Source organism: Equus caballus, chromosome 18 (genome assembly GCF_041296265.1).
Source record: "Equus caballus isolate H_3958 breed thoroughbred chromosome 18, TB-T2T, whole genome shotgun sequence".
NCBI classification, from domain to species: Eukaryota; Metazoa; Chordata; class Mammalia; order Perissodactyla; family Equidae; genus Equus; species Equus caballus.
Window position 1 is genome coordinate 5,979,744 of NC_091701.1, and position 144,179 is coordinate 6,123,922.

A 144,179-nucleotide genomic window follows, 5' to 3' on the forward strand; every position below is an offset into this window, starting at 1 on the left:
ATAAGAGATTAATATCCAAAATATACAAAGAACTCATACAGCTCAACATCAAAAAAACCAACAACCCAATTAAGTAATGGGCAAAAGATCTGAACTGAGATTTCTCCAAAGAAGATATACGGATGACCAACAGGCATATGAAAAGATACTCAACATCATTAGCTATCAGAGAAATGCAAATCAAAACTACAGTGAGGTATCATCTCACTCCAGTCAGAATGGCTATAATTAACAATATGGGAAATAAGTGTTGTGGAGGATGTGGAGAGAAGGGAACCCTTGTACACTGGTGGTGGGAGTGCAAAACTGGTGAAGCCACTATAGAAAGCACTATGGAGTATCCTCAGAAAGTAAGAATAGGTCTACCATATGATCCAGCTATCCCACTGTTGGATATTTATCCAAAGAACTTGAAAACACAAAGGCATAAAGATACATGAACCCTATGTTCATTGCAACATTATTCACAATAGCCAAGACTTGGAAGCAACCTAGGTGCCCATCAAGGGATGAATGGATAAAGAAGATGTGGTATTTATACACAATGGAATACTAGTCAGCCATAAGAAATGATGAAATCTGGCAATTTGTGACAACATGGATGGACCTTGAGGTTATTATGCGAAGTGAAATAAGTCAGAGGGAGAAAGTCAAATACCATATGATCTCACTCATAAGTAGAAGATAAAATCAACAACAAGCAAACGCATAGCAACAGAGATCGGATTGGTGGTTACCATAAGGGAAGGGGGGATGTGGGAGTGCAAAAGGGGCGATTAGGCTCACATGTGAGGTGAAGGACTATAGTTTTTGGGTGGTGAACATGATGTAATGTACACAGAATTTGAAATATATTACGATGTACATCTGAAAGCTATATAATGTTATAATCAAATGTTAATGAAATAAAATAAAAGTTAAAAAAAGAAAAAAATAAAAAGTCAATAAACAAAAAACAAAAACAAACAAACAAACAAAACTGTTGGAACTAGTAAACACCTTCAGTAACATTTGGGATACAAAATCAATATATAAAAAACAGCTGCCTTTTATACATAAACAACAAACTATATGAAAAAGATATTAGGAAAACAATCTCATTTACCATATCGCCAAAAATAATTAAACATTAAAATAAACTTAACTAAGGAGGTGAAAGCCTTATATGCCGAAAACTACAAGTTACAGATGAAAGAAATTAAAGAAGACGCAAACAAGTGGAAAGACATACTGTGTTCATGGATTTCAAGACTTAATACGGGTAAAATATCCATATTACCCAAAGGGATCTACAGATTCAATACAATCCCTATCAAAATCCCAATGGTATATTTTACAACAATGGAAAACCCAATTATACAATTCATATGGAACCAGGAAAGACCGCATACAGTCAAATCAATTTTGAGAAAGAAGAAGAAAGCTGGACGCATCATAATTTCTGATTTCAAAGTATATTACAAAGCTCCAACATCCAAAACAGAATACTACTGGCATAAAGACAGACGTATAGACCAGTGGAACATAACAGAGAATCCAAAAGTAAACCCACACTTTTACACTCAACTGACCTTCAACAAGGGTGCAAAGAATACACAATGGGGAAACAATAGTATCTTCAATAAATTGTGGTGCTAAGTCTAGATATCCACATGTGAAAGAATGAAATTGGACTCAGGAACCACACACAAATTTAACAGAAAATAGATTAAAGACTTAAATGTAAGATCTGAAACTGTTAAACTCCCAGAAGAAAACACAGGATAAAGATTCAAAACATTAGTTTTGGCACTGATTTTATGAATATGACACCAAAAGCACAAGCAAAAAAAAAAAAAATAAGTGGGATGACATCAAACTGAATGCCTTTGCACAGCAAAGGAAACAGTCGACAGAAAGAAAAGGAAATCTACAGAAGGGGAAAAAATATTTGTAAACCATATATCTGAAATGCAGTTAATCTCCAAAATATATAAGAAACTCCCACAACTCAATAGCAAAAAAAAAGTTAATAGTGCAATTAAAAAATGTTCTAAGGTCTCACACAGACGTTTCTCCCAAGAAGACATTCAAATGGCCAACAGGTACTTGTAATGCTCAATGCCACTAGTCATCAGGGAAACATGAATAAAAGCTACAAGGAGATATCACCTCACACTTATCAAGATAGCAATCATCAAAACAAGAAAAACTGCAACAAAAGATAAGTCGTGGATAAGATATGGGGAAATTGGAACCCTTGCACACTGCTATTGGGAATGAAAAATGGTGAAGCTACTATGGAAAACGGTATGGAGGTTCCTCAAAAAACTAAAAGTTGAACTACCATATGATCTAGCGATCCCACCTCTGGGTAATTATCTAAAAGAATTGAAATCAGGGGCCAGCCCAGATGGCCTCATGGTTAAAGTTTGGCGTGCTTCACTTCAGCAGCCGGAATTCAATTCCTGGGTGCAGAACCACACCACTTGTCTGTCAGTGGCTGTGCTCTGACAGTGGCTCACATAAAAAAAGAATAAGATTAGCAACAGATGTTAGCTAAGGGCAATCTTCCTCAGCAAAAGCAAAGAACAACAACAAAAAAACCAAAAAGAATTGAATGCAGGATCTTGAAGAAATATTAGCACTCCTTTGTTCATTGCAGCACTGTTCACAATAGTCACAATGTGCAAACAACTTTAATGTCCATTGGCAGATGAACGGATAAAGAAAATGTGGTATATACATATAATGGAATATTATTTAGTTTTTAAAAAGAAGGTAATTCTGCAATATATGACAGCATGGATGAATCTTGAGAAAATTATGCTAACTGAAGTAAGCTAGTCACAGAAGGACAAATATTGTATGATTCCACTTATATAAATTTTCTAAAGTAGTCAAACTCATAGAATCAAAGAGTGGAATGGTGGTTGCCAGGGTCTGAGGGGAGGTGGAAATGGGGAGTTATTAACTAACCAGAATAAAGTTTCAGCTAAGCAAGGTGATTAAGTTTGAGATATCTGCTGTATAACATTGTACCTCTAGTCTTACCACAATAAAACAAAATTCAAATAAAAATTCCAACATGGTACTTTGGAGCCATTGATTATCTTATCCTAAAATTTATATGCATAATAGAGGCTCTATAATAACTAAACAATATTGAAAAGGAAGAATAAAATGGGAAGAATCACTTTACATGAAATTAAGGCTTATTATATTACTGCAGTGGTCAATGTGGTGTGATACTGGCAGAAGTGAGGACATGTAGATCAATAGAAAAGAATAGAACACCTAGAAATAGGGGCCAGCCTGGTGGTACACTGGTTAAGTTTCCACGTTGTGCTTTAGTGGCCCACGGTTCTCGGGTTCGGATCCCTGGTGCGGACCTAGCACTGCTCATGAAGCCATGCTGTGGCAGGCATCCCACATACAAAGTAGAGGAAGATGGGCAGGAATGTTAGCTCAGGGCCAGGCTTCCTCAGCAAAAAGAGAAGGATTGGCAACGGATGTTAGCTCAGGGCTAATCTTTCTCAAAAGAAACAAAAGAAAAAAGAAAAAAAGAAATACGATCTTTTCATAAGAGCTTCATTGAATTATAATTCATATACCATAAAATTCACACTTCAAAGTCTATAATTTGCTAATTTTCAGTATTTTCACAGCGTTTGCAATCTTCACCTCTGATTTTAGAACAACCGATTTTTGAGAAAGATGCGAAAGCAATTCAGTGGAGGAAGTATAGACTTTTCAACAAATCAACCTTGACATAAACATCTCTCCTTGTACCAAAAGTAACCTAAATTGGATCAGGTTTTAAATACAAAGTGAGAAACTACAAAACTTTTAGAAAAAGTAAAAACTGGGAGAAAATCTTCAGAATATGGGACTAGGAAAGTATTTCTTATATTTGACAGCAAACACGTGAGTCTTTAAATTGGACTTCTTCAAAATTAAAAACTTTTGCAATGTGAAAGATATTGTTAAGAAGATGAAAAGACAAGCCACAGTTGGGGAGATAATATTTGCATGCTACATATATGGGAAAGGACTAATATCTAGAGTACTTAAAAAAATCAAAACTCAACATTAAGATTTCATTAAAAAATGGCTACACAGTATGAACAGACATTTCAGTGAAGAGGTTATACCAATGGGAGATAAGCACTTGAAAAGATACTAAATATTACTAATCATTAGGGAAATGCAATTTACAGTAACCATGAGATATCACTACACATGTATCACTTTGGCTAAAATAAAAAATACTGACAACACCAAATGCTGACAATTATATGTATAAACTGGATCATTCACACATTGTTGGTGGGAATGAAAAATGGTACAGCGTCTCAGGAAAAGAGTGTGGCAATTTCTTATAAAACTGATATATAATTAACATAGGAAATAGCAATTACACTCAAGCATTTATCCCAGAGAAATAAAAAATTAAGTTTTGTGTTCATATAAAAACCTGTACATAAATGTTCATAGCAGCATTATTCAGAATGGCAATAACTTGAAACAGCCCAGATATTCTTCAATGGGTAAAGTGTTAAACAAACTGCGGGAAATCCATACCATGGAATAATGCTCAGAAATAAAAAAGAAATAGCTATCGATAACCTCAACAACTTGGATAAATCTCCAAAGAATTAAGCTGAATGAGAAAAGCCAGTCCAAAAAGTACATCCTGTATGATTTCATTTATGTAACATTCTTGAAATTATAAAATAGCAAAAATGTGTAACAAATCAGTGGTTGTCAGGAGTAAGGAGAGAGTGGTCAGGGGAGAAAAGTGGATGTGGCTGTCCCAGGGCCACAGGAAGGATCCTCTCTGTTGTGGATAAGCTGCATATTGTGACTGTGTCAACTTCAATATACTAATTTTCATATTATATTATTGTTTTACAAGATATTACCACTGGACAAAACTCTTAAAACGGGCATGTGATCTTTTCGTATTATTTCTGACAATTGCATGGGAATCTATAATTATCTCAAAATAAAAATTTAAATAATAATAATAATGATATTACTGCTACCACTAATAAAAACACAGGATGCAGGGGGGTGTGCTGGCCCTGATTTTTTGTTCTTTGAGTGTGCAGTGAATGTTGAATAAAAATAAACGTAAGGTGAGATGTTTCTAGAGTAACACAGACAATTCCGTAAATTTTCAAGGTTCTTCAGCACCATGGACAGCGCACAGAAGCCCGGGTACATGATTCAGCCTTCACAGACTGCCACCTGGTTGAGTGCTCTAACCTCTTTGGAATTTAGTTTCTCTTTTGTGAAAGAATTATACACCTGCTCTTCACTTATCTGGGTAACACAAACCAAGGTATGTCTGCGTTCTAAACACCTGAGATTTCCTTGGCAATTAGATCTTTCCCATCTTCTTATCTTTTTAATGATTAAAAATATGTGTCTATTCATAATGGAGCAATAATATCTCAGGGAAGCTTGAGATATAATCTAAGACCCATGCTCCAAATTAGTTGAATATTTAGACGTTTCATATCTACATAAAACCAAGTGTTTAGGTAAAAAGTTGAAAAAAGTGTCTTCTCATAAATTCATTAACATCCATTTAATTTTAGGATTTTGGAGCTTAAAGAGATTTCAAAAATCATTTATCTTAAACTCTTCATTTTAAATGCGTGGGGACTGAAGTCAAAAGAGAATGATGACTGACCCGATACCACACGTATTTGATGGTCAGGTAAGATAGAGCAAGGCATGCTCCTGCATCAGGCAGGAAGCTCCACCATCTTGTATGTGCAACATCTGGAAAACATACCTATCTATATCACATGACAAGAGAGAGCACGGAGAACTGTACAACAATTCTTAAATGCTTTCCCTCAGAGCAGGCACAATTTGCTCCTTTTTCATTAGATAAAACACATCACAATGTCATTTTCTCTAATCCAAAGTGATAAATAACTTCAATCCCTATGTATCCTACTCTCAATGGATAGTGCAATCTCACTGGAAATGTGGATGATGCAAAAGACTGATTCTCACGATGAGTGACAAAACGTTATAAAGACAGAGTGAATCAATTCAAATTTATTTTACATTTAATTTATCTTTATATTTGGTCTGAAGTAAACAATTGCATAATAGTGATTTGCTAAATGATACCAAGATTATTTCTAGAATGATTGTCTTTTATTGTCAAGCAAAATTCATCACTTCTTGACAAGTAAAGTTTTTAGTTTCTCATTGCATATAAAAGCCCCATTTCCCCATCCCAATATTCATACTCCACCAACACTTTCTGACTTCAGCTTCACATCTGCTATGCTAGTGACTCATCTGCCTGTAGCACAGTTTCTCAACTGCAGCACTGTTAGCTATTTTGGCCTTGATAATTCGTTGTTTTGGGGGGCTGCTTCCTGCATTGTATGATATTTACCAGCATTCCTGGACTTGACCCAGAAGGTGCCAGTTACCACTGCCCACCAGTTGTGGCAGCCAAATATATCTCCGACATTGCAAAAAGTCTCTGGAGGACAAAATGTCTCCCCACAAACTCACACACACTGAGAACCTCTGGTCTATAGGTTATAAAGCCACCAGCTCCTTTCCTTTCTGTCTTTTGCTGTTTGAAAGCTATTCTTTACTCAAAGTCTATCTGAAATTCTACCTTCTCTCAGTGGATATTAAGATCTCTCCTATTTCCTTACTTTTCTTATGAGAAAATTTCAGTTTACAATATTTTTTTTGTTGACAACGTGCTTTAACTTGTTCTACTTATTATAATACAATATTTCTATGAAACTTGAAAGAGAGGAATATAAACCTCCTTTTACTAATAAAAAAAATAATTCCCAGAGAAGTTAAGGGAGTACAACAGCATTGTGAACTGTAAGTGACAAACCATGTTTTCTAGCCTGGCACCGAGATACCATCCACAATATTAAGATGCCTTGCTAAGTACATGGAATTTCTTCTGGTCTATTCCTTACCTTAGTCTTGTTTTCATTTATTTTTATGGATGTTTATCTTGCTTCCATTAGAGAAGTACCTGAATTCCCTTAGTATCTTTTGATTTTTATACCAACATTTTCATGTCATATTCAAAAGTTTATGTTTATTCACTATCTATTTGAGGCCAGGAAGATGTGTAGGAGGCAATTTAGTTTTCACAGCAAAACCATTTGACTAAACAACTTGTATTGGCCTTATTTTAGAGATGAGGAAACTGAGTCTCAGAAGTTAAGTGAATTACTTAAAGATGTGTGGCAGATATTTGAGAGGGTTTGAACTGTAGCCAGGCTGACTGAATCCACAGAATCTGTTCTGAACCACATCCACTAAACAAACAAACATGAATTGTATATTGCATTAATTTAATTTCTATTGCATTAATTCAGGCATAATTGCATCAGGCCAAAGTACACCCAGTGGCCCACATAGAAATCAGTGCAGCCCTTCAGGGTGTGACTGACTCACCTTCTCATGTCTAACAGTCACGTCCCAATGGGAGCCTCTGGGACCCCAAGGTCATCAATCTGTGACTCTTTTATAATAAAGCACTTTTTAGGGGCCTTTACTCCAGTGATGTAATGCTACCCAATCTCTAGAAAAATGAGACAAGCAAAAGCAAACAAAAAGTGTATTCTCGGGAACATATATTTGGATATGATTCGAATCCTTTTTAATTGACTGGGTATATGTCACTGCATTTCCAGTTCTTATCATGAGCCATCCCGCCAGTGGTGAGCTGGTTGTGATTCAAAACTCTTTCCTGGGTTCCTTGAAACCCTACCAGCGTGAGACCCCTTGTTCTGCCCCTGGGTTGGGATGCTTATTCCCCACCTAAATCCTTGGGTTCTGTGTACATAAAGATTCTCTATTCTATCTAAAAGATAGACTTACTAATTTAACAAAATCAATATGTTCCTCTGACCTCAAGATGAAAACACATTGTCTGACGGGGATGATGATAAGACAGAATATTTGAAATTAGAACTTTCCTGAAAGAGTAATTTCAACAGTCGCTATAATTATAGATGTTTGTTTTACAAGGTTGAATTAAGCCAATATATTCTAAACAGTCATAAATACACTTTAGAAAATAAACTTTCTTAAAGAACTTTGACTTCATGTTGTAGTTATCAGGCCCAAATTATTTAATATTTCTGTATTAATTATCCTCTCTATGACTTAATTTCCTTTTCTGTTAAACAGGAATTCTTGCCCATTCTGCATATGCCACAGGAATATATTTAGTATCCATGAGGCGGAGAAGAGCCTCCACTTCCACTTCTAAAAATACCCTTTCTGTTTGATGGAACTAACAGAATTATCTCAAAGTCTCTTCACAGTGTGAATTAATTCAATACCCAGAGCCTCTTTTTTCTTTAGGGGAGCTCTGGGGTGACCTGTGATCTTTCTCCTTCCCTTACTCTCTATCAAAGCTTTTCTGAATTTGTTCACACAGGAGAGTTCTGCAGGGCGGAGAATAATGAGCCTTGTTCTCTAATGCTCTTTCACCCAGTCACTCCCTCTCCCATATTCCTTGAGTGCTGCACAGACCTTGTGTCTTGGGGCCTCAGATCATCTTACTCTTTCCAATGCAGTGTGTGGGCTGCTTCCAGCACCCAGGTGGCAGTAGAGGCCTCAGCTGAAGCCAGCTGCCTTTGCTGATCCATTTTCACAAGCCTGAGGATGCAGCTGTCAGAGCCCCAGGATGGGCACTGAAGTTGGGGTGCCTCTGAGAGCCCTGCTGACTAAGACAGGCTGCATGCTTGGGCCATCCTGGCCTGGGGTAGTTTCAAAGCCAACAAATTGCCTGGGCAATGTGGTCAGAGCAACATTATAGATTGATCCAGTTCTGCTGCTATTTCTTCAGCAAGCATTTGCTTTCTTCCTATATATTACTATTTGCTTCAATTTCTATATAAATAATTTATAACTCTCCTACATTTACTAATCTCTGTAAGGAATATCACAGTCTTTTTAGGGAAACTGCCTGATTAAGAAGAAAGAAAGGAAGAAGGAAAGGAAGGTGGAAGGAAGAGGGGGAAGTAGCCAGAGAGGGAGGGAGGAAGGGACTAGACACTCTTTCATGTCTTTATTCAAACAATTTATTAAGTAAATAAAATAGCTTAACAGAAAAATTTGTTTAAATATTAATTTGACAATAAAGTTCAATAAATTCTTTTGGTCATCTATCGTCTACAAAACAGAAGTCAAATGTCTGGTCAAAAACAGGATGCACATCAAATTCAGGACGGTGTATAGCTCTGGCTCCAGCCTTTCCCACAAACACTCCGCCATCCAGCCTGCAAGTCTAAACATCGCTCCGTGTGCCCCATCCCAGAGCTCTGCTTTGTGCCTGTGAACAGTAACCTCTGTTCTTATAATGTGCTCCTCTGCCTATAGTGCCTGGCAAATAGCTCACCCTAAAAACTCAGTTCTAAAGTCATCTCTTCTGTGAAATAATGTCTCTTTCTAGAAACAGTTATTTTGTTTTTCACTCTTCCTTATACCCCTTCTCATACAGTTACTCATACAGCCATGGTAGATTGAATTCCATGTCTGATTCATTACTCTAGTGTAATAATAGTGTACGTTCACAGCCTTGCCACAGAGGATGTTATTCCTCAGCCCCACTACTCTGTGAGGCCATGAGACTTGCTTTGTCCAACAGGATGTTAAACATCATGTCAAAGGTACTTGTGTGGTTGAGTTTGCCCTTTCATGCTCTGTCTTCACCATGAGGAGACATACCCTAGATCATTTGCTACTGGCTGGCCCTTTAGCCCATGTCTCATACAGATGCAGAGCAGACCAAAACCTGACCTGCAGTCTGGAGCCAATCTCTGCTAAACCCAGCCTGGATCAGCTAAGCCCCAACTAACCCTCACATTGAGAAGTGAGAAAAATAAATAGATGCCGTGAAAATGCTTCAATATTTTGAGTATTTTAAAGCAGCATTATTGTGGCAACATCTAAGTGATAAAATGTCTTTTATCAATTGAGAACTCAAGGTTGATACCTTATTTACCTATATCTTCATAAATTCCTGTTGATTGAATTAAAAAAGTAATTATGCTCATCTTCTGATGGATACAAAGGTGACAGCACATGTGCTATGCCGTCAAAAATCTGAATAGTCAGGTAGGACAGGTAAGATAAATGTATACCTGGCTAAAATATGCAGAAGAGTGTGACATGTCCTGAGACTGCTCCCAGTAAAATTTTATGGTTGACTAAGGAAGTTTTCATGACTATATGAAAAGCTTCTGAGCAGAGCTTTGTAGGAAGACAGAACTTCAGGAATCAGAAATAAAGTGGATACACTAAAGAAATGCAAATAGATGTTCTGGAAAAATGGAAGAGTTTCTATAGACAGATACCTGAAAAGATGCAAGGGTAGGCTCTCAATGAGATTTCTTCTTGTGCTAGTGGGTAGAACAAATAATAGGTAGTATCATGAAACAAAGATTGAAATACCGATTGACAATCCCAGAATAACTAATTTCAAACCAAGAAATTTTGTTTTCCTTTATTAGACGATGGAGAGCAGTTTCAGGTTTCTGAGAAGGAGAGTGAACTCATTCGTTATGTATTAAGATAAAAGATTTTTACACAGGCCGCATTACATTAGGCTAAAATTATGTGTGGAAAGTGGAACGGACATACAATTTCAAAGATAAAGATATTTAAAATTTCTAACTGATAAGGAAGAAGAGCATATTCACATTTATTTTAAATGGATGGTTATGGATAGCAAATCATTATGATATTTTGAATGTACTGAACATATTTTTTTAAATAAGAACATTTTTTAATGTCATTTTTTACAGTGTGGATGTTACATCTATGCAACTTACTAAACTGTAGTTGAAACATTTTCGGTTTAAACCTTATTTGTGTAAGAGAAGACAGTACTAATCAAAAAATTAGGGGGTGGTAAAGCATAAAAGTTTGAAAACCACCACTTGTCCTTTTTGCAAAGAGATCAAATGACATGAAATGATTTTCCTTGTCTTATCAATTCTGGAATTGCTATGTGAACAATGTAACCCCTTTTGCAATCTGCATTACCATGTTTAAGGTTATAGAAATTACTATATTCATTTGTTCACAGAACTTCTTCCTAGTTCTTTCTTTCAAACAATGCTTATGAATATCCAGGACAGGTAGTTTTCTGTGGTATGTAATCCAAGGAAAGATTTTAGAAGTGTATGAGTTCAACAGTTACTTAATCTAGCTATTTTTCTACAGGTGAAAATTACTTCAGGATTTTGGGGAGAAGAGAAATCTCTCTAACTCTTACCATGCTTAAAAGTTCATTGCAGTCCTAGAAATGTTGGTTGTTAATATTCCGCAATTTTGAATTTCTAGTTAAGGATGGGCTTTATAAAGTACAAGCAGAAAAGGCACATTTCAGAACCCAACATTAAGATTAATTTGATCAGTAAAGGGAATGAAGAGGAGAAATGACTGAGTGAGTGAGATAAGAGGAAGTTCCTGCAATAAACACGTTGAGAAATAGTGATTTGGGATAAAAATGGTTTAGGGAGTAGCAAAGGAAAAAATTAGGAATGCTATTTGATTCAATAACATTTTTAAAGGCATTATTATTTTTTTCCAACTGGTGTGTAGCATTCTTAAGAACTAAGATAATTCCATTTCCCCATAGATCAATTCTTCAGTTATTGGGTAACTAAAATATGCTCTAGTTAATATCTCTGAAATGTAATTTCAGAGTAATTTTTCTAATGAAGAAGATATAAACCATATGTATGTGATTAAATACTATGTTCCAAACTATTTAAAAATATATTTATTTTTGAAATAGGACTATAGAAACATGTAGATAAGGAAAATCATCAGTAAAGCGACACAACAGATAAACACATCAAGAAAAAAGAAAGAAAATCCAGGGAACATAAGAACATTTAAAAATATCTAATTAGTATCTTCAGAATGATTCAAGATGATACTATGAATAGTAAAATAAAATTTAAAAAAAGGACAAAATGATCTACTATGAAAAATCAACTGTCAGAATGAGAAAGTCTTGGTAATTAAAATCATGATTACTTGTATTAAAAAATTGCTAAGATTCATTCATCAAAAAAATCTCAAATTCTTTGAGACTTTGTTCTACTGATCACCAGACCCCTCTCCATCCCTCACTCCTGCCCTCTTCAACCTCCACACTCCCACCTTCACTTTTGTCTCTAAGATGCTATTCACTCCTCTTGATTTTTTTACACTCCTACCTTTTGTAAAGTAGTATTCTCTTAGATTTCCTTCTATTTCTCCAATTTCACATTCTCTTTCCTGTTTGTAGTTAAACCTTATTTATCCTACTCACTATAAATGTTAACATTTTCCAACTTTATGTTCCAATTTTCTCTCTTTTAGTTATATCTTTTGTCTTTGTGTATCTTCAACATCAGGGTATATTAACTCACCAGGCCTATGTAGTAATTCAGTTTATGGGCATCTTGATTCCCTTTCTGGCCCACAAGACATCATGCTGACCCATCACATTGATGAAATTATCTGATTGAACTTGGCGAGCAGAAAGTAGCAACTCTTCCAGTCATATTGGTGAGATGTTTGCTTGTCAGAGAGTGGGAAATAAATTCCACAACAATTTAGGGGCCATCCACCTCAGTGAAATTTCTGGGGATCCAGAGGCGTAGGGCGTGTAAACATATCCCCTCTAAGGCGAAGGATAAATTGTTGCATCCGGCCCCTCCTAAAAGACAAAAAGAGGCACAACATCTAGCAGACCTCTTTGAATTTTGGAGACAACGTGTTTCTCACTTGGGTCTGCTACTCTGACTCATTTACCAAGTAACTCAAACTTGATATATAATAGAGATGACCTCCATTCGGGCCATATGATCCACCAAGTTCAATGGTGCTTGAAGTGTCCATGCAGATAGGGATGTTGTTTGGAGCTTTTCACAAGTCCCTGTAGGTGAATCACAGGAAAATCCCTTAGTATTTTGGAGCAAAGCCCTGAAAATCCTCTGTGGATAACTACTCTCCTTTTGAGAAACCGCTTACGGACTGCTACTGGGCCTTAGTAGAGAGTGAACACTTAACCACGGGCCACCAAGTTACCATGAAATCTGAGCTCCCACTATGAATAGGGTGTTGTCTGATCCATAAAACCATAAATTTGTGTATGTACATCAGCACTCCATCAGCACTTGACCAGGCCTTGCACCAGTTAAATTATTTGAGGAAGTGGCACAAAGTCCCATGGCCCCAACTTATGATATATTGCCTTCTTTCTCTCAGCCAGCCCCTGTGGCCTCATGAGGAATTTTCCACAATCATTTAACAGAGGAAGAGAAAACTTGGGCTTGCTTTACAGATGGTTCTGCACAATATGCAGGCATCACCTGCAAGTGGTGCCCCTCTCTGGGACATCCCTGAAGGACAGTAGTGAAGGGAAATCCTCTCAGTACATAGAATTTTAAGTAGTGCACTTATTTTTTGGGTTTTTTTGGTTTTGCCTCAAGGGAGGGATGGGCAGAGATATGAGTTTGGTAGTGGCGGAAGAAGGTGAAAAAGGCCAAGCAGCTTCAGGAGGCCAAGGTCAGTTCATCAAGGAATAGTCACTGACACTGGTTATTGGAAGCAGAAGTATACAGGCACTCAGGAAGAGTACACAGAAATCCCTTTATCAAAGGGAATTTGGACAGAGTAACGATAGTGTCTACACCAAGTACAAATCTTATTTTATTGTTTTTTCTGATAGTAACACAATCTATAAGATTTACTCTATTGAAAAATAAAAATACACTGATTTAATACAATATCTCTATCATATACCAAGCTGCCATATGTGTGGATTGATTTTACCTACTTGTTTTCTCTGTATCAAATGCCATACTGTTTTAATTACTGTAGGTTTAAAATGTCTGATAGCATCTATCATCAGGATATAGCCCTCACCTTGAAAATCATCTCATCAATTCTTGAGCCTCTAATTTTTCATATGAATGCAAAGATCAATTTCTCATTTTCAATAGACAAATACTATTAGGATTTTAATAGGAATGACATTGGATTTGTAGATTAATTGACATCTTTATAGTACTGAGCCTTTCTTTTCATACACATTGCATACTGTTTCACTTATTCAGGTCTTCTTTTATTTTCTTCAACAGATTGCATCATCTTCTCTAAGAAATTCTTGTTTATAGCTTATGAGATTCGTTTTAAGTGCTTTACAATTTGGTTGCTATTTGAATTGTGCATTTTTTATAATTAGATTTTTATTTCCTTTGTGATTTTGTATAGAGATGTTATCAATTTTTATATGTTGATTTTTTGTAGCAATCCTGATGAACTTCTTGATTAGTTCTAATAAATTATCGATTCTCATTTTAATGTAAATAATTATATTATCTGTACATAAAGTAACGTAACTTCTTCCTTCCCATTTTTATATCTATTTTTTTCACTACTATTTTCTTGACTGACATTCCAAAGTTTGAAATTAAATAGGTTTAGATTATTCCCTTCAATTTCCTCTTTGCTAAGGATAATTTTTACTGTGAATGGGTGTTGACTTTTGTCAAATTATTTTTATATACCTATTGAGATATTTGTGTAACTATTCTCCCTAAGCATGTTAATATGATTTTACATCAGGATGTTTTCAAATTTTAAACCACGATTTTCTGTTTCTTCAATGAATCTTACTTGGTTCTTTTTAAATTAATTAATTTGACATGATGATTGATTTACTAATTTGCTATTATGGTTTAAATTAGAAAACAAGCATTTGCTCTTGTTTTAAGTGAACTGATTTTGAAGGATAACAAACCTACAAAAAATTATACAAATTATCAGTAAACACATCTCACTGAATTTTCATCAAGAGAACACACCCATGCACTCATCACCCGGTTCAAGAAACAGAACATTACCAGAAGCCCACGAGCTCCTTTTGATCTGCACTCCATTAACAGACCCTTCAAGCAGATCGCTATGCTTATTTTTAACATCATGTGTTAGTTTTACCTTCTTCTTTAACTTAGTAGAATCATAGTGCATGTTTTATTTCATTCCTGGTTTCTGTTATTCACTCTTTCATTTCTAAGATTCATTCATTCCTGTACTTTGGAGACATAATTTGTTCACTCTCATTTTTGTCTGAATATGCATTGAATGTGTATGTTTCAATTTAGTTATTTATTTTATTATGATGACCATTTGAATGGTACCTAGTTTTTGATCATTACTAATAATATAAACATTGCTGCTATATTCCTGTCTATTTTTCAATTAAATGTAAAATTTATATAGTTAAATGCACAGAACTTAACATTTTGTTCAGAGTTTTGACAAATATGTGTCCTATATAGCCAACATGCCAATTATGATATAGAACATTTTTGTTATTTCTGAAATTTTCTTGTGACTCTTTCAATCAATTCCCCCTCCCTATAGGTAGCCACTCTTCTGCTATGTACAAATATAGATAATTTTTGTCTTTATTTGAATCTCATATAAATGAAATCAGATTTGGTACTCTTGTGCCTGACTTTGTTCATTCTTCGTGTTTTGGAAATTCATCCATGTTATTACTTATGCAGTTGCTCATTTTTTTCCCATTGTTGAGTAGCATTCCATTGTGTGAATATGCCTCAGTTTAGTTACCCATTTTGTGCTTGAATGACATTTGGGTTGTTTCATTTTTTACTGTTATAAATAAGCCACTATCAAAATTATGTTTGTGTGATTTTGTGGGAATATACTTTCATTACCCTTGAGTACATTTAGGAAAGGGGGATATCTGGGTTGATATTGACTGAATGTTCTGTTTAATTTTGTAAAGTAGTTGTGCCTAATTTCTTCCCACCAGTAATGTCTGTGATTTCAAAATTCTCCATTTCTGTACCAATATTTGCTAATGTCAATGTTCTGAATTTTAATCTTTCTAACAGGTGTGAAAGGGTAAAGCACTGTGATTTTTAATTTAAATTTTCCTGAACACTAATGACGTTGAAGATATTTTTGTCTTTTTGTAATGCTTATGTCTTACATTGTGAAATGCCTGTTCCAGTGTTTTGAACATTTTTAACTGAGATTTTGTTTTTATATCGCTGATTTGTAAGAGTTCTCTCTCTCTCTCTCTTTCTCTCTCTCGCTTTCTCTCTCTCTCTATATATGTTATTTTTGGTGAGGAAGACCAGTCCTGAGCTGACAACTGTGCCAATCTTCCTCTGTTTTGTTTGTGGATGACACTACAGCATGGCTTTATTAAAGGTATGTAGGTCCATGCCTGAGATCCGAACCAGTGAACCTCGGGCAGCAGAAACGGAGCACGTGAACTTAACCACTAAGCCACTGGGCTGGCCCCTCTTTATGCATTTTTAATATAAGTCCTGTGTCAGAAATATATATGGCAATTATTTTACAGTGTCTTAATGAACAGACATTTTTATTCTGATAAAGTTTAATACATTTTATCTTTGCTTTTATCATTAGGATCTTTTGTATTGATTCTAATAAATATTTTCCTACCTCAAGGTCACAAAGATATTCTATTATATTTTATACTAGAAAGTTTATAATCCTAGCTTTTACATTTAAGTTTGTAATCCATCACAAATTAATCTTTGTGAATGGTGTAAAGTAGAGGTTAAGCTTCATTATTTTTCCTACATTTATTTAGTTGTTCAATATCATATATTGAACATATTTCCCTCATTGATTTATCTTGGCACTTTTGTTGAAAATAAATTGACCTTACATGTGGGTCTGTTTGGGGACTCTCCGTTATGCTTCATTGATCTTAATTTCTATTTTTATATCACACCACAAAGTAGTCATTTGTAGTAAGTCATGTAATCAGATAGTCCACGTCCCCTTAAATTTCTTATTCTTTTTCTTCAATGTTTTGGCTCTCTTATATCTGCTGTATTTTCCTATGAATTTTTAGAATTATGTAGTTAATTGCTATCAAAAGCAAAGAAAAAAATCAAACAACCATGCTGAATGTTCATAATTTTGCATTGAATCTAGGAAGAATTGCATCTTAATAAGTATATCTCTCCATTTATTTAGATCTTCGTAGTTACTTAAAATATTTTATTGTTTTCCAGGCAGAAATCTTACAAAACTTTTGCTAAATATATTTTAATACCCTTTTTCGGATATTATTATAAAGTGTGATTTTATTTTATTTTTCAATCTTTTGCTAATAGTATAAAGACATAAAATTGGTTATTTTTAAACTTTAAGAGTTTATGCAGGAAGTCCCATTGAGTTTTTAAAAAATTGTAACAGCTTAATTGGGGAATCGTGGGCATAAAATAAATTGCATATATATATATTTTTTTATTCTTCTCCCTAAAGCCCCCCAGTACATGGTTGTATATTCTAGTTGTAGGTCCTTTTGGTGCTGCTATGTGGGTTGTTGCCTCAGCATGGCTTGATGAGCAGTGCCATGTCAGCTCCCAGAATCTGAACCAGCGAAACCCTGGGCCACCCAAGCAGAGAGCTAACTTCACTACTCTGCCACGGGGCTGGCCCCTGCACATATTTAACATGTACAATTTGTTAAGTTTTGATATATGTATGCACTTATAAAACAATCACCAAATTACCCTTCCCCTAAGAGTTTCCTCACTCAAATTTCCATTCCCCGCTCCTTTCCCTCCCTGTCCCACTACTCCTTATCTACGGGTAACCAAAGATCTACTTTTTGTCACTAGACATTGGTTTGTACTTCCTAAAATTTTTATATGAATGGAATCAAACAATGTGCATTCTTTTTTAATGGTGCATCTTTCACTCACCGAATTATTTTGAGATTCATCTATGTTATTGCATGTATCAGTAATCTTTCCTTAGATTGCTAAGTAGTTTTTTGTTGTAAATATATATCACAATTTGTTTAGCCATTTAGCTATTGATGAACATTTGGTATGTTTCCAGTTTTTATCTAGAGCACATACAGCTGCTATGATTATTCATACAGAAGTCTTTGCATGAACATAAACTTAATTTCTCTTTGGTAAATAGTTAGGAGTGGAATAGCTGGATCCAACTGAACATATACATTTAACGTTTTAGGAGACAGCTAAGTTGTTTTTGACAGTGCTTGTAACATTTCTAACAGCAGTTCATAAGAGTTCCCGTTCTTCCACATCTTCATCAACATGAAGTTTAGCCATTCTAATAGGTCTGTAATGGTATCTCATTTGTTGTTTTAATTCACATCTTCTTAATACTAATGATGTTGAGCACTTTTCTTGTGTTAATTTGCCATCTATACCTCATTTTATTGTGCTTCCCTTTTTGCACTTGACAGATACTACATTTTCTACAAATTGAAAGCTGTGGAAACCCTACATCCAGCAAGTCTATTAGCGCAATTTTTCCAACAGCATTTGCTCACTTGGTGTCTCTGTGTCACATTTTGGTAATTCCCACAGTATTTCAAACTTTTTCATTCTTATTATACTTGTTATGGTGATCTGTGATTGGTGATCTTTGATGTTACTATTGTAACTGTTTTGCGGTGCCACAAACCACTCCCAAATAAGACGATGAACTTAATTGATAAATGTTGTTTGTTTTCTGACTGCTCCACCAACCGACAGGTCCCCTGTCTCTCTCCCTCTCTTTGGGTCTCCCTATTCCCTGAGACACAACAATATTGAAAATAGGCCAATTAATAACCCGCTACAATGGCCTCTAAGTGTTCAAGAGAAAGGAAGAATCACACATTTCTCACTTCAAATCAAAAGCTAGAAATGATTAAGCTTAGTAAGAAAGGCATGTGGGAAACTGAGATAGGCCAAAGGTAAGGTCTTGTGCCAAAAAATTAGCAAAGTTGTGAATGCAAAGGAAAAGTTTCTGAATGACATTAAAAGTGCTACTCCAGTGAACACACAAATAAAAAAGCAAAACAGCTTTATTGCAGATATGGATAAAATTTTAGTGGTCTTGCTAGAAGACCAAAAGATCCACAACGTTCCCTTAAGACAAAACCTACTCCAGAGGGAGGCCCTAGCTCCCTTCAATTCTGTGAAGGCTGAGAGAGTTTACGAAGCTGCAGAACAAAAGCTTGATGTTAGCAGTGGTTGGCTGATGAAGTTTAAGGAAAGAAGGCATCTCCTTCACACAAAAGTACAAGGTAAAGCAGCAAGTGCTGATATGGAAGCTGCAGCAGGTTACCCAGAAAATTTAGCTAAGGATAACTAAGTTGGCTCCATTAATCAACCAATTTTCAATGCAGACAGAACAGTTTTTATATTGGAAGAAGATGTCATAAAGGACTTTCATAGCTAGAGAGGAGAAGTCATTGCCTGGATTCAAAGCTTTCAAGAAAATGCTGACTCTCTTGTTAGGGGCTAATACAGCTGGTGACTAAAGCTGAAGCCAATGCTCATTTCTCATTCTGAAAATCCGGAGGCACTTAAGAATTATGCGAAATTTACTTTGCCTTTGCTCTATAAATGGAACAACAAAGGCTGGATGACAGCACATCTGTTTACAACATGGGGTACTGAATAGTTTAAGCTCAATGTTGAGACTTACTGCATAGGAAAAAAAAAGATTCTTTTAAAATTATTAATGCTCATTGACAATGTGCTTGTTACCCAAGAACTCTGATGAAGATGTATAATGAGATTAATGTTGTTTTAATGCCTGCTAAAACAATATTCATTCTGCAACCCGTGGATCAAGGAGTAATTTCAACTTTCAAGTATTATTATTTAAGAAATACATTTTGCAAGACTATAGCTGCCATAGACAGTGATTCCTCTGATGGGTCTTGGCAAAGTTAATTGAAAACCTTCTGGAAAGGTTTCACCATTCTAGACGCTGTTAAGAATCTGATTCATAGGAAGAGGTCAAAATATCAACATTAGCAAGTGTTTGGAAGAAGTTGATTCCAACCCTCCTGGATGACTTTGAGGGATTCAAAACTTCAGTGGAGAAAGTAACCTCAGATGTGGTAGAAATGTAGCAAGAGAACTAGAATCAGAAGTGGAGCCTGAAGATGTGACCAAATTGCTGCAATCTCATAAAATTTCAATGGATGAGTTGCTTCTTATGGATGAGCAAGGAAAGTGGTTTCTTGAGATGAAACCTACTCCTGGTGAAGATGCTGTGAAGACTGTTGAAAGGACAACAAAGGATTTAAAATATGACATAAACTTAGTTGATAAAGCAGCAGCAGGATTTGAGAGGACTGACTCTAGTTTTGAGAAAAGTTCTATGGTGGGTAAAATGCTGTCAAATGGCATTGCGTGCTTCAGACAAATTGTTCATGAAAGGAAGAGCCAATTGATGCAGCCAACTTCATTCTTGCCTTATTTTAAGAAATTGACACAGCCACCCCAACCTTCAGCAACCACCATCCTAATCAGTCAGCAACCATCAACATAGAAGCAAGACCCTCCACCAGCAAAAAGGTTACAATTCATTGAAGGCCCAGATGATGGTTTGCACTTTTTAGCAATAAAATATTTTGTAATTAAGGTTTGTACATTATTCTTTTAGACATAATGCTATCCTATACTGAATAGTCTATGGTTTAGTTTAAACATAACTTTTATATGTACTGGGAAAGCAAAAAAATTGTGTGACTCCTTTTATTGCAATATGTGTTTTATTGTGGTGGTCTGGAACCAAACCTGCAATATCTCCAAGGTATACCTGTATATCTTCTTTGGTGAGATGTCTATTCAAACATTTTAGCTGTTTTTTTTTTTCTTCTATTAATTGGATTCTTTGTTCCTTTTATTGTAGAACTGTTTTTAGAAGACCAAATCTAAGTATTTGGTGTATCCACTGCTATTGATCTGTTGCTTACGAGGCATCTCAGTGGACAGTTAGGGGATATAGGTATGTCTACCTACACATTTATGCGTTGTGAACACATTTACATCTTATAATATCTATCTGTCTATGTTGAAAACCAAGAATTCATAATGGTATCTATAATTCCAATTCAACTGCACTGGATTCATTCTAAGTTTGTTATTTTTTCCTCTTTTTTATTTTCTATGTCTTTAACTTTATAATCAATATTGAGAAGCTTGGATTCCATTATCCTTAATATATTAACTTATTTTCAATCTCCTTATATGTAGACAATCTCCTCATCACAGCCACTGCTCCTGTCCTCCATGTGAATGCTCTTTTCATTCCACATTTGCTCTGACCCATACAGGGATTCCATCCCCCTAATAATCTCCTTAACCCAGTCAGAATTAAACACACACACCACGGGGGCACTGATTATCTAGATCAGGCTGTACAACCTCACCTCTATGCTCGCTCCTTACTGTGTCAGGCTCTGATACCCAGCTATGGGCCATCATACTCTACTCCCAACCTCTTTCTGCAAGTGAGGATATATACCTTCACTGGCCCTATCTGAAGGCATTCAGAAAAAAAAATCAGGATTCAAAAGAAAATAAAAGAAATGGAAGGGATTGCAAGAGGAAGTGGAAGTAGAAAAGGAAGAAATTTACCTCATTTCTTAAAATAGAAAGTTATATCATGGTATTTGAAAGCTATAAATTGTCTTGAGCTCTGTTATTTCTTCTGTCTACAAATTTTGTTATGCTGTAGTTTTATTATCATTCAGTTCAAAATATATTCTAGTTTCCCTTGTCGTTTCTTCTTTGAAAATTCAAATGTTTGTAAAGGTTTAATTTATAAATACATTTGTAATCAATTCCTGACTATTTCAAATATTTCTGGATATATTATTATTCATTACCAATTTTATTCCACTAGGGTCAAGAACACTCTCTGTATTATTTCTCAAGTGTGAACTTTACTAAAACTTATGACATAGCCCAGAACATGGACTATATTAGTGAGAGTTCCATGTATTCTTGAAAACAATGTTATTCAGCACTTGCTGGGTGTAATGTTCTGTAAATGTCAAGTAGGTAAATTTGGAGGATAGTGTTGTTTATATCTTTTCTCTTTACTTATTCATTTTAGTGCTCTGCATCTCAAGTGCTGGGAGAGGTGGAGAGCTAAAGTTTCCACTTACATTGTAGATATGTTTAATTATTCCATTGTTATATTAATTGTTTGTTTCTCTTATTTTTTTAAATGTTTTAATTTGTTTTGATTTTTTGCTTCATGTATTTAGAAGCTCTGTTGTTAGGTTCAGACATATTTAAGATTATGTTTTATTTTTGAATTGACTGTTTTCAATAAAACAGTGTCCCTATTTATCTTTGGCAATACCCCTTGTCTTGTAATATATTCTGTCTGAATTAACTGCTTTAAGCTTGATGTTTGCACTTTACATCATTTTCCACCATGTCGTTTGCAAGCTATTTAAAGACGGAGATATATCTGTGTCTTTGTTGTAATCTTACAACACTTATCTTTTAATCAGAGTGCTTATTTTTAAGATTTAATGCAGTCACTAAAATGCTTTGTTTAAATCTACCATCATTCTATTTGTTTTATTGTTTTTCCATCTGTTTTGCTGTTGTTCTTTTGGCTGTTATTTATGTGTTTCTTTATTCCTTCAATCATTTGCATACTTGACACTTTTTAGTATTTAATTTTATTTTTTATACCTCTTTGCATTACTCTTATTTTTGAGTGTTCATTCTATGAATTACAAGAAACATTCTTAATTATAATCAGCATCCTTAATTAATTATAGTCTACACAAAATTAACACTGTATACCTGTATTAGTTATTTAGTTTGGCATAAAAAGTTGCTCCAAATCTGAGCATTTTAATACATCTGAGGCCAGCCTGGTGGCATGGACCTACACACCTCTCATCAAGCCATACTGTGGTGGCATCCCACATAGAAGAACTATAAGGACTTACAACTAGGACATACAACTGTGTACTGGGGCTTTGGGGAGAAAAAAAAAGAGGAAGGTTGGAAACAGATGTTAGCTCAGGGCCAATCTTCCACATCAAAAAGCATACCCTTAAGAAAATAAAAATGAAAGAATACATCTTTATTATCTCAAAATTTGTGTGGATTTAGCAGCTAGGCATAACTTGCCTAGTTCCTTTGCTTCACAGTGTCTTGGGGAGCTCAAGGACGTCATCCTGGGATGTAGTAATCTCAAGGCCAGGTGGGGGAAGGATCTGCTTCCAAGCTCAGTCACATGGTTGTAGGCTGGATTCAGTTCTTTGCAGGTTGTTGGACTCAGAGCATTCTTCCTCACTTCTTGCCCAAATATTTCATTCAAATTCCCTCAACTCTCGGCATGTTTATCCCTCAAACATGACAGTTTGTTACATCAAAGGGGACAAGCCAAGAAGACACAGTAAAAAAAAAAATGAGTAAAGAAGAGAGAGAGAGGTTCAAGTCACCATCATTTGTAACCTAATCTTGGAAGTGACATTCAGCATTTACCATATCATACTCATTACAAACAAGTCACTAGGTCCAGTGCACACTTAAGAGGTGGAGATTACACAAGTGCATGAGCACCATGAGATGGGACATGGGGAGCCATTTTACAACACTACCTACAATTGCCTCTGTCTTTAATGTAAGATATCATAACAGCATGATTTCCTTTATTATTTCTTCAAAATTTATGCTATTGTAGTCACATTTTAATTATAGGTAAATTATAAATTTCTCAATGGATACAAAATTATTTTGTATATCCACACATATTACCATTTCTGGTGCACTTTGTTCATTCCTGCGGATGCACATGTTTATCTAGTAATATCTCACTTCAACTAGAACTTTTATAGACATTTCTTGTTTAGATCTGCTGTTAACAAATTTTCCCAGCTTTTGCTTCTCTCAATATAATTTTATTTTGAAGAATATTTTCACTGGATGTGGAATTCTGTATTAAAGTTTTTTTCTTTTAGCAGTTTAAGATGCTGTTCTATTATTTGTGTTTTTTTCAGATGAGAAATGTGCCATTACTATACTTTTTTTTCTGCTGTCTATTTCTGTTTTTCTATTTTTCTTTTTCTTTTTGACTTTATAGTTTTTTTGATTATGATGTGCTTAATTTTGATTTTCTCTGTATTTCTCTTGCTTGAGGCTTCTTGTATATATGGATTCATACTTTTTATCAAATTTGAACCAGTTAATCATTCTTATTTCACATCATATTCCCAATTCATCTTTTTTCCTATTTCCAAATGCACGTATGTTAGGCCACTTGATATTGTCTTAAACATCACTGTGTTTGTTTTTTCTGTTCACTTTTATTTGTTTTTATTTTCTAATTGGGTGATTTCCATTGATCTGCCTTCAAATTCACTAACCTTTTCTCCTTCAGTCTCTTGTATGCTATTACCCATCCACTGAATTACTTGTTTAAGATATTGTACTTTGAAGTGATGTAATCTCTGTTGTATCTTTCTCATAGTTTCCATTTCTTGTATGATATTCCTTATGTGCTCAATTTTTAAGTCTCTTTGTCACTATAAATCATTAACAATATTTATATTAGCTTTTTAAAAGTCCTTCTTTGTTAAATCCAGCATCTATATTACTTCAGGATCTTTTCATAATGATTTTTTTCTTGGTTATGTGTCATATATACTTACTTCTTTTGATGCCTTGCAATTTATAATTTATGTTGGACCTTATGGATGATAGGGAATCTGGACTTTGTTGTTTTGATTTATAGAGCATTGTATTTCATTCAAATAGGGAATAAATAATTGGCAGATTTTCTTGATCCTGTAGACTTTGTTATATTCTTTGTTAGGGTTGGACAATTTCTGTTTTTCCCATATTCCTAGAACATAGTACTTCCTCTAGGCTATACTTCTTTAAGATTTGACCTTTTTAGATGTTCAACCGATGCTGGAAATGCATTGTAATGTGTTTCCTCCTTGGTTTGGCTTAGTTTCCAACATTTCTGGGCAATGCAGATCTTTGGAATTTTCATTTATTTCTCAACCACACTGAAGTTAAGCTTTGCCTGGTTTAATGGAATCTTGTTTAGTACATTTTCAACTGAGCCTTTCAACAAGGAACTGTGAGGAAACCACAAACAAACTTTGGGAGCTCTTCACATGTGCATCTCCCTCCTATTCAGTACTCTGCCCCTCAAATTTCATCTTCTTCAATAGCTCCAAAGTCTGATCTCTGTCCACTATGCTCAATGAGACTTCCATGCTCTTCTTAGTCTCAATTTCTTTTAACCATTGTCCAGAAATTGCCCCCAGGTAGACAGTTTGAGTTAATATGGTGCCAACCTGTATATTTCCTTCTCTCAAGGATTAGTCATGCTCTGTTTGGTATCTGATGCTTGAAAATGATTGTGTCAATTCTTTTTATTTTTAATTATCTTTGGCAGTAGAGTAAATCTGGTAGTATTTATTTCATCATGGCCAGAAGCTCAAGTGAATTTTGTCTAGTTTTGATTTAAAGGTTAGCTAATTTCATATAAAAATTAGATAGCTTTCTCTCATCTTATTTTATGCATGCTCTTTTTTAATATAAGAATTATAAATTCTATTAATTTTTCTAAAATGAATCTATAACTATTTTAATCTGATAATTTTTACTGCAAAATTTTTTACTGTAGACTCAGTTTGTCTAATGGTCATTATTCTCTTCAGATTTTAAACATATTATAAAGCCATTTATGCTAATAGTAAGTTATATTTTTATAAAAATCTTATTTTGTCTAAGTTTTGAAAATTATAAGCACAACGTTGTTTACAGGATTTTATTCTATGGGGTTTGGACTTAAAAAGAAAATAATTAGTTAAGCAATGGATGAAGCATGTTAGCAAGTTTAATTTTTGTTAAGAACAAATCCATGTAAAAACATTTAGGTTTGGCATTCCTTATTCTTATAGATAGTTCTTTTCCAAACGTGACCACAGGCAATGGAAGTCCTCTTTGCAATGTCACCTTTAGAATCTACTGTTCCCACGTATTATCCTATTACGTTGTATTAAGGCTACATCTCCTCACTACACAAACATCATAAATTCTCTTTCAGTTCCCCACAATCACCCCTTCTCAGTTTGAATGCTGGTTTTAGTAAAAGCATGTAATATCACACAGACATTTAAAATTTTTTAGACATAGGTTAAAAGTATAATGTGAGTGGGTCAATGGATTTTTAAAATGTGTAATTATTATCGTCTTCTCCGCAGTCAATCACTCTCAAAGTAATTGGTTTAGCTTCACTTGATACCTCATTGATCCACTCTGTATGGCAAACTGATAGTGAGCAATGTAAGATTCAATTTTTTTTCCTAATGAAAGTTTGCCTTAGTTTTGTACTTTGAATGTCTCTGTTGTTCTCTGATTTTTAGTTCTTATTTCAAGCATTCCTCAAAATATTACTTATTTTCCAGTGCAAATGAACTGCAGGCACTCCAGTTCTTGAGTTCTACCAATTCGATTTTTGATGAACTAACAGATCTATTTTACCCTGTTTTAGAAATTTATATCCAGCAATAATAATGTCTAGTCACTTTGGGAAAAAATCCATTCCCCCATGCTCAGCCAGAACACTACCTTGTTTTTCCAATTTTGGGCCAACTGCCATAGCCTCCACTCACTTTTATGCAATCTACTATCAACTCTAAATCCAAGATATTGTTTTAGTATCATCTAAATCAGGCATGGAAGAGACTCCAGGTACAATTCATTGTGCGGCAAAATTCCTCTTCATCTGTGAAGCTGTAAAACTAGACAGTAAGTTATCCTCTTTCAAAATACAACTCTGGGAAAGGCATTGGATAAACATTCCTATTCTAAAAGGGAGAAATTGGAGGAAAGGGGTCATGGGTCCCAAGCAAGTTTGAAACCTAACAGGGCAAATTTCATTGTATTTTAAGGCTTGCGAATAATCCTCTTTGGCTCAAGATCTGTCCTCAAAGCCCACTAACAAATCTATTGGAGCTAAAGAAATAATTCAGCAAAGTTGCACAATACAATATCAACACAGAAAATCAGTAGTATTTCTATATATGAATAATGACAATCTGAAAATGTAATTAAGAAAACAATTTTATTTATTGTAACATCAAATGTAATAAAATACTTAGAAGGGCCAGCCTGATGGCGTAGTGGTTAAATTTACACTCTATGCTTTGGTGGCCAGGGGTGTGAAGCTTCGGATCCCAGGAGGGGATATAGCACTGCTCCTCAGGCCACACTGTAGTGCCATCAGGCATAAAATAGAGGAAGATTGGCACAGATGTTAGCTGAGCAACAACCTTCCTCAAGCAAAAAGAGGAAGATTTGCAACAGATGTTAGCTCAAAGCCAATCTTCCTCACACACATACATACACTCAAAATACTTAGAAATTAAACTGAGGAGGCTTAAGATTTGCACACTAAAGATTACACAAAACTCTGCTAAAGAAATTAAAGAAAGCCAAAACAAATGAAAGTATGTTGCATGATCATGGATTGGAAGACTTAATCTTGTTGAATGACAATACTCACCAAAGTGATCTCCAGATTCCACATATCTGTTAAAAATCCCAAGGTCTTTTTTCTTTAGCTGAAATAAAAAAGCCACTCTTAAAATTCATATGTATTTAAAAGGACCAGAATAGCCTAAATAATCATGAAAAAGATTTACAACATTTGAAAACTCACTCTGTCTGATTTCCAAACTTACTACAAAGCTACAATAATCAAGACAGTGTTATTGCTGTCATGAGGTTAGAATTATAGATCACTGGAAGAGAACTGAGTGCCTAGAAATAAACTTACTTATCTATGGCCAGTTGATTTTTGAATTGCATGCAAAGACCATTAAATGGGGAAAGAATAGTCACTTCAACAATTGGTGATAAGAAACCTAATTTTTACAAGTAAAGTAATGACTGGACCATTGCATTACACCATAAACAAAAACTAACTCAAAATATATCAACGGTCTAAATATAATACACAAAATATAGAAAATCCTTAAGAAGAAAACATGAAAGTAAATCTTCATAACTTTCAATTTAGCAATGGGTTATTACATATGACACCAAGAGAATGAGCAATGAAAGAAAAAATACATAAATGGGACTTCATCAAAATTAAAAAACTTTTGGTCATCAAAGGACATTATCAAGAGAATAAAATGATATTCTACAGAATGGTAGGAAATACTTGCAATCATAAGCATCTGGTATCCAAAATATATGAGTACTTCTCACAAGTCAAAAACAAAAAGCCGAAACATTCAATTCAAAAATGGACAAAAGGACTTGAAAATACCTTTCTTCAAAGAAGTTATACAAATGCCAGGCAACAATCACATGAATAGAATCACACGAATCTCAGTGTCATTAGTCATTAGAGAAATACAAATAAAAACCACAATGATGTACCATTTCAGACACACCAGGATGCCCACATTAAATAAAAAAAATAAAAATATCACATGCTAGTAAGGGTGTGGAGAAATTTGAACTCTTGAGCATTGCTAATGGGATTATAAAATGTTGTAGTCCTGTGGAAACAGTTTGTCAGTTCCTCCATAAGTTTAACATAGAATTATTAAATGATCCATGAAATTCACTGAAAATAATTGAAGACAGATACTCAAACAAAAACTTGTACATGAACTTTCATAAAACACACTCACAATAGCCAGAATTCATAAAAGCCAAAAACCCCCCACAAATATCCAACTGATAAATTTATTTAAAATACATGGTATATCGCTACCATCTGATAATATTGAGCCATGTAAATGAATGATGTAGTGATATATGCTAAAGCATGGATTATCTTTAAAAACATTATGCTAAGTAAAAGATGCAAGACACAAAAGCCCCCAAATTGTGGACTTATATAAATTGATTCCATTTATATAAAACATACAGAATGGGAAAACTTATCGAGATAGAAAGATTAGCGTTTTCCACTGACTGGGGATGTTGGGAATATGGAACGACTGCTTAATAGGTACTGCATTTCCTTTTGGCATGAGGAAAAAGTTCTGGAACTATGTAGTGGTAATAGTTGCACAATATTTTGAAAAAAGTTAATACCATTGAGATATACTTCATTAAATTATTAAAATGGTAAATTTTATGTTATGTGTATTTTACCACAGTAAAAAATATATATAAAGAAATTAGAAAATCCTCAACATAGTTGAAATTATCAGCATAAAACTAAATGATCAAAGAAGAAGAAATAAGAAGCAAAGTTAGAAAATATTGTCAACTGAATAATAATCAAATTACAACTTAAGATTTTTAAGATGGGTTTAAAGCAATATTTAAAGGAAAATGTGTATCTCTGAATATATATTATAAAAATAAGAAAAGTTAAAAAGCAACAACATAAATTTCTATATCAAAATACAAAAAAAGAACAACAAATTAAAATCAAAGAAATGATCAGAAAGAAAATAATAAAAGTGAGACAAGAAATCAAGAAAATATATAGTACACAAAAGTAGGGAAAATGAAGAAAGCCAAAATTGGTTCTTTGAAAAAAATTATTAAAATTGATAAATCCTTAGCAATCCTCATCCAGGGAAAAAATAGAGAAACTTCGTATTATCTATAGTAGAATGAAAGAAAGGACATTACTACAGATCTTCCAAAATTACACCATTATGTTTGATGATTTTTCTGAAATGGAAAAATTCCCTGATGATACATTGAAAGAAAACACAAGCAAAAATAAATAAAAAATCTGTATAATTCTAAATTTTAGAAGAAATTAATTCCATAATTAAAATTTATCTATTCAGAAAGAGATGTTTTCACTGGTAAATTCTTCCAAAATTTGAGAAAATAATCTCATTCTATCAAAAACTCTTCTAGAGAATAGAAATACACCATTTTCAATTTATTTTACGAGACCAGCATAAACTTGATACCAAAAACTTACGGAAATATTACAAAGAAGAAAAAGTATAAAACCATATCTCCCACGAAAATAAATGAAAAAAATTGTATCAAATATGAGCAATACTGATGCAATGATATATTAAAAGAAAGATCATATATTACTAACTAGTGGAAATCTTTTCAAGAATACTGATGGTTTAGCATTTGAATATTAATCAATTAAATGCAAAAACGTAGAGAAGAAAAGAGACAAATCCTATGAACATTTCAATAGATGCATAAAACATTTTGATAAAATCCATAACCACTTGTTTATCATAAAAATATTTTGTATACCTATCGATAGGTGAAGATTCCTGTAATTTGATAAAATATCTAGAAATAATATAAAGCAAAAATTACAGGTATAGTGAAATAGTGAATATTGTTTCCATAGAGGCAAAACAAGGATATTCATATGAAAACTTGCATTCAATGTTTTATGAGCCACCATGGCCAGTACAATATGAAGATAAAAAGCAAAAGAAAAATTATAAAGTATTAAGTGATAAAATAAGAAATTGTCATTATTGGAAGATGCTATAATTATGTAGAAATAGTTGCACCCTGAAAAACTCACAAATAAATTGTTAGATATAATAAATGAATTTAGCAATTAGTTAATATACAAATGTGTTCAATATACAAATGTCAATTTCATCTGTATATATCAGAAATTCAATTAAAAATGAAATTAAAATATATCTCATATATTTGCTAGCAAGAAATATAAGTTGTTTAACAAAAGTGGTGCAAGAAATCTACATAGAACACATTGCTAATATCATTTTCAAGTATCTTAATAGATAGAAAAGAATGCGTGTTTCTAGATTGGGATTATAACAATTGCTAAGATTTCAATTTTCAAAACACAATCCTTATAGAAATGCCAGATTTTTTTTTTTGCAAAAATCGACAAATGATTCTACAATTCATATGGAAATGTAAATACTGAAGATTAGCTAATGCAGGTCTTTTTGTTTTTGTTTTTGTTTTTGTTTTTGTTTTTGTTTTTGTTTTTGTTTTGAGGAAGATTAGCCCTAAGCTAACTACTGTCAATCCTCCTCTTTTTGCTGAGGAAGAGTAGCTCTGAGCTAACATCCATGCCCATCTTCCTCTACTTTATATGTGGGATGCCTACCACAGCACGGCTTTTGCCAGGCGGTGCCATGTCCACACCCATGATACAAACTGGTGAACCCAGGGCCACCAAGAATCGGAACGTGTGAACTTAACTGCTGTGCCACTGGGATGGCCCCACTAATGCAATTTTGAAGAAGGATAAAACTAGAAGTCTTAGTCTATCAGATATCAAGACATTACAAATTTACATTAATAAAACCATATATTGATAAAAATGAAAAGAACAAATAATAAAAATGGGAATTAGCAATCAAGAATTTGATTCCAAGTGTTGGCTATTGTTTATAATGATGCAACCTAGGTGCCCATCAAGGGACAAATGGATAAAGAAGATGTGGTATTTATACACAATGGAATACTACTCAGTCATAAGAAGTGATGAAATCCAGCCATTTGTGACAACACGGATGGTCCTTGAGGGTGTTATGCTGAGTGAAATTAGTCAGAGGAAGAAAGTCAAATGTGGTATGATCTCACTCATAAGTAGAAGATAAAAACAACAACAACAAACACATAGCATTGGCGATTGGATTGGTGGTTACCACAGGGGAAGAGGTGGCTGAGGGCAAAAGAGGTGATTAGGCTCACATGTGAGTGGATGGACTATAATTAGTTTTTGTGTGGTGAACATGATGCAATCCACACAGAATTTGAAATATATTATGATGTACATCTGAAAGCTATATAATGTTATAATCCAATGTTACTGCAATTAAAAAATTTTTTTAAAAAAGAAATTGATCCCATATATGCTCAGTCATTTGCTGTACCATTTCAATGTCAAGAGAAGTCTTTGTAAAAAATTGTGGCAAGTCAATTGGATATCTGTATGCAAAAAAAAGTATCTTAATTCCAGTCTCATACTCTGTACAAAATCATTCCCAGATTGACTGTACACATAAACATGAAAGATTAAAATATAAAACTTATAGAAATTTAAAAATCATACAGGAAAGCATCTATATGACCATGAGGTTGGTCCAATAATTTCTTAAACTGAACTTAAATAACACTAACCATAAAATAATAGATTTATAAGTGGTGCTATATTAAAATTAAAACTTCTGTTCATCCAAAGATACCATGAAGGGGCTGAAAAGGCAAGCCATAAACTATATGGATATTTGTAATATATATATCTAAAAGAAGAGTGTTTTTATATTTTATGAAAAAATTATATCAAATCTATAAGAAAAATACAAACTGCCCATATTTTTAAGACTTCAACAAGCAATTCACAGAGATAAATATTCAAATAAATAGTAACCTGACAAAAACATTTTGCTACTATTCAAATTGCTAAACCTAAAATATAGACAAACAAATAACAAATAAATAAATTGTGACTACATAATTTAAAAAAGAAAATGGACAATATCCCAGTTTGGTGAGAATGTGAAGCAACTGGAAACCTCATATAACATAGTTATGCCTCTGTAGAATATATTTGTATAGAATAAATTTCAGAAATATATTATAAAATTAGTATTACCTCATGACCCAGAAATTCCTCTCCTAGGAACATACCAAAACAAATAAGCACATGGATCCACCAAATAAGCTGAACAAGAATGTTTATAGGCCCTTAACTTACAATACCAACAAACTATAAACAACATCAAAGTCCGTCAGCAGTTCCAGTACATAAATTGTGGTGTATGTTTAAGATAAATTACTATACGGATTTGAAAAATAAGAACTAATCCACACGCAATGATATAGACAATCTCACGGACATAAAGCTAAATGTAATAATCTAGAAACAAAAGAGTACTTACATGATTTCTCCATGCGATGTTCAAAACAAGAAAACATTCTCAATTGTGATACAAAGAATGGCAGTCACCTTTGTGTGATGAATAGAGGGAATTATGGACTTTGAGAGGGCCTCTTAGAGATGGAAATAGTCTAGATCTTAATCTGTTTTGACTTTACATAATTTTGCTAATATGTAAAATTTATTGAGCTGCACATTTAAGATGTGTACTTTATTGCATGTGTTTTACATCAATAAGCACACGAAAATGTTCATATAAAAATTATACATTTCTGTAAGAAAACATATTCAATGGACACTCATTAAGCATATTAGAATTGTTGCCTATATGGTGAGTGAAGTGGAATGAAATAGGAGTGGAGTATGTGGATACAAAAGAACAAATAAGAAAGAGGAAACATATAAAGCAATGAACTAAACACTGGTTTATAAAGGTTGGAGAATTGCATAATTTCTTTTCTAGTAAAAAAATATTATCATCATGTTGCATATTGTTTAGCATTTTTCTACAGCAATATTTTATATGACTGTAAACTATTTTATTTCATGGTTGCCTGAATGATTTCATTAACCACTATTGGTTAATCCCAGATGTGAGGAACATTTGATATATTTTCTTAGATATTTTTTAATAAGGAGGGGCTCTCAGAGTTTCAGAAGAGTTTCTAAAGACAGCTTGGTGTAATTATGCATTGTTGTTGCCGTTGTTTGTTTTTTATAAAGTATAAAAGGCACTACTGATATGTATCAGCTCGTAGCTATAGTGTTCTCTACTTAATATACATTATTCACAGACCACATGCATCAGTCCAGGTTGGTAGTTCTCAACCAGGGGCTACTTGGTCCTTAGGGGACATTTGGCCATGTCTGGAGACATTTTTGACTGTCATGACTGGCAGCAGACTGGCCTCTAATAGGTTCAACCCAGGGATGCTACTAAACATCTCTAATGCACAGGACTACCCCCATGACAGATAATTAACTGGCCCAAAATGTCAATAATGCCAAGTTTAGAAGCCCTGGATTACATGAATCTGTGACCTTAATGGAGCAAGACAAAAGAGACCATATTGTAATGTGTCTGAGCACAGATAGAAACAAAGACTCAGCGTGAGAGCACGCACGCACACACACACACACACACATACAAACTTTCCACTCTCCCAGTAACATGAACGACTGCTACATTAACAATTACAGATCTAGTTCCACCCCATTCCTCTTGTCCACTGGTTAACAATTACTGATACACCCAATCATGGACTTGCCCCTCCCCTACCTGACAGCACTCAGTCTAGAGAAAATCTCTGCTTTTGTGAACTCTCTCACAAATCACGTCATGTAAGCTCAAATCCTAAAACATTCCCCTCCTATTTCTTTCACTGAAATTCACCATGATTCCCTACAGCGTGTGCTGTTTTTTGTGGCCACGAGCAATAAATCCAACTTTGTTTGACTACAGGTCCTTGTGTTCCCCCTGGTGGTCTTCATCTGGTGGGCATCTTCAGTTTGTGTGATTTTCTTTGTTGACTTTTAGAAAGTTATATTTGTAAGCAGAATATGCTGACAAACAATATGTTTGGCATAAGGATTGTTTTGAGCTGATTATTATGAGAAACAACAGACACAGAAGAAGCTCTGAAAAGAGAGTAGAAGTTGCCCTTTTGTAAGAAAGATTTCTACTTATAAAGGAATCTCTACTTGTAAGGGTATCTCCCATTCTCTACCAGGAACAGAAAGATGGCTAAATCATAAGAAACTCTTATCAATGGAGAAGGTAAAGGCTTAAATCTGCATAGTAACCCTTACTCTTGTTTACCATGCCTTTCCTAGTATCCTCCCCACAACTGGTCTCCCACATTTTTCTTTCTATTTTCTGTAACTGAAGATGGTATCTAAGCTAGAATTATAAGCCACCTCTGAGAGTTACCCATCTTCCCTGGGTATATCCCATGTACACAAGAATTATACATGTTAACACACTTTTGTTTATTTTTCTCTTATTAATCTGTCTGTTAGAGAAGTCTCAGCCAAGAACTCTGAAGGGTAGAGGGAAAATTATGTTTTCCTTTCCCACAACCTCAAAGATGTCACTGAAAATGAGTTATATAAATAACTGTTTGCCTAGAAAGAAAAAGTATTTAATTACTGATCAAACCATCTGGATTGAAGCTAGATGAATCAGTGTTAATCAAGGTAAAGGTATCAACACTCTCCCTCCTGTTAGATTTGACCCTTTAAGGTTTACACTTCTATAGAGCACTTTTTGAGTAATACTCTGGCTGTATCTTGTTTGTCTCTCAGACTGAAATGTTAGAATTTTAAGGGCAATGACTATGCCACATTTAATTTTTTTCTTTTTTATGCCTAGCCAAGTGCTTAATACAATTTAGGAAATCAATAATGTCTACTGTTATATTTTAGTTATAATTCTGGTTAAATATGCATTGGCTAACTCTAACTGTATTGCAAGAGATTTACAGGTTAGAAAAACATGTTAGTTTTTGAGCTCCAAACACAGGGGTTTTTTCTTTTAGGAGACCAATAAATTGTCCTAATTGATTTATATTTCTATACAATTGCATGGTGTAATTTACTATCATGGCTAATGAAACTGATGTGATGACATTTGATTGCAGCTACAGGGAATTGGAAACTTAAAAGTCCTCATTCTTAATTCATGATTTCCTTAAGAAAATTGTTGTTGAGCATCTGTATGTACCACACACTCCATTAAGATTTATGTTAGGAAAGTAACCATAAATACAATTATCTCTATCTTCAAAGAGCCATGTATCATTTTATTTGGCAGTGAGGGATAAAAAAGTAAGCAAAATAATCACAAAACAATAATATATGCTAAAATAGAGGTAGGGATAAATTTCTATGGGTGAACAAGTATGGATCATTTAACCCAGGAAGGTGGGTGGGTATCAACCAAGACATGCCTTCTAGAGATGTTGACATGTCAGCTGAATTGTGGAGCATTGTTCAGAGATAGTGAATTAAAAAGGATTTTGAGCATTCCAAACAGTGGAAAGTTACCTTCAAATTTAGAAGTTGGGTGAGAAAGAATGCATGGTACTTTTAGCAAAATGTTAGCAAAATGTTAGTAATATAGTTAAGTTTGATATATAAGGCGAAAGAGGGAGATGGGCTGGAGCGTTAGACAGAAATGAGATCATGATGGGCTATATGTCATCTAAAAAGTCGAATTATATCCTGAAGAAGAATTTTTACCTGTTTAATTGTATAATTTTACTAAGTCTCATGAGATCCATCCTTCAAGTTCCATAGACCAGACCCCCAATCCTTGCCAGTCTTTCCTAGAAGTTTTATTTAGCTTCTGAGTTTTTCCCAGTTCTTTGCAGATTGCCAGAGGGAATGAGACAGTGTGGTTCTTTCACGATAAAATGCCAGGCATGCAGTTAAAGTTCAGAGTAAATGTTCCATTTGGAGTTTTAGCAGAGATAAAGCATAACTATAGGAGACTTTGCCTAAGAAGATGCTAATCTGATACACTTAAATAGCGGGAGGAGAGAAAAGGAGAGCCTCATTTCAGATTCAGCAGTGAATGACTCTGCGAGAACAGTATTGGTAGACCTTCCTGAACCCCCAGCAAAGCCAGTGGGCTCACAATATTCAAGTCCTTTAGCTGTAAACCCAAATGCTCTAAGTCTCAACTTAAGCAATATCACCCATCTGCTTCTGGTTTGTATGCTGGCTTTATTACAGTTTCTACAGGAGTGGTAAATTGTTGGGAGTTTCCTTCATGCCTGACTTCCAACATTAACCTTTAGGCTATCATATTGCCTAAATTAAGTACCATAAAATACCTTTATGTTATGAGATTTCCTAAATTATATACCATAAAATATAAATAAACAATCAGACTTTAAAGATGATTGCACCGTTTATGAAGCATGCAGAGAGAACTCTCTGCTAACAAGCTTTATATTGTGAAGTTGCTGAAACATATCTCATATGATTTCTCACTTGGACTTGATTTTAAGCAAAAGGAGAGCTAAAGGCTCCTTTCCTGTTATTGCTGTCTCCGACCCCAGAATGAGGATGAAAAATGCTTTCTGTTATCAATATTTAAGATGGGCTGGCTCATGACTATAGCAGCAGCCTGAACTGCACTGATTTGTCCTTTTATTGTGAAAGACTCTCTTATAAACTAAACTGGATCCCTCTAAAGTTCGTATGTTGAAGCTCTTACCCTCAATGTGATTGTATTTGCAGATAGGGCCTTTAGGGTGGTAATTAAGGTTAAATAAAGTCACAAGGGTGGGATCCTAATACTATAGTATTAGTGTCACTATAAAAAGGGGAAGAGACACAAGATCTCTCTCTCTTTCCACACCAACATGGAGGAAAAGGCCATGAGAGGAAACAGGGAGAATACAACTGTCTACAAGCCAAAAAGAGGAGACTCACCAAAAACCAACCCTGTTGTCACCTTAATTTTGAACTTAAAACTTCAAGTATTGTGAGAAAATTCATGTCTATTGTTTAAGCTACCCAGGGTATGGCATTTTTCTACGGCAGCCCTAGCAGACTATTAATATAGACCTTTTTGATGGAGGCTGAGTCAATTTAGGGAAAATGTATTGGGTTACCTCTACAAAGACACAGAAGCTACCATGAATGACATAATTAAACATGTTTCTTTACTCACTGCTTTAGGCAACCTCGAAAAGGTCCCCCTACAATCCCCACATCCCAGTGTAAGCACTCCTGTATAGTCCCCAACCCGTTAAGTGTGAGTTGGACCTGCTAATTTGCTTCTAATGGATAGAATATGGCAATGGTGATAAGACGTCACTAGCTTAGGTTTGCCAGATTTAGCAAGCAAAAATTCAGGATGCCCAGTTAAATTCAAATTTCAGATAAACAACATTTTTTTTAGCATAAGCATGACCCACATAATATTTAGAATATATTTATACTAAGAAAATATTGTTTACCTGAAATTCAAATTTAAGTGTGTATCCTGTATTTTATCTGACAACCCTAATCTAGCTCAACTAGAATGTGAGAGAAATGATGGAATGTCACTCCATTATGTTACAAAAAGATTGTGGCTTCTATCTTAGTTGCCCTCTCTCAATCACTTGCTCTGAGGGAAGCCAGTTGCCCTGTTGTGAGCTCCCCGATAAAGAGTCTCTTTTGGCAAGTAACTGACTAATGTCCTTGGTCAACAGACACCGAGAAATTGAGGCCTGGCAATAGCTATGCAAGTGAGCTTGGAAGGTGATACTTCCCCATGCAAACCTTAAGATGACTGCACACCTGGCCTACATCCTTCATGACAGCCTCCTGAGTTAGAGAAGCCACGAAGCAGTCCCCTTATTCCTGACCCACAGAAACAATGAGATAAATGCGTGCTGTTTTAGGCAGCTAAATTTTGAGTGATTTGCTATGCAGTAACAGATAATTACTATAATAATTGAGCCTTTCCAAACTCAATTATCTGCTTTCTTCTTTCCTGAAAAGCAATGGAAAGGCTCTGCAGAAGTACCCTGACACCTTGAACATGTTACACCTCTGCCTGAGATACCCTGTTTCCCTCCAATCCTTAGTCCTCTTCACTTGGTTCTACGACTGGTTATCCTTTAGTATACAGCTTAGTTACCACCCCTTCTAGGAAGGTCCGCCTGCTTTTGAGTCCCCACTTTATACACACCATAACACACTTTAGTCTTATTGCATTTACTGCTACACTGTATGGCAATTTTACATTATTTTCCCTTTTGCTCTCTCGTTGGTAGTAAGTTTTTAGCCTAACACTGTTTCTGGCATATAGTAGGTACCAAAAAAGATAAATGAGAAGGATCAGAGCAACATTTAAAATAAAAAAATCAGGTTTTGGCCTGACGCTCCAGGGCTTTTGGAGGGCATATGAATCCTAATTGTGTTCCATCTGATTAAAAGATGGGAACTATTCATGAAAGAGCAGTCTGGGTGTGGGGGATCCAAACTCCTTCCCAGTAAAGGGGCATTGGATGGATAAAAGGATCAGGAGAGAGAACAAAGGAACAATTCATCTGTTTTCCAGAAGGCTGAACTCAGAGCATCAGGAAATGGTATATTTGGCTAAGAATGTGGGCCAGATGGCCCAATGTTGAAATCTGAGTCCTTCCTTGTATGACAACGTGGTCTTGAGAAAATAAAGTGTCTGTATCTTGGTTTTCTCATCCACACAATAGAGGTATAGTGAAAAAAGCTAATGTATGTATGTTAGAACTGTACGTAGAGCAGAATAACGTCCCTATTATAAAGAATATTCCTATGATGTATATTTATATTATAAGAAATGGTAGAATGATGAACTGTTAGAAGTAAATCAGTGGAGTGGACTCTGTCATAATACCGATACTAATGGTTGCTGAGTACTCGCTCTACATGGGGCGTGTGCTAAGAACCTCACATATACTAACTCAATTCTCATACACACCTCACTAGGGAGGTATACTTTCCTTCTCGGTATTGCAGATGATCTGGCAAAGCAGAGTACAATTAAGTAATTTGTCCAAAGACACAGAACTAGTAAATGTCAGAGCTAGGACTTGACCCCAAATTATCAAGATTCAGAGCCTGGGCTATTAGCCACTTCACTCCCCTGTCTCTCCTGCAGGGTCAGTTTCCATTCCCCAACGCTATTCTAACATCTGCTGCCTGAGACTTTGCTTGGATGGACAGTTGGGATAGGTGTTTTTTAGGATGGCCACCATGGATTTTTAGGTTTCTATGATTGTTGAAGTCCTTTTACCCTACTCAATAGTTCTCTATTTTATTCATATAATTATTTTTAGAAAATGTGTACTGGAATATTCTGTAGGTGATAAAGCTAACTTTTTATTCAGTTTGAATTTGTTTCCTTTATGCTCTAGAAGAGAAAGGCGATAAATTTTGTGGATATGATCCATCTTTTTGGTTGAGAGCTGAAAACAAAGTATAGGCCCATCTTAGTTATCAAGCTTTATTGCCCAAGCAAGAGTTTAGGGGTGGTATGGATATGACATGTAGTTTTTCCCTGTTCTGAAAAGAAAGACAGGGCTACCCAGAGAAGAATGAGTCAGAAGAAGTTTAGGTGACTGAAGCTACAGAGTCAGTAGGTCTTGGATCGTATTTAAGCCTGGGATGCTAGAACTAATGCCCTGGAACTCCTAAACTCTTTAGGGCTCCCCAAATATCTATTTAGGATTTAGTATGGGCATCCTGGACCCTTTCTCTGTGAGTGAAGGTTTTAAAGTGTCTATATTCTCAAGACAGATCAGAACATATTGGTGTACTTGAGCTGTGAACAAAGGAATTGAATACCCTTGTTATATACATATTGAACATCTATTATCTGTGAGGCAGAGTGCTATATAGTAAAGATACAGAAATAAACATACTTCAGACACCTGATGAGTTAGAAATGGAAGCATGTCATTATCCCATTATAAGTGTGATAGTAGAGATATATGGAAGTTTCCAGGGAGCAGACATGATGTAGTGTCCTGTGACATATTATAAGGTGGATGATTTTTTATTAATACAGTTTTGAGGAGAGAGCACAGTTTTATGAGATTGGGGAAGACATTCCATGCAGCGGGCACAGTTTTGTGAAGATATCAGCATATGAAAGAAAATGACACATTTGGGAAGCTGAAAGTGCTTCTATATGGCTGGGATGTGAAATAAAAGGGAGTTATTCTGTGGGAAGAGAATGAACAAGTTGACAAGGGTTGGTTCAAGAAGGGCATTCTGTCTTGTGCTCAGGAATCTAGATGTTATACTACAGATAATTAGAAGTCAACCAAAAGTTCTTCACAGGCACAGATGTGGGAAAATGCATTTTAGAAATTTCAATTGGAAAGTAATATTTAGAATCAATATGAGTGTTAGGAAGGGAAGTTTTTGATGCAGTCAAGTGGGAGATCATGAAAACTCCAGTTAAGGTAGCAGTATAAGAATGGATCATGGACAATTTAGGCAATGGAGAAAGGAGAGTAACATGGTGATCAGTTAGGTGACATGGATGAGGAATAGGAAAGAAACAATTTTGATTCTAGATTTCTGGCAGGGGTGGCATAATCAACGACAGTGTAAAATCTTTAGTGTGTTTAAAAGTCTACTGTAAGAAATCACATTCGTCTTCTATGAACAAGGACCTGAGGGCACAGGCAAATAAGGATTGTTTTCTCCTCACAAAAAAGATTTAAAAACTTTGAGAGTCCATGGCTAGTATGATAGATCCAAGAACCCATCAGAGATCTATGCCTTTTCTCTTTCCACTAGCCATCCTGTATGTTGTTTCCAGTTATAAAGTTGCCTTATAGTTCAAAGTTGCTGCAGGAATTCAAATATTCATATATATGTTCTAGAGTATACACCACTCTACCCTTTTTTAAAGAGGTTTTCTGAAAATTTCATATAACTCTTCTGGTTATATATCTCATTCATCAGATCCTAGTCATAGGGCCTCACTCGGGTATACTACCTGCTCAGACTCTTTAGTTTGATTAACAACGTGCACAGGTATGATTTAGGGTCCTATTTCTAAGGCGGAAGAAGAGAATATAGGGGCAACTATTGAGCTCAGTATTCAATAATAGAAATCGAGTTTGAAAGAAAAATGATCCTATCCAGCTTTGAAAAGACTGCAAACCCTACCAAATGCAATACACAAAATACAGCCTCAGTAAAACTTTATTAAATTGTTTTGAGCCATTTTCGCCATAGGACTTTTTCCTTTAACATCCTTGGGTCTTCTTTGTTTTGTAAATTCTGCCACATATTTCAACCAAGCTTATATCATTTGAAAAAACTAAGAAAGTTTACTTTGTTTCTTGGTTGTTCCAAGGGTAGACTTTAATTTGAATTTGTGTGTGTGTTTTCAGGGGAATAGCAGGAACTACGCAGATAGGAGTTGGGGTAGGAATGAGCCTAATTTATACCCTGATTTTTGAAATATATCCCTTTTCACTACCACACACACAAATCAAATGCCACTTGTTTATTGCTTTAATGAACTAAATTCTCTCTTCTTTCTTAATTACAAATGTCATTCTTCAGCTTGTTGCTATCTTTATTTGTTTGTTTGTTTTCTTTTACCTCCACTTCCAAGAAAAACTGATCTCTTTCTTGGAGGGGAAAATATGATAATGTTTTCTGCATAAAACTGTTATTTTTTGTGTGTTTATGGTTTAAATCCTTGTCTACATTGTTGAAAATGTACAGACATGTATTCTTTTAACAGATGTCAAGTCCTTAGCAATACTAATCAACAGAGTCCGGTATTTAAGCTGTCAGTTAAGTCTCCCTGTAGGACAGGCCCCAAAGGTATAATAAGAATTGAAGGGTCATAGGCCTGTAGCCACTATTATAAAATTAACACAGCAACATCAATGCTAAGCTCAGTGCCTAGCAATATACATGGCATGAGGAGCATGTGGTAACTATGTGGAACATTCTTTTAATTTCTCTGGTTCTCTGCCTCCCTGGTCGATTGCACGTCTGGGATCCCCACGTGAGGGTAAAGTTATTTTACCAGTTTGGGTCCAGGAGCTTTGAGTACAAGTGACAAACATAATTTAATTGCTGGTGCAAGAGTTTGAGAGAACTCTCTTCTCACTTCTGCAGAAGCTGAACTTCAAGATGACTGTAGAGTGGACCCCCTAAACCATGATGGTAATATGACACGAATAAAGATCTTTACTTTTTTTAATTCTCCCTCTTTTTTTCAATTGGTCTTGTTGTTATTGTTGTTACCCTCTTACAATCTCGCCATCCTGAATAAAACAGATCTCAATCATCTTTGTTTATAATGAATGAAGAAACAACAATGAAGCAATAGATAGTATTTTGCTTTTAATTTAGGAAGAAAGCCTGTTTGCAGAAAGTAATTTAATTCATGGAATGTGAGAGATTAGATTTGGGGATTTCATGATGGAATTGCTTGACTGGAATTCTTATAAATCAAAAGAGATTCCTATTGCCTCAATATCATGGCTAGACTCCCTATCCTAATTTTCAAGATCCTCAATCACTGGCTACAACCAAGTTACCCTAATTATCCCACAAGTTCCCACTGCTTGTATCCAACCAATTGCTTCATTAATTAGCACATTTTATGCTAATTCTTGCCTTTATGCTTGCACCTAGGCAGATGCCCTCACCTTTATTGTTTTTCCTTTTCTCTTCTTCATAATTAAATCCTAGGGGAATTTAAGTGAAAATGACAAAGTAAAGAACTCCAGAAAATCTATCCTTCATAAAAACAATGAGAAAATGTGCAAAAATAGTCAAAAACCAGCATTGCAGTATTCTGAAATTCTAAAATTTTTCTGAGTATTTTTGCCTGTCTCAGGATATTCACAGGTGTAGCTTTGGGCTTGCTAAGTCCACTTGGGGTTAGAAACTCAAATATTAATTACCCACTTGGCCCTGGCTTCTGTTGCCTCAGAAAAGGATGTTCTCATTCTTGGAGACTCCTGGGTGAGGGCTATGGTCTAAATCCTGAGACTACGGGAAGCCCAGTCACCACTGCTATGGATCCTGGGACTAACTGTTCAGAACTTGGACTGTCTTGTTGCATACGGATGGACCAATCAATGGATGGTGGAAGGATGGATATCCATAGATGCTCAATGCCTTGCACACAATCCACTGAGCAGAAGCAGTTCAGTGGGCATGACAGCTTGTGGCATGTCAATTAAAGAAGTCAACAAAAGGCATGCAGCATTTGTTCAAGAAAAATAGCTGAAGTTTTCTAAGAGAAGTAACCTTCATGGTATTTTCACTTGCTGTTTTCCCATTCCTCTCTTTTCAGCTCTAGGGTAACCTTGCAAACAAAGAAATGCAGTCATGGTAAAAACCAGCAACAGCCAAAAAGAGCAGGCAAAATGAGGTTGGAGTTCTTTTATAGCTTCATTATCAGAGAATTGTCATTATTTAGCCTGCATGATGGCCCACTGGAAGAGCACACTTTAAAGTTGTCTTTATTTGAGCTGACTTGGAACTTTCTCAGTGAGAAAAGCATTTCTCCCAGGGGTGTTTGCTAGCCATTTTTTAAAAATTGTACTTCAAAGATGCCTGAGGCAGTGGATAACAGCTGGGAAAAAGAATAAGCTAACCAAAATGCTTAACGGCTGAGAAATGAGCTGTCCATAGGAGGTCGTAAAATTTCTGACACAGTCCTTGTAATCTAGAAGCCACACACGTGTACGGCTATATGCATGCTCAAGAAGCAGCTGAGACAGATCTAATTTCTCATCTCTATCTGATGCTATGTCTTTATGCAAACAGGAAATGAAGATTAAGGCAGTGTGGCAAACTACCTGAATCATTGTAGGTGAGCACTAAGCTAACTAAACAGAAATGTCAATGACCACACATGATTAAAGTTACACACAATACAGATTCAGTTCAGAAAATTCACTAAACAAACAAACTATGACATCAACAACAAACTATATCAGCAACAATTCTTGGGGAAAGGGAAGAATTTGATTTCCATATTTACTTCACAATATTTCATAAAATGTTCAGTTTTCACCAAAAATGATGAAATATGTAAAAAAAAAAAAACCTCAAACCCAGAATGTATAGATCACACACGGGAAAAAATATCTATCAATAGAAACTGTCAGTGACAAAGACCAGACTTTGGATTTAATAGAGAGCAACTTTAAATCACATATATTAAATATGTCCAAATAAATAAAGGAAATCATGCCTAAATAACTAAAGAAAAATACAAGAATGATGTCTCAGCAAATAGAGAATGCAAATAAAAATATAGAGATTATTTAAGAAAAGAACCAAATAGAAATTCTGGAGTTAAAAAGTACAATACTAAAAATAAAAATTTACTGGAGGGACTCCTGAGCAGATTTGAACAGGGAAAAGGAAAGATCAGTGAATTTGAAGTATGTTGACTGAGGTTAAACAGTCTGAAGAACGTAAATAAAAAGGAATGAAGAAAAATGAACAGAATAGAGCTTTAAAATTATGCAAGATACCATCAAGCATATCAACATATGTATACTTGGAGCCCAAGAAGGAGAAGAGAGAGAGAGGAAAGGGCAGAAAGAATATTTAAAGAAAGAAAGTCCAAACATTTCCCGAAATTGAGGAAAAACATTATACATCCAAGATACTCAAGACTCTGAGCAGCATAAACTCAAAGATATCCACATGTAGACAGATAAGCAAACTGTCCAAAGTTAAAAATTAAGACAGAAAATTTGAAAGCAGCAAGGAAGAAGAATCACAGGCAAGCTATTCTCAATAAGATTAACAGCTAACTTCTCACCAGAAACCATGGAATCCAGGAAGCTGTGGGATGTTATATTCAAACTGCTGAAAGTAAAAATTGTCAACCAAGGATTTCATATCTCCCAAAATATCCCTCGAAAGTGAAGGACAATTTAAGACTTTCCAAGATAAACAAGAACAGAGAATTTGTCACTAGTGAACCTACCTTAGAAGAAATACAAAAGGGAGTCCTGAAATGAAAAGAAACTAGACAGTAACTTGAATCCCTATGAAATAATAAAAAGCCCTACTAAAGGTAACTGAGTAAATACAGTATTAATACACAAAAGACAGTATAAATGTATTTTTGTTTGTAATCCTTTTTGTTCTCTTATCAGATTTCAAAGAAAACTGCATAAAGTAATAATTATAAATTTGTGTTTATGGACACACAAAGTTAAGGATATATACAACAACAGTGATAAATGCACAAAAGAGGGAGAAGGGAATACAGCTATATAGGGCAAAGTTTTTGTATACCATTGACATTAAGTTGGCATTACTTCAAATTAGATTATTATAAATTAAGGTATTCAGTCATTAGGAAAGTAACTATAAATCTAGTAAAAGGAATTATAATGATCTGCTAGAAAAATATCTGTTTAACATAATTAAACTCTCACCATGGTTTGAGATCCATTTCTCGATTATTCCCTTTCTTTCCTCAACTACTTCAATCTACAATGCAGCTGGCCTTCTCTGAATAGTTGTTGCGTCTTTCAACTCTTAGAACCACACAGCTTAAATAAGAGTCTGATATATTGGAAACAAACCAGGCTTTGGAATTAGAGACTTCTAATATTCACTTCTTGCACCATCAGAAGTTGGTTAGGTTACTGCAAGACTAGGTACATCATCTCATGGAGTCTGAGAAATGAACATATGGTTGAGGAGGATTATTGATACTCAAGCAAATGACATGTGGTAAGAAGCTAATACTATTGCTATTGTGGTCTGCTCATTATATTTCAGAACTCATTCTTGCCTTATTCCTATTTTTAACCTTTTATTCTTTTTAGATTACACATAGGAGAATGCCCATTAGCTTCCAATGACCCACAGTAACTCTCAGTGTTTAATTTCCCCAGGAGGTCTTGCTAGCTTGGGGTTCTTTCAGCACGCAATGGTTGTAGAGAGTCAAGATAAAATTTAGAAGGTTGAGTAAAAGAGGGAGTAGTGGAATCCAGGATGAGCTGTTACTAAGGATTAAAAGGGGCAGCTAAGAAACTCAAATAGAGAGTTCCTAGTTTATTCCCAAAATTGCATTCTACTCTTGGATTTTTATGTACAATGCAGAGTTTGACTGTTTTGAGGACACAGTAAACAAGAGTTTTGCACATGATTAAAGGTAAGATAGCCCATTCATTTAACTCATATTTAACAAGGCAATCCCAGCATCCAAAGGGAAGAAGCTACTTAACAATCGTAGATGACAACTGGAAATACAATCAGGATATTCTCATTCCCACTTCTGAACTTAGTCAAGTCTTCCCCTTTTTTGATAACTCAGCTGAAGCCCTAAATCATATGTTCATAAAATATTGAGATTAAAAAAAACCTATCACTTGTATGATATAGGAAAAAATCAGAACTTTTAAATGATTGCAGCTAATGCTGAGGGCCATTAAAAACGTGGTTGGATTATATTCATGTTTTCCCAAAGGATATTTAAAAGTAGATGATTTTATTACCCCCCAAATGAATTAGATAATTAATTATGTATCCTAATGTGATTTATTAATAGGTACTCAGTATTAAATAACATCAGCCCTTATCCTCAGGGAATTAATTTGTACTCTGAGTGACCAGAAGTGAGGAAGATGTGAAACGGATGATGTTTCAGTAGCAAATGAAATGAGCTATAATAACTTTACATAAATAAAACTATTTTTAAGCCTTTCCTTGAGTTGTATTTGTGTCTCCTGGAGGCAGGGTTGCTGTACTCTGCTCCTGTGGGAGGCTGGGGGCAAGAGAATTTTGATAGCATTTTCAATAACCTCGAGTACCTCATATGCATCTTATTGATATGTTATACTTTGCTAAGAGATGAAAAACAACCTGGTAAAGGCCATCATTTAGCACTGCTTCTGTACTACAAGAGAGGCACCAGTTTCCAGACATTTTCAGTACCATGTCTATAAGAGACCTTAATTCTTATCAGGCAGAAATATGTGTGAGAGATGCAAGGTATTTTGGCAAATGGGGTTAAAATTCTTAGTGCAAGGTTTTGTGCATATTCAGGTGGTAAATGAAGTGACAGCTAGGTGTTCAGACGTGTTTATACGAAGCAGGCTGTTAGGATGTTTCCTAATGGGGATGCAAATCCCAGCATTCTCAGGCCAGCCACTGACAGAATTATAAAGATAAAGAGGAAAATAGTCTTTATTTAGCAACTTTTCGTATCCCTTTGATCTCTCTCCTTTTCCTCATGCTTAAATCCTCAGAATTCCATATAGTTTTTCTTACTTGTTACCTAAGCATCTATTCTATTTAGTATTTGTTTGTTTGTTTCCAGTTAGTTGTCAACTCTTACCTGGAAAGGAATTTGCTGATAATTAAGGTGTTAGGTGTCAACTCAGCGTTGGTCAACACATTACATACCATGAAAGTTTACTTGCCCCACCATAAAATTTCAGATATGACCCTTGCTTGTAGTTTCTGCATTTTAAATAAGAAACAATGCAACCTACCAATTAGGAGCACAGGTTTACAATCAGAAAGGCTGGGTGTGAATAGTAATTTTTTCCTGAAAAGGCGACTTCATTCATCTATTTATAAAAATTGCTAAATTTATTGAGGATTTATTATGTGACAAACACTGTGAGAAACAATTCATAGGTAGTCTCATAATCCCTATAAAAACCTATTGAGTAGGTACTATTTTAATGTCTGTTTCACAGATAAGGGAAGTAAGGCTTAGAATTGTTAAATAAATTGTGCATAGTCATGCAACTAATAGCAATGGAGCTAGAATTCAACACACCCTCTGTGTAAGTAAGCATCTCACACTCCTCTCATCCCAGCACTATGTACTCTTTATCAGAAAAGTGTGGGTAATTATGCATCTTTAACAATTCCATTTGTTTAACTGAAGTTATTGTTCTGGAGATCCTACAACAGCTATGCAACATAGTAGTAGGTGATTGCATATAATACCTAGCATCTTCTAATCTTCCAAATTCTTCAGACCCAGAATGAATTACAATGACCTAGTATGATGCAGGAATTGGAAGTTATACTTTAAAAGGCTGGAAGCAATGAAAATATGTTAGATTAGCTTGTATAGGATTAACTTTCTCAAGATTTTCTTCTTTGAAGTGAAATTTCATTACCCTTAATATATAGACAAGAAAGATATATTTTACACCTTCAATGTGTGTTAGGATTTGTGATTAGTCTTAAAAAATAAAGTCTCAGTTTTGTAGCCAAGGAACTTGGAGTCTAGTAGAATAAACAGAAAAGTTTATTTTAGATGCTATTTATTAGGTACTGGAGTTAAGATATGTATGCTTAAGGATTATAATAAGACAATGGAGAGATACTTAATACAACCTTAGATAGTCAAAGGAAGCTTTACAGGAGAAGGTGGGGAATCCTGAGTTCTAGAGACAGATATAGAAAAAAGATATTCTCTACAGAAGAAAAGTCATGTGTAAACAGATCAAATATAAAAGTTTGTTACATTATGGTAATTTATATGACTAGAGAGATGGTTTTGTGAGGTTCTGAAGAAGGAGACTGGATCATGTTCTGTTATTTTAACAAGCTACAATTTTGATAAAATAATGCGGAAGCTTTAGCAATGGCATTATCCTATAGGAAGGATTGGTGAATATTGGTTGATTTTATTTTCAACCATCAAGCTATCTATTTTTCTAGTAACAGATTTCTAAATTTTCAAAGAACTCCACTGTTAAACTGCGTGACTTCTATCTCAGCTCCAGGGGTCATCATGTGACTAGGGTTAGCCAATCAAAGTATCCCATCCCATTGGCCAGAGCTCATAGGTCAGAAATGAGACATTAGCACAGCCAGAAGCAACAAAATCCAATTGGAGGACTCATGAGAATGTTTGACTGAGAGAATATCTCTCCTCCACTGGGGCTAGCAGGCAAGTCTGAAATTGTTAGTGCCGATTGGAAATTAAGAGGAAGTGTTTCTGCCTCAAAGTGGAGCCACTCGGAAAAAAAATAACACTGAGAGAGAGGGTGAATGACAGTCTGTCCTGAGAACACTGTTTGAGCTACTGAAATCCTCTATATTTACCCATGGATGTCAACTATTGCAATCAATAAATTTAGTACTTGGGAGTAAGTCTAGTTTTGTATTAACTGCACCCAAAATCATTCTGACTATCAGAGAAGGCTAGGAGTGTGCATTTTAGTTGCCTCTCTTAAAAGAGAAGGCCTTAATTCATGGAAACAAGAACTACTGATGGGTTTATATTTCAAACAGCTGGGTTAAAAAGTTGTTTGATAAAATATTCCTTTCAAATGTGCATTCACATCTGAATTACAAAATATGTATTCATATCATATGTATTCTCTTTAACCCTCTGAAGAGATAACTGTTTCCCTTTTTCCATTTTTTGTTTCATAACTCATGTATCTCAGCAAGTAGAGGTGTCTTGACTTGTGGTTATCCTTAGATGCTTTCCTGCCCCATGAGGCCACATCAGGGGAATACTCCTTTTCTTCTCACCATCTAACATGTGACTGTCCACTAAACTGTAAGAAATTGGTCTCTGTTTTGTCCCATTTAATTCAATACAGAGTTGTTGAGCTGAGTCACAGGTTCTGTCATAGATGCTGTGGTTCTTATACAGATGACAACTTCCGTGCCCTGCCACTGATCAAGTTAACTGGTAGAAACAAACATTTAAACTTAGTTATTAGGTGATATGTCCATAAATACAAGTAAGCACATAGTGCAGTGGTTGTACCAGGGAGGTCATGACTACGTGTCCTGATTGAGAGAAGGATTAGTTACATCAGTGAGGACTCCAAAGGGAAGATTCCACACTGTTCAGGGTAATTCACAGTGGATAATATAGTTTTCACTCTGAGTATATCAATCTCAAGTTACCAGCAATATATCACTTTTTAAAAGTGAGATATCTTGTATTAAACTTCCTTAGTACAACTTCTTAATTTGCATTAAGCTTTTATGTTGTATTAAACCCCTTTTCTCAAAATTATTATGATATAACAAATATGGGTTCATCCTCTTTCCATTTTCTCACTTGTCAAGAAAAATACAGCGGGTATGGAAAGAGGGGCAAAGACTAAAACATTTATAAGTATTTTTCTGAACTTTCTAGAATTCTTAGTCATTCTGATCCAATGTGATGCTCTCAAAGAAATTTGTGACAAGACAAAGGTTGGAGCAAATTTTTACCTTATTTTAGACTATGGAGTCATCTGTTTTTCAGAACATAAATAAAATTCTAAGGGAAGAAAAAAGATTTAGTTGACTAGAGTATGGTGCTTATTTTTGATATTCAAATTTTTCTTCAAAAGGAAAAACAAATACAGATATATTTAAGTTGTTTTACGTGGCACACAAAGGCATCTCTGAACTCATGGATTTAAAACTAGCTGGCAGCAGGACCTCCTGTTGGAAATGTAATGAAGTACATCTCTCCTGACAATCATTTGACTACATTCAACGTTCCTTTCTTTGTTATTTAAGTTTCTCTCATGGTTTACAATGTTATCCAATGGTTCTGTCTCTCAGATGACAGTAGTGGATTTGAAATAGTTGCACATGGTTTCATATAAATGACATTTGGCTTACTATTCATCACACTTTTGTTATTTTTGAAATGTCCTAATGTGTCTATCGATTGTTTTTATCATTATTAATCACAATCCCTATTTACTATATTTAGAAATAACTTTTCAATGATATTTATAAATATTTAGTTAATTAAAGAAATAAAACTGTCATTCTTCACATAATATATAATGGTGCATACATAAAAGGCATAATTATACATCTTGAAATTACTAGCCCTTTCTTCTGTTTTTTTCTAAAGTTTTCCACTCTCTGATTTATCATTACTTATCTGATTTTACATGCTTTTGCTGTAATGCATTTTACATGCTTACATGCTTTTTATTAAATGCTTTAAAATTAACATTAATCATAGTATTTTAAATATATTGTCTGATAATTCTAAACGTGTGTCTATCTGAATCTTCTCCTAATGCTTCCTTTGTCTCTTCAAACTGTGCTTTTTCTTGTCTTTTAGCATGCCTTGTTTTTTCTTGTTGAATGTCAGACATGTTTTATTGGATAGAAGTTACTGAATTAAATGTCTTGAATGTGAAGTTTTTTTTAACAGCATTGAGTTGGGCTATATGTAACTTTCGTTGTATCTTTAGTTATCGACTGTTCAATTTCTTCTATTTTTCTTGTTTGTTTCCCTCTCCCTTTGGCATTGGGGCTTCTCCACAGAGATATCCAATGTTTTGCAACTTTTCAACTTTAATCTACTATTATTGCATGGGAAGCTTGTTCATGTGGATGCAGGGCATAAGGGAGGGGAAATGTTCCATAATCTTTTGTTTCAGCTTCAGTCTTTCAATGGATTTGTGTCCTGAGACTGCAGCCTTTACAAGTATTTCTTTCCTTTTCCACTTATATAGTTTGTTCCCTCTGTCTCTTATTTCATTGACAGACTGAAGCATTCTTAGTATTTCCAAACTATTTCCTTGAAGTTCTGTTCCTGTTGACTTTCCCTTTTTTGCCCCCTAGACAAGAATGGAAGGCAGAAGCTGAGACTGTATTTCCTTTCCCTAGAAATGATAAAGTTTCAGATTTCTTCTCTTATGAATTCTTTCCTCTTAGAGGCAAGTCTTTTAGAGAGGATTCTAGGTTTGTATTAAGATGAATTCTCTTCCTTTTTCTTGCCAAGACTGTGAAGGGATGTTTTTCACATTCTCATCATGAGAGCCTGGTAGAGTTCCCGGTTGGAAAGCTTATGAAAGTATGAGGATCCCATAAGATTGCAGCCCACAGAAGTTTTGCACTCTCAAGTTAGTGCACTTTCAGTCTCCACCAATTATCAAAGAGCCATTTGATTGTTCCAACCAGCTAATGCTTTCAGCAGCTTCTACTCCTGGTAAACAAATCTTAGATGCTGCTTCTCTCTGGATGCACTTCTCTATTCAACTTATCATATGGCGATTTTCCCTGTGACATCAGTTGTTGATGGGTCCAGGACAAGTCATTAATTTTTCAACTTCTCTAGCCTTTCCTGGTTGAAAGGACTAGAGTGATAATCTCGAAAATCTTTGCATGTCAAAGGTGAAATTGTTTACCTTGTTAATTTTTTTAGTATAATGAAATCTATCGATTTCTATTTGAATGTTAAAACAACATTACATTCTTAGGACATATTTTACTTGATTATGATTTAGTATCACATTTAAAAATGGCTGAATATGATTATTATTTAAATAAGAATATTTTGTCTATAGACACAAAATGTAGTGATCTGTAATTTTTTTTAAATATATTTCACAAGTTTTAGTATCACTGTTAGACTTATAAGGTGACCAAGTATCATGTTTTGTTTGACACTGTCCGAGTTTTAATACTGAAAGTCCCATGTTCCTGAAAACCCCTCCCTGAGATACAAAAAGATATTTGTGATGGATGTAGAAGTTTATAGAAAAAGTACAAAACACATACAATAGCTAAAAGAAAAAAATAAGGGGTAACATATACTACTTTTAGTGTCAAAATGATGAGATATATAGTTCCTGCCTATTGTAGTCCCTGTCAATGTTTTTCCAAATATAGATACCATCTGAGCAAAGCAACTGGAGTGTATTGCATTGTCAGCATGAATGGTCTTCCATTTTGTGGCATAACTATTGTACTTTGTATTGACATAGTGCTAGGATAATTTTTAACCTTTTGAATATTATGACCATGTTTTCTAAGAGTTCAAATAACTAAAACGAGAACAATTGTAATATCATTCCAGGCATCACAGTAAAAGAAAGCTAAAAAACAGTGTTATTCAGTGATGGTTGGAAGAACACATACAACTGGATTAGTGTGGCAAATAAACAAAATAGGACATGCTGCACAGTATGTAGAAATGAATGCAGGCTTGGTCACTTTTTGATTACCTTAAGAGGCACTTAAAGAGATTTTTTGACTTTATAGAAAAAAAGAAGATAGCTTCTTTAACATGTGCCTACAAAATGGCTATCAGAAAAGATGTTAAAATGTTGGCTTATCAAAAAACTGTGTTTTCTACGTTTGGAAGAAGAAGAATGTACTTCTCTAATATGGAAAAATATTGAAGATATGAATGGAGAAAAAGGATTACAGTAAAAGCAGAAATTTATATGTTGTCTTTCCAAAACTGTGTGATGATCTTTGAAAAGGCCATGAGGACCCTAAAAATGGATGAATCGACTGCACCTGAGTTCTTCAATGTTATGTGTAGGTTGCCACAAAAATAGGAAAAAAAACCCTCTCATTTTTTTGAAACAAGCTTGCTTCACATCTCAAAAACATGTTTGTAGAAAAGGGCAGCCAAGCTAAACAGGACTTTGAAAATTTCCTTGCTAAAGCTGTAACTTGTTTAGATTCCAACTTGAGTTTCACAGTTTCCAATTAACAAGACTTTACTTGAGGGCCCAGCCCTGTGGCTGAGTGGTTAAACTTCAGTGCACTCTGCTTTGGCAGCCAGGGTTTGTGGGTTCAGATCCTGGGCACAAACCTACTCTACTCACTAGCCATGTTGTGGCCATGTCCCATACAAAATAGAGGAAGATTGGCAGAGATGGTTAGCTCAGGGATACTCTTCTTCAAGAAAAAAGCAAAAAAAGAAGATTGGCAATTGATGTTAGTTCAAGGTGAATCTTCTTTAGCAAAAAAATTAAAAAATAAGTTAAAACAGTTTACCTGAGAAAAAGACTTTCAAATTATAACATCTGAATGTTTAAAAAATAAGTTAAAACAGTTTACCTGAGAAAAAGACTTTCAAACTATAACATCTGAATGTTTTTCAGAGTGCTTAAAAATGATGACTATTTTAGATATGAATAAAATGTATGATGAATTTATAGATACAAAGAACCTGATTGAGAAACAGGTAATATATCAAAACAAGTCTGTACTTATACAGTGTATGACCATATCTGAAAATCTGGAAACTATCTCCTATAAGCCTAGAAACCCGCTGTCACTGTAATGTCTGAAATGGTCCACTCTCAGATTCTTACTGAGAGCTTATTTAACTTGATGCCAGCACATGACTGGACAACAGAAATCAGTGTAAGGTGGACTTGTTAAGAGAAGAGCTGCAATTCAGACATGTATATGTTTGACTGTCTTTAGTTTTACCATTACATGTAAGAAAAGAAGAATATCATAAATGAGGCTGACAATTCAAAGAGATTTAAACAGCAAAATTATTCTACTGTATCATGAGACAGAAATAAAATAGTTCAATTTTTAAATTTAGGACTATTGCAATTGGATCCTCCCTTTAAAAAGTCAAACATTTTTGTAGCTTCAGAATATTTAATAACATGGCCTGCAAAATTTAAATATTCAGTGAAGAGTTAAAACATGAATAAATTATTAAAATAAGTATCAAAGGAGAGAAAGAAAATGATATAAAATATTATGTTTTTCTTATGCATATTATTTGTTTAATTAGTCCTATTATTAATTACTAAAGCCACTGGTAACTAGTGATAGGGTTGTTTTGATTCAATAGTAGTATTTGTGTAACAAAAAAACACCAGAATATTATACAATTTCAAATAAATGTCAATCTAATCTTTTAGGCTAAATTAATAAATATGCATGTATGATTATTTATTACATACATTTTTTCTGGTATGGCTGTGCCTAAAGTGGGCTGTTTAAAATTTGGTTGCCCTATGACTTGCCTCATAAAAAAACAGGTAAGCATCCACTTCTCTCTTATACTCTTAACATTTTTCATAAGATGGTAGTCTCTCATCCTCAAGCTTGGTAGAATTCACCAGTGAAGCTATTCGGACCAGAAGTTATCTTTAGGAAAATTTTTATCACAAAACTAATTCCTATAGTAGATATGGGCACTTTGGTTTCTTTTTTGTTTTTGTTGTGTCAGTTTTGTTAGTTTATGTTTTTTGTTTGCTTTAATAATTTGCCCTTTTTGCTATAAATTATCCTATTTATTGGCATGGATTTGTTCATAGTATGTCTTTACCATCATTTTAATAAATACCATTGGGCTGGCCCCATGGAACAGTGGTTAAGTTCGCATGTTCCACTTCAGCACCCCAGGTTTTGCAGGTTTGGATCCTGGGTGCAGACATGGCACTGCTTGGCAAGCCAGCTGTGGCAGGCATCCCACATATAAAGTAGAGGAAGATGGGCACGGATGTTAACTCAGGGCCAGTCTTCCTCAGCAAAAAGAGGTGGATTGGCAGCAGATCTTAGCTCAGGGCTAATCTTCCTCAAAAATAAAAAATATTATTTGTTATAATGCTCCTCCTTTCGTCCTAATTTTGCTAATTTGCATATAATACCTTTTGCTGTATATAAATATTATTTGGATATATCAATTTTATTAGTCTTTTCAAGAAATTAAATTTTCATTTGTTGATTTCTGTCTACTGTTTGTTATTTATTGCATTGATTTCCACTTTTGTTTTTATTATTTCCTTCCTTCCACTTATTTTATAGGGAGAAGTAATATTAACATTAAGAGTAATATAAACTTAATTATTCTACCATTTTACGTTGGAAGCTTTAATCATTAATTTGACACCATTCTCCTTTCTGATATAATATTTAATGCTATAGATATATTCCTAGGCACTGCTTTTACTGCATCCCCCAGATTCTGAGAGTTTATATTTTCATTGTCTTTCAGTTCAAAATATTTTGTCTATTTTTCCTTAAAATTCCTTCTTTCATATAGGACTTACTTAGCAGTTAAATTTCCAAGTACTTGTGAATTTTAAGGTATCTTATTGTTATAGGTTATACTCTAATATTTCTATGATCAGAGAGTATATTTTGCAGAATTTCAATTTCTTGGTATATATTGATTCTTGTCTTATGACCCAGAACATGGTCCGTCTTGGTGAGCACTGCATGTGTGATAGAAAATATTGTGCATTGTAGTCACAATTATCAGCTAGGGCAAGTCTGTTCATACTATTATTCAAATCTTCTACATTTCTACCGGTTTTGTCCCCTTGATTTCAGTTACTGGGAAATGTGTGTTAAAATCTCCATCTATGATTGTGGATTTGTTGCTTTTTATCTTAAGATCTATCCATTTTTATTTAATAATTTGCAAGCATATTTAGTATTAATATATATTTTTGAATAAGTGATAATTTTATTACACAATATTCTTTATGTCTTGAAATCTTTGTTATTAAAAGAGTCATTCATCTCTTTTTTTTTGTTTGTTTTTGAGGAAGAGCGACCCTGAGCTAACATCTGCTGCCAATCCTCCTCTTTTTCGCTCAGGACGACTGGCCCTGAGCTAACATCCATGCCCATCTTCCTCTACTTTATATGTCAGACGCCTGCCACAGCATGGCTTGACAAACAGTGCCATGTTCTCACTTGGGATCCTAACTGGCCAACTCTGGGCTGCCGAAGCGGAACTGGTCCCTCATTCATCTTTTGTTATACTGACTTTTTACATGATAGAACTTTTGTCATCTTTATTCTTTCACTCTCTCTGCGTCTTTATGTTTAAAGTTTTTTCCTGCAAACAGTATATAGTTTGGTTTTATGCTTTTTTGTTTTGATTTGTTTTCTCCTTTATTTTTGCTCTTTTCACTCCAGTGTATTCTCTGTCTTTTAAGTTTTTAATACAATCACATTTAGTGTAGTCATTGGTGTGATTGTATTTATACATTTCTCATATTTGTTTTTGTTTTGTATTTGTCTATTTCTTCTGTTTCTTTGTTCCTCCTTTCCTACCTTGTTTTATGTAAAGATGCATTTTACAATTTTCTATTGAACTTTTTGCTTTATCTTTTTACATTATTATTTATAAGTTGGTGTGGAAATTATAACACTTACGTTCAAGTTATGAAAGTATGTCTTTAATAATGTACTGTCTTATGGACAATGTAAAAACTTGGATGAATATAACTCAGTTGATCACTTTTCATCCTTTCACTTTTATTTCCCTAATTTTATTTCTATAAATATACTATAATCGCTAGTTTTAACTTATTTTTACCTTCTTGCTCAATAGTCTTTTCCAAATATAGAGAGACAAATATAAAAGTGGATTTCATATTTAACCAAATATTCATCGTCTTTGCTGTTCTTCATTTCTTCTTGAGTATTTAGATTTCTTCCTGGCATCATTAACTTTCAGTCTAGAAAAATTTTGTTAACATTCTGTGTTGTGCAAGTCTGCTTGAAAAGATATTCTCTTGGATTTTGACTATATGAGAGTGATTTTATTTTACCTTTGATTTTGAAGAATATTTTAACCAGTTACAGAATTCTACTTTGACATTTTTTCCCTCTCTTATTTATTGCTTTAAATATTTCATTCTGTTATCTTCTTTTGTTAACAAAAGAAACCACTTTTGTTTCTTGTGAGAAGTTAGCTACCTTATCATTACTTCCTAGTAAGCAATGAGTATTCTTTTCTGGAGTCTTTTAATATCTGCTCTTTACCTTTGATTTACAGCATTTGCATAACGGCGTGGGTATATGTGGTTTTCTTTTGCATTTTTTCTGTTCAGGCTCACAAAGCTTCTTGAATTTGATGCATTTTGTTTCATCAATATTGCAGCATTCTTCATCCTTTCTTTAAATTTTATTTCTGTCCATTATCTCCCTTCTCTCTTTTTTGAGATTCCAATTATATTCACATTTATACTGTTTGTCATTAAACCACAGAACTCTGGTTTTCTGTTACACTTTTTCCATAGTTTTTTCTCCTTTGTTTCAGTTTGAATATTATCATTTTATCTGTTTTTTCAGTCACTGATTCTTCTGTCTACTTTCTTCAGTCTTCTATTAAGCACAAATCATTTATTTATGATAAAGTATTTTCATTTCTAGCATTTATATTTGGATCCTTCTAACATTTTTATGTCTCTACTGAAATGACACATTTCATCATGCATGTTACCCATATTTTCTATTATATTCTTTATCATTTTTTCTCGTAATTATTTTGGAAGACTTTCTAAGAATTCCAACTTATGGCAAATTTTTGGGCCTTTATTCATTCATTATTTTCTCTTTTAACCATAAGCAAACTTTTTTGCCCTTTCCATAATTTTTTTTTTTTTTTGCTAGGTAAGATTTGTCCTGAGCTGACATCTGTGCCAACTTCCTATATTTTGTATATGTTGCCACCACAGCATGACCACTGACGAGTGGTGTAGGTCCATGCCCAGGGAGCTGAACTTTGGCCGTGGAAGCCAAGTGTGCTAAACTTAATCAGTAGGCCACCAGGGCTGGCCCTCAATAACTTGTATTTTGATTATCTTATACTCTCTCTCTGTCTCTGTATCTCTCTCTATATGTATATGTGTGTCTTTTATATGTATGCATATATACATATATATATATATGTTTATAAAATAGCAGAATAAATATTTTTTCTTTATTTACTTATAAAAGAACTATAGAACGTGAAGTAATATTTACCAGAGCAAGGCGAGGCAAGACTTTTTTCCTACAGGGCTCTAGAGCAGGACTGAGCCAATCTGATATATGATTGAGCTGGGTTTGTGCTTTTTGGGAATTTTAGTTCAATGAGGGTCAACAGTGCACTCAATGTGTTAAGGGTTAAACAAGGACTTTGTTTTCAACAGGGCCAGGCTTTTAGATTATTGAAATATACTCTTTGTTTTCCAGCCTCATTCACTATTTTCTATAATCCTGGTGATATCTTATAGCCTTATTTCTTCGCCTAAAGTCTTTGAAAGGCATATGGCAGATGTCATAGGCTCCTTGAAGGTCTTGAGGCCCTCATTGGAGTTTGTATTTTCCTTTTCTGCCCTAAGTTCATTCTTCAGTGACTGAAATCCTGGAATGCCACAGGAGGTTACCACAGCTCTCCTGTCCAACTCTCAGCTTTCTTCAGCTGAAAGCAGACATGCCTCTGACAGATTTCTTCCAGTTCTCCTGCTGTCCTCCATCCTTATTTGGGACTTCATACTTGGGAGAGACTCACATGCTTCAGGAGAGGTGTCTCTCAACTCTTCCTCATAACCCGTCCACTTTGACCACCCTTTGCCAATGCGTTCATTGAAAGTGGCTGGCAAGTGCAAACATTTTCTGAGGGTGGGATTCCTTGGGATTCTAATCTGTCTCTCAAGCAATTGTTATGATTGTTAAAATTTGTAAACAATTTAGCTCTTTAGTGTCTTTATACTTCTGTTCATTCATTCATCCATTCATGCAAGAAATAGTTCTTGAAAGTCTCCCATTTGCCTCAGCATGACTGGTGATACAGCAATGTGCAGGAGAGAAATAACCCCAATCTCTCGAGGCTTAAAGAAAATTGAGGAATAATAGCTTTCGATTTAGCACTTTCTTCATGACACCTTTCAAGGAATAGTGAAACAAGATAGAAATGAGTATCTGAAATTTTTTGTACATGGAAGTGTTTACATCTTGTTTCCAGAAATAGGAAACAAATAAATATTCATAGATTTGTTTTGGCTATATATTAAAATTGTGAATAATTCAAATGTCATATTTTCATTTGTGGGTAAATATTCACTTCAAATTATTTTTACCTGTTCTCTAGGATTTGTGTATTATTTCATGATATTATAATATTTTTGTGCTTTGCTTTTGAAAATTGGCAGGATTTAATTTCATGGAGAGGTTTGTTAGTGTGAATCATCCACACTCATTCACCTGTGATCAATGGCCTACGGTAATCAAGGTGACTGGCCATGGCTCACACTGTCATCTCTCCTCACTAGCATATTTCCTCAAATTCTCTGAAACATTGCCTTAATGGACTGTGTATACATACCAGTGTATAATATGAAATAATGCCTTCCAATAATTTTAATTTTCTTAATAAAGTATAATACAAAGGCAAAGCTGTAACAATGACAATAATGCAGAATGGAACCCTGGTGCATAAAACAGTGGTTGTGTACTTCATAAATAGTAACTATGGTTTCTGGAGTGATGTCAGCAAATGGTAGAGTAGGCAGCTCCAAGCTCTTGTCCTCCTGCAGAAACATGTAAAAGCAAGGAGGAACTGTCAGAACCAACTTTGTCAGAACTCTGGAAAATAGCCAACAGTTTGCAGCATTTGAGTGAATGCTGAGTCAAGAAAAAGGCATCTTGAAAATGAGCAGAAAGCTTTGTGGCATTTTACTTGTCCTTGTCCTACGCCCTCTCCAGTTCACAGCGGTCTTGCTTGAATCATTGGGAGCCTGTGTTCCCATTGTGGGACCCTCCTCACTGGTTGCAGAGGGGGCAGAGCAGACGTCCTTGGCAAGTTATTCTGTATATCTGGTCTAATCCGTCTGGAGGCTACTTGAAGGACTGAAACAAGGCATTCTTCTCTTCCACCTAACTAGGAACTCAGATTTTAACGTATAGATAAAATTACAATGCAAAAATCAAAAAAATAAATGAATAGGGTGGCTGCTTAAGGATGAGCATCAACCCTGCCCTTTGCAGCTTTGTGTGATTGTATTTTGGCAAAGGACTTTTCAGTGGAGCCAGCACTTTGATAGCTGTGCTATCTGTAAATTGTATTCATTCATTCATTCATTCGTTTAATCATTAAAGATACATTCATCAATTACCTATATTTTGCTATGCATGTCTCTAGATGCTGGTTATAAAATGTTGAATATGATAAAGCTCTTTTCCTCAAAGTACTTATAGTTACCACAGGAAGATCAACAAATAAGCCAAGTGTTATCATGAAGTATCCTAAGTGCTATGATAGAGACAGGGGCGGGTGAATGATTAACATTATGGTGCAGGTACTGACCATACAAAATGACCCCCGGTTGTGGCACTGGAGCAAGGCCATGTAGGCCTCATTTCGTTGTTGGATTTGAGGGCTGTGTGGCATATCCTGCGAGAGGGGATATCCTCCTTCAGTTGTCCAGGAAGGCCCACGTTGTCTTGGTGGGTCACTTATAAATCTTGAGACAGTGGCTATTTACCAACTGGTATAGAATTCTCTCAATAGTTTTTCAATCAATATGTCTTTTCCAGGTGCACTGACTGAACTTCAGTCCTAGAGAGAACTAAGCAAATGTCCCCTGGGATAAAAAGATAGGACACTCAATCCTGAGTTTGGGGGTCAGCAGGTTTTATCATGAGTAGTACAGGTGAGGTAAGGTATGGGCAAAAATTATTCACATGGGAAAAGAAGGGAATAGTGTCCTAATTCAGTAGATTAGTGGTATGCAAAAGCAAGGGAGCTTGAGAGAGCACGTAGTGGTTAAATACAGAAAGCGTAGAGTATACTATGTTTTTGGGCAAAACTGGAAGCAAGGGACCAATTATAAAAATCTAAGTGACACTCATCATATTACAATATATAAATGTATTGAAGTAAAAAACTGCCCACCTTAAACTAACACGACATTAAATGTTAAATGCCAAATGTGTTCAATAAAAAAAAGCAATACTTGGGGCCTGCCCAGTGGCTCAGCGGTTAAGTTTGCACATTCCCCTGTGATGGCCAGGAGTTTGCTGGTTCAGATCCTGGGTGAGGACCTACACACCACTTGTCAAGCTATGCTGTGGCAGGCATTCCACATTTAAAGTAGAGGAATATGGGCACAGATGTCAGCTCAGAGTCAGTCTTCCTCAGCAAAAAGAGGAGTATTGGTAGCAGATGTTAGCTCAAGGCTAATGTTCCTCAAATAAAAAAGGAAACATTTCATTAAAAAAATCTAAGTGAGAAATGCTGAAAGCCACACTTAAGATTAGAAATAGAAAAAGGGAACAGAGTTTGATAATAGTATTTCTTAAAGACTATTTATGTAAGTCAATTATTTTGGTCAAAACACTTACGTGATCTGTAACTGATGAGACAAAATACATCACTTAATCCTATGTCATTCTTATACTAACAGAACTCTCTGATGAATTCTATGATGTCCTCTAAGCAATAGCATAGACTTAAGAATTGCTTTATGAGGAATGTTGTTTGAGCCTTGACAAGACAGCATACTGTAGGAAATCATAACATGGGTAAGTGGACAGAATGACAGGACAGTGAGAGCTTGTGTTACTAGGCTATCGAGTCCAGTTTGGGATTACGAGCCTGAGAGTTACAGACCTACTGCATCTCTTCAGGTGGACTACAGAGCTATATATCTAGTGAACAGGAGAAACCATATAAGAAGGCAGGTCTTTGAAAGCTTAGCCTGTGTGTTAGGACTTTTGGGGGAAGTTTCCTCAAAAAGGGGTATTCAGCAAAGAAAAAATAATCAATGTAGTCAAGAACATATATGAACACTTTTTCATGGGGATAGGCACTTCCTGAGCAGATTTTGAAATGTTTTACAGAAAACTTAGCAATTGGAGGCAGACTGGCTGGCTTTTCCTCTCTACCTCTTCTACTTCTAGCTGTGTAAGCTAGTATGGGTTACTTAATCTCTGTGACTCTTAGTTTCTTATTTGCAAAACGGGTAAATGAAATCTACCATATCTCATTATTGTAATGGTGAAATAAGATATTATATACATAGATTCAGCATCTACAGTGGTGGCACATAGAATACATCAGTATTTGTGCCCTCTCCCCCTCAGCCCACCTCAAGGCCTCTCCACCCAATGTCTGGCTAATGGCTTCCCCCTCCCATTATGATATTGGTTTATTTAAGTTTCTTATAGTGGTCTAGTAGAGTCTTAACTCAGTAAGTTAGGCTAATATTTATCATCTTGTAGATGAGGAGACTAAAACTTAGGGACACTACTTGGGATAATAGAGTTTGAACGTATGATAAGAATGACTTTTGGTTCTAATCTTTGGGACACTCTTTTTGCCACATTAGCCCCCTGCATTCTAAGAACTAAAGGGACTTCTATTGGTTCCTCATTATTGGGGATTCTCTATATTCTGACTCTGGTGGCACCTAGGTGTCTCTCCATTTTCAAAATATGTACATGAGTTTCACAAGAGAAACAAAGCACTCTAGACTCAACCATGGCTATGTTTGCCCTTGATCAATTTAAGGGTTTGTGGGAGAAATGCACCCATGAAAATCTCTGCTAGAAAGTCTCATCTGACATATTTTTTCATCCTTAAAATTAACAAATTAACCAATTATTTTAATTTTATTAATCAGTAAAGCAAGTTACTTACCTAAAATCATGCAGAAAAAAGACTTGAACCAAATCTCTCTGAATACAAAATCCATAGTAACCGACTACATCTATTACTAAATTCGGTCTGTTCTGGAAAGACAAAATTTCTTAGTTCCTAAGAAATGATAATCAGTACATCCCCCAAAAGAAAGTCTGCCTTGATTGTCAGGGCTCCTACGTACAGTTAGATAACAAAAACAAAAATAACTATTGCATCTTTTTGGTCAGTGCTCAAAGACGTGATTCATGAATTGTAGAAATAGAGCTGGAATTATATAGACATCTATACTCTAGCTTAAATAGGTATTTATACATCTAATTTAAATAGACATCTATACTCAAAAGCTTATACAGATATTTATACCACCTATTTAAATGGATATTTATATCCTTAATTTATATCGCTATTACAACTGTAACTTATATAGCTATCCAAAATCCTAAACTTATATAGATATCTGCAACTCTAAATTTATTTAGATAGCTATGCTCCTAACTTAAATAGATATCAATACTCTTAAACAGATAGATATCAACATACCTAATTTAATTTATCTATACCTCTTAAATTACATAGATATTTATACCTCTAAACTTAAACAAATATCTACATATCTAATTTATAGATATCTGCACCCCTAAACTTATTTTAATATTTTTATAATGGAATACTCTAATTTTTACAATTCTAAAATTGGGAAAAAATTTAGTTGTAGAAACTGGGTTTCCCTACTGTGATGTTCTTAAATTAGAAGACAGATACTGTCATTGATGAGTGTCTAGGCTATCATTAAAAAAAAGAGAGAATTTTTCCCCTAAAGCTCATAATTTCCAACTGCATAACTTTAATCCCATTTATCCATCTGGTTGGTCTAGATGGAATATGTTGCCCTTATACTACCATCTGTGTTAGAAATTGACTGATAGTACCTAGATTAATAATTAGATGAAGATGTGTAAGAAGTTTTGATAAATTATCTTGTGGATATCATGGCTTTGTTTGGGATAAGTTTTGATTTGAGACAATTAAATACAGCACAGTCTCTCTATGGAATTTGAATAATTATTTGTCACAGAAGGAAGATAGAAATGGTCCTGTTTCTCCTAGAAAAGTTGGAGGAACCTCAGGATGGTATCCTGGCCACAAAGTTGTTCTCCGTCTCTCTTTCCATAAAAACTGTCAGAAGACTGACTTCTCTCTTTAATCTTAAGGGCCACAGGCTCCTGATCTGAGCATAACTATCCAGGGCACTGATAGACTGAAGGAGTCAGGTAAAAACTGAGGTGGTGGGGGGGCGCATTCCTACAGGTACATTTGTGAAAAAGAGGCAGTGACCTAGCTGTCACTTAAAGCCCGGTCTGTGTACTTAACAAAGTTCTAACATTGACCCTCCCTGGAATGGCTCAGTAACTGAGCAACATCATTGGGAACCTAAGCTCCCCCATCTTTCCATTCAGCCATCAGAGAACACCCGCTTTTTGTTTCTGGCTGGTAGTCTCGTGTCCACAGGTGGCTGCTGCCAGTCTCTGCCTCATGTGTTCTCATAACAGCTTTGCCTGAGGGCAGGTTGTTCCCAGTTACTGCTCTCACCATTTATCATGGAGTAAAATCCTTTCCCTGAAGCTTGTCAACTTACTGTGTTGACACAGTTTGTGACTTCAAAGAGGTCACCCAAGTTTTACCTCTCTAAAAATGTTATGGAAGATATTGTCATACAGCACAATGAAAAAGAGCTTAGTGAGAAGAAAAATTAGAATTTGGATATGTGCCTTCCCATATACGAGTTGTCTAACCTTAGATGCCAATTTTTCCGAACCCCTTTTGCTCATTTTGCAAAGTTATTGTAAGGATGTGTTGTTTCAGGTTTAGTGTGAGGATGTCCAGCTTTGAGGTGAATCCTAATAGGCTCAGGTCAAACATATCAGTCCTAGTAACAGGCTTAACAGTAAGCACACAACCCGTTATGGACAGTGAAATTAATGTGAGCCTGCTGACAAACTTCTTGTAAAGGATTTTATTCCATGGAAAAGGGTGGATAAAAGCCTGAGAGAGAGTCCTTTGCAAGAATATCTTGGATTTCTTGCCTGTTTGAGAGAGAACAGAGCATTTTGGGGAATAACCACAATGCTAGAGATTGAATGTTTGTGTCCCCCCAAAAAGTATGAATTTATTGAAACCTAGCCCCCAGTGTGGTAGTATTAGAAGGTAGGGCCGTTGGGAGGTAATTAGGTCTTGAGGGTGAAGTCCTCATGATAAGATTAGTGCCTTATGAGAAAACACAGGCCATACGCACACATGGTGAAAAGGCGGCCATCTGCAAACCATGAAGCTGGTTCTCACCAGCAATTGAATTGGCTGGCACCTTGATCTTGGTCTTCACAGCCTTCAGAATGTGAGAAATACACGTTTATTGTTTAAGTCACCCTTTCTGTGGTAGTTTATGTTACAGCAGTTCAAACTGAATAAGATGCACGACTGGAATAATCAGATGAATTCTAGATTGTCACTCCATGTCCTCGGAAGCCCATGTATCGTTTTCCCCTGGACTCCAACCTGGACTTTCAGTTGTTAAAGGTCCCATTGTATCTCTGAGGATCACAGCTAGCTGTCCCTTACTTCCAGATTAGCCTTCAAAAACCTTAAGGTCCAGTTTCAACAATTAAATTTACATGGGATAAAGCCACACAAATTCTGCACCTTAGGTGTCAATAAAGTTTAAAGTGTTTTCTTGCATTTCTCAATTTTTGTCTTCTTACCAAGTGCCAATATATACAGGAAAGAAAAACTTGTAGATTGGAAGAAGAAAGTAGAAAAGCCTCCACAAGTTTCTATGGCAACATAAAGATATCAAATTTTGTCTTCTTAAATTAAATTACTATACGCTATTGGAAGATATGAAAAAGCTGTTACTATTACTTGATTTTCAGTTGACTTTGTATGAGATAAATCAGTTTGGTACTTTGAAAAGTTATTTAAAATAAGAGCTAAATAAGTTCTATCTCGAATCATTTGGATTTTTAATATAGAGGCATGATAAGGAAGACTTTTTTTGTTCATTGGCTATGGCTCTGGAAGACCCCCCTCATAAGTCATTATTTCATACCAATAATACATTATTTGGACAGCTTCTCACTTTCTATATCTGCCTGTTTAGATGTCCTTTCATTTATCTGATTGCATCAAGGAGAAAGTTTCAACTGGGCACTAATGATTTTAATAGCCTTGTTCAACACCTGGTAATCTTCTTTTAAAGAGAGAAGGTGCACCAAGAAAAAGGTAGAGTGAAACAGAGGAGGAGGGAGATGAAAAGTGATGTTGGAGTTACTCCAGGAAATGATTTTGTTAAGTATTTGAAACTAAATTTTTGCACCTGATCTTTATGGAAGACTATATGAATGAATATATGATTTATAAAAATTATAAATGTTGGGAGCTTGAAGAGATCTGAGAACTCATATCTTTGATTTCCCTGCATTTTATAGATTAATAAATCGAGACACATACTGCTTGGGTAACTTATAAAAGATAATGAAGCATTGTCTGACAGAACCGTGTCTAGAAACTTGAGGACTTAATTCAGAATTCTTTCCACAATACTACACTGTATCTCAATCAGAAAAATTGATGAACCACTAAATAGATTTTATATCTTCTCTTGTTAGGATATTCTGCAACACTTGCAGAAATGATTGACTTTTTCGTGTAGCCTTTGCTTAGTCCTTTCTGATGCAACAAGTCACTCATGTGAAACAGCATTAGCAATTTGGAGATAGTTATAGTTTCTTACTCACTCATCTCTTCTCTGAGCTAAGTCACCCCAATAAATCATTGCCGTAGGCAGTAGCTGTCTTTATTCCTATTTTTCATTTCATGCAAACCTGGATGTCCTATTATTTTACAGGATCCCAAAACAGTCTTCTCACTTGTGCAATAAAATTGGTAACCCACGGGGCAGATTCTATTTGCCTACAATGGGTTCATAGTAGTATATTTTCTGTTTATACCCATTTTTATCTGTGTTTCATACCCCAAGTTAAGAGAATCACTCCTGTTTTGTATCCATAGTGATAATAAAAACTAAAAATACTCACCTGCATATGATGATTCTCTCCTTGTAGGCTAAGAAAATACTACATTTCCCCTACTCCTTGTTTGGTGTAGCTATGTGACTAATTCTATCTTATGGGGTTCAGTGAGCATGTGCTGTCTAATTTATGGATGCAAGCATTCCATAACTATCTGGTACCCTTATACACTATTTTCCCCTGTCATGTCAACTGAGGAGACCACAGGTTCCAGATAGTGAAGCCACAGGGGGATGGAGCTACTATCTGTCTGGATCTGAGAAGATAGGTGGTCTAGAGAGCTGCTACAACTCATGGTAGACTTTGCATGAGTGCGACATACAGCTTTGAGATTTGGAGGCTCCATGTTTCTACAGTATTATTTAGCTTATCCTTTAGTCACAAAAGTTTCTTTTTTTTCAGAATTTTTTTCATATTTAAATCTGAGAGACTAAAGTTTGGTCATTCATTTTTCTGGTCATTTATTTATGATATCTATTTGATTTCAGTCATTTTGTTAAACCCCAGGAACCTCAAGATGAACAGAATCTGACTTTGACCTGTAATACTTCACTATCTGGGGCAGAAAACAAAAGTATAATGAAGAGATACATGCTAAAAATAAAGCACATACTCAGCACTCTGAATGCACCAAAAAAGAAAGGATTTAACTCTTCCTGGAAAGTCACCATGGCTTTATAGAAGAATTAACATGCAAGCTGAAAAGAGGGATGAACAGCAGCTCACCTGTTGGGCAAAATGTGCCAGGAGGACAAACCACCAAGAGTAAATAGCATGTTTAGTTGCATAGAGTGAGGAAACAACATATTTTTCAAAGTTTTCTGGTATGGCTAAAATGAAGGACAGTTCTTAGAGATGCAGTTAGAACAGTAGGCAGGCCAGATCATGGAGAACTTGTATGCCATACGACAGGTTTTGTTTTGGTTTTGCAGATTTGTGCTGAAGTAGTCTTTACCCTGATGTCATCTATGACAGACTTGCAGTGATACCTGAAGCACTGTGCTAAGCTGAATTTTAACTGCGTTTACATTTAATTTGTGAATTCCAACATGGGAGAGTAGAGCAGTAGCATACATGATCAAATCTTTGCAATGAATTAGCATCAATCCAGTATACATAGGAGTAATTTACTTACTAAAGACCACAACATGTACTCAGGGATTTTTATTTCTTTGTTTCATGCAAAAACAAACAAATCAACAATAAGCAAACACACACACACAGTTCTATAACTGTTAGATTGAAGAAAGGATGATACAGAAATGTGATCTGAAATCAGCAGATAGAATGCATCTTTTTTAATAATAAATCAAAAGTATATCATCCTTGAGGAATCTACAAGAGTTTCCTCTCTTCTTCTTTTTGGCTCCACAAAGAGGAAATATATTTATTCCAAAGAAATTAACAAATTAAAACAGGAAAGTTCAAATAAGAGCATGGAAAAAATACATGGTCTCCAAATTTCACCGCTGAGACATAACTGTCATTAACAATTGGGGAGTCTTCATTTCAGACAACACTCCATACATAAACACAGATAAAAGATTGAGAGGTCAACAGTCTGGTGATCAACACGTTGAGGATGCAAAGCTTGTGAGTATGAAATTCTATTCTCGGCTATTGCATATTTATTTAATGGAAGTGTTACTATTTTGTGAAGTATTCCCAAATGGAAGAACTTAATGGCTACAATGCAGGCAAGAAAAATAATCGCCAGAGACTTAAGTTGTGGTCCATGCGACATATCCATTCTACAGACTCAAAAGCTGAGTGTTGGTAGAATTAGCTTTTTGTTCAAAGTTGCACAGCTGAAAGGTGCAATAATATAATCCATGCCTGGCAATGTATTATTTTACTTGCCCATGCTGACCAGGTGGTACAGATCTTTATCAAACCCCTTGGTTTGGCATTTATCTCCATATATAGAGAATTTATTTCTGAAAAGCAGAAGAAACATTTGTCCAGGGAAATGATGTCTTTCTCCTCCGATTGTTAAACCCTCAGAAGCTGAGATACTGTATCCTTATCATGTGTTTCCCTTTAAAAACATAATTTAAAAATATTGAATCTAAAACAGAACATCTGGATTGCCTGAGCAGACTATTATTTATTTGATTAGCTCACATAATAGGTAGACATCTGTGACTTTTATAATTTGTAAATTATTCAGAATGTGATTATTCCCATTGATTTCCAACAAATGTTGTTACTGGGTTGCCAGCTAAACCCTGTCTTCCTGGAAACCAGTAGTTTACAACTCTCCTCATAGATCTGGTGATCTAAGAGTGTTGTGTACAGAAACTGAAAAAAATTAAAAATCTGTGATGAAAAAAGGGAAAGATTTCCCCACGATAGATCCTAGCAACCAGGAAGTTCAGAAACTGTTGATTTTTACACATAAAATTATTACAACAATGGTTCCTACCAAAGCATTACAGCGCTGGAAGGAAAAAGAAATTAAATAGAGATTTCAAAGATAATTTTATTTAATTGACAACAATTTTCAAACAATCGATGGTTTGCTGTCAGAATTTACTGTTAAATTTTATATGACTCTGATGACCAGACTCAATTAAATCATACTGTAATGTAAAAATGTAATGAAAGCAATTATTATTTGATTACTTTAATCAGAACTATAAAGTATGATAGATTAAAAATATTTGATAGTCCATATTTAAAGACTGTCAAAGGAAGCACGAGAGCAAAGGGGCCAGAAGGCAGTGTCAGGGGGAACACCACCAGCTCACCATGGCTGGCTTTTCTGTGTTCCCCACAGGCATCTTCATTTAGATGGGCAGGGAAAAGAGGTGGCAATCAATGGCTACATTGCTTTTGCATATGACCTCTTCCCTTAAGAGAATAATTCTGGATTATTTTTAAGGGCTATTCACTAACTAATAAGAAGGAGACATTCTATCATATATTTTACCATTTAACACAAAAAACTGCAGGCCTCTTGACATGGATTTACTGCTATAGCATCTCTTATGGTCCACAATATGACACAAATTTACTTTTCTAATGCAACTTGAGTAAATATATGTCTGGTGGGAAATATTTTATCTGATGGGCATCTCAATGAAAAATTTTATTTCTAAGGTAGGAGGAACTCAAAGTGGTCAAAGAAATATGGCTGTAATAAAATATATATTCTAGGGAAACAGTGAAAATACAGCAGCTGTGGGGAGAAAATCCAGAATAGAATAAATTATGTAAATAAATAAAAAACATGATGAGAGTCTTAATAGATTTGTTTATTTGGAAACTGTAAATGCCAAGAGGGTTTTTTGGCATTTCTATATTTTTGTCTGGGGACAGAAATATTAACAGTGATGGGGTGAATCACAGAGGCAAGAAAAACCTTCAGTAATGGACCTGTGAACTGTATAAAGGCATATAAACTTCACAGTAAAAATTCAAGGAGTGTGCACCCTGAGATGAAAAATGATAAATTTAACCTCAGGGTTTGATTAGCTTCAAATTGGTAGGATGCTAGAAAAGAGAAACATAGTAACAGAGACTAGATTCAAAGTCCCAGCCAGCCTCCTGCCTAATCCATACTTCAGGTACCTGGGAAACTGACTCCCCAGATACACAGCGCTGGCTGGAATGCAATTAATGTGCAGCCCACTTGTCAGGGCAGGTTCAAATCTAGGTTCTCCCAAGCCGGGTTTCCCATTCAAAGTAGTCTTTAAGGTCACAAAGGCTATGCTCCATGCCTGAAAAGGGAATTGGGCAAGCGCTTGGGGGATAAAGCAATGCAAGGGAGGAAAATAACACATCTCCTTCTGAATGATTTAGCTCCAATCATCTTCTGTTTGTGCCGTTCTACAACACTGCTTTCACATGCTCCAAGATGTTTCACAGAAACACTAGGCATCCTGCTCAAGATAGCTATTTAAATAGAATATGATACTGACAATGCTGGCAGTGATGATGATAAAAATTAGTTTGATACCACTAGAAATTTTACATTTTAATAGAACTTCTGGCATTCAAAATAGATTTGTTTTTTTTTTTAAGGAAGATTAGCCCTGAGCTAACTACTGCCAATCCTCCTCTTTTTGCTGAGGAAGACTGGCCCTGAGCTAACATTTGTGTCCATCTTCCTCTACTTTATACGTGGGACGCCTACCACAGCATGGTGTGCCAAGCGGTGCCATGTCCCACCCGGGATCCCAAACTGCGATTCCCAGGACGCCAAGAAGCAGAACATGCGAACTTTACCACCACGCTACTGGACCAGCCCCTCAAAACAGATTTTAAATTTATGCTTTTATTTCATTTTATAACGGTTCTATTTGTGAGGTAATCTCTTAATAAAGTATCCTAGAAAAATTAATTTACCAGAGGCCAGAAATTAAGTCTTTGAAATCTGAGACTAGTGCAGTATCCAGTGAATTATGCTACCACTTACGTCTTGTTGAAATGGTTCCTATTAGTAGGGTGAAGATGACTGAAATTTATCAATTTAAACAAATAATTTATAAAGAATGTAGTGTATACAAGAATCATGAATATGTATGAACAAATAAGAAATAGTTCCCTCATCATGTCCAACATGAAAATAGTAATGTAACTTGACCGATATGGAGATGATAATGTAAAAAATGGATTAGAATGCAATATTAATTTTTCTGATAACTGAGGTGTAAGTTATAGAGGTAATGCAGGAGGGAGTGATGGTCAGTCTATCAGAGTGGAGGAAGAGTCAATATTGTCTGGAGATAAATTTGCTTTAAAAAAAGCATTTAATGTTTTGAAATCTTTATAAAGAGTGGATCTTGACAAATTTTCTGGCCGACGACTCATTGAAATTTATTATAAGTTATAACTCAATTCAATAAGTGCATAGTGAATCCCCCCTTATGCCAGACACTATAAATACAAAGCCCCATGAAAGCTCTCACGAAGGTTCTGGGATGGAGCATGGATAGAGCTGTAGGAGCCAGGTGTCAGTGCAACATGCCAACGCTCTAATAAAGAGAAGGATAGTGTGTTCAGGGGCCCAGCATCTTTAATGTGTAAACTTGACGTCAGAGATCATGCAGGCTGGGGGTCAGAGGAACTTCTAAGAGGATATCTGAGCTGGGTTCTGATACTTAGACTGAGTCAGGAAAAGCAAATACGCATTTGGTGGAAAGGGAAAGAAAGGGGAGGATATGCTGGTTGTAAAGGAAACATTCTAGACAGAAGAAACGGCATAGAATAGAAACATGGCCTGCCACGGGGAGTATAGGGAAACAGAATCTCTATGTACGGATGAGGCTGGAGGAATTAAAGGCTTGATAGTTTATTGGTAGTTGAAGGACACAGTCACCTTGGCATTTCAAATAAGTCATACTTGCTGTTACATAGAATATGCTATGAAAGGAATAATATTTGAGACAGAGGAACAGATAGAAGACAATTTTAGGGATCCAGGTGAGAACTGGTGAGGGCCTGGGTAGAGCAAAAGTAGAAGGGATTGAGAGAAAGAACAGGTTCAAGAAAAACTCTGATGATAAATTGAGAGAATATTGTTATTGTTGTGGGAGGGTGAGAGTTATGAAACCTAGCTGACTTGGCAGTTTCACAGGAAAGTAATTTTAGGAAACAATAGCATCATTCCCTTAATTTTTAAAAATATATTTCTACCCATAGAGCATGATTTTAAAGGTGCTGTGTTTGTCTCATCCTCTGTAGGCAAAAATGGGCATATACATATATATATATATATATATATGTATACGTATATAACTTTATATATTTATATGCATAACTTTTTATGTAAAACTTTAAGTAAATATAACTTTATATATGTATATATAACTTTATATACATAAAAAGTGCACACATATTCATATATATAACTATATATAACTTTATATATATATATATACATAACTTTAAATTCTATCTATATATCTATCATCTTTCATCCATCTTTGATTAAAAGCCCTACTTTATGGCCTCTCAAATGAAAATATAATTCTAATAGGCACTGCTATCAGTTTCAAGCATTGAGGCATAAGCCTTTAGGTAAACTTGTTTTCTGTGTTTTTTTTCTGAGGAAGATTTGTCCTGAGCTAACACCTGTTGTCAATAGTCCTCTTTTTTGCTTGAGGAAGATTCATCCTGAGCTAACATGTGTGCTAATCTTCCTCTATTTTGTCTATGTGTAGCTAGCACAGCATGGACGCTGATGAGTGGTGTAGGTTCTCACCCTGTAACTGAACCTGGGCCGCTGAAGTGGAATGCACAGCACTTAACCACTAGGCCATGGGGCTGGTCTAACCATTTCTTGATAATATGATGTAGTTAGTCATAAGTTTCAGAAACTTTGATAGTTTTAGTCTTAGTTATTTAAATATTTCTCCTTTCTCCTTTTTCATAACATATTTTTCCAGAAGTTCTTAAAAAAGGTGAAGGCCATTTATAAGGGTAGGGAAGATTCTTGCTCATTGCTGATCTCTTTAACAATGGCTTCCTAAATTTTGTGGATATTTATTTTAAAGGTTATGCTAGTTCATATCCCCTGGGAAGCAGATGCTGAGACAGCGTTAAGAGTGCGAGAGATTTATTGGTAAAAGATACAGTGGGAGAAAGTATAGTTGTAGAGAAAGTTTTCAAAATGCTAAATAGATCTGATATCCGCGAAAGAAAAGGAGGACAGGGAAAGCAGAAATCAGTGGGGAGCACCTCACCGTAGATTAGAAGAGCCCTACTCAGGGCAGAAATGGCCATATCCTCGTATCTCCACACTCTTGCTGGTCAAGTGAGTTGCCCAAGAGAAGAGTGTGGCTTCAGATTTAATGCTGTAGAGTCTTGCAGCTTAACGGCAGGCCCTTCATTACTGGAGACATGAATAAAGGACCCGTTTGACTTCCACTATCCACCCTCTTACTGTGTGGATCCTCATATCCAAATATGTTTGGGAAGCAGAATCCCCAGCATCCTGGTAGGCCTTTTATTCTGAGGAGGACTTTGAAAAGAAACATGGTGGGATGAAGGACATGCCCAACACAGCATTGGTCACAGGCCCTTAACTGGTACTCATTCACTCCCTTCCCCACACTACACTCTAAATTCCCCTTGCTCTCACATGTTATCTCTTTTCCTCTTGGAAGTTTGCCTTGTAGTGTGACCCACATCCTCATTGTGGGTTAGTCTGAGTCCCCGGCAAACATTTCCTTCTCAAGCCAGGATCGCAGCACTAGTTTACTTAATAGCTGGGCAATGGGATTGCAAGGGACACCCAAGTGGATGGCCTGAGTTCCACACACACTCCTTCCTTCCCCCTTGTATAACAGCAGCCCTACTTCCTCCAGCTAATCACAGTAAATTACCCTGTCATGGTTGTGACTCGCCTGCTGATCCCTGGACAGAGCAAGTTTAAAGTGCCCTGTCAGTGTTCTTTTGTCTCTGAGACCCTACTTGTGTCTCTTGGCATGTGTACACTCCCTCTGAGAACCAGGGCCTCTAACTCTGCAGAGCCCTGTGTTGTGCAAATGGAAAGCAAAAGTCTCCCGGTGGGTACTTGGGAATGATGGTAAGTGGTGCTTCCAGGTACTTGGTTCCTAGACACGTGCATTCTTCCCCTTGGGACACAGTGCCATATAGAAGACTCTGATTCAATGAGTATATTGCATTCTGGAAGATGGCTCCTTATTCTCAAAGACTGCCATTGATCTGTCCCCTCAGCCGTGGCTTCCACAGACCATTCCAATACCCAAGCAGTTGACTTTTGAATGCTGCATTACACAACACAATCAGTGGAACCTATGGTTATGTGCCCAATTCTGCAGCTCCTTCACTGTAAAATAAGTTCCCTAGTCAGAAAGTTATGTTGTGTGTGGTTTAATGCCTATCAACCACAAACTTTGTCAACCCTGATAGTGATGGGGACTGAGGTAAGTAAGAAAGGCAAACCCCTACCAAGATAAGTGTCTATTCCAGGAAAAAATAAATGCTGACTGAAAAGGCCTACTGAAGTAAACTTACCACCAAGTGGTCATTTGGGGTCCCTAAGGAATGGTAACATACTGGGGGCTCAGTACTAGTCTCTGTATTGGCAGGTTAGCCATTCAGAGGTTGCAGCAGCTAGAAGGAGCTTGGTGAGGGGCAGTTCATACTGCAGAGACTATATTTTTTCCACTGTGGCACTCAGTTGATATGCCCAATGTGACATTTGTGCCTAGCAGATGACAAAATCTGATAATGTCAACTGGCGAAGTCATTTTGTCTTTTCTCTTTTTTCTTGGATAGACTTGTTAGAGATTTATCAATTTTATTGATCTTTTCAAAGAAGTGGATACTGTTTCATTGATATTTTCTATCATTCTCTTGTTTTCAATTCCATTGATCTATGCTCTATTTTTTTTATTCCCTTTTTCTGCTTGCTATAGGTTTAATTTGCTCTTCTGTATTTTGTTTTCTAAAGTGAAAGCTTAGGATTTGGATTTTAGATTTTTATTTTCTATTTTGTGCATTTAATGCCATAAATCTCCCTCTGAGCACTGCTTTAGAAGCATACCGTAAATTTTGATAAGTTGTATTATATTTTAATCTAATTCAAAATATTGTTTATATTTCTCCTGAGGCTCTTCCTTGACCAATGGGTTGTTTATAACTGTGTCCAATTTGCAAAGAGTTGGGAATTTTCAAGCTATCTTTCTGTTATTCATTTCTAGTTTAATTCCACTGTAGTTTGAGAACATACTTTGTATTATTTCCATTATTTTGCATTTGCTGTATGTTTTATATCCAAGAATATGGTCTATCTTGATGAATGTTCCATGTGAACTTGAGGAGGAGGAAGGGGAGGAGAAGAAGAAAAAGAAGAAAGTGAAGAATAAAAAGAAATGAATATGGAGAAGGAGAAAAATGTGTATCCTGCTGGTTGTGTATATAGTATCTTATAGATGTCAATTTAATCCAGTTGATTGATAATGTTTTTCAGGTCATCTATATCCTTTTACTGATTTTCAATTACTGAAAGTGATGTATTGAGGTCTCCACCCATAATGGATTTATTTATTTCTCCTTTCAGTTCTGTTTTTGCTTCATGTATTTTGATACTCAATCGTGTCATGCATATGTGTTTAGGGTTTTTATGTCTTCTTGGGGAATTATTTATTGTTATGTAATTGCTTTCTTAATTTGTTATAACCTTCCTTGTTCTAAAGCATGCTTCATATGACATTAATACAACTACACAAGCTTTCTTTTGATAAAAAAAAAATCTTTGTCTTTCTGTTTACTTTTACCTTTTCTGAGTTTCTATATTTAAAGTGGTCAATTTCTTATAGACAACATGTAGTTGATCTTGTTTTTTTTTTTATCCACTCTTATTATCTCAGTGTTTTTTGTTTGTTTGTTTGTTTTGAGGAAGACTGGCCCTGAGCTAACATCAGTGCCCATCTTCCTCCATTTTATGTAGGATACCTGCCACAGCATGGCTTGACAAGCGCTGTGTAGGTCTGCATCTACGATCTGAACCAGGGGACCCTGGGCCACCGAAGCAGAACATGGGAATTTAAGTGCTGTGCCACAAGGCAAGCCCCACTATCTCAGTGTCTCAATTGGTATGTTTAGATAATTGGCATTTAAAGTGATTATTCATATAGCTGGACTAATATATACTATCCTTTAAATTGTTTTCTATTTATTGTATTTGCCTCTTCTGAAATTGTTGATAATTGTGTTTGAGGGTTAAAGTTTGGCATGTCAATTTCTCTTGATGCAAATGGGACACCGCTTATTTGTATTTTTCTGTATTTTATGGTGACATAACTGATGCTTTGCAAGTCCGTCTCTTCTGCTTGCTTTAGAGCTTCATGATGGTTGGGTCCCTGAATTATTCAATATCTGTGTTGCCTAACTGAGTGCTTGTCAATTAGCAAGTTCTTAATAAATATTTTTGAATGAACGATGAATATATGAAGAATAAACGCTGGGAGATAGTGTGTGGAAAGTAACAAAAACATAAAAGGGAGATGAGAATAAACATTAATAATCTTAAAAATAATGTTTTAAAATAAAACATTATATCCTACACAGTATGATAGTGGCCCACATGCATTACCATTTAATAATAATAAAAAGCTTCACAATTATATATATTTGAGGAATGTACATTTTGCAAATGTTAAGCAAACTGTTCAATAACGCACAGGTTGTAACTTTCAGGGCCAGGACCTACTCTAGGTTTTTTGGCCCGCAAAGATAAAACTGTATTTCCACTAAAGATGTTTTCCCAGATGCCAAAATGTTGCTTGTGGGGCTGTGATTAACCAAACATCTATCATTAGGCCCATTATTAACTCATCAGTTTAAGTGCACAGATTTTGTAAAAATGCCACAGTTCCCAAATAATATGCTCCATTTACTAATTCATGTATTTGTTGTCAAGACATCTCTTACCTCCAAGTTTTTAGTTCTTTTCTCGAGATTATCCTTTCCTTCATTTGTCGCTAGAAAGCTGCTTCACCCTGGAGGAGTGACATAATGCCCCCAATATATATTCCTGTACATGAAATTCACACTTCTGATGCCATTTGAAAAAGATATGTATAAATATCTTGCTAGGCAGAAAATATTTGTTCAGATAGCCAAGTGAGTAAGATATTTATTTTTAGAGGGGAAAAACAGCAAGCTGGAAGAAGACATACAGCAGCAATAAAAGCTTCTCCCACGAAAGGCTTCATTCACATCAGCATTGATGTGGTCAGAAACAGAATAAATTGTGTATATAAATAAGTAGACGAAATATGCTAATATATTTACCTGAGAACAGTATACTGCAGCAATGGGCTGACATTTCCCTGTCCATCAGCACCTTTTGACTTTCAGTGGGAAAACATCTGAATGTGTAGCAGTGAGGAACAGAAGAGAGAAGTAGGGGTGCTGGGTTGTTCTAATCTTGGAATCGTATGCATGATAAGAGGGGGAAAATATTGTAGTCAATGCAAAACTTTTAGAGCTAAAAATTCATCCACTTATTATTTGATGTTGCCTTTGGGCTTATTATTTTACTTCTTAGAGCTTCACTATTCTCATCTGTAATACAGAGAAAATAATATTTCAATGTGGTAGTGAGTGTTAAATGAGGTAACACATGGGAAACTATCTAGCACAGAGACTGGCACCTAATAGATGTTCAACTGTGCCAGTGTTTTTCTTCTCAATATTGGGGAAAAATCATCAAAGCAAAGACTCTATGATATTTATGTTCATAAAGCACATATTCTAAGCCTTCTATTCAACTGCATTATCTGTTTGAGTGATGTTGTGGAGGCAGTCTCTAAGATGGCGCCTAGTGATTCCCAACTCCTAGTCTCATGGCCTTGCTTAATCCTTCCCCTTCAGTATGGGCTGTTTCTAGTAACTGTCATCTAATGAATGGAACACAGCAAAAATGATGGGAAGTCACTAAAACTAAAAGTTTTAGGTTATTAAAGATTGCAATTTCCACATTGCTTGTCCTCTCTCACTCTCTAGCTGGTTTGCTGCACGGGAAGCTAGCTGCCATGTTGTGAGCTGCCCTGTCATGAGGCCTTCATGGCAATAGATTGAGGGAGGTCTCTAGTCAACAATCAAGGAGGAAGGGAGAACCTCACCCAATAGTCTGAGAGGACTTGAATCCTTCCAAGAACCAAGTAAGCAAGCTAGGGAAAGGATCCTCCTTGAAATCCAGCTTTGAGATAACTGCAACTCCAGCCAACATCTTGATTGTAGCCTGAGAGACACTGATCCAGATTGGCTCAGATAAGCTGTGCCCAGATCCTGACCCACAGGATCTGTGAGATAATACATACATATTGTTTTAAGCCACTATATTTGAGGGTACTTTGTTACACAGCAATAGAAAACTAACTCGACTCTTCTTAGTGTCATGGACATGTAAGGGAAATTGAAGATACTAATAAATCAACAGATTTATTTGAACATCTATCATGACCCTAATATGTTGCTAGAGCACATTTCTAGGCATGTATGTTCCTAATACGCAGGTTGCTAAAGTATAACAGGCTTAGAAATTGATGGAGCATCGGCACTGCTGCTAGAAGTAAAGTTGAGTGAAATGATAGTACACAAACACAGAGAACTTGCTATTTTGAGGTTTGATAACTGAGTTTAGATTATCCTTACATATTCAGTGTCTTCTTGTTTGAAGCCTTATAAATTACTTTGATTTAATGGTTTTATTGTTGTTGTTTTATTTTATTTAGTGTTTTTTTAATCTCTTTATTGAAAATGATTGACATGTAAAAAGCTGTACATATTTAATGTACACAACTCATTGAGTTTGAGAATAAGTATACACCTATAAAACCATTACTGCTATCAAGGTTATAAATATCCATCACCTCCCAATGTTTTCTCCCGCCCTCTTCTTGATGTGTGTGTGTGTATGTGTCAAGAACATTTAATATAAGATCTACTCTCTCAGCAAATTTGAGTATACAGTATAGTGTTGTTACTTATAGGCACTAAACTATATAGATCTCCAGAACTTATTTTTTCTTTGTTTTTTGGGTTTTTTTGAAACTTGTTGATAGAAAAATTGTGAAAATTGATTCCACACATAATAACAAGTCAAAGAATCAAAACAACTTTTGAAAAACAGTAGATTCTCATTCATCCCACACAAGCAAATCACTTTGATTGTGTGTGTGTGAATGCATATGTGTCTGTGTGATTGTGTATGTGTGTTTACTTATGGTGGCAATCATTATAGCTCTTAATAACAAGTTTATGTTTCTATTTCTTGATTCTTTTTTATTTTTAAAGATTAGCACCTGAGCTAACATCTGTAGCCATCTTATTTTTTTTCTTCTTCTTCTTCTCCCTGAAGCTCCCCAGTACATAGTTCTATATTCTAGCTGTAGTTCCTTCTGGCTGTGCTATGTGGGATGCCATCTCAGCATGGCTTGATGAGTGGTGCTATGCACGCATCCAGAATCCGAACTGGCAAGATCCTGGGCCACCAAAGCAGAGCATGTGAACTTTACTTGGCCACGGGGCCAGCTCCATATTTCTTGATTGTTAACATTTGAAAATATTATTGACTCTTGGATTTAAAAGATAAATATCATGATATAAGATTATTACAATATATTATTTTATAATATGATTGTATAATTTACTAATCACTGTATTATTATTTTAATTGTTTTGTTGATCACCCTTGTCACTTTTAAAAATTTATGTTAACTCACTATTAACGTGGAAGAGGACTACAGATGTATCTTATAAAACATAAGAGCAGGATGGGAAAATTCACAGAGAACTAAAGAATTCCCCAAACAAACAGAGAAAAAAGGTGCCCTAGCAGATATCTTTTATTTTCTAACATAAAATACCCATTCGAAAGAAATAGTTTCGTATCATTCATATGGTTATTTTCTTGCTTTTCCATATTGTTTTTCCACTTATTTGTCCATTAAACAGTGTAATCTAGCTTTACATGTTTGTTAACTTTATATAAATACTGTATGTGATTTTTATGCCTTGCTTTATTATATTGTTAAGATCCATCCATGTTGTTGCAAGTAGATTTGGTTATTCGTTTTTTTTGCTTCATAATTTTCTTTGTATATATGCAATATACTTTATTCATTCTGTACTTAAAGGATATGTAGATGAGTTGTTTTAAGCTCTGGACACTATGCCCTTCTGAACATTTTTGTGAATAGGCCTTGGTGACCAGACTGAAGTATCTTTAGGATATTATCTAGCAATTGGATTGTTAGATTATAGAGCATAGATATATTCAATTATATTATACAATATCAAATTATAGTGCATAATGGTTGAATCAATTTACCCTACCCACAAAAGTGCATGAGAATTTCTATTGCCATACATCTTCCTCAATCAATGGTATCATCAGAATTTACTTTATTTTCAAAAGTGTTTTTTGCAAATTTTTATGTAGTGATATACATACAGTGTAATTTTAATTTTCATTTCTCTAATTTAATGTGGCTGAGCACTTTTTTATATGGTTATTGTCTACATTATGGACATCATAAAGGGAATTTTCTCTTTACCAAATATCTATTGATGCCCTTTTAGATATTTTGTCCATGTAGATATCTCTCACTATATATATTTTCTTGCATATATTATATTCACAATCTTTTTGGTTTTTTATAAGTCAAATTATTACCTTTAATGTAGTCTAATCAGTCTTTTCCTTTAGTTAGAGGTAAATCTTGCTTAAGATATCCTTCTAGTAGTCTAAGATCATACAGATATGCTCCTTCATTGTTTTCTAAAATATAAATGCTCATTTCATAGTTGCCTATAATCCGCCCTAGGTTGGTTTTTAAGCATTGTAAGGAGAAGGGGTTAAACTTCATTTTATCAAAAAATAGAAAGACTTTATTTCTCCAGTACCAATTATTTTAAAGAAAAAAAACCTGTTTCAGCTACTGCTCTACACTGCCACTTCGGCATCTTTGAAGCATTTATGTGCATTTGTCTATTTAAGACTCTTCGGCCTGTTCCATTCATTAATTTATTTATTCCCATGACAATATTACTCTCTCTCAGTTGCTATGGCTTTATTGTGGATGTTAATATTTGGCAGATTAATTCTTCCATTTTGTTCTTTTTCAAGAATGTTATGTTTATTTTAGTTCTTTGTATTTGCATGCAAATTATAGAATCTGCTTTACAAAGATGCACATCCATGTAAATAAAAAACTCTTTATTTCTTTTTGTCAAAACTTCATTGAGTCAATAAATCATGCAGCGATAATTGACTTCTATTGAATAATGGTTTATGCAATATACCAACAATGTACATCTCTCACTTATTTAGGTTATGTTTAAAATCTGATATTCAATATCGCTCATGTTCCTCTCAGTATATATTGCTGTTTTTAATGAAAGATAGTACTGGTTACTTGACATTTTTAAGCTATTATGTAAACGTATAAAACATTTTATTACCTAACTTACAACGGTTGGTGTATAGCACTAAAAGTAATAATAATAAAAATAATAAAATTAAGTTTTAACTTTGATTTTATTCATCAAACCTGCTAAACTCTAATTAATTTTAAGATTATAACTGTTATTCCTTTGGACTTACCGCATACTCTAAATCACTTTACCTGCAAATAAAGAGAGTTTTTTTTTCCCCCAACATTTACTTTCCGTTCTTTTTGTCACTTTTATATGTTTTTTTCCTTTGGAATACATATATTCTTTGGAAGTTCCATTTATGCCTATATGGGATCTTTTATACACACACACACAGAATATATGTATTCTTTAATTATTTTAAACTTGCTATTTTTATTTAACTATTTTCCATTTTCTTCATTTCTATTCTGTAAATCCCATACAATATTTATAAGTCTATGTTCTCTTTATAAAACTTTACTTTTGTCTTCCTTTTTCCTGATAATTTTTTCTTCTGCTATCTTATGTTCTTTTTTCCTCACTGTGCAATTCCTCCTTTTGTTGTCATTCTTTCTCTTTATTCCTTCACTCATTCATTATGATCTTTCTAGAGACCATGGCTTCAGTGAGTATGTTATGTTTACAGAAATTTTTCTTAGTGAGCATTCATTTTTGGTTAATTTTGCTATGCGTTTGTATCTTTTCATATAATACCTTTATACTGATACTTTCCAAAATTTTTTCAAATGACTTTTCTTTTATTCTGTAATTAGCTATCTAAAGCCAGTTTCAGAGTTGTGGGAGGTCTGACAGCCCATATACCTTTCACAACCCTAAAGATCTCTCTCTGCTGTGTATGAAACAGACTGCTTCTTGCTGACATAGCTCCTCTGAGATTGCTCAGTAACCTCATATCATCTCATACTATGTCCTGGAGATTTTCTGTCACCAGTCCTGTACTCAGGAGTCCATTCACTGGCCACTGCCAATAAGAGGTAGAGCCAATACACTTGAAGGAAATCTCCCACCCTCAGGGAGTGTATTTTAGCTGAAACTTTCTGGTAATGGCTTCTCGTTGGTAGGTCCTCTAGACACTCTCGACATGGCCCTTCTATCTCTCCTCTTCCCGTAATCTGCATTTTGTGGCTTCTGCTTGATTTCTATATGGTTAATTCCTGCTGTAGATCCTGTTACTTTAGGCGTGAGCTATAGATGTTGTGTTTCAGTGTGAGCTCTATCATTAGGACTATAATGATGGGCTCTAAAATCTCTAACCACTGATTCTCCTTAGCTTTTCCTTTTACTCCTCCCTTGTGGCTTCTGCCAATCCAAGCTTTTACAGGATTCTGCAACTTTCTGCTGGAAATAAGATGGATGATATTTTCAATTTTATCCGTATCTCTGTCTCTCTTCTCTCACTCTCATCTACTTACCTATCTATTTATTATACTTGTTTTTCTTCTTTTGGTCAAGTTTCCAGGAAGAGAAAGAAAAAAAGAAAGACTATGTTTCTGCCATGTTTATACCACTGGTTGTGATTTTAATAACAAAAACAAAAAACACCACAATTTTTATTTATCCTTTTACTGATGTGTTCACATTCCTATGTCATTTTTGTAGCACAATGCTTTTCAAGTAATTTAAAAAATTACATTGTGGATTCTCACAAATGGCTTTATATTGCTTTGCAAAATCTTTCCAATATTAGCAGTATTCAGAGTAATTTCACAAACTATTTCATTTACCTCATCTTTTGTTTTTTCTCTTTATTCCTTTTTACTTTTGTTAAGATTCTACCCAAATTTCTTACTTTCTTTATCATGCCTGTCACCTGCTCCTTATTACCTGCTTCCTGCAACTTGGATATATTTCTCTAGAGGATGAATAGGTGATGGGAAGCCTGAATCACTGCAATAATTATATCAGAAAATTTGTATTTTGCCAGCTTGTTCCTCTTATCAGTTGATGCTTTATGAGTCAGGCAATGTCAGTCATTAAGGACCATGCAGTTACTTGTTCATTCTGCCTTCATTTATTTAATTAATGACAATATCCAGAAGAATGTATTGACATATCCAAATGTATTCAACAAGCAGATTAAACATGAAGATTCAAATTGTGATTTATTTATTTTTTTAACATCCTTGATATGCTAAACTGGTAGCTGACTAAGGTGGTTTCACTCACTCACAGACAATTTTAGAAAAGGATATCTGCACCGTTGATGGATTTTCTTTCTTTAAAAGACACTGAACTAAATAACTTTTACTAACACAAATTTAATCTTGAGTCCGGAGTTCTAAAAACCATAGGCCTGTTTTTTCTTTTTCTTTTCCGGAGTCTGTTTAATCCAATCCTTCAGAGGCATCATCTGTGCTTTTCCAGTCTCCTGCGCTCCTTCACACTCTCCATATTCATCTCTTTGGCTTTTAAAGCCCTTAATATTTTGCCCCCTCCATATGTATCCCACTTTTTCCAACAATGCTTCCTCAAGTAGCTGGCTGGGTCAACTCCCATAAGACTGCACGAGAATGGAATCCTCTTTTCTCCCTTAATTACATTGTAATTTTTGTTCATCTTTCAATTTTCGCCTGTATATCAAGGCACAATTCAAATCCACAGAACTTTCTTAGTTTAAAAAGCTCCATCTATTCTCGCTTCCAAGAATATTGGTCACCTCCCTCTTTCTACACTATCCAACACTGCATGATTGCTTCCTAGTCTGAACATCTAATGTACTTATATTCCTTATCATGCTGTCAATGCTTGCTTATATTCTCAGGACAGTTCAGGAAATATTTTCTTCTATTATTTTGTAGATGTTGATCACAGAGTTAAGATATGAAGATGATCAAATCACAGCTTCCCAAAGGAATTCTCATTTTAGGTGTGGAGAAAACCACCTTTAATTATTATGGATTCATTTGGTTATAAGAAATCCACTAAAACTGGCTTAGATGGAAATGGGAATTTAATGAGTCACTTAATTGAAACTTCTAGGGACCTGTCCAGGGTCTCAAATGATAACATCAACATCAGAAATTTTGTTTTATCAAAACTAATGTCAGGGTGCTTAAGTATAATAACCAGTATTTATTGTTAGCTTCCCAGGTGATTCTGGCAGACGTGGTCCAAAGTTCATACAAGTCTTCAGACCAACCTTTGGCAATTGCTGAACTAGAAAATGATCCCTAAGACCTCTCTCCATTCTTACACTTATGAGTCTATCTAGGTAGATCATTTTATCATTGCAATTAGATTGAAACTTCTTAGTAATTGTGTTTTATACTTCTATATCCTAAACAGTTCACAACATTGAGCACAAAAATAACAGTTTAGTAAATATTTGCTGTATTTGCTAACATTCTTATAAGCTGTTATTAGGAAAAATAAGAGAGTAAACTGATATGTAGAAATGTCGATATAGACTATTATAAGTCCTGGCCAGGTGGCGCAGCGGTTAAGTTCACACATTCCACTTTAGCGGCCTGGGTTCACTGGTTCGGATCCCGAGTACAGACATGGAACTGCGTGGCAAGCCATGCTGTGGTAGGCATCCCACGTATGCAGTGGACAGGATGGGCATGGATGTTAGCTCAGGGCCAATCTTCCTCAGAAAATAGAAGAAGATTGGCAGATATTAGCTCAGGGCTAATCTTCTACGGGGAAAAAAAAAGAAATGTCAATATAGGAAGCAATTCCTATTTGTTCATTTGTGTGGGCCATTTTTTAGGTTGGTGGGAGAACACTCACTTCTTGAGGAACATTTAGTGGTAATGTTGAACTCGGTAACGGGTATATTATTATCTAAGAGAAAAGATCTGGTCTATAAACGGTCAGAACACTCCTCATTTTTTACATCTGTCAGTTAGTTTCATAGGTCCTCACGTTTAAGTTAATTTCTTTCAATCATCTGAAGTTCTGAATAGATGTGATTTCCACACTGATAACTACATATAGTCTCCATCAGCACTTAAAAATGTATCAGCCTCATGTTAGTAGACATTTGCATTTTTTTCTTTTTCTCCAGTTTTCCAAAATACTTTCTAAGTGCGAGGCTGAACACATTGGGCTTATGAGAAGGAAGATGGTGACCTGGAAGATTCCTTTCTCTTGTAACTCCATAGAATTGGGTAGCATTCCAAGAATCTAATTATCATTTGGGTATTTTGAAATGGTTTACTACTATTTTTTTGAGTGTACAACTACAACATAATAGGAAGTAAACGAGAATATACTGAGGTCATCTCATGTGTCAAGCCCTCATCATAAATAATTGCATTTAATCTAAGAAATCTGAGTTCTAGTATCCTTAGATACATTTTATCCAAAGTCCAACTCTTCATGGTCCAAATCAAAGTCATTTCACAAGTGATTATTTTTTACAAATTGTAATTTTTCTCTTTGTTTACTATAATAGTAAAAACAAAGATTGATGTAGAAATTAATAATGAAAGAAATCACTATCCGCCATTATCTTATGTTCCTAGGTAACTATTATTACATTTTGTTGTATATACTCCATGCATAAGATGTTTACACAATTAACACTATATTGTATGTGTGATTTTCTATCCTTCTTCTTATAGTTAGCATTATATCAACATCATTATTCTATGAAAAATGATCTCATTATTATGTATGACATTAATCTACTAATCTGCCCTAACTCTTTGTGAAGAACTGGAATCAAGTCCAAATTCAAAATATATAACATGTTGCATATCTTCATAACATGCACTTGAGGAGAAAGATCCAAAAATTTCCTCTTCAGGTTAATTCTACTTTATGTAGATGAATCTACTGTCAAACCAATCTATCCATCTGAATGAGAGTACAAATCCTAGTACGAAGCCATAGATTAGATACCAGAGAAGAGAATGAATATTTACAGCAATAAATGGGAAACAGATCCTAATACTTTTTTCTAACCAGATTTTGTGACGCTTTGTAATTTAAGAAAATATTGAATTTAAAAGTCGGATGTCTGGTTTATTTGATACCTCATATTTTCTTTTAAATGATGATGATTATGATTTTACAAGTATGTAATGATATACATTTGTTATAAGAAAAGGAAAATGAGAGCTTTGAAATAACTTTGGTATTGGAAGTGATTAAATTGATCTATATTCTGTGCAATTGTCTGAAAACACTGCAGCATATTTTTCACTTGTTTCTATTAACATATGCACATTCTTTGATGCTCACTGGATTATTTTATTCTTTCTGGATTTGGAAAACTTAAAAATAATTTACTATATGAAAAATAAATGTTAACAAACACTTAGCTAAGAATTCCAATCCATTACCTACCACACTGGGCTGAGCAGGAGATTACCCATTTTACCCTTGGGATCTAACATAAATCCACATTGAAGTGCCCATAATTTGCACCCCTGCCTTCCCTGAAAAGAAGTCCTCAGCAGCCATTTGGCCTTCTGAGGCAAGTTCTATCAGGACCAGTCTGTGTCATTGGGTCTCATTGGGTCTCAACTTGTAAATTGTCATGTCTCCAGAATGCAGATTCTTGGCTTTCCATCCTGGTCTATGAGCTGTGCTCTGGCCCATCTGCATTTGTTGTCATTCTGACCCTCCCTGGAGGTTTGCACAATGTACCTAGAGTTCCCTATTTCTGAACGTCTTGTCTTTTCTTGTGTCAGTAGAGGCTTTTCTGTCAATATACATTCCTCTGGGATTTCATGCTGGCACCAGCTACCACACCCACTTCATGAAAGATTTGGAGAGAATATTACAAACCCCCCCCCATGTGAATCAATAGATAGAATCAATGAAAGCAATATTTCTTTTTTCCATTCATTTTGGCTAGCAGTTCGTGAGGCAACTTTTCTTCTGCAATTACATGTAAGGTCACCTGAAATTACATAGCAGCAACTCAACGTGTTGCACAGATTATAGTGTCGTGACTTGCCAAGTATAATCCTCCCAAGGTACAATACGCCAGATAAAATGTATCTACTAATCCCTTTCCTGATTAATTATAACTTTCAGTTCGGTCCCTGAGGAACTTTGATTCTGTTCTATGGAACTCTCCTCGTATGGCTCATAATGAATACCCCTTACGCTTCCTCAAGGTGGCCTCTTAAAGACTCACCATTACAACCTCCATGACAAGGTGACAGGGTGCAGAAGGGAGGTCACTCTGGATTCACCTGAATGCACAGCAGAGTCTGACAGACTGACTCTTCCTCGACATCTTCCTCTACCCAGTCTAGCCCAGGGGAGGCACAAAGGAGACATCACATGTCATCTCTCCCAGTCACATTTGTAAAAATGAAAATAGCCAATAACATTCTCTGGACACTTGAGAGTAAGTTTCCAGAAGGTGCCTCATCTCTGAGATTAGAGTTCTTATTTTCTTGCAGATACTATGGTCCTTGCAAACATAGCATCTCTGTCCTTGAAACATTTCAACCACCTGCCGGCTTTGCTTCAGGCCCCACCATACAGGGTTGGGATGACTCTTTCTATGTAGTGCTTCTCACTTTGGGGGCTTGGAGCTTGAAAGTGGACGTTGATATTCTGAAAGAAAGTAACCATTCAAAACGTCCCAGGGCATTTTTAGGTTTTCAGGCATGATGTCAACCTTGATATCTTGGCCCTTTTCCAAACTGAGTAATTGTATTCTGCCAAGTCCAAGATCCCCATACATTTTTATTGAGAATTTATTCTTCCTTTTCCTCTTAAAACCTGCTCAAGAGTTTATTCATGTCAGCAAGGCAGACAGGACATGGTGCTCCAAGGCATCTCTACCTGTGATTGGTGAGGCAGTTAACATTCTGAGAAGATAGTGCTTTTGTGGGCAATTGTAGCGGGTCTTTGAAGGAAGAGCTATTCTACAAAGTTTATTTAGGTATATTTGGGTATTGATATCTGATGTTCATAACACTGAGAATAAAAGAATTGAGGACAAAATAAGAGCATCTTTAACAGGAAGAAAAGAATGATTACTTATATGTAACACAGACTAACACCAGAATGGCCAGCCCTAATATGGCAGCACAGCAGAAATGCAAATCATATCTTCCTGCCAAATGCTTTTCACAGGTTACTTTTCACAGGTTAAATGAATTGATTTACTTATGTGTTTCTGTCATAGTCTCAATCAGGTCTCACATAGATAAAGCTTTAGTAGGTTGTGTAATAAAATACTCTTTATTTATACTAACATTTGTTTCAGGAGGGTGAATGGCCTATAGATTGGCTGGATTAGCTTTCTCTTCCTTCTTCTTTTACTTCCGCTATCAATTCCTTCTTCATAATGATCAAGTTCATAATAATAATGATAGTAACACTAGTAATACCTTCAATTTAGCAGTTATTATATTCTAACACTGGGCTAGAGGTATTGAATACACTCTCTCATTTTTCCACGCAGAAACCTTCTTCAATAATCACTGTTATTCCGATTATATAGATAGAGAAACTGAGGCTTCAAAGGGTAAGAAACTTGCTCAAATTTACACTCTCGGTAATAGATCAAGATTTCTGAAGACATCTGTTTGAGTCAAAAACCTCTGCTTGTACCTACTTTGCTTTTTGCTTCTCTTCCATAGCTAGAGGTATGGTTAGATCTGAGCATAATTAAACAAACAGACAGACAAACAAAAAGAGTCAAAACGATGCACTGTCTGTTCATGCTGGCCTGTAGAGTTTACTTAGAATGCTTGGTTGGAACTACTAGAGTGTTTTTTTGAAAAGTATTTTCAAGTGTAAAATCTGTTGTCTTTATGTTGTTATTTATAAAATGCGAAGGCTCTATTGTCTGACTATTTTGATAAATTCTCAATACTCTTACACTATAAATTAGTTTCCTAATAATGATTTGGGACCATGAATTGTGGTAAAGACTCATAGTTGCAATCTGTACCTAGCTTGAAAGAAATAGGGTGGAAGTTCATGCAGATGGTCGCCTTATGAAGGTTATTTAACCCAGTTCCACATTCTTGGGGCAGAGAGTAATAGGGCAGCCACCACTCAATGCATTTTCCATTCTTCTGGCCTTTGCAATAAATTAATAAAATGGGCCTTTGATTATCCAGTGAGAATTCCTTAATTCATTATCTTTATGTAATGGTAGAAGCTGACACAAAATGTAATTTAAAAGGTAGCACAAATGAGACAAACTCAGCTGCTTAAGTTTCCAAGGGGGACAACTGTCCAGTTTTGAAATGTTTAGTAAGCTACACCACATAAATGTATGGCTAATGGAATGACTATAGCCTTTGCAGACAGAAGGTCACAACAAATACCAATAAAGAACAGAGTCAAAATGACCACGGAGGAAATCTGGCTTCCTGACAGGACCCTATCCATTACACCGTACCTACTTTCTCAGAAGGATTTGATGCTTTTCAAAGAGAGTTTCTCAACGTCACCAGTGATGTCTGTGATATCACTGTTACCAAGCAAAGGGTAGGTCATCCTAACATGTCTTCTGTGTATCAGGCTCTGAGTTCATGACACACTCAATTTTATTTTCCTGATAACCATAAAAATTTGTAACTATTGTTGTCATTAACAGATGAGAAACCTGAGGTTCTAAGAGATTAAAAAATTGTCCCAAGAAACAGTTGGCACCCTTTCTGTAAAATTGTCTTATCTCTATTTAACCACAAAGTAGCATCAACAAATCGATGTTATTTTACTTTACAATGTGAGGAAGCAAAGTTGGTGAAGTATTTCACATGCACGTCACCTCACTCAATCTTTGTAGCATGTTGGTGAGGTAAATATCATTATCACAACTTTATGGATGCAGAACATAAGGTGCCGAAAGATTAAATTGCTTTAAAAAATCACCTAGTTTGTAGGTGTCAGCAGCAGATTTGAACCAAGATTTGCTGCCTGTCTGCAAAGCTTGTGTTCACTCTACTAACTTCTCAAGGAAAGTCACTTTATAAATGATTTTCATTGTCTTCACTAATATCCTTTATTGTTTCCAATGAATAATGTTCCACTAAACGTATTGATAATCCATAATGGCAGAATTTCTCTGACAGTGAGATCCAGTTAATTTCCTACTAAATTATTGCTTTAGAAGATACTCTAAAGAAGAGAGCTCAGAGCAATTGGGCTCACTGACTTCCACAATTTCAATTAAGAATGAAATTTAATTGTTCATCAAGTCAGGAAGTATTCCAGGTGGAATAATTTCCTAATATCTCAATTCAATATATATTTTGTTTCAAAAATTTCTCAACTCTTCAAGGATTTTCAGTTACTGCTCTGAATAAAGGGAATAAGATGATTTCCCTCCTATTTTCCAAACCTTATTTAAGTAGTGTTTATTGTGTAAGATTCTACATATCTCCTAAGGCTGAGGTAGAAAATACAGCACAGTTGAAATTCTGCAAATAAAAGAGCTGTGCTGACATATATTCTTTCAGATCTGGAAAATCACAGGGAAGGAAGATGTCACCACATCACTTTTACATTTTCCCCCCTTATTTGGAAGTCTGCCTTTGCCTGTGGCAGATTCCCCAAATATTTACTAAGCAGCTTCTCTGTGTCAGACACTGTGATGTACGATGGGAAACAAATGAATAAGATGCTGTCCTGTCCTAAAGCCTTCCACACCCTTATCCCAGGTAAGAAGTAATGCATATGCATGTACATGGGGGTCTTCCAAGGCTCTGCCTGAGGATGGGATGGGAGACAGGTGGAGTGAAGTTCCTCTTCAAGGAAACTTAGCTGACTGGAGAGTTTCAGCAAAGGTGAGCTCTGCTCATGAGGAGCTTGAAAATGGGCATCTCATCTGAATCTAAGAAGGAAGAAACAGAAATATAAACAATTTCACTGCTGAAAAAGCCTTGAGAGGTCACCTGTCCAGTAAACTCCAAACATAGCTGATAATCTGAACCATGGTTAGAGTCTTCTTTTCAGAATGCATCTTCCTGAGTTCCACCCTAAACCTTCCTGAATTGGGGTCAAGAATATTTACGGATCAGTTATAGTTCTCAGTTCCAAGTCATGGAAAGTGACTTAGGCTGAGTTTAGCAAAAATGAATGTATTGAAAGGAAAATGGGAAGCTCTTGGATTCCCCAAGAATGCTGAAGAACCAAGCTTGGGAAGCATGCAGTGACATAGAGCAGAAAGGTCACAAGGGCCACAGGGAATTTCCTCACAGCTAGCCTGGTAAGCACTGCTCCTGTGCCTCCAATGGTGCTGCAGCTACTGCTGCCCTCAAACAGGGCAGACACAGCTGCTGCAGGCACTGAAGACCTCATGAATTCTCCCTTCCCTGCTTCTTTGTGCCTCTAACTCCAGATTCAAGATCCAGGTGGTTGCATCTGGTTGGTGGCTGAGATGAGGTCATGTGCCCATGCCTTACTGACTGGGAAGCCTTGAAAAAATGATTATGTGTAGGCTCCTGCAACAGAATTGTATAGTAAACTTAGGTTGAGAAACAAGCATAGCAAGCTATCTCAGATTATAAGTCTGAATGTAGGATTCAGGTTTGATGCAGCAATTGTCTTTATTTTATTATTCTGTCACCCTCAACTTTTTAGCTTGTCACCTCTTTGTCATAATAAGGCTACTATGCTCTAGGCAATATCTTCCATCACCAATACCAATTTTGAGGCAAGAAGAAAAAATGGCAATAGACGTTCTCCTCACAAGACTCCACTTTTTCTGAGATCAACATATTTCCTAGAACTTTCTCCTGCCCCCCAATCCGAAGACCTCATACCTCATTGTCCAGAGCTGATTTACGTGTCATTTCCCAAGTCAATTACTGGACACAGGTAATGGAATTATCAATGATAGCAAGAGGTCTGTAATGTTTCTTTCAGGGATTTGTGTAGGGACCCACTTTCCCTAAAACACAGGGTGCCACTATCTGAGGAAAACCCCATATGAATTAGTTGATACAAAGGCAAGAGGATGCCACACTGGTAAGCAATGAATGGCTTCTGCCAGAGTCAGGCCTTGCTTGAACATAGGAAAGACACTCACAAGCTGAACAGCCAAATAAACACCCAATGAGTGGCATTCTACAGTTTTTAAAGTCCCCCAGGGTGATTCTTTTACAGCCAGAATTTCCCTAATGTTTGGCATACTGCCTTAGTAAGCACAAACATATGTAAACCATTCTCCTTTTCCAAGAGGGAAAATATGTTCAAGGATCAGACATATTCCAAGGACATACTTGCAGCAAGACATGCACAAATATTCAATTCTTTGCTTTGGGGACATGCATAGTTTTCAAGTCAAGATAATAACACCTTCTTAGTGTCATGATAAATAATTTACATGCATTATTTCCAATTTTCATAACCACTCTACTTGGACATACCTACATTAAAAAAACTGTGGAAGAGGCATTCAATTGGCTTGTCCAAGACTACATATTTAAGTAGTGGTTGCACTAGGTCTTGAACATATTTCTTTAGGACTGCAAAGTCTATTTCTACTGCATAACATCAGTAATTTTAAAAAGCATCTGTTTCCTGAACAGAGTAACATTCTTCATGTCTCGTAGGATATATAATTAATGAGCTGATTTCAAAGAGCACTTTGTGTGTGTGTGTGTGTGTGTGTGTGTGTGTGTCTGTATGTTTTTAGCATTGCTGACATAACCTCTCAAATTATGCTCAACTCTAGAGTGGAAGTTTTTTGTGGATTCTTGAGTCCTTGTCCCCATGGGTGTAAGGAGGTTGTTTTCTTGTAGATCTGTTACTGACAACCTGTCCAGTAAACTATGCTTGAAGCCTTCAGACTCAGTCATATTTAACATATATATATATATATATGTATATATATTTTAAATAGTACTGATCACTACAATTTACAAAGATAATGAACAGTCTTATCTTTAAGAAGAATAGTATAAAGGAGAGGTGGAGATGGATAGGAAATGGGCTGTGATATGCATGTAAAAAATAAACTATTGAATTGCCTTTGAAGGAAAAGCAATAGACCACCCCTTTACAAAATTATAAAGGAGGCAGTTTCCTCCTTTATAATTATATGTTTTACAAGCTCCACTTTTCTGGCATCGTTCTCTTGCCCCCATCAATTGATTTTGGGTTATTTTCTTTTTACCTCCTCCATCAAAGGCAAAGAATGAGGTTCTAACACATTGGTAGCACTTCCCTTTCTGTGTTTGCAGGAGTGTCATGCTTTGACACTATCATCATCACCACAACTCTGTGAGCAGGTCTGAAATCAAGGGGGAGTGTGTCTTGTGATCCAGAAAATTCAGTGACTGGCTTTCATAGAATATCTACCATCTAGGCTTGATGCCTGTCGAAGAAAGACAAGGTGCTAAGCTATCAAAGAAGTCAGTCAAAAGAATTACCCGAGCCGCTCGTTTAAGTCCCAATGAAGAGTCACTGACGCTGTGTTAATAATGGAGGAGGCATCTGACTTTCTACCTGGTCTACAGGTGATTCTAAATCCAGCTCCGTTTACATACCTCTGACAGAGAGCAGTCCTTACAGAGCAAATCACGAGTGATTTTTATTTTGCATTTTGAGGGCTATATGACAAAAGAGAAATATTATGCCATAGGAACTAAGGAAAGAGGGTTATAATATTTTCACTAAGGGATTTTAAAAATTATGTAGCATACTGTCATATTTATTCTTCAAGAAAAGTGCATAGGAGCCAAATAACATCCCAGTGGAACACTTGTTGCCCTTAAAAATAATGATGGAATAAGTATTCCTTGTGCATATCTCCTTTGTATACACAAAAGAATTTCTCATAGGAGTGGAATTCATAGGTCTAGGATCTGTTTATGTTCAGCTACGTTAGATATTGTGAAAATGATCGTCCAAAGTGTCAAAAACAGTTAAAATCTCAACAGTGGGGTATGTGAGTTTTCATTGTTCTGCAACTTTACCAACACGTGATATAGTCAGATCTAATTTTGTCATTATGAAAAGTGTCAAATGGTATCTCACTATGGTTTTGCTTTACATTTCCCTGATTGTTGCTGATGTACATGATTTTTCATTGGTTATGGTCATTTAGAATTCCTCTTTGTGAACAAATTATTTATATTCTTTTGTCTCTATATTTTTCTTATTGACTTATAGGATTTTAATATATTTAATACTACTTTGTTTTATTACATACATTATTTTTAATATATTCATTACTTAACATTATAAAACATCATTTATTTTTATTATATATATCTTTTTCCAGTCTGTGGCTTGTCTTTGGATGTTTTATGCTGTTATTTGTAGCAAAGAAGTTTTAAAGTCGAATGTCATCACGTTCTTGAATCCTTTCCTTTCAGAAGTGTGCTTTTCCTGTCTTGCTTAATTCATACTTTATTATGTCCACAATATATATATTTAATGTTTTACATTTTCTTCAAAGTTTAATACTTATTATTTCATATGTAGATAATAAATCTACCTGGAATTGATGTTTATTGTAATGTGGGGTAGAAGTCTTAATTCACGTTTTTATATATCTATAACCAATTTTGCAAACATCACTTAATGAATAGTTATTTCTTTCTATAACTATTTGTTCTACACCGGCATCTCAGTAATATATCAAATTCCCATATGTTGGTGAGTATGATTCTGAGCTCTCTATCCTGATACTGTACTGTAACTTCTTCCCAGCCCCTGCTGAAAATAGCTTATTGTCTTAATAACTACAGCTTCTAAAGAAGTCCTAGTATCTCATTGAAGAAGACTTTGCTCCCTTTCTTTCCTTCCCAAAATGTATTGGTAATTCTTGACCCTTGATCATTTATGTGAGTTTTAGGATCACAATCAAGCTCTGTGATTAAATCCTGTTGAGATTTGGACTGAAATTGCCATGAACATTACTTGGAAGAAGAGTATTCTTTATAATCTTGTTTCTTCTAATGCATTGTTATGGCACATTACACATTTATTTAGACCTTTTTTAATGACTGAATAAAGTAGGATAATATTCTTCATAATGACTAATGTTTTGTTAATTTTAATCCTAGGTGTTCTGCAGAAAGAATGACAGGAAAATTTAGATTAATTTTTTTAAAATCTAAAAACATAAACTTTTGGGACTTCTAGAGTACCAAGCCAGATGGAGTGATGCAGCATTGGGCATAAAGTGCATGGGTCTCAGGTGAATCGAGGTGCATGGAGACCCAGCCTGCAGGTGGTTTTGCATGATCAGCGAGGTGTTTTGGTTTACCGAACTTTCAAAACTGTTATTGAAGGTGTATAGAAATGCTATTAGTTTATAGATTGATTTCATATAAAACAAGTATTATTATTTTTAATAGCTTTTAGTTTTATGTGTAGAAAATCATAAACTATTGACAAAAATTTTATTTAATTCTAATTGTTGCATGCTTGTGTGCACATGTCTTGGTGACTCGGCTTGCATCTCCAGTACAACTCTGACTAGAGGCAGGAAATGTGAACATCTTTTCCTTGGTACTGACATTCCAGGGAATGCTTTTAAAATCCACAGTAAAATGTGATCTTTGCTGAGACTTCTTGTAAGCATTTTTTATTAGATTAAGAAAGATGCTTACCAGTCACAGTTTCCTAAGATGTTATCATAAATCATAAGTGTATGAAAGATATTTTGTCATCTATGGCTATAAATCTTTCTGAGTCTCCATTTTTTTTGAGTCAATATTAAAAAATTATAAATTGCCAGAATGTTTTAAAATTTTGCCTAATTTTAAATTGCTGTATGAATATAATTAGAATATTGTATTATTCTTCTCTAATTTTCTAATTATTATCTAATTTTCTGTGGGTTTTTTTAATCCTAATAGTGAATATTTTTACTTTTTTCTTCAGCAATATTGGTAAAAGTTTTTCTATTTTAGTAGTGTTTAAAATTTTAAGCTTTTTTTTAAATCATTGTTTCTTAGGTTTCTACTGAATTAATTTCTCTTAGTTATTTAATTGAGTAAATTTATTTATGTTTATTTTACTCTTTTTATAACATCCTGAGATAAAACTTTAAGTCAGTAATTTTTAATGTTTTTTATTTTTATTGTATACTTTCAAAGATAAATTTTCCCAAAGTACCTCTTCATAAGTACTTTATAATTTTGAGATAAAATATCTTCATTGTTGTTCAGTTCCAATATATTAGATATTTGTGTTATGCTCTTTAAATATTTATTTTAATCAAATTGATACAACTATGAAGTTGTTAAAATCAAATGTTTCTACTAGGCTTTTAATAAGAAATCAGAACATTCTACCCTAATTTTTTTCCTGAGACATACAGGCAATAATTTAATTCTTTTGGTAGTTATCTCCATATTTCTAAGTAAAAAGCTTTTATAACCATTTATTGCCCCTTAGATTTTTAAAATTATCTGTTGACTTCTATTTAGATCATGAGGATCTAGCTCCTCAGACTTATATCCCCTCCATCACATACACCAACTTCTTGTCCCCGGAATATCTCTGTTTACTTTTATCACAGTTTTTGGTTAAATAATCTCACTTACAACTGAGGAAGAAAACATAATATCAATGCATTCCTTGTGTAATCTTAATGGCCTGAAATCAGTAACTTTACTTTCATGTACTTAATTTAATTTTATGAGCTCATCACTGATTTACTCCTAAAGCCCAAAGCTTTCTCAGATTACTCTTGACCACGTTAGGAAATCTTATTGGTATCCCTGTTACTCGTGTATATAGAACTATTCTAATCTCAACTATTTGCTCTTTAGTCCTGTGACACAGCTGTGTTCTTAGTATGTCCTTTTTACACATCACATGAAAACTTTCTTCACTTTTTTCCTGAGTTGGGAAGTCCATATCTATATTCTGTATCTTTTTATTTTTTGCACACCCTATTTTTATGAAACCCACCTCAGGTTGCATTCTGAAAAGTATGCATGGAACATAAATGTTTGAAATCTTGTAGGCTCAAAATGTCTCCACACTTTACTGACAGTTTTGTTTGGTGTTGAAGAATACGTCTGTTTTCCTCAAATATCTGAATGATTGCTCTGCTTTCTACTAGCTTCCAGTGCTGTTGAGAGAGCCATTTCCACTCCGATACCCTTGTTTTTTAATAGTTTAAGGTTTCTTTCTATAAGTTTTTAGCATTTTATTGCTAACTGTCTGAAATTTGTCTATGACGAATTTTGATGTGGGATTTTTACATCTATTGTGATGGAAAGTCAGTGAACTTTTGCAGTCTCAAAACTCATGTCCCTCCATTCTGGATGATTTGTTAATTTCTTCCTACCACATGATCTGTTCTCTCCCTTTCTTTCTCAATCTTTTTAGAATTGATGTTTTTAGGATGTTGGACTTTGTAAACGAATCGTCTAAATGTCTTCCTTTTTCTTTCTATTTTATATTTCTATACTTCTTTTTCTATTTCCTGGAAGGTGTCATTAAGTTTTCAAAACCCATTTTTACAAAGATTTTTACACCATATTTTAATTTCCAAGAGTGAATTTATGATTTCTGAGTATTTCTTACTTTAACATTCACATCTTATTTTTGGACACCATACCATTCCACTACTTTTTGAGCATGTTAATAATATATATATCGGTGATAACTTCTTATTGTGTTATTCTTTATTTCCAATGAGTCTTTTATTCTACTTGTTTTGGTCATTAACTTTTATATTAGAAGTATGTTTAAATGGCAACTAATGTTTAGTTGCCTATTTATACTCAAAATATATTTACTAGAAGAATTAGCTGAAGCACTAAGTGTATGGGATAGACTTATCAAGTGGTGGATTTCTGGATTGGGGAATTTAACATGAATCTTGCTTTCTCATTGGAGGAAGTCACCTCCATTTACTTATAATGCTGTTCAATTTCCCCAGAAAAGAATGATCTGAGGTGGGTGCTGCAGGTTGTAGGTAAACCTCTGTGGCAGTTTTCCAGAATCAATAGAAGAAAGAGGACAGGGGTGGTCTCATTATTTAATTTTTATATGTTGTTTAATTTCCCTCTTCTCTGAGTATAGATTTCATTTGGTTCAACCTCTTTAGGAAGTAAGCTCCCATCTTATACTCAAGAAGTAGTGACCTAAAGGCAAATTGGGCAGGAAAAGGTGATACTGAGGATCCATTTACTTCTTTTACAGATTTCAATCAACTTTTCCTGTTTTTAGTCCTACCCATTGCTACCCCTTCCTCTACAAGGGTACACAATTGCTCTGATTTCTGAGCTTTTACTGTAGCTTCAGCATGAATCACTCTGCTTTTTGCTTAATTTCTTTCACTTGAGGCTTAGTCTTACAAATTCAGTTTCTTACTCATAAATCTGTCACGGTATCGTAATTTTATTAATATCCGTGTATAAAGTTGTCTTCTTCTTCATTGCTTTTGCATTGATGAGCTTATGTCTTTTTTTAAAAATAGACTTTCTTAAAACCATTTTAGGTTTACCAGAAATTTTTCATATACACTCTGTCCCTACACATGAATAGTTTCCCCCATTATCAACATCCCCCACCAGAGTGGCACATTTGTAACAATCGTTGAACCTCATCGACACATCATTATCACCCAAAATCCATTGTTTACATCAGAGTTTACTTTTTTATTCTGTTCATTCTATGGGCTTAGACAAATTTATAATGACATGTACCAACCCTTATAGTATTATACAGAGTAGTTTCACTGCCCTAAAAGCATCTGTGCTCTGCCTATTCACCTCTTCCTCTTTCTTACTCCTTGCAACCACTAATCTTTTTACTTCCCCAAGATTTACCTTTCCTAGAATATCATATAGTTGGTATCATACAGCATGTAGTCTCTCGGATTGGCTACTTTCTGTTATCCATATGTTTTTAAGTTTCTACATGTCTTTTCATGGCCTGATAGCTCATTTCCTTCTAACCCACAAATAATATTCCACTGTCTGGTTGTATCACAGTTTGTTTACCCATTCACCCACTAAGGGATATCTTGGTTGCTTCCAACTAGTGAAAATTATGAATAAAGCTGCTATAAACATCTGTGTGTAGCTTTTTGTGCAGAATTTTTTTCAGCTCCATTGGGTAAATACCAAGGAGCGCTGTTGCTGAATAATGTGGTAAGGGTATGTTTAGTTTTGTATGAAATCACCAAATTGTCTGCAAAGGGACTGTGTCATTTTTTAATTCCACCAGCAATAAATGAGAGTTTCAGTTGCTCCACATCCATGCCAGCATTTGGTATTGTCAGCGTTCTAGATTTGGGCCATTCTAATAGGTGTGTAGTGGTATCTCAACATTGTTTAAATTTGCGTTTACGTGATGACATATGATGTTGAGCTTCTTTTCAGGTACTTATTTGCTATTTTTATCTTTTTTGATGTGTTGCCTGTTGAAGTCTTTGGCCCACTTTTAATCAGGTCGCTTGTTTTCTTATTGCTGAGATTTACTTGCTTTTGTATATTTTGGAAAACAGTCCTGTATAGGATATGTCTTTTGCAAATATTTTCTCCAAGTACGTGGATTGTATTTTCATTCTCTTGACAGTGTCTTTTGGTAAGTAGAAGTTTTAATTTTAACGAAGCCCAGATTATAAATTATTTCCTTCATGGATTGTGCCTTTGATGTTGTATCTAAAAAGCCATTGCTAAAACCAAGGTCACTTAGATTTTCTCCTGTATTATCTTCTGGGGGTTTTATATTTTTGCATTTTTCACATAGATTGTGATCCATATTGAGTTAATTTTTGTGAAGAGTGTAAGGTATGTTTCTATATTCCATTTTTTGTATGCAGATATCTAGTTGTTCCAGCACCATTTGTTGAAAAGACCATCTTTGCTTCATTTTATTGTCTTTCCTCTTTTGTTAAAGATAATTGGCTAAATTTATGTAGGTCTGTTTTGGGCTCTGTATTCCACCCCATTGAGCTATTTATCTATCGTTTTGTTGTTGTTGTTGTTAATACCATGCTTTAGCTTTATGGTAAGTGTTGAAGTTGGGTAGAGTTAGTCTTCCAACTTGATTGTTCTCTTTCAATATTGTGTTGGCTACTTTTGGCTTTTGCCTCTCCATATAACCTTTAGGATTAGTTTTTCGAAATCCACAAATAACTTTCTGGGTTTTTATTGATAACGTATGGAATCTATAGATCAATTTGGGAAGAACTGATATCTTGACAATACAGAATCTTCCTACTTATGAACAGGTACCGTTACTTCATTTATTTAGTTCTTTGATATCTTTCATTATAGTTTTACATTTTTCATCATATAGATATTCTACATAGTTTGTTATATTTGTACCTAAATATTTCATATTTAGGGTGCTAATTTAAATAGTATCATGTTTTTAATTTCAATTTCCACTTGTTCATGAAGATTAATTACTTTCTGCAGGTAGTTTTTGCATAAAAAAGACAATAGGCTCTCGCGTAAAAATGAGCTAAGAAAAGACATCACCACCTGGCACAGTCAGGAGGAAGACATTTGAATGCATGGTCAACATCGTTGAAAATAGCTGTCTGTGTCTTGGGACCAGTCTTTAATTCCTTAAGGCCGTTAATCAAAGAGCTGTGGTAGTCTATTGTATCAGAATCCCTTCTTCTGTTCTGGTCTCCTATGGCTGTATGATTCTGCAAATATCTGTGAAGGATTGAGCATGTCTTTGAAATGTTGACAGAGGAAAAATCACTACAATTTAAACAGTAGATACTTATTTGGGTAACTCAAATTCCAATTTGAGAGATCCAGACTCAGGTAGAAACCCAGAATGTGTTCTAATTACAGGAGAAGGGCTTAAGGGTTTTATGGGAAAAAGGGAGGATGAAGTGAGTTGTATTAAAGAAGAGTTCATTGGTGGTAGATGAGTTAAGGCTAGGTTCGTACTTCACACATTGGCTTGAGAATATCAGTCATCAGGCAAAAGGCTAGACTTGTACTCTATTTATTAGATTGTGATCCAGTCAACAGAAAAGTCCAGTTTCCTCAGTCCTTACAAATAGGATATTCTTGTCTTTACTGACTTCTTGGAAGTTCGGCGATTTGGTCCAGTTTGGAAGATAAAGAAAATGAGATATGCAAGGCAATTCCTCTAAAATGTTTTCTCTGGCTCTATTTTAATATGGCTCCACTCATGGTCATCTTTCACAAAAGAATTATGTTATTTTAAGCAAAAACATTTGCTAACATAAGAAACCACTGCACCATGATCATATCCACCAAACCTATGTATAGCTGAACTAGCCACTGAGGTTTTCTTCTGTGCTGGGAATCTGCCAGAGAAGATGAAGTGATCATTAAATAGTCCCCTGCTGATGATGGCCTCATAGTTAACTTCCAAGTGAATATTGATATTCGCGCAATTTTCCAATCAGCCTCTATCTCTTCTCAGCCCAAACTAATTGACTTTGAGTTATACATTGTAGAACTTAGATCCAGGTGAATATCAAAAGGTAAATAATCTTTCTTGTTTAATTTCATAGACAGAAATACATTCTTTTGTTCAAGTATTTAACTTTAACAGTGACTTTGTTTTACAAACACAAAGCCGTGTTGATCATACAGAAGAAGTAAAAAATGCATGAGATTTCTTAATAAATATGCAGTTAATTGTGCTTGTCCTTGTAATGCTCTTAAAAATGCATAATTTTATTTTCTCTTTTTGTTCTCTTTTATCAAGTGCTTATTTAATTCATTATGTAAAACAGGCAGAAAATTCATAGTTTTTTTTATGATCAAACACATTTTCTAATTAATCCTGGCATCTCAATGTAATGGTGATGAATATTATTAATTTCACTTTTTTTATGCCCTATTAGGGTCATCTTTATAAAGAAATACGTCATTTGTGGAAGTATTTGTTTAGATACAACTCATCTTCTAAGGTCGTTGAATGAAGGATTGCTATGAAATCATTTATCTTATTATATTTGTCTTTGTTCTTTCTTTATTTTTTTCCTTGCTACTTCAGATTATAAGTACAGTATAGTTTTGTTTAAAGGAGCACTTCTATAGCAATAACACAAATGATCTTTTATTTGTTTATTTCCTTTAAGTGAAGAGTTGCAGTTAAGCAATGCCCCCTGTCAGACACAGTCACCTTCAATTATTCTACTTCATGGTCAGAGGAGGTTTAGAAAATGTAAGATGCATGTATACTTGGCTGTAATTTTGGGGCTTCTGTAGAGGCTTTCGTGGACTCTTGTTTATACCATCTCCTTTGAGATGCTTTTGGTTAAAATTTCTTCACTAGTCTCATTAAGTACTCAGGTATGAAAGAGAAGGTGTAATATAAATTGCTTTCTAAAATGAAGTGGGAAGGACCTAAGCAGAGCTTTTCTGTCCCAAAAGCTCATAAGTAGACAGATAAGATTATTTCTGGACTTCCACTGCCTCCAGTATTAGCCTCAGAAGTTAGGTGTTCATAGAGGCCTGCTTCAAGGGCTACAGAATGTCCCTTTCCTTACACTTCTCCTATAAAATTGAACTTATCAAAGGCAGAATTTGTTGTTTCTCATATATTTTGTATCTTTAATGCCCAGCACAATGCCTGGCACAAAGTAGATCTGAGGTAAATTTTGATTAGATTTAATTAAATTGATTTCTTTGATTAGGTCCACAGAGTATCTATTAATGTGGGATAATTTACCTCCATTGACCAGATGATTACTTCCTTGGGCCTCACAATCCTTCAATAAAACACTGAAATGTCTGCTGAAATAGGGCTTGCCAAGTGTTTCTAGTACTTGTTCCTTAGTAATCTGTAATGTTTTTGGAAATGAACCATCCTGAATGATCCAGAGCCCCTTCTTCTGTTCTCAATTCTCCAGTGAGAAAAGTTTAAGGTTGCTAAAGATAAAAGAAGAGGAACCCAAGGATGCCACAGATCCAGCTTTAGATAACTATAATGTGTCTGTATTCCTTTAAGGTACTTAATCAAATAACATTTCTTGGGAACTCATCCAATCAAGCTTGGAAAACGAGGCATACTTTCAGAGGAAAAGGAGCTAGTCTTTGGAGTCAGATAGCTGTGAGCTTGAAGTCCAATTCTGTCTTTTATTGGTGTTGTGACACTGGATAAATCACTTAAGTCTAATGCCCTCATCCTCTTCATCTTTCAAACAGAGGTAATGATAATCAATACAGAAGGTTTTATGAGATCGTACAAATAAAATAATGGATATGAAAGAATATTGGTAGACTTCTAAATATTCCTCCCCCTCGAATATCCCCTGTCCCCTGGTATTCACAGCCATGCATAACCCTTTCGTGCTGAGTAATTTGGTTCTAGCTAAAAGAATGTGGAAAGGGTAATAGAATGATCACTTTTGTGATTAGGTTACAAAAGACTACAATATCTACCTTACCAGCTGACTCACTTTCTAGCTTCCTTTGATAAAGCAGGCTGTCATGTTGGAGAGACTCTCGTGAGAAGGAAGGAGGTAAGGGTGGCTTCCAGCCTACAGACATGAGCAACTGAGGTCCACAGTCCAATATCCTGCAAGAAAATTAATCTTGCCTACAATCGTATGAATGAGCTTGGAAGTCAATTCTTCCCCAATTTTAAGGCTGGTACTGAAGCCACGGCCCTGTCTTACACTATTGGATGTAGCCTGTCAGAGACCTTGAAGTAGAAGACGCTGGTAGGCCATGCCCAGATAAGTGATCGTAGAAACAACTGTGAGAAAAAAAAAAATGTGTGCCTTTTTAAGCAACTTATTTTTGGGATATGTTAAGCAGCATTAGAAAACTAATAAAAAATCAAAAGTAAATATATAAACAGACACACATGTGTGCATAGCTATATATATATGCATATACATATGTTTATACTCACACATACATATATATACACATATATATGCATATGATCATCCAAGTATGTACCCAGGGAATATTTTATCTCTGAAATGACTTTTGCCTGTCTCTGTGCTTCTTATCTGTGTGCTAATTTTAATTAGTTATGTTGCTTTGTTTTCAGTGTGTGTGTTTCCATGAGTATCTGGATGATGTCATGTGCTCTCCTCTACATGGGTCATGTCATAAAATCTGTAACAACAGCATAGAATCTCTGACAGAGTGATAGCAGAAAAACATGCTTTGAAGCTAATTATTTCCCAATATTTATTACTTTATGGATTTGGATAAGAATAGCTGAGAAATGTCTGTCACAGTGAGTGGCAAAGATCTGGTTTTCAGTACCAACCATAGCTTCATCTCTGTGTTTCTCTCTTGAACAAGTTACATAATTTATCTAAGCCTCAGTTTACTCGCCTACATAAGTGACATAATAGTCCCTATGTCATAGTTTTAATTTGAGGACTCAATACATTAAAAAACAAAACAAACAAAAAATTAAATAACGTCTATTAAAACTCCCAAGCACTTAGCTAAAGACTTTACAGATATATTAATTTTGACAGTTAAATCTAGGCTATAAGATAGATATAACTATTGCTCTAATTTTATTGATAAGAAAACTAAGGCTCAGCTAAGTCAAACAATTTGCCCTACCCTCATAGACTTCATAAGTTCTGGGGCATATATTTGAGCCTGGGTTGTCTTCTTTGAAGAAGTATGTTTATTCATACTTTGCTAAGTCAATTCCTGTTGGGCACATTTGGAATCTTTCTGATTCTGCTATTGCCCCTATACAACCTATTCCTTCCATAACAGAGAATCTATTTTAAAACTTAAATAAAATAAATAGTTAATATTTTAATTATTAAAATAGTTTAATAAAATATTAAATAAACCATATTTAAATTATTAAGTCCTTAAAATAAATCTATAAATTAATAAGAAAATTAAAATATATTTGTGGAGTGAACCTAGAGCAGTTCCCAGCACATAATTTTATGCAATATATGTTACTTAATAATTATTTATTTCTTACTAAGATTGTTAAGATCTATTGTTGGACATAATTCATTTAATTCCAATTAACTCCACCCTTTATTCTCAGTCACACATCTTATAGTTTTGTGCCTCTGACTTCTTTTGTTTCCAAAAAATTCAAGGCTTTAGTCAGGTGTATATGAGAACATTTCACCTTCTTTGCCTTATTCCCCAATGTTTCTTCTTCACTTCCTCTGTCCTTTCTTTCCTTGTTTCTTTTCTTTCTTACTAATTCACCCAAAAAATGCTTACCATACACGTACTACGTGACTAGTCACTGAGGACACAGGCCAGGTTAGAGGTTGGATTAAGGCACAGACTGCCATGACAAATCATTGTTTTGAAGCCATGGAGATTTATTTCAAATCTATGTTATAGGTCCATCTCAAGTCCACAGGATGAACTATGCTCTATGCCATCCTTATTCAGGGCCTGGGATAGCAGAGATTCATCTTTGTGCCTCCATAACTGCTGAGGCAAGAAAAAGGGAACATGGCAGGTAAGCATCATTGAAACTTTGCCTGAAAGAGACATGTCTCACTTTCATGCACCTCTCTGGGAAAAAGGAGTCTCATGACCACACCTAACTCTAAAGAGGCAGGAACAGGCAATCCTTTCTTTTCTTGGCAGCATAGCTACATGTTGAACAGCATAGAAACTTGAGAGACCGCTTCACCTATCTGTCTCTGATCTCAATTCCAGAAAGTTCAAGGAGACACTTCAGTGACTCATTTCTAATTAACTGCTTCATTCTCTTTCCTTTTCTCATTTTTTCATTCAGCCATTCAATCTTTTATTGAATGTATAGTATATGTTAGGTACCGGAGATATAGCAAATAACTTTTTGAAAAAAGAAAATAAAACTGCTGCCCTCATGCTATTTATATTGTAAGGAAGGAAAAATAAGTAAGTATTTAATATGTCAGAGAGTGATGATGGCTTTACACTGAGAAAAATAAAGCAGGGAAGGGGGGAGGAGAGAATGAAGATGTCTGAGAAGAGACTTCATTTTAAATTGGGTAATTAGGACCAATCTTGCTGAGACAGTGAAGTGTAGCAAAGAACTGAAACAGGTAAGAGAGTGAGCCTGAGCGCTATTACTGAAGGGAAGATCATTCTATGCAGGAGCAGCAAACTTAAATGCCCTGAGGCAAAGCACTTCCAGTAGTAGTCTGCTTTTCTAGTGAGGCTTACAAAGAAGCATGAGACTGGATAAAACGGGAAGGAGAGCGTGGCAGGAAATGAAAGCACAGAGATTCCAGGGGCCAGATTAGAGACCCAGGGGCCATCAGAAGGTCTTTGGCTTTTATGAGAGTTTTGGAGAACTCTTGGTAGATTTCACACAAAAGAGTAGCATAGTCTTACATGTGTTTTAAAATAGGTTCTCTATTATGGAGGGACTAGATCACTGGAAGACCAGTTGCAGTATCCTGAGCACCTGTAGCAATGCTTGTTTCCAATTATTTGGTAGACAAAGACTGGGCAAAGTAACTTTGGAGGAGAAATCAGGAATTCCATTTTGGACATGCTAGTTTTGAGATGTCTATTAGACATCCTAGTGGGAATGCTGAGTAGACCACTTAATATGAATGCCCCAAATTTGGGAGAGAACTCTGGGCTGGAGATATCTACATACAGAGAGCATCTAATACTATGAAGCTGGGTTTGAGTATATACAAAGAATGGAAGAGGTGTAAGACCTGAGTCCCCAGACACTCTACCACTGAGAGATAAGAAATAAGAGAAAGAAACAGCAAAGGATGTTTGGAAGGAGTCACAATGGGGTAGAAGGAAAATATGTCCAGGATGTCAAGTAAATAAAATGTTTTAAAGAGGAGGGAATGATCAGATTGTTGGATACAGCTGGTAGGTCCCTAAGATGAAACATGAGAAGTGACCATTGCTATTATCTATCTGAAGATCTTTGAAGGCTTTTATGTGAGGAGTACTGGTGAAATGTTGTGCCAAAGCCTGATGAGAAAATGAAGAGAACAATTAGATACAGCAAGATAAATCTGGCCATGTATCCACTTAGGGTGGCGCTGTGTCTGCTTGAAAGACCGCCAGGACCTGGAATGGACATATACAATGACAGAGTAGGTTGTTATCTTCCTGGTCTAACTGCAGGAATTCTGGCCTCGATTGCTGGCCACTTTATTCCTCCCAACAAACCAAAGTGCCTAAAATCCCAGTATTATTTATTCCCTTAAGTTTGGTTTCTGTTTTTTTCATACCAAGCATCTCTTTTTCTAACACTTTTACTTTAAGGAGTAGCATAATAATCTGCTACCACTTATGGAAAGACAAAATAGACTGGGAGTTGGAGGACCTGTGTGGTCTTATATAAATCTTTCTCTTCCCTTAGATTGATGTTCCTCCTGCAGATTTGGAAGAACAACAAAATGGTCTCTAAGAGCCCCTCAAGCTGAGAGAAGAGTGATATGGGAATCAAAATTTTGATAGAGAAGAAGGAATGAGTTTGGAGCTGGAATCACTGCTTTGGAAAGTTAAAGACAGACTCCTTCATTCCATCATTCAATGGACTTTACCAGACCCGGCTGTGCTCTTTATTCTGCACTCACTCTAGTATGTGTGTGTGTGTGTGTGGGGGGGGGGGGTCACTTTCTGGAGATAACAAAATGAGATATCTTGTCAAGGGGCACTAGGAAAAAAAAGAGTGATGAGATGGAGGGGACTTCACTGAAGACAGAAATGGTTCAGTAGTATGCTCACTCTGAGGCCTAATTCTGGAAGTGTTCTGCATGCTGTGAATTAAATGCCACTCAAGTCACCTATTGTCATGCCCCAGGTAAGGTAATTTGCAGAACAGTGTTTAGGCTATTACTATGCCACCAGAAGCATATTTTACACTCTGTAATCAAATAATCTTTGTATTGCTAATGGAATTTCAGTAATTAGTTTGTTTAATCACTTTCACCATTGAAAATTCTTATTTTACTTTTCACATATATTGTGATAATAACATGTTGAAGAGCTCATCAGGTTGGGGAGGAAGGCACCCATTTTCCCTCATATGTAATCATCAATTTGAGGAACAGGCCCTGCCCCACACAGTTATCTACCTTATCTGAGGTCCTGCACCGTGCAAGGACATTTCCGTGGGTTGTGTGTTTGGGGACCACACTGCTGTTCTTTTCTCTCTGTGGTGTAGGACTCAGGACATCTTACTGTGTAGATATGGCCATTGCATTAGTGTGGTCCTTTCTCTCCATTCACTAAAGTATACATTCTTCCCTAGGGTTGCTAATTTGGCATAATGTTTTATTTTCTGTCTATGTATTACAAATATTTTTTCTTCTTTTTTTATTGCTGTAACATTGGTTTATAACATTATATAAATTTCAGTTGTACATTGTAATAGATTTTGAATTCTTCCTAGATTACATCATGTTCACCACCCAAAGACTGATTACAATCTAGCATCACACACATGTACCTATTCACCCCTTTCACCCTCTTTCTTCCCCTCTTCCCTTCTGGTAATCACCAATCCAATCTCTGTCTCTATGTGTTTGTTTGTCATTGTTTTTATCTTCTACTTATGAGTGAGATCATATGGTATTTGACTTTCTCTGTCTGACTTATTTCATTTAGCATAATACCATAAAGTTCCATCCATGTTGTCACAAATGGCTGGATTTCATCATTTCTTATGGCTGAGTAGTATTCCATCGTGTGTAAATACCATATCTTCTTTATCCATTCATCTCTTGATGGGTACCTAGGCTTCCAAGTCTTGGCTATTGTGAATAATGCTGCAATGAACATACAGGTACGTGTGTCTTTATGCATTTGTGTTTTCACGTTCTTTGGATAAACAACCAACAGTTGAATAGCTGGATCATATGGTAGTTCTAGTCGTAATTTTTTGAGGAATCTCCAGATTGTTTTCCATAGTGGCTGCAGCAGTTTGCACTCCAAACAGCAGTGTATGAGGGTTTCCTTCTCTCCACATCCTCTCCAACACTTATTGTGTCCTGTGTTGTTAATTACATCCATTCCGATGTGAGTAAGGTGATATCTCATTGTAGTTTTGATTTGCATTTCCCTGATAGTTAATGGTGTTACACATCTTTTCCTGCACGTGTTGGCCATCTATATATCTTTTTTAGAGAAATCTCTGTTCAGATCTTTTGCCCAATTTCTAATTGTATTGTTGGTTTTCTTGGTTTTGACCTGTATTAGTTCTATGTATATTTTGGATATTAACCCCTTATCTGATATATGGTTTGCAAATATCTTCTCCAAATTGTTAGCAGGTCTTTTGGTTTGGTTGATGGTTTCCTTTGCTGTGCAGAAGGCTTTTAGTTTGATATAGTCTCATTTGTTTATTTTTTCTATTGTTTCCCTTGCCTGGACAGACATGGTATTTGAAAAAATGCTTCTAAGACCGATGTCGAAGAGCACACTGTCTATGTTTTCTTCTAGATGTTTTATGGTATCAGGTCTTACATTCAAGTCTTTCACCCATTTTGAGTTGACTTATATGTATGGTGTAAGATAATGGTCTACTTTCATTCTTTTGCATGTGGCTGTCCAGTTTTCCCAACATCATTTACTGAAGAGACTTTCCTTTCTCCATTGTATATTCTTGGCTCCCTTGTCGAAAATTAGTCAGGTTTCTTATTTAAAAATTTGGGCATTGGTGCAGATTGGAATTTCTCTAATCAGCAAAACAATGTTTATATTTCTGCAATGGGCAGAGGACAGCATATGACTTTGTATATTCCATCAAGGAGGCATCTGCATGAAAAAACAAGGCAGGAGGCTAGGGGCCCCTGACATGTGCAAGGAAGTGTGCAGAGTGTTTTACATAAAGTCTCAAAATTGGTCTCATCAAAACTCCCCAAAATCGGTATTGCTGTGTATATTTCATAGAGGAGAAATTGCTAGAAAATATGCTTGGGTCATAATTTTAATAACTATGTTACAAAGCAGAAGAAAACTACTGGAATAATAGAGTTAGATGGAATTTTTAGATGATAGAAGAAGAATGAGTAATTAACTCCTTTTCAGAGGATTTTTTTTTTCATTTTACTGTATCTGGGAACGTCTAGGCTGCAAACACCAGAACTTTTCAAAAAGTTCCTTCCTTGAAGTTGAAATGAAATATTTCCAAATGTATCATGGTAATAGGGATAAAGAAATTGGTTCTCATTCTAAATATCTCTGCTCATGCAACTCCAAACTTGGAATGCTTCCTTGGAACTAAAAATACCACTGTATGTAGTCAAGGCTCACTCTACCTAGTAAAACTTTGAATTAATCTTACTGAGATTCAATTAAGAATTGAATGTTAGTCCTAAAACATTCCAAAATATCTGTTTTGACCCCAGTGTCTCTTTTCTAAACTAATGAGGTCTTCACTTTCACTTTGACCTCATCATGCTCATATCCCACTAGACTTTTTGCCAGGTAGGAAATATCAGTTTCCTGGTACCAATCATCTTACTGCTTTGGAAGGAATCTCCATTCATTTCTGGGTTCATGTTTATTAAACTCTATGCCAATTTCTCCCATATGGAGTTTTAACTGCTATTCTTAAAAGGAAAATTAAGTGATAATGTCAGCAAAAAAAATATTAAATACATTACTTGAAGCTAAAAAATATGTCACTGTCCAATAATTTTCATCAAGTACAATATTATAAAATATAGTCAATTCTATAGTCTAATGGTTAAATTAAAATGTCCTTTACTGTGAAATAAAATTTAAACAGTGGTTAGAAATTTAAAACTATTTGAGGAAAAAAACAGCCCCTTTTGGTTCCATGAGCTAGAGAGAGTGCTTTGAAAGGCATTTATCTTGATAAATAAAGTAATAGCTATTTACAGCAGAGGTTTCCAGAATGTCAATCTTTGAAATGGTTTTCAGGCACAAAAGTGAAATGGGGACCCAGTAACATTTAGAAGAAGACCACCTATCAGAATTAAACACCAAATTATTGTTTGGTTCTAGAATTTTGGATTTGAGGGCATGTTGGAAGACACAGAGTGGAGACATAAGCAGTGACTGTGGTAGGAAGAGCCTTAAGGGCCAGGCAAAGGGACTGGAAAGCACTGGAAGGTCATGAAGTCATTTGTATGTCAGTGAAGCACTGGAAAGTCAATTTATTCATTCATTCCTTCATTCACTCATTCAGCTGTCTGCCATCTGGCTTTTCCTCCTAACTGGTAACTTCTTCCTCATTATGCATAGTATTGGTGGAAACCACCGTCCACATCATGCAATAGAGCATACGTGTAGAGACAGCCTCCATGGCTTGACCAAACAGACCCACCAGACTGGGGCTTTGACTGTCAGTATAAGGACATAAAGATAATGGTGTGTTTGGGATTCACAGCCACGGTGTCACTCTTTAATACTGGTGGCAGCTAGGTAATAAAATAACAATGGTGACATCTTGGCTGGACGTAATGTCAGACTGGCTACTAGAAATGCAGCCAGCAAAACCCCCAGAAAAAGATCCTGGACATATCCCCCCAAAATGTGTGGATGGCTACTTGTCAGATGGTGCTGTGCCAGCCCAAGACCTCAGCAACTGTGATCCAGGAACAGAGACAGAGTTTGCTGAAACAGCCCTCGGTCTGCTCATCTTGCTGCTAATGGAACAGTGGAAATAGCTATGTATGGAAAACATACAGCAAGTTCTTTATCTCTTCTTTGGTACCCTAATTCAGGGGTGTTTAGAGGTGCCCCTCTAATCTCACATTCCCGCAGTGCTGGGAACAGTACTTCTGGCTTCTTCAGGAGTGCACCTAATGTGGTGGAGTTTTGCTGAAGTATCCATGCCCTGGAAGGACCCAGGAGCAGAAGGTGGCTGCTGAGAAACAGGCATTGCAGAGCATGATGGGAGTCTTGCTAGATAGAAATCCTTGGGGTGAACAAATGCTGGCTGAGCTGGAGTCTAGTCTTGGAGTCACTATAGCAATCTATTATCAACAGGCATTTGATTTACTGCCTTTCAGTGATCATCCTGGAATTCTTGGATCTCAGTGCCTCTGTTGAGGAGTCTACCATAACCACCTCTGCCTCAGCAACCCCTGGCAACTCCAAGATGACGGGTATCTGCCCCTAGCCATAGGTTAATCTCCCATTCTTTAAAGGTTGGGAGAGTTACTCTCATGCCCAGAGACCAGTCAGGAAGCCTGTTTCCTCTGGAACTGTGCTGTAGCTCAGAAAGCCTGTGGTCTCAGCGCTACGGTTCTCCCCCTAGTTCTAGTCCATTTGTGGCAGTTGATAGGAGGACGTATGAGCCAATTGCATGTATATCTATTTCTAGACCTTAAGAAAAAAAGTATGTGTGACATTGCCTGCTTCTTATTCTGCAGAGTAGATTTGGGTTGCACTCATTTTTCTATCCATCTTTCTTCAGTCTCCCCCTTTTGTTTTGTAATGTATATATTACTTAAATTATTTGTTGCTTAAGCTAGCCAGATTTATGATACTAACAATACTGAGTGATTAAAGATTTTGAGCAAGATACTGACCAAATTTGCGTTTAACTTTTGCACTTAGGGCTGAACTGAGATAAACTGAGACTGAGTCTGTGACATCAGCACATAGACAGTGGCATTTGGAAAGTGTGGAAGAATTAATTTTTGCGTGATTGTATAATGACTCCTTCCCAAATATACCCTACTGAATTTTAAAAAGGGAAATCTTCCTTATTGTTTATCATAAACTATATCTGGCTAAAGGAGAGGGACATAGGAAAATATATTGCACATATAAGCAATCACAAAGATTTTTGACATGCTTATTGATTCACTAGATTACTGAAGAACTCACTCATTATTGGTATACAATTTATGAAGCCATGGCCTGAAATGTAAGAATGTCTTTATAATTTTAGGGACGTAGGTTCATGTTTCCATTTAAAACAGAGCTCTGTGTGTGTGTGTGTGTGTGTGTAGATATTCACTAATATCATGTTGTGAATATAAACTAGTATGAAAGGGAAATGGCTTTCAAGTATCTAAGAATAGTGACAAGTAAATGATTCTGTTCTTAAGAAGCAAGATAAGACCATGAAGCCTAGAAATTTTCCTACCAAGAATATCCTTACATAATTGTCTTTGTGGCTGTGGTAGAAAATCTTTGTAAACTAAAGTAAATGCATTTTTCATGCTTTCAGTATAAATGCTGACTGTATGGGGTATTGCTATAAACCAGAGCTGTGGATGTCCTTTTTTTTTCTTTTGTAACACACAGGAATGATGCAGAAAAGGGAAACCCTCTTCTGTGGGCATATTCAGGTTTATGCACTACATCTCATAACTGGCTATAACTTTTCCTCAAGGAAATCATATCCAAGTAGACATTCCTGAGAGTGACAGTGTTACAGGGAAATCTTGTTTATTTATTTATTTAGCTTTTCATAAAAATATTCATTTGACATTCAAATGAAACAGAATTTTTAATAACAAGTCATAGTCCCATGCCCACACCTCCATGCTCCCAATCTCTCTGTCCAAAATCAACTAACAACATTCAAATATCTGTTAGTGACTTATTCCTTTTTACTTTCTCTGCTACAATTTCAATAGTGATTTGGCAAGGTTATATGTCAAAGTCCTACATTTGATCATAATTCTCTCACCTTTAAGTGAATCATCAAAAATATCAGTAGGTTAATTATTCCTGGCAATTAAAGGTTTGTAATTTTTCTGAAACCTGTTACTGAACCAGCATGTTCTGAGTCCAAATTTAAGAAATGGTAACTTACAAAATCAACTCTGTGCTGCTTAGATCCCCTACATGTTGGTGCAGCCCACATTATTAGAATAAGTCCCCTGTATTATATAAGTATATACATATACATACCAGGCATCCCCAGTGAACCTCTATGCTCTCTATGCCCCACTCCTCAGGCACTGTTTTACCTTGATTCCTTTGCTAGCAACTTTCTCCCCAATGGGGTAGACTCACCTGGGTTTCCTGAAGTAACTTCACGGAAGTTCCTTCCACGGAACTTCATTTGGCTATACAGATATAAATTTTCCTTCCTCTACACTTTTTAAATAATAGTATTAGTGAATCACATATTTATTACCACAGTTACTCTTAGGTACACAATATTTAACAGATACCATATACACAGTGTCTGTCCTATCCTTTATTCTTCACAACAGTCTATGAGCTCAACATTAGTGATCCAATGCATCGATGAGGAAACTGAGGCATGGAGAGATTTAAAATTTTCTCAGGGTCACATAGCTCCATGATTCTGGGGATGAGATTAAAGTACAGCTTAATCTGAACTCAAAGTCTACAGCTGATACATTCCATAACCTTTTGCAGATGCTAATTTCCCTCAAGCCCATTCCACTACATTAAATTTACTGAAAAATTCATACTCTGACTTCTGATAAATTATGTTTCTCAACTTCTTGTGTGTGTCTTCGAATCACTGCCTTGAGGGCTCTGTTTCCAACCAAATGATTAATACATAGTAGGGAGCTCAAGACATATCTATTGAATAAATATTTATGCACACTATGGAGGTCATTCCCTGAATGGGTGATATGAAAGATTAAGGCTGTGTTGATTCCAGACTAAAATGACAGAGGAAAATTTAAAATTTTAATAAACATCATAATAGAAAAATAAAGTTAAATAGGGATTTTTCTTTTTTTTTGGTTGTTGTGTAGTTCCTGAATTTACCTGAAGATAAAAGATTGAAGATAGCTAATAATGTCAATTATGGTATAAATTTTGCACTTAGATTCTTCTAGAGTCTGTTCTAAGGATTTTGTTTGGAACCTTTTCTTTCTTTGTGACTTTCAGTTTCTGAAGACTGCTTTATTTAGCATAGCTTGTAAGATTTGGGAGATTATACTTTTAAAAAGGAAAAGAAATGTTCCAAAGGATCTAGAAATATTATTCATTTGGACTTTAAGAAGATTTTGCCTCAGTTTGGAGTCTAAAAATGGAAGAAAGAAAGCTCTTTTTCAACGTAAACACACAGAAGCCAAAGTCTCTTTCAGCAGAGAAAGCTTTGTGACTAGTGGAGTGTATACAATTATAAACTCAATTGTTAAATCAAAACACATCCCAATCACCCTAGCATGTCACTTTTAATGGGCAATACATTCCCCAAGAAGGCACGCTCTCTGCTAACAATATTGAACCAAATCATCAAAATTCAAAGACAAGTCTATAAAATGTGAAATTCCATCAGCAAATTGCACAGTGGACTGCAGTGTGTAGATTAATGGGCAGCCTGTCAAGTATTTTAATGTATGCCTCAATCGTTGAAACACATGTGATGATTAGTAAAGTATTTGGCCTGAGCAGTAAAAGATATAAAATAAATTAAAATCATGACACCTTCTGAATTAATAAAGCATTTGGATATGCTGTATTGATAAATCAGAAGCACAGATTAAAAAGCCCTATAACTGAATACATTTTCCCCAAGGCATGCTGAGAACTCATGCTGTCCTTTTCCTGTGGCATCTTCCTAAATGAGGATCTCTGTGAACACGCAAATGCTGAGTCTCTGAAGAATCTCAGAAGATGAGCACCCACTGGTTTAAGCCTTAAATGTAAACCAACATCTATAACTGGCATCACTCATTTTTCTTTCGAGTTCCAAAAATAAGATTTATTTTTCCTAAGCCTGTTTCAGAACTACTTTAACCTCAAAAGCAATTTTCAATATTTTCTTTGAGGCATATGGCTGGAAACACTGAAGCTGAAAAATACACACTAGACCAGATTCAGACTAAATAAATCCCCATTCACATTGGTTATTGGTATACATTATGGCAGCTGGAGGAGGAGATGAAATGTTGAAGGCTCTTGGGGCAGACTCATTGGAGTGTCAGGACAACGAAATCCAAAGGGTCAGAGAGATTCACCTCATCCTTTAGCGTCAGGCTTGGGAAGTGAAGCTGCTATGATAATTTCGTTAGAGTCTTTAATGTTCAACGCCAACATTGCCCAGTATGGACACTCATAACTCGGAGGGATGAGAGTAAATCTTAATCTCTAAATTGTATCTTTTGGAGGTAGGCACTTACAGGAAGAAAGGCACATTCCTTTTATTGAGGGATTAAATTTTATTCAAGTTTTGCTTTTCAAAGTTTGCGATCCATTTCAAAGGTCCATTCAATCTGGCACCAGAAGCTGAAACACATATGAGGTGTTTTTTCAATGAGAATATAAAAGCAAACTCAGGAGCATTGCCCTTTGTGACCTCATAGTTTGAAATCTGAAAGTTGCTTAAAGGAATAATATAACATAGAAAAACGCTATGAAAAGAGTATGAACTTGAAGCTATGCAAGTAATTATGTGGCATTTAACTGAATCAGGGTGGTGCATGAGCATCAGGGAAGTTTTCCTCACAGAGTTAGTACAAGAAACTCATCCTGGACAACGAAGATGAAGTTATTTCTGGATGACAATATGTAATAAATAAATTATTCTTACATGGAACGGAGGGTCTGTAGTTTGGACAGGAGAACATACTCTGGGTAACAAGTGGCAAAGGGTTTATAGCACATTTCTTTTCAATTATTTCAAGTTGGATTAACATTTCCCAGTGATAAAAAGATGAGAAATATATCAGGAGATAAATTTAGCTCTTCCTTCCTGTAACAGCTTTCAAAAAATAAACTATTTCTGAGGGCAATGAGCTTCCCATCAATTCAAGTGTTCAGGTCTTGGGTAACAGCTTGGGAAAGTTGTTGAACGGTTCCCACCTTTGCAGTCCATATTCCTATGAAATATCAGTAGGATGTTTCAAAAGGAAGAACAAACCACTGAAAGCCATCTTTAGGGCAGTTAGAATCCAGTGTGACTCATTACGACTCACAGTTCCCTTTTAACATAAAATTTCCAGCATCTTTTTGCAAGAGATTTGCAAATGTCTTGTCATGTATATAAACTTCTTGTCAGATATGTAAATACCTTGTCTTTGGCTCAGAATATGCAATGTATGTTTACAATTCTGTTCCTACCTGCCCTTTCCATCAATACATTTGTCTAGATTATGGAAGTTGGTGAATTATTTTAGTTGGCCAATGGGCTGGGCAAAACAAACTTTTAGAAGATAAATAAGACAGTTAGCTGTCATAGCTGTATCAAATAAAAATGTGCTTTCTTTAAAAGTAAGGTTGAAATAGAGATTTATGACCATAGCAGAAAATGTTAGGAAATACTAAAAGTATAATGCATACAAAAATTATCCTTTTAAGTCCCAGTTTTCAGCTACTTTTCCCCATGGTATAGCATTTTAATTTGGAATTACCTAATTTCTATGTTGTTTGCATATTGCTTTTTAATTTTATATTATATAATGAGCATCTTCTCTATAATTAAACATCATTGAAACTTGTATGTTTAATAGCCATGCAATAGTGTATCCTACATTTGTACCGTAATTCATTTAATCAAGCCTCATTGTTAGATTTGACCTATTAACCACAATGTAATCAAACTTGTATTTCAAACAGTATTTTTTAAGCGCAACCAATTACAAATTTTTTTTTGTATTTCATTTTACTTAAAAATGTAGAAGTAAATAATGTAAGAAATTTATTCTACTTACGTTCATTGCAGCATTATTCATAATAGCAAAGACTTGGAAACAATCTAAGTGCCCATCAACAGATGAATGGATAAAGAAGATGCAGTATATATACGGTGCTATATTACTCAACTACAAAAAAAAGATGAAATCTTGTTGTTTGCGACAATGTGGATGGACCCTGAGGGTATTATGCTAAGGGAAATAAGTTAGACAGAGAAATCCAAATACCATATGATTTTGCTCATATGTGAAAGATAAACAACAACCACCAAACACATAGACACAGAGAATAGATTGGTGGTTACCAGAGGGGAAGGGGGAAGAAGGAGAGCAAGAGGGGTAAAAGGGCACATGTGTATGGTGACAGATGGCAACTAGACTTTGGGTGGTGAGCTCAGTGTGGTCTACACAGAAACTGAAATATAATAATGTATACCTGAAATTTATATAATGTTGTAAACCAATGTTATCTCAACAAAAGTTTAATTAAAGAAAAAAATTAGCAGTAATAAATGAGTACATTCTTCTTATTTTTTTTTAAATACTGGGATGTTTAGAAAGTAAATTCCAATATCTTTTCGAGAAGCAACAATTCTTAGGAGTTGAGCAACCAAACGTGCTGATTTATACCTGCTTACCTGCTGTAGACTTTAATGTAATGGTGACATTTTCGATTCTTAGAATGTGCTAGTTTGAATGAAAATCATGTAATCACCTTAGTTCACAGTTTGTAGTGTGAATGTGTATTTCTTCTACATATTTGCATTTATATATCTTCTACATGTGCAAATTTTAAGATGGACGTTATTGCATATGTTTTAGCAACTTATTTAATAATAATATTTCTCAAAGAACTTTCCATAGGAGAATATATGGCTCAGACTCATTTCTTTTAACTCATGTGGTATTCCTGAATATAAGTGAACAAAATTTTACTAATATAGATGAATAATAATTTCCTAATTATGATGCTAAAGGATAAATTTTAAAAGTTAATATAATGACTCTTATACAAACATAAAGTGAAAACTTGTCAGACTTTCCTTAGTTCATCAATTAATGAGACCACTAAGGCATTAGAACTGGTTCAAAGAACTCAACACATAAATACACATAAGCACACACACACGCACACACACATACACCATCAAATGTTTCAGAAGAAATTTACAGATACTTACAAAATTGGTCAATATTCATAGCTCCAATGGGTATAATTCATTTGCATTTATATGTAAATGAACTATTTACATTACTATGAGTTTTCTATAACTTACAGGGTTGTTCAAAGCCAATGACAGGCAGAGATAACTTGAAGGGTGTGCCAGATTGGCCCCCAGTTATCTTTTTTAACAATTTCAGTGTCTGTCAGTTTTTTCTACCAATGAAATTTTAGATTGCATTCAGTATATTTTCCATTGTAAAAAACACTATAAGGAACATTTTTCAATATGTAACATTTACTCATGTGGACATTTGGATATTTGTAAGATAGTCATAGAACTGCTGGATTAAAGTGTCACATTAATTTCTTTCATTATTTATTTGTTTATTTTTAGAGCAACTGCCAAACTGCCCCCAAAAGTGCTATTCCAATGTATGCTACCATGAACTATCTCCTATACTTAATAATACTGGATTCATTGTTCTATCTTTTTCGTTTTTCTTTTCTTTTTTTTTGTGAGGAAGATTCACCCTGAGCTAACATCCATGCCAGTCTTCCTCCACTTTGTATGTAGGATGCCTCCACAGCATGGCTGATGAGTGGAGTTGTCCACACCCAGGATGTGAACCTGCAAGCCCAGGCTGCAGCAGTGTAGAATGTGGAGCTTTTAACCACTCTGCCATGGGATCAGTTCCTATTTTTTTTCTTTAGTCAGGTCGTTGTTTTGATTCTTATTGCCTCAATTAATAATGAGAGTTGGCATCTTTTCATATATTTATTGGCCATTGATAATTTCTTGTAATTTAAATTTGTCATTCATATACTTTTAACATTTTTATATTTTATTAATTTCTTATTTGTATAGAACTCCTTCTGTATTTTTGATAATAGTTATTACCTTGTACATAAGTTAAAAATACTTTCTTGTATTTTGTCAGTTATCTTTTTAAAACTTTTTCTTTAAGAAATATTTTTTGCTTGTGGTAAATATATATATTTACATTTATATGTATTATTTAAATAATTGGTAGCTGTACCGTTCAGTGTTGTTAAATATATTCACAGTGTTGTGTAACCATCATCATTATCTATACCCAAACATTTTTCATCATCTCCAATGTAAACTTCGTACCCGTTAATTGTTAACTCCCCATCTCTCTCTTCCCCCAAACTCTATTCTGCTTTGTGTCTCTATGAATTTGTTGACTTTAGGTACCTCATGTAGGTGGAATCATAGTCCATATTGTATGTGTCTGGCTTATTTCACTTAGCATGTTTTCAAAGTTTATCTATATTGTAACAAATACCACAATTTCATTCCTTTTTATGGCTGAGTAATAATATTCCATTGTACAGTCATGAGTCCCTTGACAACAAGGATAGGTTCTGAGAAATGCATCCTTAGGCTATTTTGTCATTGTGTGAACATCATAGAGTGTAAGTGGTGTGTAGGTCTGTGCCTGGGATCTGAACCAGTGAATCCTAGGCTGCTGAAGTGGAGTGCGCAAACAACCACTACACCACTGGGGAGGCCACAAATTATTATTTATTTTCAATAGCCTTTCTTTTTTGTTTTTTTTAAAGATTGGGTTCTGAGCTAACATCTACTGCCAATCTTTTTTTTTTTTCTCTTCTTCTTCTTCTCCCCAAAGCCCCCCAGTACATAGTTGTATATTCTAGTTGTAGGTCCTTCTGGTTGTGCTATGTGGGATGCTGCCTTAGTATGGCCTGATCAGCAGTGACATGTTCATGCCCAGGATCTGAACCCATGAACCCTGGGCTGCTAAAGTGGAACGCAGAAACTTAACCACTATGCCACCAGGCCGCCCCCCTGATAGTGTATTTTGATACATGAAAGTTCTTATTTTTAATGAAGTTCAATTTACTTACTTGTTCTTTTGTTGCCTGAGACTTTGGTGTCACATCCACAAAATTGCCAAATCCTACATATTAAAGTTTCCCCCTACTGTTTTCTTCTAAGAGTTTTATAGTGTTAGCTTTTAAGTTGAGGTTTTGATCCATTTTGAGTGAATTTTTATATATGGTGTCAAGTAAGGGTCCGACTTCATTCTTTTTCAAATGGATATCCAGTTTTCCCAGCACCATTTTTTGAAAAGAATGTCTTTTCGTAGTTCAATCTTCTTGGCACTCATCAAAAATCAATTGACCGTACATGTGAGGGTTTAATCATTGTAGCTTTGTAGTAACTTTTGAAGTCAGGAAGTATGAGTCCTCTAACTTTGCTTTTTTATCAAAAATATGTTGACTATTTGGGGCCCTTTGCAATTCCATATCAGTTTGAGGCTAAGCTTTGCCATTTTTGTGAAAATTGTTGCTGAAATTTTAATTGAGATTGCACTGAATGTGTAGATCACTTTGGGGAGTACTGGCATCTTAACAATATTAAGTTTTTCTATCCATGAACATGAAATATCTTTTTAGTTATTTATTTTCCATTTATTTATTTTTCAATAGTAAAAATGTTTCTAAAATTTGGGAAGTCACATGTATTTTTTTTTCTTTATGATTTTTAGATTTTGTACTGTCTTCATGATGTTCTTAACTCATTCTTTATAATAATAATATCTGTATTTTATAGTTTCTTATAATTAAAAGTGTTTTGGTCTTTACTCATCTCAATTTTTAAAGTATAATTAATATATGACTAAGACTTATTTTTTCCCCAAATCCATACTAATTTATTTACACAATATTTTTTGACTGATCTATTTCATATCTACCATTTTGAAATGCCATATTTAACACATGCTATATTGTACTATATTCATAGTTTGATTTCTGGACCCCCAATAAAGTTTTGACCTACATTCGAATTCTAGGTGAACACTATACTGTTTTCATCACCCTGATTTCATAGTAGGTTTTCATTTCTGGTACAATAAGTGCAATTGTTCTTCATTATTATTTCCTATACCCATTTTTTTGTCTTTTCTCTTTCAGACTACCTTTGGAAAAAATTAGGTTCCTTTAGGAATTCTGTGATTGTTATAACCGAGATTTTGTTGAATTTACTATTTTTTGGAGCAACATCATCTTTCTATTATAAACTTTTTCCATTTAGGAAGAATGCAACTTTCTTCATTAATTGATATATTCTTTTCTCTTTTTTTTTTTTTTTTTTGTATATTATGCTTTGCACAATTTAGTGGTTTTGGAAAATTTTACTACTTTTTTTTCTTAATTTAACAATTGTTTCTTCTGTACTTTCTTTCTTCCTTCCTTTTATTTTTTATTCTAAATAAAGACTTTTTTCATTAATATTTTCTATTAGGATATTGATAATTTTATCAGATAAGTTTAGAATGACAAAAAATGGTTTAAGAAAAAGAGAATATTTATTGTTTCACGTAACATTGCAGTGGTTGTGTGTTTTCAGGGAGTGCTGGAATCAGGGCTTTGAATGTATTTATCAGAATCTGGTTTCTTGTATTTCCATTTCTTCATTTTTCTTAGACTTTGTTGTCCCATTTGCAGGTAGCCTCTTCACTCCTAATGATAACAAAATGGATTCCAGAATGTCCTGGGCTTCCACCCTTCCATGTCAAAATTGTATGAATTAGGGTGAATATGTAGGAAACGTCTTGATGCTCACTCTGACTGATTGGCCTTAAGTCGCTGACTCACCCTGAAGCAATCATTGTTACTAAGTTAACATGATGTGTACATTGGCATAGATTTCACTTCAAAGGCTATAAGGAGTTAATCTTGTGTCTGTCCACATGGCAAATTCATTTGTCAACATTTATTGATTAACTGATATCACAGTAAACCATAGCACAGAGGTCTAAGCAACCATGCCCCACTCCATTCATTCCCACTAGCTTTTTCACAAGGCACGTGTTTTAGCTGCTTCCATTTTGGATCCTTTGTTGGTATCCTCCATAATTTTTAATAATACATTCTTTATTTCCTGCTTTTTCAACTCTTGGAATTATTTCTAGGCTTCCCACCTACAAGTATTAAAAAAACACCTTTTCATCCTCTCTTGTAATTTCTGAAAGCTAAAAGAGTTTTACTTCTGTTTGTTTCTTTGTGATGGTATATAAACTTTAAGTAATGTAATTAAATGTTTTTCTCTTGTTCCTTTAACTTTTTACTGCCTTTTTGAGATATAATTCAGATACTATGTATCTTACACATTTAATGTGTACAATTCAAAGATTTTTAGTACATTCAAAGAACTGTGCAACTATCAACACAATCTAATTTTATAGAACATATCATCACTGTCCCACCCAAAGAAATAGTTTCCATTAGCAATCACTCTTGACTCCTCTTGTTCTCCCTGAACTAGGCAATCACTAATCTTTGTATCTCTATATAATTTTCTTATTCTGGCCATTTCATATAAAGTTATGCAACGTACAGTCTTTTGTGACTGGCTTCTTTCATTCACATAATATTTTCAGGGTTCATCCCGGTTGTAGCATGTACTTCATTTCTTTTTGTTGCCAATAATGCATTGTACATATGTACTGCATTTTATTTTATCCATTCAACACTTGACTGAGATCTGGGCTGTTTATGCTTTTTGTCTATTAATAATAATACTCTATAAACATTCATGTATAATTTTTATGTCGATATATCTTTTCAGGTTTCTTGGTTACTATACCTAGGAGAAAAATTGCCAGGCCAAATTGTAACTCTATGTGTAATATTTTGAGGAATTGTCAAACTACTTTCATAAGAGCTTGCACCATTGTACGCTTCTACCGGCGTTATACGGGAGTTTCAATTTCTTTTCCTCACCAATACTTGTTATTTTCTCTCCTTTTGATTAAAGTCGTTTTAGGGAATGTGAACTGGTAGCTCATTGTGGCTTTGATTTGCATTTCCTTAATGACTGAAGATGATGAGCATCTTCTCTTGTCCTTTTTGTCCATTTGTATATATTTTTGGTGAAATGTCTATTAAAATTTTTGCCCAGTTTTTAAGTTTTTAATTAAGCTGTTTTTCTTTTCTATTATTGAGTTGGAAGAATTCTTTGTATGCTGTGGAAAAGAGTCCATCGTCGAATGTGTGATTTGCAATATTTTTCGTATTCTATGAATTGTCTTTTCACTTTCTTGATAGTATCATTTGTAGCACGAAAAGTTTTATTCTTACATAATCCAATTTTTTTTCTTTTTCATTTGTTGCTTGTAATTTTGATGTTATATCTTAAAGACAAAATAAAACAAGATGTTACCTACCCAAGGTCATGATTATTTACCCCTAAGCTTTTTTCTATGAGTTTTATACTTTCGTCTCTTACACTGAGGCTTGTAATCTACTTTGAGTTAATTTTTGTGTATAATATTAGATAGGGATCCACCTTTATTATGTTACATGTAAATATTCAGCTGTTCTAGCATCATTTGTTAAAAACACTATTACTCCCCATTGAATTGTCCTCACACTTTTGTTGAAAACAAATTAACCATAAATGCAAGGTTCGTTTTTGGACTCTCAATTTTATTCTATTCATCTACATGGCAATTCTTATCCCAGTATCATCCTGTGTTGACTACTATAGCTTTGTAGTAAGTTGTGAAATTTGGAAATGTAACACTTACAACTGTGTTCTCTTTTCTTCAAGATTGTTTTGGCTATGCTGGATCTTTTCATTTCCATCTGAATTTTAGGATTAGCTTGCCAATTTTTTGCAAAAAAAAGAGAAAAAGATAACTAGGGTTTTGAAAGAGATTGCATTAAATCTGTAGATAAATTTGGGAAGTACTGCCATCTTAATTATTTGAGAATATTTTGGCATTTATTTATTTATTTTTTTTGATGAGGAAGACTAGCCGTGAGCTAACATCTGTGCCAATCTTCCTCTATTTTGTATGTGGGATGCCACCACAGCATGGCTTGATGAGCAGTGTGAAGGTTTGCACTCTGTATCCAAACCTGCAAACCCTGGGCCACCCAAGTTGAATGAGAGAACTTAATCACTATGCCACTGGGCCAGCCCCATTTATTTTTTTGAATATTCCTTCTGCTCCTGTCTTTCTCCTCTCCCTCTGGGATATCCATTATGCATATGTAGGTACATCTGATGGTGTTGCAGAGGTCTCTACGGCTCTCTTCATTTTTTTTTTCACTCTCTATTCCTCATACCGGAGAATATCAATGGAGCTATGTTCCAGTTTGTCAATTCTTTCTTCTACCAAATTTAAATATTTTGCTGAGTCTCATTAGCGAATTTTTTATTTCAGTTTTCTACTTTTCAATTTTTTCTTTTAATAATTTGTTTCTACCATATTCTATATTTGGTGAAATATTGTTTTCATATTTCCACTTAATGCTTTAGACATGGTTTCCTTTAGTTCTTTGCACATATTTGTAAAAGCTGGTTTAAATTTGTCTAGGAAGTCCAACATCTGTGCTTCCTTATGGGGAAGCTTTTATTGACTGAATTTTTCCTCTGGTTTTTCTTTGTGTGTCTCATAAAGTTGTTTGTTCTACTATATTCTGAAAGTAATTATTGTTGAAGACTTAATGAGGCCGCTGTGATGATTACTTATTTGTAACTGATCGGATTCTTATTTGGGATTGCTTGCAGTGTTTCTCTTTAGGCTTGAGTTTGACAACAGAAATATCGAAATGATCAGACATCTATGGTAAACAAAAAAGCAGAAAAGCAAACTGTCTTACCATGTTCAAGGAGATAAAGTCAAATGTAATATCTGTATTTGTTTTCTGTTGCTGCCCCAAAATGAACACAAACTAAGTGGCTTCAAACATTTATTTATGATCTCACACTTGTAGATCAGAAGTCAAGGCCCCACCAGGCTGGGTTCTTTGCTTAGAGTCTCATAAGGACAAACTCAAAGTATTGACAGGCTTTATTCTCACCTGGAGCTAAGATATTCTTCCAAACCAATTTACATGGTTGGTAGATTTCCTTTCATTTTTGTTGCACTAAGTTCTTTGTACTTTGCTGGCTGTTAGCCAGATGTCGCCTACAGCTTGTATAGGCCTCTCTCCCAGGGTCTTTTCATGTGGACTCCTCCAAATTCAACGCCAGCAGGAGAATTTCCCTAAAGTTGAATCCCTTTCATATTTCTCATCTTTCATGACTTCCTTACCTCTAGACCCAGCTGTAAAGGATTTATGGAATTAAGTCAGACCCATTTGGACAATATCTCTTAAATCAACAGTGCTATATAGCATAACCTAATCACACAGTAAAATCCATCATATTCACAGTCTTGGGGATTACGAGGTATGTGTATAGCAGAAGGTGGGGATCTTGAAGGCATTCTTTGAAATCTAACAACGTTGTAGTATTATAAAGAAACTGGTATCACTATTATTATATTTTCAACTTTAAAATCAATATTATAGAAATAAAAATATAAAATAACTGAAATTAAAAACTTAATGGACAAATTTGTCATTTTCTTAGTCACAATCAAGAGAGAATTAGCAAACTAATAAAAAACAGAAGAATGTATCTATAATAAATCAAGGAAGGAACAAAACCTATGAAATACAGGAGACAAAAGCTTTATGTTTTAATTCTTAGAATAATCAATAAAAACAGTAGAAAACTGAGGGCATACTTTCTAAATTTATAGAAAGAAAATATCTTAACAAAAATAATCTGTTAAAAATAATAAAAGAAAAATGAAATAGAAGAGGCTGCCATGTAGAAAGTTTAAGATACAATTATATATTTTAATCCAAATATCTGTTGTTTTAGTGCCATACAGTCAGTTCTGACTCTAGACACCCTGTGTGCAGCAGAGAAGAGCCCTGCCTGGTCTTTTTGCATCATCCTCTTATCTTCTAGTGCTATGTCAGACAATGCTCTGCTGTTATTCATAGGGTTTTCATGACCAATCTTTTTGGAAATGATTAGCCAGGTCCTTCTTCCTAGTCTGTCTTAGTATGGAAGCTCTACAGAAACCTGTCCACCATGGATGACCCTGCTAGTATTTGAATACTAATGGCATAGCTGTCAGCATCACAGCAACACGTAGCCACCACAGTATGACAACCAACAAATGGGTGATGTGGTTCCTTGACTAGGAAGTGAACTGGTGCCAGTGTGGTGAGAGTGCCAAATCTTAACCACTAGACCACCAAAATCCAAATATATAAGTATTGTATTTAATATAATTTGACTAAATACTTTAATTGAAACACAAATATTTTGAGATTAGATTGTAAAAACAACTATGTGTTGCTAACAAACGGCGTCTGAATGTAAATACACAAGAAGATTAAAAATATAAAAAATAATTACAGGATACTATAAAAACAAATACAACTGGTGAAGCTATATGCATCCTAGAGCAAATAGATTCAGAGGCAAAAAATTTTACTATAGATATAGCACTTGACCCCATGAATATGAAATGTTTCAATTTATCCTGAGGTCTAACAGGACACCTCACTTAATGTGCACACTTTTAATAGCATTGCCTCATAGGAGATAAAATATAAAAGATGCTGCACGTCCTGCTTTAAGTCAGGCTTCTTTGAAGAAAGTCATGAGAAATATGTTTGAGAACAAGTAGTTTATTTAGGAGATGAGTTGTAGAGACGCTAAGAATTGGAGAAGTGAGATCCTGCTGACCTCCCATAGACAATTTAGTTGACAACAATTCTGTCTGAGGGGTAAGGAAGCTCCCATATTTATCTTTTATCAGAGAAAGTCTTCTTCTAGGGACTTTAAATATCTTAGTTCCTACAGCTTGCCACTCATGAAGGCCAAGGTAAAACTCAAGCCAGAGACTTGCAGGTGTTTACTGTGAACAATGTTATCATAAGCTGGGCTGTGCAGTGGTGACGGACTCTGAGTGCAGGAACAGTAGTATTCACCATCACAGTCATAGAGTTGAACAAATCCCTCAGTCATTAATAAAACAAAGAGACAAAAAATAATCAGTGAGGAATCAGGAGTAAATGGAAGATAATGACATTTCTTATCTGCATGAAAAAGATCATGAGAGGATATTATGAACAACATTATGCAAATAAATTTGAGTATTTAGATGGAATAAATGGATGCAGAATTAAAAAAAAAAAACATGAGTAGTGTTAGTTCTACTCAAAAATTGCATTTAAACGTTGTCTTCCATTTCCAGTCCCAGAAAACATTACCAGGCATTTTTTACCAAATATTTAATGAACAAATAGCACTCTCACCTCGTTTTATAAGTCCCGCAAAACTATGATATCAAAACCTGAACAAGGACATTTTAACAAAATCAAATTACAGGCCACATCTACTCAGATTAAAATAAATTGATAAAATATTAACAAACTTAATTCAGCAATAAATAACAACAATATAATGTAATCAAGATAAGTTGAAAACAAAAATGGTTTATCATTCAAATTCAATTAATATAGTTCACTATATTAACACTGTAGAGGGAAAATCAGATAATCTTCTTAATGTATGCAGAAAGTATGGATAAAATTTAATATAAATTCATTAAAAATTTCAAAAGCAAATTTGGGACAGATGGAGGCTTTCCTAATCTGAAAAGTTGTCTAACTTTAATGTTTTACTTAACAACAAACATTATCATTATTGGTGAGACATTGAAACTTGCCCTGTTTTATTGCGAAGAAAACAAGGAGACTAATTCTCACCACTTCTATTTATTAGTGAGCAAGGCTTCTTAGTTAATGCATTAATGCAGGAAAAAGCAGTAACAGAGAGAAGGATTGGAAAGAAGAAGCAAAAATGTTACTATACTTGAATGATATAATTAGGTACAAAGAAAGGAAATGTAAGAGATATTCTAGTCAAATTATTAGCATTAAAAAGAGATTTTCAAAAGTTGCTGACTTAAAATTTGATGCAAAAATAAAGCTTTTATATACAATCATCAGATTAGAAATTTTTTTAAATATATTTAAAGTAGCCCTACATTATGAAATACTTAAAGATTAATGTAATAAAAAAGGAACAAATAAAACCAAAATCCTATTCAAGACCTCAAAGTAGAAAACTGCAAAACTCTGATAGAAATTAAAGAAGTGTGAATAAATGCAGTTGAAGTTTCAATCTTGTAAATATATAACTACCCACAGATTGATCTAAACATTGAAATAATTTCCAATCAAAATCCTAAATGTAAGAAAACAAACTCATTTATAGTTTCATCAAAAAGAATAAAATACCTAGGAGTAAATTTAAACAAAGAGGCAAAAGAGCTGAACACTGAAAACTATAAGACACTGATTAAAGAAACTGAAGAAGACACAAATAAATGGAAGATACTCTGTGCTCATGGATTAGAATTAATACTGTTAAAATGGCCATACTACCCAACACAATCTACAGATTCCATACAATCTCTCTCAAAATTCCAGTAGCATTTTTCATGGAGAATTCTAAAATTTGTATGAAACCACAAAACATCCTGAATAGTCAAAGCAATTGATACAGAAGAACAAAACTGGAGGAATCACACTTCCTAATTACAAACTATATTCCAAAGCTATAGTAAAAAACAGTATAGATTGGCATAAATCAGACACATAGATCAATGGAACAGAAGGGAAAGCCTAGAAATATATGGTCAATTAATTTACAATACAAAAGCCAAAAATATACAATGGAGAAAAGATAGTCTCTTCATTAAACGTTGCAGGGAAAATTGGACAGCCACGTGAAAAAATATTCAATGGACCACTACCTTTTACCATACACAAAAATCAACTCCAAATGGATTAAAAAATTGAGTGTAAGGCCTGAAACCATAAAACTCCTAGAAGAAAACATAGAGGATAAGCTCCTTGATATTAATCTTGGCAATGATCTTTTGGATTTGACAACAAAAGCGAAGGCAAGAAAAGCAAAAATTATGAAATGGGATTACATCAAACTAAAACTCTTCTGCACAGCAAAGTAAATTATCAACAAAATAGAAAGGCAACTTAAAGAATGGGAGAAAATATTTTCAAACAATGTCTGATGAGGGTTTAATATCTAAAATATATAAAGAACTTATACAACTCAATGGTAAAAATCAAACAAAATAATTTGATGAAAAAAATGGGCAGAGGATCTAAATAGACATTTTTCCAAAGAAGACATACAAATGGCCAACAAGTACATGAAGAGGTGCTCAACATCACTAATCATCAGAGAAATGCAAATCGAAACCACAATAAGATCACCTCACACCTGTTAGAAAAGCTATTATCAAAAAGACAAAAAATAACAAGTGTTGGCAAGGATATGGAGAAAAGAGACCCCGTATGCACTGTTGGTGGGAATGTAAATTATTGTAGCCATCAATGGAAAACAGTGTCATGGTTCCCAAAAATATTAAAAATAGAACTACTATATGATCCAACAATGATGCTTCTGGATATTTAACCAAAGGAAACAAAATCACTATCTGAAAAAGATATCTCTACCCCTATGTTCATTGCATCACTGTTTACAATAGCCAAGACATGGAAATGATCTAAGTGTCCATTGATGGTTGAATGGATAAAGAACATGTGATACACATATACATATTGGAAGATTATTAAGCCATAAGAAAGAAGGAAATTCTGCCATTTGCAACATGAATGGACCTTAAGTCCATTATGCTAAGTTAAATGTCAAGCAGAGAAAGACAAGTACTACATGCTCTCACTTATATGTGGAATCTATAAAATGAACAAACAAACAAATAGAAACTGAACTCAGGGACTGGCCTAGTGGTGTAGCGGTTAAGTTTTCATGCTCTGCTTCAGCAGCCCAGGGTTCCTAAGTTCAGATCCTGTACATGGACCTACACATTGCTCATCAAGCCATGCTGTTGTGGTGTCCCACATACAAAATAGAGGAAGATTAGGACAGATGTTAGCTCAGCAACATCTTCCTCAAGCGAAAAGAGGAAGATTGGCAACAGATGTTAGCTCAGAGTCAATCTTCCTCACCAAAAATCAAAACAAAAGACCCTCTAAGTCAAACTCATTGACACAGAGAACAGATTGATGGTTGCCAGAGATGGGGGATGAGGGTGGGTAAAATGGGTAAAGGGCGTCAAACTTCCAGTTACAAGATGAATAATTCTTGAGGATGTTATGTACATCATGGTGACAATAGTTAACAATACTGTATTGCATATTTGAAAGTGGCTAATAGAGTAAATCTTAAAAGTTTTCATCCTAAGAAAAAATTTATAACTACATATGATGATGGATGAAAACTAAACTTATTGTGGTATTTATCTTGCAATGTATACATATACAAATCATTATGCTGTACACCCAGAACCAATAAAATGTTTTATGTCAATAACATCTCAATTAAAAAATTAACTAGAGGGGCCAGCCTGGTGGCAGAGGGGTTAAGTTTGTGCGCTCTGCTTCAGCAGCCCAAGGTTCCCAGGTTCGGATCCCAGGTGTGGACCTAGCACTGCTCATCAAGCCATGCTGTGGCGGCATCCCACATAAAATAGAGGAAGATTAGCATAGGTGTTAGCTCAGGGCCAATCTTTCTCACACACACACAAAATTAACTGGAAGTATATAGCTATATCTGATATAAATAGATAGATATTAGATAAATAGATACATACATACATATGCATTTATATTCAACATGTGTTAAGCAATATGATGGAGGTGGTAAACAAACTTACTTGGCAAAGAGATTGTCTATACACCAGCACCACAATTTTATCCACAAAAACATAGAGGTATGGTGATTCCAGATGAAGGTGACTATTCTTTGAGATTTTCATCCTCCAATTGGCTTAACAATAACAATCCAAACATGTTTATTTTATTTCACTTATATATTTTTGATAGTATTAACAAAATGATTTTGATATTCATATGTACATAACCAAGAAAACTTAAAAAAGATAGAGGAAACATTGGAGAACTTTCTCTAGCCATCACAAGGCCAAGTGAACTGTTATTGTAATTAAGAGATGGCATTATCAGTGGCCTGTGGAGTAGAATAGCATCAGGAGTAAATTTTCCACAGGCTGTGGAGGTGCTATGGGACTGCTCCTTGAATTATTCCCAGAAAGGCCTGGAAGCATAGAGTTTATCTTTCTGTCCTGCAGTAGATGGTTAGAGGGCTGTGAGGGAGAGTAGAGTCTCAGTTATGCAGCTTGTTCACTTCAGAACAGCCAGAGCCAAAATCTTTAGTATTTTCCACTAAAGGCTTATTGAGCACTATCTGGTAGCTTGACTTAATGAGAACATAATCGAGATTAATGAAAATTAGTAAATTGAGGAAAGAAGGCAAAATTGACCAAAAAATGTGGTCAAGAAAAGAGAACTTTAACAAAAACAACAGCAAAATTCTTGGAAACAACGTTCATTTAGAGTGCATTTGCACACAAATACAGAAAAAGCTGTGCAGCTATAAAAGCTATCTTTCAAAGGTTAGCAATATAAAACAAGGGAAAACAAAAAGAGTAACCATTGTTGAGAGCTGAATGAGTATTCTAAAAGATAAACTAAAAAAAAATCTCACAATACAGGCAAAATACACAGATATGGAAAAACGGAGAGAACAGATGGGAAACTTGAATGACTGATACTGAGACATAATGTGACATAACAGGAGTTCTAAAAGAAGAAATACCACAAATGGACTACACTATTAAGGAATCTTTTGTGATGTCTCTCTTCATATTGAAAGAGAGCACCTAGTCTCAGGAAGGATTACATATGTAATACACACATATATATTGGAAAGTTTCTGATAAAAATTTTTAATCACCAGTATAGATATTAAACATTACAAACTTTCAGATAAAGTTATAGCTTATTTGAACAGTAAAACAGAAAGAAGGAATATCACTCTAGAATCATTTTTCCACAAAATAGAAAATACATAAACTTTTTTCCCTAAACAGCAAAAATACTTGCTCAACTATTTTAATTAACTGAAAACTGAAACTAGAAGAGTGATCTCAAGGTAAAAAATAAATAATAGGAGTACAGGAAACAGAAGTAAAGAATTAACCTCATAATACATAGATTTTCTAAAAATGGTAAAAAATAATATGCTCGAGAATTTATAATACATTAGTAATTTTTTTGGAACTAAGAATATACATTAAAATAGAAATTTCATAATGGTCTAAATATATCAGAAAAAATATAAACCATAAGGTTGTAGAGAGAAAAATAAGAAATTTAGATTTTCAGAAAGACATTACAGTTGGGTGAAGGAAAAAGAGTAAGCAATTATGTAATTTCTGCTTCCATAGGTAGCAGAAATATTATTTAAAGTAGATATAAACCTAAGGAAACATCTATTTGTACATACCAGTTAAATAGAAGATGGCAAACACCAACTGAATTAAAAAACCATAGTAGAACAGCCAAAATTCCAGACCAGGACATAGATGAGAAAGAAACACAGAAATTCATGGCCAACTCAGGGAAAGCAACATAGGGGGAGAAAAAGATAAACGAACACTCAAGTGCAGAAAATTGTAAAATTAAAGCAGCAGAGGTATAAAGCATATATATATGTTATTTTAAGAAGAAATGTAAACGATAAGAACAAATGTAAATGAATGGAATTATTTTATCAAAAGGCAAAGATTGAGAGGCTCAGCTGAGACTGAATTCAAGCATTTGTCCTGAAAACCATGAGACTAAATGTTTAAAATAATGAGATGGACAAAGATATATAAGGAAAATGACCTCCCCTCCTCCCTCCCTAGTAAAAAGAAAATTTTCAATATCAGTGACAGAAAAAGATGAAATTAAGGTGAAAACTTCAAATGATACAATAAAGGATATTCTCAAATAGTACATATGATGATCTGCAAAATATTTGAATTAATGAACTGGAGGAGCAGGTCAAAAAGTCATCCAGGAGGCATCAGGAAGGCTGAAAGAGGTAAAAACTTTACAAAAAAAGTTATGCCATAGAACTAGAAACATTGATATTTTTAGAATAGAAATCACCAAGGGAATGAGAACAAAAGAACTGAGAGGATTTTTTAAAAAGGAAATGATTGTAAAAAGATGAAAAGATAAAAATCTCTAGGCACACAGAGTGCTAAAAGATAAATATGAGGACAAAAATATTCCATCAGTGAAATTTAAGGATAACCATGAAAAAGAGAAAATTCAAGGAAACCACAGACATTCTACAGTGTAATGAGAATAAAATTGGCATACGACTCCCCAGTAGCAACAGTTGCACAACAATGTGCACATAGTCAATTCTACTGTACTGTACACTTAAATACTGTACACGATGATAAAACGACTTGCCAATAAAACCACTGACTAGACAGAAAAATAAAACAAATTGTCGTTTTTTATTTTTATTTTTTAAGGAATAACTCTTCAAAAAATATTTTGGTGTGCAAAAATGTTCCATAATATAAGGACTCAGAATCTTAAAGTACAATTTTATATCCTGAAAAATGGCCTGGAGGAATAGCTCCAGTAAAAAATATCCAGGAAAAAGTCCAGTAAATAATAACAAATGTCCAGTAATTATGGATATAAAAATATCCAGTAAAAAATAACAATTCAGGAGGATATGTTAAAACAAATGATAAAAGTAAAGAGCTTAGAAAACACACTGAAAAATGGCATAGCAGAAAGAAAATATGTCTATACCAATTCTAAACTAAAATTCTAGAAAATATCCACAAGGTGGGAAATAAGGGAGGTGAAAAATACTAAGATACTTGTCCTCTTAAGAGGAAGATGTACCTCTTGTTACATTGAAAATTTGACAGAGAAAAATGGTTTGAAGTAGAGTGAGTTAGTAGGACAGTGTTAACCGCAAGAATGAAAATAAAATTATAATGATAAACAGCAAAATAGAATTCTCTATATCAAATGGAAAATAGGAAAAGAAAAAAGAATGAGAGTGGGATAAAAATAATCCAGAAATAGTTGTTAACAAAACACACACATACACAATGGAATTTGAAAAATAGAGGACAAAAAGAAGAATAAAGAAATGGCAGGGGAGACTACCAGTTTCAGGTTTCACATGTAAGGATTGTGGAAGGCTCTGCTCCGTTCCAACAAGTAAAAGCTGAACAGACTGAAAAATCAACAGCTCTTCTTGGAACTGTAAAGGAAGGAAGGACCCAGGGCACTTCCTACTTCCAAGACTAGAGAGACAGACAGGTGAATACAGGGAATCATAGTTCTTGGGGCAGAGACTCATGAGCAAAAACCACCTCAGGAACTTGTGTCAGGGTAGGAAAACCTAAACTGTAATTGACAAGTTGCTGGAGTTGCAGTATGGACAGCTCTATGAGTTAAAAACTCCAGAGACACCCAGTCATGCAGAGCCCCCACAATTTTGTGATATTTACCAAGAGCTCAACAGTAAGTGTCTTAGAAAAATCACTTCAGGCTTCCAGCAGGGGGAAAATCATGCAACATCTGCTATCAGACCACAATGGAATTGAACTAGTAACCAATTACAGAAAGATAACTAGAAAATCTTGTAATACATGGAGATTAAACAATGAAATTCTAAGTGACATGTGGATCAAAGAAGACATTTCAAGATAAATTGGAAAATATTTTGAACTAAATGAAATGAAAAACCAGCTTATCAAAATTTGTGAGATGCAGTGAAAGCAGTGCTTAGAGGGAAATTTGTAGCATTGAATGTATATATTAGAGAAGAAGAAAGATCTAAAATCGGTCATCAAAGCTTCCACCTTTGGAAACTAGCAAAAGAAGAATTAAATTCAAAGTAAGTAGAAGGAAAGAAATAATAAAAATGAGAGCAGAAATAAATGAAAATAAAAACAGGGAATCTATAGAGAAAATAACAAAACCAAAAGCTGTTTCTTTGAAAAGGTCAATAAAATTGATATGCCCTTAGTCAGACTAAGGGGAAAAAGAAGAAACCGAGGGAGAGAAAGGACACAAGTTACTAATATCAGAAATAAAATTTCATGTCACTGCAGTTCCCATGCAAATTAAAGATAGTGAGGGAATACTATAAACAATTACATTCCCTTAAATTGAATAACTGGTAATGGACCAATTACTTGAAAGACATAATCTGAAAAAAAAACTCATACAAGAAAGAATAGACAATCTGAATAGGCCTATATCTATTAAATAAACTGAATCAGTAATTAATCATCGTTGAAAGCAGAAAGTACAAGGACTAGATGGGTTCAGTGGTAAATTCTACCAAAAATTTAAGAAAAACATTATATCAATTTTCTGTACTCTCTTTCAGAGAATAGTGCAGAGGGGATACTTCCTAACTTATTCTGTAAGGACAGCATTATCCTAATACCAAAACAATACAAGAAGAGAAAACTACAGATCAATATCTCTCAGGAAGACAGATGGAAAAATCTTCAACAAAATAGTAGCAAATTGAGTTCAATAAGATATAAAAAGAAACATATTCCACCATCAATCAGTTAATATAATCCATCACATCAATAGATAAAAATAAGAAATCATGTGATCATATCTATAGAAGCAAACAAGCATTTGACAAAATTCAACACCCATTTATAATAAACACTCTCACTCAACTAGGAAGAGAGGGCATTTTCTAAACTTGATAAACACTATTTGCAAAAATCTACATCTTATATCATACTTAATAGTGAGAGACAATGCTTTCCCACTAAGGTATGCTATAAGCAGGGATGTCCTCTCTCACCACTCTTTTTCAATATCAAGAACATTGCTAAGGAAACAAAGCAAGAAAAGGAAATAACAGATACATAAATTGGAAAGGAAGAAATAAAAAACTGCCTTTGTTCACAGATTACATGATTGTCTATGTGGAAAACCTAAAATAATTGACAAAAATTTCCTGGAGCTAACAAGTGATTATGGCAAGTTTGCATGACCCAAGGTTAATATACAAAAGTCAATCGCTTTCCTATATAACAACAAGCAAGTGGAATTTCACAATGAAAACACAATACTATTTATATAAGTACTCAAAAATGAAATAATTAGGTATAAATCTAACAAAATGTGTACCAGGTTTATATGAAGAAAACTACAACCCTTTGATGAATGAATAATGAGAATAATGAATAATGGAGAGATATTCCATGTTCATGGGTAGGAAGATTCAACATTGTCAAGATGTCAGTCCTTTCCAACTTGATCTATAGATGCAATGAAATCCTAATCAAAATCCCAGCAAGTTATTTGATGGATATCAACAAACTGATCCTAAAGATTACATGGGCCAAAAGGCTCAGAACAGTCAGCACAATACTGAAGGGGAAGAGCAAACTTGGAGGATTGACTCTACCTAACTTCAAGACCTACTATAAAAAGACAATAATCTAAGGTTATGTTGCTAGCAAAAGAACAGACAAATAGACCAATGAAACAGAATAAAGATCCCAGAAATAGATCCACATAAACATAGTCAACTCTCCTTTAACAAAGGAACAATACAATGGAGCAAAGACATTATTTTCAACAAATGGTGCTGGAACAACTAGACATCCACATGCAAAAAGAAAAAAAAATGAATTTAGACACAAATCTTACCTTTTTACAAAATTTGACTCAAACTGGATCATAGATCTAATTCAAAACTCAGAACTATAGAACTCCTAGGAGACAACAGAGCAGAAAACTTAGATGAATTTGGGTACGTAACAAATGTACCACTCTGGTGAGTGATATTGGAATGGGAGAGACTATGCATGTGTGAGGGTAGCAGATTATATTGGAAACCTATGTACCACCCTCTCAATTTTGCTGCCAACCTAAAACTTCTCTAAAAAGCAGTCTTTAAAAAAAGGAAAAAATGTCAGGTAACTATGAATCAGAAGATAGTAACAGTAGAAAATTTAATATGAGACAGCATAAGAGGGAAAGGGTAATGTTAATATACTTACAAAAGTAAAACTAGATCAACGGTTATAATAGCCATGAATATAAACTTTGTCTAACCTTACAACTTCATTACCTGTGAATCAACAACTGAAGAAATATGATGACAAATAGAAAAATCAAATGTCATGTGTGGTTACATAATTAGATAAATACCACTGTATAATTTAAAATATACTTGTCTAAATTTGTTAGATCCAAAAGAAAAAAATAATGATTTCAATAGCACAATTAATAATCTGTGACTATTAATGTGACGGACTGTACACTGTCTTCAAGCAAGCATGGTACACCCACAAAGAAGTTTTAAGATATTGAAAGAAAAACTTTCTTTTCTATGAGGTAAAATATACCCGTTTATCCTGTATAGTTTGAATATATGCTTGCTATCTTGACATAATTATTAATGGTGCTCTTGTTTCGTTCACAGCAAATGTCCTGAGTTTGACAATAAACTGTATGATAACCTATCATCAAGAATAATGCAATAACATTGTAAGGAACAAACGAAAGAAAATAAAAGCTAAAAACCTTCAACTGTTGGAAACTTTTCAATGAAATTCCTCAATGCTAAAACCCTTTCTTGGGTCAAAGTAGAAGCAATAATAGCATTTTCCAAATGCTTAGAAGTAGTGGTAATTAAAAAGTAAACACTTAAAGATTCATGGGTCAAAGTTAAAGTAGCTCTTAGAATTTTATAACTTAAAGTAAGACAGTATTCATTAAGACAGAGTGACATTGGTTTATAGAATACAAGAGAGAGCCCCAAAGTAGATTCTCCTATACATGGGCACATTGTATGTGACACAGACCCATTTAGAAATCATGGGGAAAGCAAAAGAGATGGACTGTTCAATAAACCATGCTAGACTATATGGCTATTCACGTGGAAAAGTTTAAAATAGATTTCTACCTTCTACCTTGCACAAAAATAAAATCCATGTTGATGAAAGAACTAAATGTGAGACCTGAACTTAAAATATTTACAAGAAAATATTAGGAGCATATCTTCATGATCTAAGGGCTGAGAAAGATTTCTTTAACAAGATATTAGTACTACACATGCATGAACTTGAACTGAAATTAACTTTGACCAAGATGATCCACTGCTCCAGAATCCCATTCCTTTCTAGAAGCTGTCACTATAGAAAATGTCAACTGACTGCAGAAACTGGGGACTTCTAGCCAAATGCTCCCTGACCATCTTAGAAACATATGCTGAAGTATCATACGGCCTCAGAAATTTTAGGGATGGATAGACTTGAGAAAATGTGAACTTCAGGGATGAGGGTGGGACCGTGTGATATTGGATTACCTATTAGCACTGACAACTCTGCAGATTTCATCATAAGGCCTCTCCAAGTGGCAATTTGTGGTTTCATATTTTCTCCTCTTGGCTTCCTTTTTCTCTCCAGGTAAGATGGCATTATTCAGTATCTGCTTGCGAATTTAACCAGGAAAGAAAAGGATCGTTTTATGGTAAGTTGGATGGCATACTTGGGTAGCCAACATGCCTTTCTAAACTTCGTTAACATGAAAACATATGGATGGACAGCTAATATTCTCTGTATACCAACATATAAAAATAAGGCGAGTCTATAAATAATCCCATATTTCCATTTTAACTTAACAAACTGCAAGATCTGGCAACACTGGGCCCAGTTTGTACTCAAAACAAGGGAAAGGGAGGAAGAGTGGTTTCCCCTCTGTGCAGGCTCTTTTCTTTCCAGATTCATGACGGCGACTACCATTTATTTAAATTTTCTTTTCGACTTCTGCAGACAATTGAGTCTGAGATATCAAGTAGGCTCATTTCCTCTGATCTGGTTCTCCTGGCACAAAGAGGAAAGGGATGGGCATGCATTAAGTGTTTGCTGTTTAGAGGTAGTACAGAGTATAGAGTGAGGATTAAGATCCTACCTCTGGAGCAAGACTAAGTAAGGTGAAATCCAGACTCTACCTCTTACAAGCTGTGTGACCTGGGGTCAGTGTTTTAATTACACTGTGCCTGAGTTCAATTATCTGTAAAAGGGGTGGACAGTAGTACCTTCTTTACTGAGTTGTTAGCAGAATTAAAATAATCAAGATACGAATAGAAATTAGAACAGTACTTGACATATAGTAACATTCAATAACTGTTATCTCTCTCTCAAAATATATAGCTAATTTATTTTGATTTTCTTTATTTGACGGTTTAGTATTTTGTTTGTTCTACACCTATAGTATTACCCATTATCGCAAAAACCTTAAAAACTTATATTTCCCCAGTGTACTGAGTGTGTTTCTTTTGCATTTACTTAGAATTCGTTTGATAATTATCTGCATGTAGTCTGTCTCTCACACAGCATTTTGATCTCCTTAAGGGTGCACACTCTGTTCATTTTTTTACCTCTAGTGACCAAACTAGCTAGTGATGTATTAGATGTTTTCCAAATGAAGGAATAGGAGCTGGGGAAGAGGTCAAGAGACTGAAAACACTTGAGAGCTGGGAAATACCTTACATCAGAGCTATGACATCTGAAAGGGTCTCTCTCTGAAGGGTTCCAAATGCCCTTAGTCCGTCCTTTATCGTCTCTGGTTGAGAAAACACTGGCTTAGATGGAGTTCCTTCAATCTAGGACATCTAAACTACAGCGTTTCACTAGTTGTAAAGCCATCAATAAATACATGTGAATTATACTTAATTGAATTGATTTGTATTTTTTCACAATCAACTACATCATGATATTCCTTTTCCCTTTGTTGATAACCGACATTTTTTTCCCCGATGCTTTCTTAAAGTATGAAAGCCGGAAGTCTTATGTGGTTAAGTTTTTGTTATTTGCTTTCTTGATTTGAAATCTTAAACTGAATGAATTAGTACTTAAACAGGAAACTGGAATTTTTGTTCAAACAGTCAAGAAGTGTTGATTGAGCAACCACCATGTCCCAGGTACCGAGGACAGAGCACTGAACTGAAAAACGTGCCTACTCTGATGAAGTAGAATCCTTGGAATCAGTACAGAAGTCATGCCAATACTTTCTCCAAAAATAAAGCGTTTCCTTAGTCAAAGGGGCAAGTATATAATTTATTGTCAAAATATGCAAATGTGGAAAATATAAAACGTTGACGATTATGTCTAAAAACACTAAGCAAATGTTTTGACTGGTTATAGAAAGGTCAGACCAGATGTAATGAAAAGGTGGAATGATCAGCAATGTGTTTGCAATCTGTGAAGTAACCAAAGAGATTAGCTTAACTGAGAGACTGCCTCATATAATTACTTAACATATATTAGACATTAAATATTATAGACTAGTGAAATCATGTACTGTGTATTTTTTAAAATTTAAATTATATCTTACCTTTATTCAGTACTTTTTAGTGTTCACTGTGTGTGTTTATTCTCACTTGCTCCCCACAAGGCAACAGCCTAGATAGTAAGCCAAATAGTGCTTATTTTACTTTGTGTAATAGCAAGAAAGACCAGAGATGTTTATTATTTCTATATTATAGAGTTATATAGAAGATAAAGCCTTAGTATTTAGTAGTTCTGCTATAGAAGGAGGAAGGGAGGGAGGGAAGATGGAAAGAAGGAAGAAAAAAATATATAAATTGGAAAGGATGAAACAATACTTTCTCTATTTGTAATTGATTTTATTTTTGTAATAGAAACCAAGAGTATCTGCAGGTAAATTGCTAGTAATTATAACACAGGTTAACAAATGCGTTGGGCATAAAGTTACAACACAAATATAAATTCATTGATATGCAGAACCAAGAACATAAACTTCAACTTTTAAAATAAAATTTACCGTAACAACAAAAATCTAAAGTATGTTTGAAGAAACCTCACCAAATGTCTTCATAAGATATATTAATAAAATTCTTAATAAGTAATTTAAAGTCGTAGATGGAAATACAACATGATTCATCAAGATAAAGTATTATATATTTTAAATATAATTGATTTCACTCATTGAAAATTAAATGATACAATTCGTGAGAAAATGCAAATACATACATAAATGATACATAAATGAGAAAATACACATTTCAATGTATACACACATGTATGTGCATATATATAACGATTTATGTTATATTTATATGTGTAGATACAGAGAGAGACAGAGGCAGAGAAAGAGGGTAGCAATGGAACAATCAAAGCAAATTTCTAGAAGTGATTACATCTGAGAAGGGAAGGAGTTAGGGAAAACACAAAAGGCTTAGTGTCTCAGGGATGCCTATTCTTAAGCAACATTTGTTGGCTAATTTTCATAATTTATCAATAACTTATACATCTTTTATTTCATTAATGTATTTAAAGAAAATAATTTATTAAATAAGAAACATAAATCAATCATCTTGTAACCAATAGATTTATTTTTTAGGCTCCGAGTTATAAATCCCTTAGTGGTCTATTGAGAAAAAAAATTAATGGGCTGTTGCACCAAATAAGGAAATTTGGTTATTTAATGAATTAGTGAGGATCCCAAGTTAGCCAAACTCAGCTCTGCCATCTTACCTGACATAGTGCCACATTTCCTTACACGTTTTTCTTTTAAGAAGAGAGTTGAGGATCCTACAGGTGAAAAATCTCTTTATGAAAAAACTATGTCTACAACCCACTAATTATCCAAAACTTTGTTTAAAATTTATATTTTATAAAATTATTAAAATGTCATAAAAGTTGGTGTTATAGAAGACGGTAATATGTCAAAATTGTATTTATCTTTATCAATTTAGGATTGACTTCATTCATAATTGTAGATTTGTTAATCATCACCTGTCAGTCCTTCTGTTGGTAGTTTATTCAAGAAAAAACAATAGCAACAAAATATAATAAAGAAAACAAATAAAAATCAGAAGATTTAGCTTTGACATAAATTTATTATCTCACTTTTGCAGGCGTGTTTTTATGAACTTGAATCAAATAAATATCTTAACATTTAAAATCTAAATACCAAATGGATCTTTATTTATAACAGAAAATGTTTTCATTTTAAATTTTTCACTTGCAACAATTTTGGCATTTTATAATTTCCAAAGATTTAATCACTTCATAGATTTTTAAATATGCCAGTGTATAGTGATTGATGATTTATTATTATTTTAAACTATATGTTGTATCTGAATATTTCCCTTTTAAGGTTCAGTATTTATTTGCATCTTTTTGCTTTGTTTTGTTTTTTGATCTGTCTTTGTAGAGATGTGTCCTTCTTAATATTTTCAAATAATCAGATTTATTTTGTTGGATTTGCTCTTATCAATGTTATTGTCTTTTGATTTGTCCCTTCTTTTATTATTTGTTCCTTTCAAATTCTTAGCATTTAATCTGTTGCTTCCCCACCCCATCCCCTGGACCTTGTCTATTTGTCTAAATTGACAACAACGTCATTGCCATAGAGTTGTTAATAATAATAATCCTTTATTGCCTTTTACTGTGCAAAGGGTCTTTAGCCTTTATACTTTACATTTATTCAGGTAAATAAATTCATTTTATTCCTGCTCTTGCAATT

General features: G+C 34.9%; 1 pseudogene; it reads left to right on the plus strand.

The window, feature by feature from the left end:
* The first annotated feature begins 5,179 nt into the window (after positions 1–5,179).
* On the plus strand, positions 5,180–113,232 carry LOC106781895 (sorting nexin-19 pseudogene; annotated as a pseudogene).
* Positions 113,233–144,179: the final 30,947 nt, after the last annotated feature.